This window comes from Adiantum capillus-veneris, chromosome 27 (assembly GCF_014529385.1).
Source record: "Adiantum capillus-veneris isolate H3 chromosome 27, ASM1452938v2, whole genome shotgun sequence".
NCBI lineage: Eukaryota > Viridiplantae > Streptophyta > Polypodiopsida > Polypodiales > Pteridaceae > Adiantum > Adiantum capillus-veneris.
The window spans coordinates 26758848-26903026 of NC_140957.1; the positions used below are offsets into that span (position 1 = coordinate 26758848).

Genomic DNA, 144179 nt, shown 5'->3' on the forward strand with positions numbered 1-144179 from the left:
TGATGCATGTAACATTTAATGGCCTAATAACTTATGTGTAGCGGAAATTAGCATGAACATAGTGGGCATTTCATTAGAATAGATTCCTAATGAGAATTACAAGAGTGCTTGGGTGGAGAGATCAACAAAAAGCATAACACCTAGTTAGATAGCATCGACAATACTTTCAAAAGAGAGAGAAATTAAGCTATTGACAACAGTTGAGGACCGGATTTGCATGGAGCCGGTCCCCACTCCAAAAGGCTTTGTATTATGGTTTCTCCCATCAAGAGAGACATTGTACAATACAATTTTTTGTGTTCCTTCAAGACTAGCTAGTGCAATGAAGATGGAAGCTTCATGCACTAAGCAAAACACTTAATCAAACACAACTTGAATTATCCCCGTTCTCAGACCCAAGACCTCACACACCTTCGAAGATGGTGAGAGCTAGCAGGGTATGAGAGTAGATTGAGAGGAAGAAGGAGGATCTTACGAGAAAGATGTACATCTCCTCACATAATCACTCATATTAGCATAGCTTAGCTTAGTAATTAGCTTGGTAGAGAAGATGAGCATGCATTGAAGCTTGGCTCTTGGTTGGATTTGCATCCACATGCCAAGAGAGTGTTGATGTAGGCTTCTATCTCACAAGCTTGGAGTAGGTGATGAGCTCTCCATTAAAGCTTGGGAGGAGATAGAGTATTCTTTCTTCACACATGGTCAAGTGTGAGTGTGTGTGTGTCAATGCCAAGCAAAAATCACCCCCCCCTCTCTCTTGGGCGAGCCCTTCCTTCTAAATTGGTATGGCTTTTGCCTCATTGGACCTCCCCAAGTCAAGCCAATGGGTGTTAAGCAGCATAAGTGATAGACTTCTGACATGTGTCCCCCTTTCCCCTTTTGTGAGAGCTTTAGGTAATTAAATAATTAAACTAAACTCTCATTGGACCCCTTTGCCTCCTAGCCAATAGGAATCAGGCAAGCCATTGGGCTCCTGAATGCTCATTGGACCCCTTGGGAGACTGCCCAATAGTCTTCTAGGAGAATTAATTCTCATTGGTTTCTTTTATTAAATGTTTTTAAATTAATTAAACTACATTTACTCTAGCTTAATTCTCATTGGTCCACTTCAAGGGTCTTCCAATAGGAATTGGGCACACCTAGTGGGCATCTGGCCTAGGGAGCTGACATGTGTCCCTAATTCCCTTTGTGTAAAGGGAGCCTGTGTGTGTGTGTGTGTGTGTGGCTTTCTCTCTCATCCCCTACTAAATGGGCTCGCCCCCTCGTTTGTAGGCTTTGAAGAAGACTTTTGTACACACACTAAGCATCCAATTTTCCCTAGGGTTGACCTTTGGACACAACCTTTGAATTTTGGAACCTTAGCATTTTGGAAGTCTTAATGGGCTGAACCTTAGGGTCTTTTTAGCCCATTGTTGCACATGGCTCTTTTGCAGATGCCCCCCCCCCTTTTGATCCCTATTTTCCCTCCTTTGGATCCCTACTGTGGCCGGTCTGCTAGCTTAACCAATATTCTAGCTTTTTCTCCCCTGGTACCTCCCCACATTAAATGATCAGTTTAATATGAGAAAATCATTTAGGAGAATTCGATATTGATTATTATGACATGCATGCTTGTCAATTGCTGCAGATTCACATGTGTGGTATTTCGACAGTGGTGCTACAAAGCACATTACCTCACATCGTGAATTGTTTACCTCTCTCAAGACTGTCCCTCATGGGAATTCAGTCACTTGTGCCAACAACGCCTCTTATCCAATTCAGGGAATTGGAAAGATTGTGCTCACTGCTGCTAATGGCAGTTCTTTCACACTTGTTGATGCACTTTATGTACCTGGGATCAAGAAGAATCTCTTGTCTGTATCCACACTTGCTAGACTTGGACTTGTAGTCAAATTTGTGGATGACAGATGTACAGTTCATGATCTCAGTTTTGGTGATGAAATTGTTGCATCTGGCCTTTTGTGCCGTGGGCTGTATAAGCTCACTTTGTATGACAAGTGTGGATAAAATTTTGCAAATGCTGTTGCAGATTCAAGGGCTATTTCAGATGCAAAACTTTGGCATGCACGTTTTGGTCATCTGAATTTTGCCAGTTTGCTGCGTTGCAGAAATCTGATATGGTTGCTTCTTTGCCGCCTCTTGAAGCACCTGTCAAACATGTTTGTGAAGGCTGTATTTTGGGTAAGATGCAGCGTTCTAAATTTCCAAAGGAGGGTTCAGTTCGGGCCACATGCAGGTTGCAGCTTGTGCATAGTGATGTTTGTGGGCCCATGCAAACTCCGTCCTTGGGCAATTACCTGTACTTCGTGACTTTCATTGATGATTACTCCAGGCATGCATGGGTATTTCCGCTTAAAGCGAAGTCCGAAGTTTTTATGTGCTTCAAACAATTTTTGGCTATGGCTAAAAATGTCTCGAAATGTACTATGGGCACCCTCCGTTCAGATCGAGGGGGGGAGTATATGTCTCATGACTTTAATGCATTTCTGGCTAGTCGTGGGATAAAACACCAATGTACAGTGCCTTATACACCTCAGCAAAATGGTGTTGCTGAGAGGAAAAACAGGTCACTGACGAAAATGGCACGATGTATGGTCAAAAGTCAAGCTTTGCCGCATTCTTTTTGGCTTGAGGCCATCATGTGTGCCACTTATGTACTTAACAGGTGTCCTACGAAAGCTTTGTAGTCTATTACTCCATATGAAGCATGGCATGATAGAAAACCTTCTATTGAGCACATGCGTGTTTTTGGCTGTTTGGCATATGCTTTGGCTGTCAAATGTATTTTTGTTGGTTATAGTGCTGAAAGCAAAGGTTACAGGTTGTATCATCTGCAAACAAAACGTATTCTGGTTTCTCGGGATGTAGTGTTTGTGGAAGATTCTGTTCAGCCCTTGCTGTCATGTACTAGAGACAATAATGTAAGCTCACAGGACATTTATGACACTTTGTTGCCTCTTTTCAGTGGTAGAAATACGAATGTAAGTTCCAATGAGGCAAATGTACAGCCTATGGGGGTTTCTGAAAATGTTTTAGATCAGCCTATTACTGATGCAGATGTACATGATGAGGAAAGGGCTGAAAATGAGCAGGCTAGAGGTATGCCAAAATGGCTGGTGCACACTTTGCGTGACAGTAAATTCGATGCACCTTTGTCTAGTTGTACTCGTTCAAGCTCTCGCCATGCATCTTATGCATCAGATTGTTATGCTTTGGCTGTGTCTAGCTTACATGATGTTGAGGAGCCTCTGTCTTTTGATGAAGCACGGAATTCAGAAAATTGGATGGCTGCCATGCAATCAGAATATGATGCACTTATAGAAAATGAAACATGGACTTTATGTGATTTGCCTCCTGGCAAAAAGGCCATTGGTACAAAGTGGGTTTACAAGTTGAAACGCAAGCCGGATGGTGAGATTGATCGCCATAAGGATCGACTTGTTGCAAAGGGTTATGCACAGCAAAAATGCATAGATTATGAAGAAACTTTTTCTCCCTCTTGTTGTATGACTACTGTGCGTTTTCTATGTGCATTGGCAGCTCATTTTGGTTGGGATGTACATCAATCAGACATTGTTACTGCTTTCTTGAATGGTGACATATTTGAGGTAGTTTATGTAACGCAGCCTCGCGGTTTTGTCATAAAAGGACAAGAGGACAAAGTGTGCAAATGTAACAAGGCTTTGTATGGGTTGAAGCAATCTCCTCGTGCTTGGTATGAGAAAGCTGACACTCATTTGGTCAAACAAGGCTTTCGTAACAGTCCAACTGAAAGCACATTGTATGTAAAGCGTGAGGGTGATGTATTTCTCATCGTGGTTCTTTATGTTGATGATTTGCTGATCACTGGACCAAATGAGAGACATATTGCTGAATTTAAGACTGATTTGAAAGCTACTTTCAAGATGAAAGATTTGGGGCTGTTGCATCATTACTTGGGTATACAGTTTAACCAATGTGATGGTGGTATTGCCTTGTGTCAGAAAAGTTACATAGAGACATTGCTATGTAAGTTTGGACTTGAGGATTGCAAACCTATTGCCACTCCCATGGAAACAGGTTTGAAGTTGAGTCTACATGATGCTGGCGATCCTGCTGATGTCACTCTTTACCAAACTGCTGTTGGTTGCCTCATTTATGTATGCAACACGAGGCCAGATATTCAGTTTGCAGTCTCACAGGTTAGCAGATTTATGCATAGCGCAGGGTCTAAGCATTGTCAGGCTGTCAAGAGGATTTTCCGCTACCTTAGTGGCACTTTACATCTTGGCTTGTTTTATCCCAAGGGGGGATCATTGCCGCCAGACTTACATGCTTTTTCGGACTTAGATTGGGCTGGTTGTTTTGACACGTGAGTGTCCACAAGTGGTTTTTGTTTCATGCTTGGCAGTTCATGTATATCATGGTTGAGCAAGAAGCAACCTACGGTGGCCACTTCGAGTTGTGAGGCTGAGTACAGGGCAGTCTTCACAACTACGGTTGAGTGTGTATGACTCAGACGCCTTATGGTTGATTTGGGTGTTGGACAGGACAGTGACAACACCCAAATCTACACTGACAGTCATAGCACATTGGCAGTTGCGAGGAACCCAGTTTTTCATGCTCGCACAAAGCACATTGAGGTGCATTACCACTATGTCAGGGAGAGGCTCTCAGCAAGAGAGATCAGCTTGGCTTATGTGCCAACACAGGACAACCTTGCAGATCTTTTCACAAAGGCATTGTCTCGTGAGAAGCTTGAAGCTTTCCGCAAAGCTTTGGGCTTACTCCCCTTGTGGACTGATCCTGTCCTCAGGGCATGGCACTTCCCTTTACTCATGTGCCAGCTCTTGTTCACCGCATCACTCCAGGGGGGATTTGTTACCATATACATGTGGTAGTGATGTGTGTGAACACACTAGGACCGCCGGGGCATTTTTTCCCTCTTTAGGAGGTTTTTTCCCCCGTGCATTGTATATACGCCCATCACTCTAGGGCTATCTATCTTTCCATTGCACACTAAGTAACACACCCTCTATTGTGTGCCTTGAGCTTCCTTCGTCTTCTCCAAGCTGTGTGTGTTTCTCTGCAACCCTAATTCCAACAATTTGCAATCAGCTAGTCTCGATTTTCAATCGGCTCAAGGCTAAGCTGAGGCAATCCTTTCCCGAACACCGATTCTGGTTAAAATCAACCTAATGACTTTAATACTTTCTTCTTTTTAGCTTTCGAAAAGAATCCTTACAGGAGGGTTGAGTTAGGCATACTTTCAATGTTTTCAGTAATGATTGAGACTTATCGTAAATGTTATTTCGGTTTTAAAATATTAAATGGATTTTTTTTTCACCTTTCATTTCGCATCCTCACATGACTTGACGTCTCTTGCATTCTATTTTTTTAGAATGCTAAAGTGCAGCTTCACCTTGCATGATTCAGATAAATTCTTTACACACATACATCACACACATATAAATAGATTAATGAGTTCTTTATATATATATATATATATATATATATATATATATATATATATATATATATATATATATATATATATATATATATATATATATATATATATATATATATATATATATATATATGAGCCAACCATGGTTAAGGGAAGAAAAACCGATGAAATATGTGAGAACTTAGTTCAAAAATCCATAAATTTTAATGTTATTGCTAGTATTTCTGGTTCGCTCCTTTGCAAGAAGGAAACTCGATCGATTCATAAAAGAAACACTCTTGAACAATACTTCACCTTATATAATTCTAGTTAAACTCAACGTTATAATTTTATCACTTTCTTATTGTTTTAGATAGCCACCTTGACCCTTTCACTTGTTTAAAATAGAAACTAACCAACCCTTCAATTTTTAAAATTTTTATTGAGAGATTGATGGGATCTCCACAAAAAACCCAACCTGAAGATGTGCGTGCCCTACTGCTCCTACTGGCTCTTCTTTTAAAAAATTGTATTACTTGGAATATTCCTCCCCCCTCGCACCATCTGAGCTTGCCTCCGCTCTTCTCCCCACTTTTCTCCTCCTTCCCTGCTTCCATTCCCTTCCACGCTCCTCTTCCCTCTCCCATTCCTCTTGTTGTGCATCCCTTCCCCGCTTCTCTTGCCCTAGCTTTTGCAACGCTCTGCGGCAAAAACTCCTTGCCTATGGCCTTTTCTATGTAGAAAGAGACGACCATGCTTCCTTGTGGTTCTACAAACCTGCTCCACCTCCGTCTGCATTTGTTGCTACTGCAGCTCTGCTCAAAATGGAGAGAGAGAGAGAGAGAGAGAGAGAGAGAGAGAGAGAGAGAGAGAGAGAGAGAGAGAGAGGCGCCTAGGCTGCATGCCTTTTGCATGCGCATGCGCCGCCATACACCGAATTGGATTTCCATAGCTAGACCTTTTTTATGTAGACTGCATGAGGAGAATCAACATAGAATCAACATTGATTCTCCTCTTCTTCAACATCTTGGGTACCCCTACTAGCACGTTCTTTAGTTTATTCATTTGTATCTACAAAGATTCCTCCAAATCCTTATGCTTCATGGAATGGCAAGCAAAATCCCCGTCAGATATCAAGAATTGAGCTCTACACGTTATGGTGTCAAGCTCCCAATCACTGCGCTAACCAGTCCAACCAATTCGTTTGGTGCCATCATTAGTCACCTTATTCAGTTAAAAAAAAGTTATTTCCTGGCTTGCGCTCCCCAACCGAACCCTGCGTTCTGTCAGCTAGCTCTCCTGCCAGCAGTTGTGTCTACGAGAGACCTTGTCGCATGGCTATGCTGTGTCGTCCCACTCCACAACAACTGCATTTCCTGACAACCTCATTGTATGGAGGCACTCATTTGTCACCCTTTTGTTTACTTCAGCACGACATCTGTTCAAGATTCACCTTCGATTTTTTTCCCCGAAAATGGGTATCACCTACTGGTATTAACTCAGAAGTCGCGCAAGCTTGCGAGGCACCCTTCTTGTCTGACTGCCGTGTCGCTCGACAAAGTCCCTATTCCACCCTTGTTCGTATCTGCTTTGATTCCTTCTATTTTTTGATTTGATTTGATTTGGTACCCCCTACTTTGGCAGTACCGAATCATAATACTCTTCAACCATTTTAGCCATCGAATATTACCCTCTCGAGAACCAGGTATGTAGACATTCAGAAGGTTGCTCACGGTGATCCATTTGATTTTCTGCCAACCCATGAGCGTGCCACTATTCCAGGTCTCGGCATCCGACTACGTTCCCTACATCATTGCACTCCTAGACGCTAGCTGAAATTCAGCTATGAAGCTTACTGTGTTGTAGTACTAGTGGGCATCTTCTCTCATACTCAGGACGACCGTAAAAGGTTTTTGTTCGACGCACTCAAGCGTGAGTGCAGGCAGCAGCGTTCGATAGCTGAGTTTATAAGTACCAGAGCTAGCGTTGCGGCTGTCTAGCAGGTAGTGTTCTAACCCTTGGCATCGGCACACGTGCACAACATACACACCCCATCACCAAAAAATCGTTTCCTACGTCGGGAAAACTTGCATAGGTGAAGGGGCTGTAATGGGGCGACCTCGGCAAAAACGAGCACCTCAAGAGCGTTTTGGAAAGACTGGCTCCAAAAACAGATCAAGAGTTCCATCCAAGAATGCTCATGTTACATCCACTGAGGAGTTTGATGATGACATTGATAAGTGTGAGTTTCTGAACTATTGGATTAGGTGTTCATGCTTTACTGAATTAGGATGATTTTGAATTTGATTATGTGACAGTCCACAAAGGAGCTGACAAAATTGCTCTCGACGTGGATGAGGATACAGGTATGTTTTCTTCATCGACAAATTTCTCCATATTTTTTGAGTGTTTGGCTTTTACATTCTCTCCTAGCTGTGTGAAATGTAAGGAAGTTTTTAACGCTTTTCTTTTTTATCATGGCCTTAGTGTTGAGGACTTAAACTCAAGTTCAAAAATTATGCTTCATAATAAATAAGAGCTGGTTGTGTTTTATCACCAGTTGATTAGCTTCCACTAATAGGTCCATTATGGTCTATTATATGATTACGAGATGTGAAATTTTTGTAATTTAACAAATGGACACTCTCTAGAAGCTGTTTTCTCGATAAAGCCGGTTGATCAGGATAGGTTCTTGGTGCGCCCCCCCCCCCCCCCCCCCCCCCCCCCCCCGCCGCCGCCCACTTCCTTTCCTTCTTGCGTCTCCAAAACCTCATTTTCCTATTTTGTGGTTGATTACCAGCCATTAAATTTAACGAAGGAAAGTATGTCTCTTACATCATGAAGTTCTAGAAATTTGTATGGTAAGTGTTGCCGTTGTCTAATGAATTTCTTTTGAACTTTCTCTCATTAGATCTCGAAGAAGGTGACATTGAGGAGCCAGTTTTTGATTTGAAGGTGGAGTTGTGTTGCACCCTGACTTTATTCAGTGTGTAGGCTATTTTGTAATTGTGAAACCAACATTCTGTTGTTTTTGTCATGGATGCACAGGCAGAAGGTAGTAGCGATGCTGATGAGGTACGTGATTTATCTTGCATTAATTCACACCCCCCCCACCCCCCCCCCCCCCCCCCCCGGTTGTGAAGCTGCTCAAGGGTCACATGGTTTGAAGTTCCCGCCGCTTTTGTGTATTTTGTAGTATTTTGTAGGAGTGCTGTCTACTTTAGAGAAAGCATCCCAACTTGTTGGTTTGTAAAGTGCCAACTTTGATTTCGAGCTGTTGTTGGAGTTCTGTGGGACATGTTACTCAAGTGCGGTATGTAAACTTGTTTGGCAAGTGCCAACCTTTATCATGGTTGAGTTTGCGCATCACCTCCCGAGTTGTGGGGTATGTAAACTTGTTTGGCATCACTTCTTCAATGATAGAAATTAAGTTCGTCATTCTTATAAAGTAAGGTGTAAGTAGGAGCTAACCCTATACACACTCAACTTCCTCTTCGGGACTGATGATGTGAGTAGGGAGCTGCTGTTTGGACAAATAGTGAAGTTAAGGTCATTTTCAAAATTTTCAAGTCTTTGTTTAAATTGGTTGCGAGTTGCTTCATTCCAAGTTTCAATGTTGTAGAATCTCATTTAGTCTTATGAATTATTTAAATTAAGATTTTCTCTTATGTCATTTGTCCATATGCTGTATGAATTGGAAGTTGAAACCTTTGCACTGTCTTTTCGGCGGATAGGATGTTGGGTTTTTGTAAAAGTTTTGTTTATATAACCTTCTCTCATGTATTTGGTGTATCTTTTTGCTGAAGTTATTTTTAAGTTGCTGCTGTGTTTTTGGCTGCTACCTCTTTCGTGCGTTTTGTGAAATGTTGTTTCCACTCTTAGAGTTTGTAAGTTCAACCTCTTTATGTATCTAAAATGTCGGGTCCCAAACCCTCAAGGGCCCCCTTGCTCTGTTGCCAGAGCAAGTACTTTCTTTATTCTTGCACAAATGCTCATACAATGATGCTAAATGTTGATGATGCTGAAATGCTAATGGGTACTGATGCTACTGATGCTGGGTACTACTGAGATACTAAAGGGTATCCAGGGTACTGCGGATACTGCTGGGTACTGAAGATGCTGGGTATTGAAGATCCCTATGCTGAGCTAGGCACGAGCCAAGGCAAAACACAAGGAGTGCTAGATGCTGGGGTATTGTGTCAACGACAACAATGATGCTATGGCTGAATGCTAAAAATGCTAGCGATGTCGATGGCTCGGATCTGCAACCATGACGAGGCTAGGGGCTGAATGCTGAGGCGATCATGGGCTGAAAATGCTGGCTGTTAAGGGTTGAAGAGGCTGATGCTCAAGGGCTGAAAACACTGATTCATGCTGATAAAAACGATAGAGATTTGGTGGGTCTTGCGGGTACTGCTTGGTGCTACTGCATCTCCTTTGTCTTCTACTGTCTCTAGCCCCCAAAGGGCCCCTTATATAGGTGGTACATGCAAGGTCGGGCAGCCTCTGTTAAAACTCCACAATAAGGTCACATCATTAATAAAAATGTCTGCAAGAGGTGGTTCACGCGCGGTACATGCACGTCTTGTTAGAGGCTCACAAAGTGCTAGGCTAGGTTCAAAGCTAAGACTCATGCTAGATTGTAGCAAAAGCATGTCGACATAGCGCAAGTGAAGTGCGCACATGACATCCCCCCCTGTTAAATGTGAGGCAAAACTGCCGAACTTCTATCTTTGGATTCTTTTTGTACTTCTGATGGTGAATGCTTTTGATGCTTGTGGATGCATAACCGATGAAGATTCCTTCAAACGGGTTGATATTGCGGATGTAGATTGGCTGCGATGTAAACACCGACCACAGGAGTTACTAGGTAGCCTTACTACTGTAGCAGGATACGAGCCTTGGTGTTGATTTTGCCTTGTGAGCAAGTACTACCATTCGAATAGTCCTGTCGTGAAAACATTGCGGGGGAAGCTGAAAGGTAAGGGTGCTCGGAGGTATTTCCAATGGTTCCATGTCGACGGAAGTGGATAGTAAGAATTTTCGGATGTATTTCCAATGGTTCCATGTCAACGGTAGTGGATGCACGCTACATGCGAATGCGAATGCAGAAGAGGGTCAGGAATCTTTCCATATCCGCATAAGAGGCAAGCAGATCTTGGTACTCAAGATCTGGGTTTTCGTGTATCCAATGTCGATCTTTCTTCAGACACAACGATGAAGATGGGAGCCGGTATTGGATGTGTAACAAACTTGGACACTCCAAGTCAAGAATCAACCGCGACAGCACCAAATAACCACTTCAAAACAATTCACAAATCACAATAGATTTGCACTGGCCCGGCGGAGTTCCGTGCCTAGAGATATTGGCCCCAAAGACTGGCGCCCCTTTCGGTATTTCTTTTTGTATTAATCAATCATCAAAGTACAAGAGAGCGGTTAGGGTTTCACTCTCAGACTCTGCGTCCAGATGCTCTGAGAAGTGAGGCCCTCACCACTAATTTAAAGGTTACAAGGGATGCCCAAAAGCAGAGCCCCAAAAGCTTTCAAAATCAAAAGCATCAGTTCTCTCTCTCTCTTAGAGAGTCTTTTCTCTTTTTAAAAAAAAAAGCAAAAGCAAAATTCGCGTCGCTCATCATTTTCCCAAAATTTTTATTTATTTTATTTTTTATAATAATCTGCCTCCGCGATTTCCGGAATTTAGGGTTTTGGGCAAAAATTAGGGTTTGCAGGAATTTTAGGGTTTCTGGCAGAAATTAGGGTTTCTGCTGTCCGCCACGTCATCACTTTGTGACATACCCCCCTCTTGAAAGCATTGTAATCGACCGCGATTACGCCTGCAAAACCGACAAAAGCCATAAACCGTCTTAGCAGACACAGACTGTTAGTACCTACGTACTAGGAACACACATCTAGCACATGCACAAAATCGACAGTCACATCACACGACATCACAGGACATCACCAGACATCACAGGACATCACATGACATTCAACATTCATTCGGATCTTAGACCATGATTTATCGGCAATGTAGCTAGCAATCACATCTAGGTCTAATCGGGACCTCATCGATGTCCGATTGACTAACCCCTATTGCAACCATGTCTATTCGAGATCAATCAGACCAAAATGCTGCAGTCATTTCGGCTATCAGTTCCTGCACTCACAAGAAGTCAAGAACAAATCAGTATCATAATCAGGAATTCCATTTCATAAAGTCATCCAGCAGAATACTGTCAGCTCTCAGTATCCCTGAAGCTCAAAGAGACATCAGTGACTTTAGTATCAAAATCGAGGCATCTGTTGACAAAGGAGTGGAGTGACTCCCCTCTTGTGCATCCCGCTGCACCAGATCTCCGGCCAAGCTGAATTCTGGGTTCCGTTTGGAGTAGACTATGCTAAACCAAAACATCGAGGTAAAGTTTCACAATCCGAGGAGTATCTGCTAGGTCCTCCTCCTCCATCCACTTCGCATCAAATGCAGGAAAGTTCTTGAACTTAACCAAGAACCGCCTTCGGACTTTACCCTTCTTCGTATCATTATGTGCCAAAATCTGTTCAGGAACAAGGATCTCCTCGTTTTCTTCCACTTTGGGTTGCTCATCAGGCTCCCCATCATCAGGCACATCACCCTTAACAGGGTTCAAGAGACTCACATGCAATGCATTGTGAATCCTCCAAGTATCTGGCAGTTCCAATCGGAAGGAGACATCATTTATCTTGTCAGTGATCTGGAAAGGTCCGTAGTATCACATACTAAGCTTTGGAAAAAGCCTCTCCTTTCCCTTTTTCTTTCTTAGGCGTGCCTTCTCAAAAGTAAGAGCACCCAATCATCCTCCTTCAGTTTCCAGTCGCGACGATGGCGATCCGCTGCCTTTTTCTGTCGTTCTTGAGACTTCTGTAAAGTCTCGCGAACCTTGGCAAAAGCCGTATCCAAATCTCGCGAATATTCATCCGCTTCAAATTTCTAATCTTTCGTGCTCAGGAAGGATGGAACCTTCGTAGCAGTTTCAACAATCTCTCATGGCGTCTTCCCCGTCGAAGAGTGTATCGTGTTATTGTAGGCAAATCCCACCAAAGGTAAGTTCTTTTCCCATTGAGTCTTCTGATGCGAGATACAAGACTTCAATAAATCTAAAATCACTGAATTGGCAATCTCAGATTGCCCATCAGTCTGCAAGTGGAACGATGACGAGAATTGCAACCGCGTGCCAATGTTCTCCCAAATTGCCTTCCAAAACAAACTCATAAATCTGGGGTCTTGGTCGGAGACAATCGTCTCAGGCGTGCCATGTAATCGGAAAATCATCGTGATCATTCTGTATTCTCGGGAGATCAAAAAAAATTGAAATCCATTTCAATACTTTCCGAGGGGCGGGTGGGTATGGGTAAAGGCTGTAACAATCTCTGTGCTTTATGCCTGTCAAACTTGACCTTCTGGCATACCAAGCAACTGCGCACAAACTCTTCCACATCCTTCTTCAGTCTCCGCCAAAAGAAATCTCTCTCTACCCCTTTCATGGTGGTAGCAATGCCGCGGTGACCCGTAAAAGGTGGACAGTGGCAATCAGTCATAACCTTTTCCCTCAACGGCTGTGTAACGCACAACATAGTCTTTTTCATCAAGTAGCCTTCCCGAAGGGTGTATCCAGCTACTGTCTCCGCATCCCGTATCCGTGTGAAAATATCTGCAAAACCTGTATCTGTGGCATACTGATCGACCATATCCTCGAAGCTCCTATGATGTATCGCGGAAATAGCCAGAACCAACGGTTTCCGAGACAAAGCATCTGCCACCACATTCTTCTATCCCTGCACATGGACAATCTGGAAGTGGAATTGTGACAAGATGTTCACCCAGCGCATCTGCTTTTCCGAAAGCTGCTTCTGTGACAAGAAGTAGCGCAAACTCTGATGGTTTGTAAAGACAGTAAAATCCGCTCCGAGTAGGTAATGCCGCCACTGAGTAAGAGCATGGATAACCGCCAAAAGCTCTTTCCCATAGATCTGTGCTGTCATCTCCGGCCTAGAGAACAAACGGCTCTCGTAAGCTATGACATGGCCTTCTTGCATCAAGACCGCACCCAGACTACGACCACAAGCATCACAAAATACTTCAAATGACTTCTGCAAGTCCGGCAAAGTCAAATCTGGTCCTGTAGTGAATTTCTCTTTCAATGTCTAAAAGGCAGTCACCTCTGTGGGTCCCCACGAAAAAGGTACTCCTTTCTGTGTCAAGATATGCAAAGGGGAAGCAACCTTTGCAAACTTTCGTATGAACCGCCTGTAGTACGAACACAGTCCCAAGAAGCTTCTAACTTCATGGACATTCCTCAAATCGGGCCAATCACGGATAGTCTCTATCTTGGCCGGGTCCATTCGCACTCCTGCTGCTGACACAATGTGTCCCAAAAAGTGTATCTCTAGTAGGAAAAATTCACTTTTCTTAGCATTAATCACTAACGTGTGATCTCGTAATTGCCTGAAAGACTTGAAGCAGATGATCTCTGTGTTCTGCCTCATTCTTGGAGAAAACAATGATGTCGTCAAAGAAAGTGCCAACAAATAGTCTGTACTCTCGAAAAATCCTGTCCATCATCCGGTTAAATGTCGCAGGAGCATTGGTTAAGCCAAAAGGCATCACCAAAAACTCAAATAACCCAAAAGTCGTCCGAAAAGCTGTCTTGTAGACATCTCCTGGTGCTATCCTGATCTGATGATATCCACTCTTCAAGTCAATCCTGCTAAAGCACGAGGATCCCTGTAACCTGTCGAGTATATCATCGATCCTAGGAATCGGAAATCTGTTCTTGATGGTGATTTCGTTGAGAGTGCTATAATCGATACACATTCTCCAAGATCCGTCTTTCTTCAAAAACAACAACACTGGAGAGCAATACGGTGAAGTACTAGGCTGGACAAGACCCTTTTCCAAGAGGTCTTTCACTGAGTTCATAATCTTTTCATTCTGTACTCGGCTCACACGATAAGGTGGCCGATTCGGTGGCGTGCTTCCAGATATCAGATCAATGGTATGATCTTCAGGCCCTCTCAAAAGCAATCGGCATGAGCGTGGAGAAAAAAATCTTGGCATTCTTTTCTTCAGGTCAAAACATATTCAACTTTTATCCATCGTTCAGTTCTCCCAAAAGAATGAGTAAGAAAACTGAAGTTCATCAAGTACAATCTCTAAGCCCTTCATTTATCAAAGTCGCTTTCTCGGCCCGGTAGTCAACCACGGCGTAGTTCTTGCGGTACCAAGGGATCCCGAGTAGAACGTCACTCACGTGCCCTGAACACCCCTGTCATTGCAAACGAAGTTTGCCAATGCTCGATGTAATGGCAACATCCCATCCGGGTGCCAGTCGAACTACCTCCACCTGTGGCGTCAGTCTGTCGGGCGTAGTTCCAAATCGAGCCGCCAATTCCAAGTGAAAAGAAGTTGGCCTTGGCTCCTTCAAAAGAGCTTCCTGATCCTTCGCTTTGCCCCGAAAGCGGCAAAGTTTGTACTTTCATTCATTAGATTCGGTGCAGGTCCCACGCCATGTGGTACCAGTTCTGCTTTTCTATCTGCCTTTTCTGCCACATTCCTCAGCTGCTCTCGAACTCTCAGACCTGTCCTCGTCTTTATCATTCTGTTCTTTCTGTGCCTTATCAGGGCACTTTGCGGAAATATGTCCATGTTCCCCGCATCCAAAGCACTTCCCCTCTCTGATGAAGCGAGCTCTCTCCTCAGGAGTAAGCTTGGGTCGTGCATCCTTTTTTTTCTCTGGGTTGCTCTTTTTCATTCTACTTTCATTCCCAGAAGTCTGTTCGGCTCGTTGTGTCATGGCCTCATCTGCGGGGTAGGTCAGACTGCCAGAGTGAATGGCAAAGCCCCGCTTCGCATGACTCATCAACTCCTGAATAGAAGCTGACTTCTGTTCCAAGCAGTGATCTCGGATCTCTGTAGGTAGACCCAAGGTAAACCGCTCAATCTGTTCTCTGAACGAGATCTTCTTGAATGAAGAGGCGGGTAGAAAAGAGCTCCAGAATCTTTCACAATAAGAATTCACTGTATCGCTCTTGGTCATCCGGAGATGGTTCCAAGCAGCTCGTATACCTCGCTCAAACTCTTGAGTCAACCAAGAAGAAATAAAAAGCCTCTTGAATTTCAGCCATGTAACTGGCACAGTCTTGCTTAATAGAAGCGTGGACCACCAAGTACGAGCATTCCCCTCAGAGTAAGAGGCAGCTCTCCGAATCTTGGAGTGCTCTGAATAGCGTCCTCCCGCGAAAGCGATGTCAAACTGCTGTATAAAAGACAAAGCCTTCGAAGCATCTGAGTATCCTGAAAAGTATCAAACTTGATCGAGTGGCCACCTTCCTTAACTCTCGGACTTTCTTGCTTTTATCTTCGAGAAAGTCATACTGGTTGGCTTTGTAAAAATTCTTCTTGTTCGCATAAAACTTTCCGTCATCGGAATCTGAGCTGTCTGTAGACGAGTCCTCGGTAGAACTGTCAGTCTCTGGGCGAGATGTAGCCTTCTTTGCCTTTTTCTTGCCCGTTCCGAAGCTTTGTGTCTTGCTTCGCTTTTTGCTTTTTTCTGTCTTCTTCGCTCTAATCCGAGGAGCTAGAAGAACTGTCAGAAGAAGAAGAAGAAGAACTGGGTACTCCTTCAAATCGAACACGCTTCTTCCGTTTCTTTGCTTTGTCGAATGTCGACTGACGACCCAAATATCCCGGGAAGTCAGTACCTTTGTTCTGCTTTTTGCCGTGCTTTTTGCCTTTCTTTTGCACGTCGAAAAGCTGAGCAATCCGTGCATCAACCACGTTCTCCAGTTCCTTCTCCGTATATTTCTTGGAGGCAGAAGGTTTCTTGAGAGCGGGTTTCGGGAGTGGTGTTGTGGTTCTTTGCCACTCCATCTGTACCTCTTTCAAAGAGGTCTGGTTCATATATTTTACCATCTTCGGGTCCTTGGCAAAATTGAGCATCATCTTTGTTGCATCGCCAATCAATTGACGACGCTCCATCTCTGTTTGCTCCGCCTGAGTAGGCCGAGGCGGGCCATACTCTCTGTCTGAATCTTCGTTGTGATCCCAGCCCGCATCTCCAGATGCAGAGGGAGTCGACTGATCATTGCCTGAAGCCATAGGTGCCGCGGAAAAAAAATTCGGGGATCGGATTTCCCGTAGAAGAGAAATCGGCCGTGCTCTGATACCACTGTAACAAACTTGGACACTCCAAGTCAAGAATCAACCGCGACAGCACCAAGTAACCACTTCAAAACAATTCACAGATCACAATACATTTTTACTGGCCCGGCGGAGTTCCGTGCCTAGAGATATTGGCCCCAAAGACTGGCGCCCCTTTCGGTATTTCTTTTTGTATTAATCAATCATCAAAGTACAAGAGAGCGGTTAGGGTTTCACTCTCAGACTCTGCGTCCAGATGCTCTGAGAAGTGAGGCCCCCACCACTAATTTAAAGGTTACAAGGGATGCCCAAAAGCAGAGCCCCAAAAGCTTTCAAAATCAAAAGCATCAGTTCTCTCTCTCTCTCTTAGAGAGTCTTTTCTCTTTTTTAAAAAAAAAGCAAAAGCAAAATTCGCGTCGCTCATCATTTTCCCAAATTTTTTTTTAATTATTTTTTTTAATAATAATCTGCCTCCGCGATTTCCGGAATTTAGGGTTTTGGGCAAAAATTAGGGTTTGCAGGAATTTTAGGGTTTCTGGCAGAAATTAGGGTTTCTGTTGTCCGCCACGTCATCACTTTGTGACATACCCCCCTCTTGAAAGCATTGTAATCGACCGCGATTACGCCTGCAAAACCGACAAAAGCCATAAACCGTCTTAGCAGACACTGACTGTTAGTACCTACGTACTAGGAACACACATCTAGCACATGCACAAAATCGACAGTCACATCACACGACATCACAGGACATCACCAGACATCACAGGACATCACATGACATTCAACATTCATTCGGATCTTAGACCATGATTTATCGGCAATGTAGCTAGCAATCACATCTAGGTCCAATCGGGACCTCATCGATGTCCGATTGACTAACCCCTATTGCAACCATGTCTATTCGAGATCAATCAGACCAAAATGCTGCAGTCATTTCGGCTATCAGTTCCTGCACTCACAAGAAGTCAAGAACAAATCAGTATCATAATCAGGAATTCCATTTCTAAAGTCATCCAGCAGAATACTGTCAGCTCTCAGTATCCCTGAAGCTCAAAGAGACATCAGTGACTTTAGTATCAAAATCGAGGCATCTGTTGACAAAGGAGTGGAGTGACTCCCCTCTTGTGCATCCCGTTGCACCAGATCTCCGGCCAAGTTGAATTCTGGGTTCCGTTTGGAGTAGACTATGCTAAACCAAAACATCGAGGTAAAGTTTCACAATCCGAGGAGTATCTGCTAGGTCCTCCTCCTCCATCCACTTCGCATCAAATGCAGGAAAGTTCTTGAACTTAACCAAGAACCGCCTTCGGACTTTACCCTTCTTCGTATCATTATGTGCCAAAATCTGTTCAGGAACAAGGATCTCCTCGTTTTCTTCCACTTTGGGTTGCTCATCAGGCTCCCCATCATCAGGCACATCACCCTTAACAGGGTTCAAGAGACTCACATGCAATGCTTTGTGAATCCTCCAAGTATCTGGCAGTTCCAATCGGAAGGAGACATCATTTATCTTGTCAGTGATCTGGAAAGGTCCGTAGTATCACATACTAAGCTTTGGAAAAAGCCTCTCCTTTCCCTTTTTCTTTCTTAGGCGTGCCTTCTCAAAAGTAAGAGCACCCAATCATCCTCCTTCAGTTTCCAGTCACGACGATGGCGATCCGCTGCCTTTTTCTGTCGTTCTTGAGACTTCTGTAAAGTCTCGCGAACCTTGGCAAAAGCCGTATCCAAATCTCGCGAATATTCATCCGCTCAAATTTCTAATCTTTCGTGCTCAGGAAGGATGGAACCTTCGTAGCAGTTTCAACAATCTCTCATGGCGTCTTCCCCGTCGAAGAGTGTATCGTGTTATTGTAGGCAAATTCCACCAAAGGTAAGTTCTTTTCCCATTGAGTCTTCTGATGCGAGATACAAGACTTCAATAAATCTAAAATCACTGAATTGGCAATCTCAGATTGCCCGTCAGTCTGCAAGTGGAACGATGACGAGAACTGCAACCGCGTGCCAATGTTCTCCCAAATTGCCTTCCAAAACAAACTCATAAATCTGGGGTCTTGGTCGGAGACAATCGTCTCAGGCGTGCCATGTAATCGGAAAATCATCGTGATCATTCTGTATTCTCGGGAGATCAAAAAAAATTGAAATCCATTTCAATACTTTCCGAGGGGCGGGTGGGTATGGGTAAAGGCTGTAACAATCCCTGTGCTTTATGCCTGTCAAACTTGACCTTCTGGCATACCAAGCAACTGCGCACAAACTCTTCCACATCCTTCTTCAGTCTCCGCCAAAAGAAATCTCTCTCTACCCCTTTCATGGTGGTAGCAATGCCGCGGTGACCCGTAAAAGATGGACAGTGGCAATCAGTCATAACCTTTTCCCTCAACGGCTGTGTAACGCACAACATAGTCTTTTTCATCAAGTAGCCTTCCCGAAGGGTGTATCCAGCTACTGTCTCCGCATCCCGTATCCGTGTGAAAATATCTGCAAAACCTGTATCTGTGGCATACTGATCGACCATATCCTCGAAGCTCCTATGATGTATCGCGGAAATAGCCAGAACCAACGGTTTCCGAGACAAAGCATCTGCCACCACATTCTTCTGTCCCTGCACATGGACAATCTGGAAGTGGAATTGTGACAAGATGTTCACCCAGCGCATCTGCTTTTCCGAAAGCTGCTTCTGTGACAAGACGTAGCGCAAACTCTGATGGTTTGTAAAGACAGTAAAATCCGCTCCGAGTAGGTAATGCCGCCACTGAGTAAGAGCATGGATAACCGCCAAAAGCTCTTTCCCATAGATCTGTGCTGTCATCTCCGGCCTAGAGAACAAACGGCTCTCGTAAGCTATGACATGGCCTTCTTGCATCAAGACCGCACCCAGACTACGACCACAAGCATCACAAAATACTTCAAATGACTTCTGCAAGTCCGGCAAAGTCAAATCTGGTCCTGTAGTGAATTTCTCTTTCAATGTCTAAAAGGCAGTCACCTCTGTGGGTCCCCACGAAAAAGGTACTCCTTTCTGTGTCAAGATATGCAAAGGGGAAGCAACCTTTGCAAACTTTCGTATGAACCGCCTGTAGTACGAACACAGTCCCAAGAAGCTTCTAACTTCATGGACATTCCTCAAATCGGGCCAATCACGGATAGTCTCTATCTTGGCCGGGTCCATTCGCACTCCTGCTGCTGACACAATGTGTCCCAAAAAGTGTATCTCTAGTAGGAAAAATTCACTTTTCTTAGCATTAATCACTAACGTGTGATCTCGTAATTGCCTGAAAGACTTGAAGCAGATGATCTCTGTGTTCTGCCTCATTCTTGGAGAAAACAATGATGTCGTCAAAGAAAGTGCCAACAAATAGTCTGTACTCTCGAAAAATCCTGTCCATCATCCGGTTAAATGTCGCAGGAGCATTGGTTAAGCCAAAAGGCATCACCAAAAACTCAAATAACCCAAAAGTCGTCCGAAAAGCTGTCTTGTAGACATCTCCTGGTGCTATCCTGATCTGATGATATCCACTCTTCAAGTCAATCCTGCTAAAGCACGAGGATCCCTGTAACCTGTCGAGTATATCATCGATCCTAGGAATCGGAAATCTGTTCTTGATGGTGATTTCGTTGAGAGTGCTATAATCGATACACATTCTCCAAGATCCGTCTTTCTTCAAAAACAACAACACTGGAGAGCAATACGGTGAAGTACTAGGCTGGACAAGACCCTTTTCCAAGAGGTCTTTCACTGAGTTCATAATCTTTTCATTCTGTACTCGGCTCACACGATAAGGTGGCCGATTCGGTGGCGTGCTTCCAGATATCAGATCAATGGTATGATCTTCAGGCCCTCTCAAAAGCAATCGGCATGAGCGTGGAGAAAAAAATCTTGGCATTCTTTTCTTCAGGTCAAAACATATTCAACTTTTATCCATCGTTCAGTTCTCCCAAAAGAATGAGTAAGAAAACTGAAGTTCATCAAGTACAATCTCTAAGCCCTTCATTTATCAAAGTCGCTTTCTCGGCCCGGTAGTCAACCACGGCGTAGTTCTTGCGGTACCAAGGGATCCCGAGTAGAACGTCACTCACGTGCCCTGAACACCCCTGTCATTGCAAACGAAGTTTGCCAATGCTCGATGTAATGGCAACATCCCATCCGGGTGCCAGTCGAACTACCTCCACCTGTGGCGTCAGTCTGTCGGGCGTAGTTCCAAATCGAGCCGCCAATTCCAAGTGAAAAGAAGTTGGCCTTGGCTCCTTCAAAAGAGCTTCCTGATCCTTCGCTTTGCCCCGAAAGCGGCAAAGTTTGTACTTTCATTCATTAGATTCGGTGCAGGTCCCACGCCATGTGGTACCAGTTCTGCTTTTCTATCTGCCTTTTCTGCCACATTCCTCAGCTGCTCTCGAACTCTCAGACCTGTCCTCGTCTTTATCATTCTGTTCTTTCTGTGCCTTATCAGGGCACTTTGCGGAAATATGTCCATGTTCCCCGCATCCAAAGCACTTCCCCTCTCTGATGAAGCGAGCTCTCTCCTCAGGAGTAAGCTTGGGTCGTGCATCCTTTTTTTTCTCTGGGTTGCTCTTTTTCATTCTACTTTCATTCCCAGAAGTCTGTTCGGCTCGTTGTGTCATGGCCTCATCTGCGGGGTAGGTCAGACTGCCAGAGTGAATGGCAAAGCCCCGCTTCGCATGACTCATCAACTCCTGAATAGAAGCTGACTTCTGTTCCAAGCAGTGATCTCGGATCTCTGTAGGTAGACCCAAGGTAAACCGCTCAATCTGTTCTCTGAACGAGATCTTCTTGAATGAAGAGGCGGGTAGAAAAGAGCTCCAGAATCTTTCACAATAAGAATTCACTGTATCGCTCTTGGTCATCCGGAGATGGTTCCAAGCAGCTCGTATACCTCGCTCAAACTCTTGAGTCAACCAAGAAGAAATAAAAAGCCTCTTGAATTTCAGCCATGTAACTGGCACAGTCTTGCTTAATAGAAGCGTGGACCACCAAGTACGAGCATTCCCCTCAGAGTAAGAGGCAGCTCTCCGAATCTTGGAGTGCTCTGAATAGCGTCCTCCCGCGAAAGCGATGTCAAACTGCTGTATAAAAGACAAAGCCTTCGAAGCATCTGAGTATCCTGAAAAGTATCAAACTTGATCGAGTGGCCACCTTCCTTAACTCTCGGACTTTCTTGCTTTTATCTTCGAGAAAGTCATACTGGTTGGCTTTGTAAAAATTCTTCTTGTTCGCATAAAACTTTCCGTCATCGGAATCTGAGCTGTCTGTAGACGAGTCCTCAGTAGAACTGTCAGTCTCTGGGCGAGATGTAGCCTTCTTTGCCTTTTTCTTGTCCGTTCCGAAGCTTTGTGTCTTGCTTCGCTTTTTGCTTTTTTCTGTCTTCTTCGCTCTAATCCGAGGAGCTAGAAGAACTGTCAGAAGAAGAAGAAGAAGAACTGGGTACTCCTTCAAATGGAATACGCTTCTTCCGTTTCTTTGCTTTGTCGAATGTCGACTGACGACCCAAATATCCCGGGAAGTCAGTACCTTTGTTCTGCTTTTTGCCGTGCTTTTTGCCTTTCTTTTGCACGTCGAAAAGCTGAGCAATCCGTGCATCAACCACGTTCTCCAGTTCCTTCTCCGTATATTTCTTGGAGGTAGAAGGTTTCTTGAGAGCGGGTTTCGGGAGTGGTGTTGTGGTTCTTTGCCACTCCATCTGTACCTCTTTCAAAGAGGTCTGGTTCATATATTTTACCATCTTCGGGTCCTTGGCAAAATTGAGCATCATCTTTGTTGCATCGCCAATCAATTGACGACGCTCCATCTCTGTTTGCTCCGCCTGAGTAGGCCGAGGCGGGCCATACTCTCTGTCTGAATCTTCGTTGTGATCCCAGCCCGCATCTCCAGATGCAGAGGGAGTTGACTGATCATTGCCTGAAGCCATAGGTGCCGCGGAAAAAAATTTCGGGAATCGGATTTCCCGTAGAAGAGAAATCGGCCGTGCTCTGATACCACTGTAACAAACTTGGACACTCCAAGTCAAGAATCAACCGCGACAGCACCAAATAACCACTTCAAAACAATTCACACATCACAATAGATTTGCACTGGCCCGGCGGAGTTCCGTGCCTAGAGATATTGGCCCCAAAGACTGGCGCCCCTTTCGGTATTTCTTTTTGTATTAATCAATCATCAAAGTACAAGAGAGCGGTTAGGGTTTCACTCTCAGACTCTGCGTCCAGATGCTCTGAGAAGTGAGGCCCCCACCACTAATTTAAAGGTTACAAGGGATGCCCAAAATCAGAGCCCCAAAAGCTTTCAAAATCAAAAGCATCAGTTCTCTCTCTCTCTCTTAGAGAGTCTTTTCTCTTTTTTTAAAAAAAAGCAAAAGCAAAATTCGCGTCGCTCATCATTTTCCCAAATTTTTTTTTAATTATTTTTTTTAATAATAATCTGCCTCCGCGATTTCCGGAATTTAGGGTTTTTGGCAAAAATTAGGGTTTGCAGGAATTTTACGGTTTCTGGCAGAAATTAGGGTTTCTGCTGTCCGCCACGTCATCACTTTGTGACAGGATGCTTGATACTGAGGGTGGTGAGAGGCTAATAAGTCCGAGGTAGGGACGTGAAGCTTCCTTAAGGGAAAAAAACTGAAAGAGGTTCTTTGGGTTCTTGGATACTTCGGTTCTTCCCTTGAGTTCGCGAAGCCGAAGCACGCACAGAGCTCTGATACTAGTGTCAAGTGCAGCGGAAGTGTTGAAGGATTTAGCTCGGATCTAGTACTATGCACAAATACAAGGGACACTTTACTTCACTTGAAAGAACTGAACTGAATTGAATGATAGAGAGAGAGAGAGAGAGAGAGAGAGAGAGAGAGAGAGAGAGAGAGAGAGAGAGAGTGTCGGGTCCAAAACCCTCCCAAGGATCCCCTTGCTCTATTGTTAGAGCAAGCGCTTTCTTTATTCTTGCACAAATGCTCATACAATGATGCTTAATGTTGATGATGCGGAAATGCTAATGGGTACTGGGTACTACTGAGATACTGAAGGGTATCTGGGGTACTACGGATACTGAAGGTACTGAGGTCACAGGTGCTACGGGTACTCGGGTACTGTGGATACTGTTGGGTACTGCGGGGTATTGCGGATACTGCTGGATACTGAGGGGTACTGAGGATCCCTATGTTGAGCTAGGCACGAGCCAAGCCAAAACACAAGGAGTGCTATATGCAAGGGTACTGTGTCGACGACGACGACGCTATGGCTGAATGCTCAAAATGCTAGCGATGTCGATGGCTTGGATCTGCAACCATGACGAGGCTAGGGGCTGAATGCTGAGGTGATCATGGGCTGAAAACGCTGGCTGTTCTGGGCTGAAAACGCTGATGCTCAAGGGCTGAAAATGCTGATTCATGCTCAAAAAAACGCTGGAGATTTGCCGGGTCCTGTGGGTACTGCTTGGTGCTACTGCATCTCCTGTGTCTTATGTTGTCTCTGGCGCCCAAAGGGACCCTTATATAGGTGGTACATGCTGGATCGGGCAGCCTTTGTTAAAACCCCACGATTTGGGAGATGAAGGGTCACTTCATTAATAAAAATGTCTGCAAGAGGTGGGTCACGCGCGGTACACGCCTACATGCTGAAATGCTGTACTATGCAAGAGAGGGTAAGCAACTATGACTGGCTTGGACATGCACGTCCTGCTAGAGGCTCACAGTGTGCCAGACTAGGTCCAACAAAGCTAAGACTCATGCCGAGCAGAAGCATGTCCACGTAGTGCAAGTGAAGTCGCACGTGGTCACATGAGGAGGAGGTTCCTAGCTTGTTGCTGCGAGTTCTCTCCGTTGTTTCGAGTTCATGTGGTGTATCAATTAGGTGGCCTCGGTGATGCCTACGCGTGGCTCTTGCTCGATGGTATCTGGCCCTTGACCGATCATGTTTCATGGCTCATATTTGGAATGGATAAGCACCTCCCCCTGTGTGGCCTTTGGTGTGTTATAAAAAAAAAAGAATGCATCGTTTGAGCAACTTCCATGTAATGATAATCGCACGTTGATTTGACGCATGGGAAAAAGCGATGCATTCTTATAAAGATGTACTTGATGGTGAGGCTTCCACCTCGCATGTAAATTCTGTGGAAGCTTTTTTTGCACTAAATCAATAGATTGGCTCTAGCACAGATGTGGTGGAAGAAGACGTGCACATGGGCTCGTCTACCTAATTCCCTAAATTCTTTTGCCACTTGTACATATGATCTCCTATGCATAATTGCATCAGATGCATCTCGTACAATGTGCGTAGGTTATGTAACCTTGATATATGGCGGCTAACCTAGCACTATGTAGTTACATGTAGGGTAGATATAGTTGTTTTGCAAAAACACAATCAACACGGGTTTAGTGGTTAGTGATCTTATTTTGCAGGTTATTGGATTACGTATGCTGGCTTGCATGATTACTTCGGAGTTTTGATGATGATTCGGCATGAGCTTCAATTGGTTCTTGTGAGTAATGACCCATGTCGCTAGATGATTGTGCAATGTTTGCCGAATTGTCAGATTTATGAAATTGGATGCATCTATGCATATACAACCTCTGGGCAAAGGGCTGCCTTATGGTGGCAGGACATCTCTTCTTATCCATGGACCTCCAATGCACTCCTTTGTGGCGATTTTAACAATACTCTTAACATGCATGATAGCACCACAGGCAATTCACACATGTTGCTCATGGAGAAACACTTATGGAATCATCTCCTCGCTTTTGCATAGATGCTTAATTTATGGCGTCATATATTCTAGATTCCAGGATTTACTTTCAACATGGCGCTCATTATTCTTATCGTGCACGGCTCAATAGATGGTATGTACTCAACTCACAACAATACAATGATTTTGTGTGCGACATGAGAATGGATTAAACTTTGCAGCTATCGGATCATCATCCTGTTTTATTGAATTTGTACTTTGGGCAATCTATTTGTGATAGACCTCTTTTTGAAAGCGTCTGTTGCATATCACAATGCTTATCTTACTCATGAGGCCTTTTGAGATATGATTTTTGGACTTATTCCCCCCTTGCTCACATGCACCTTGATCTTGATGTTGCTTGGTTTCGCTTTGTTACGCGAGTGCAATGTGCTATTTAAGATTATGGTAAATAGTACATGCATCGGATTCAAGGCAATGTGTCACAAACTGTCGACGTGTCAAGCCACTGAAGAACAAATCCCGACCGAGAAGCTTAAACCCTGGAAGCAGTAGAAAAAGTTTCACCAACTTGCAAAGTTTGGCTGAGTGGCTTATTTTTAAAGAAGAGTTCCCATCTCACCAACTTATGGGACCCCGTACGATGGGGCCCAAGGGACCACACACACACACTCAACCTCGTGCGAAAAAGGTGATGACGTGGTAGTTGTACGGACGCCTTTGATTTACACTGATGACATGGCTGGCTGTACGGACTTCCGCGAATCGCTCTGGCAGGTGCTAACGTGGCAGTTGCACAGAATTCCCTGTTTTGCGCGGGCAGTTTTTGGGGAAGATGGTTTTTGGACCAGATGCTTTTGAGTTTGAAGCTTTTCATGTAATCGCTTTTCATAGACCAAGGGCCTTTAAATATTTGCTATGGACTCAGTCTCTGGCACGCTCGCGCGTGGAGGTGCAGAGTCTGGAGTATGAGCGTTGTACTGAGTTCAAGCAGTATAAAGAAATACCGAAAGGGGCGCCAAGGTTTGGAGGCAATGCTCTCTTGGGGTGGAATTTTGCCACTCCCCGTCTAGCGTGTCTTTTAGTTCAACCGTTATTGAAGTGCTAAAAGTCTGTTCAATGTGTTCTTTTCCATTGGCACGTGGTGCCTGTCTTGTGACACAATGTTAATGATGCCAAGCAGGTTGTCAACAACTGCAGTAATTTGCAAACTTGCGGTCAATATGTGACTCAGAATTGTCGGAGTTGTGTGAAGCTCGAGTATGTACATTGTATACAACTTAATGACAAGCGAAAGCTCGACAAATGGCAGACGCGTGCTCGTGGACGGGTCTTTGTGGATAAAGGTTGTGCTTCGAAACAATTTTTTAAGCATCTGCATCACACGAGGGTTTCCCAGGACATTTAAGCGTGTAAAGCTTCCTTTACATCATCCAAACAGGAACTTGCTGATGCCATGGTCTCGCATTATACACAGGTGTTTGCTGCTCCTCCTCAGCCATCTGCAACTGTTTGTCATGCACGACAATTGTTGCTCTCATGTACAACCCATCATTTCTTCTTAGGATGCACAATGTGTCACCAGCGTGTGACTACTATCTATCCTTTTTGTTGATTTCTTTCTTATTATCTATTTACTTTCACTTTTTGGAAACACCCCTCGGGAAATCTAACTGCCCTGCATTGCATAGCTAGTGTGGAACTGTCCAGAGGGAGTCTAGGCCTGAGGGCAAGAGAGCACTAAGGTTGGACATATGGTTAGCCAAAGTGGGGTCATTGACTAGCCATAGTGGAATCCTTTGCTACAGAGGCTACATTTCAGTTCTGGATGTGGCCACAGTGTACAAAGAGGGTCGGATGACCTAGAAAGATACAATGGCAGCATCTCCTAAAATTTAGGAAACTGCTATTTTGGGACCTGAAAATGTGTTTGCGTCATTACCTCCGGAATGACAAGGAGAACATTTTCTGACTTTGCTGTGAAGTCAACTGGGCAACCGGTTGGGAGATTTTTAGGCGGCAACCCCGAAACGGGAAAATGCTTGTAAATGTGCCAAGTGGCACCTTCTGGTGCACTTTCCTCATGCAACAAGAAGTGGCGCTCAATTTTAAGCTGGGAGAGGCTCATTTTCAGCTTTGTCACAGGTTAAGAGCTATGGAGTGCTTGCTTTCCCTCCTATGTACAGTGCGGTGCCAGGAGTGATGCCCTGCACGCTACGCACTGCCCTCTCTCTCCCCTTTGGCAGTATGTTATGTCCCTCTAGTGGGCCTTTCATTTGACCAATGTACAGTTGTGTGGGTTCATGCGCGATTGCCGAGGCAAGAGCCTCTTGCACAGGTACTGGATTAGCTAGCGGCTTGGATTAGCTAGCGGCTAATCCTCCCCGCAAGTACAGGTGAATTTGGAGAGGTTTCACGCCAGAAATCTCGTCCAATTCAAAGGGCAAGTAGCCCTACGGGTGCGGGAGCTCGAGGACTTGCTACGGCTGCGACCGGCACGCGAAACGGAGCCCGAAACAGTGAATTACAGCCTGCTGTGTATTTTTGCAGGTTTAGGGTTTTGGCCCTAAACGGACCCTAATACCCCCAGGAGGTTCGGGGACGCAAGGGGACCGCTGTATAGGCGATCTGGTGCATTTTCAGGGCTGAAAACAGAGAATTCAGCGTGCTGCAGATTCTCGCCAGGTTTTGCAAAGTGCCCGTATGCGTCGGGAAAGTCATTCAATGCGTGGGAATACTGACTGTGAAGTGTCCTAGTATAGTTATGCTGCTGAAATCAGGCCGGAACAGTGGAAATTCAGCTGAGTTTGTGCGGGGCAGCTTGTAGGGAACCACAACGTTTATTCCCTCTTTTGAACAATAAAGAAATTCCGAATGGGGCGCCTAAGTTAGGGGCCAATCTGGTGTCGGTCTACTCATACAAGTGCAATCTAGCAGCTTGTATCCCTCTCCCCTTTGTTGTGTCTTGAAAGTACAGGTAAAATAGACGACTAATAATGGGTGAAAGCTATCAAGGTTTGAAGTAAAGTCTACCGCCCTTTTTGGATTGAACAGGCAAGTTTCACAATGCCTTGAGAAACCTTCCACGGATTCTGAGTTGCATTGTGCTGTGTGCATTGGGCCGATGATGATCCCTTGGTTGGGATGGGCTTACTGTAGAGTTCTTACTCTTCGTTTGGGAGACTGTTAAAGAGCCTTTGCTTTTCATGATGAATGCGGCATGGGAGAAGCAAGACTTGCTAGTATCATGGCAAGATACTTTTCCTAAACAAGTACTTTGCGAGCATTTTTCTTATTGGAGGCCAATTACTTTGATGCTTGTCGTTTATAAGATATTGGCCAAGTTGGTGGTGAACTGCATCAAAGATCACCTTCTTACAGGAATTCATTGATGAGCGCGTGGCGGTGTGTGCAAGTGAAAGAGCACGCGAGGAAGTGCAGTGTGTGTGCAGAGAGGGGAGGCGAAGGCCAGCAGGAGAGAAGCGCTAGTAGAAGAGAGAGGGCTCATGTTTTTGGGGAAAACTCAATAAGTGAGTTTTGGGTTTTCCCACTTTTATTATAAGTGACCTTTAAAAAATGTGTCCAGGTTCAATACGAACGTGGACAAAGTATAAAAATGTACAAAAAGGGGTTATTTAGGCCTTTTTAACCCAACAACCTCCCACTTAAAGGCATAAATGGCGCCTTTAAGCTACGTGACTCCCACCATCTCTGTGCATAGATGATGTTGTGCTTTGGGTAAGCACTTAGTGAGAGCATCGGCTGGATTTTGTGATGTATGGACCTTAACCAATGTAATAAGGCCATCCTCAAGCACTTCTCGTATGAAGTGATACCGCACATCAATATGCTTTGTGCGTGCATGAAACATGGCGTTCTTTGCCAGACATATAGCACTCTGGCTATCACAACCAAGCATAGGTGTCTTGGCGGGCAAGCCAAACTCATTGCATAGGCGTGCTAACCAAATAGCTTCTTTGGAAGCCTCAGTGGCTGAAATATATTCAACCTTTGTAGTAGACCATAGCAGAGGCATTTGTTTTTAGTCCCTTTCAAGTACCTCATAATAGACTTCACTGCATCCCAATGCAACCTGCCTGGATTAGCCATAAACCGGCTCACAACTCCCACTGCATGGGCTATGTCAGGCCTAGTAGCAACCATAGCATACATAAGTGAACCACAAGCTGAAGCATAAGGCACACTTTGCATGTCATTGGCTTCTTCCTTTGACTTGGGACAATCATCCTTGGAGATTTTAACATATGGCTGTAATGGCACATCAAGAGGCTTTGCTTCAGCCATGTTAAATCTGTCCAGCACCTTTTCAATGTACTTTTCTTGCGACAAATACAATAGGCGCTTGTCTCTTTGCTGTGTAACACGCACTCCAAGTATGTGTTCAGCTGCCCCAAGGTCTTTCATTGAAAACGCAGATTTCAGCTGCCCTTTAAGAGCATCTACATTGCTTCTTTTCTTTGCAGCTATCAACATATCGTCTACATAGAGCACAAGAATGATAGGGCTGCCATCCTCATCACGTTTGGTATACAAACAATGGTCTGCATGGCTTCTTTTGTAACCATGTTTAAGCATGAAGCTATCAAACTTCTTGTACCAGTGTCTACATGATTGTTTCAACCCATACAAGCTTCTATTGAGCATACGTACCAAATGTTCCTTGCCAGGGATAACAAAATTCTCGGGTTGCTTCATGCAAAGCTCTTCTTCCACATCACCATGCAAGAAAGGGGTATGTACATCCATTTGGTCCATTTCCAAATCAAGAGCAGCCACAATGGCAAACAATACACGCAAAGTGGTCATCTTCACAACAGGAGAGAACACCTCCTGAAAGTCTATGCCCTTGGTTTGAACATATCCCTTTGCCACAAGCCTTGCCTTATACTTGGGGTTTGCATCAACAGTTTTGATTTTATACACCCATTTGTTAGGAATAGCCTTCCTTCCTTTGGGCAATTCAACCAAATCCCAAGTATGATTAGCATGCAAAGCTTTAATCTCTTCCTGCATAGCAAGCTCCCACTTGTCTTTGTGCTCACATGTCTTTGCCTATTTATACGTAAGAGGCTCTCCCTCATCTGTCAACATAATGTAATGCAAAGAGGGGTCATATCGACTCACATGCCGTCTTTGACGAGTAGACCGCCTCACCCAATGATCCACATTATCCGGCAATGGGTTTACATCAGGTGGCACGACAAAATCATCAACAATGGGCTCCTGTACATCACTTTCAGCATTGTTTCTTGGCTGCAAATGCCCTTCAGGAGCCTCAATTTGCTGTCCAACATCATTTGGCTCAAACACCATTGGATCATCTACATTTTCAGCCATTTGTGGTGCATCCTGAGGGTCGAAAATAGGCCTAACAGGTGGCTGGTCATGCTGAAATTTCACCCTTTTATGGTCATGCTTTGAGGCACAATTGTTTTGAAGCAGCCTTGCCTCATTAAAAACAACATCCCGGCTGCGAACAACCCTTTTGAGCTGAGGTAACCAAATCCTATAACCCATTTCGCCTTCTTCACCATATCCCATGAAGAGGCCTTTATGGACTTCGCATCTAGTTTACTCCTCAACTCAGGTCTAACATGCACAAAAGCTTCGCAACCAAAAATGTGATGGGGAGGAGCTGGGAGCACAACGGAAGAAGAATACGCACGCACACACTCACACACACACCACCATAGCCACACACCATGTTGAAGGGGGAGAGCCAATGTACTGTATGTCCCCTTTCTTTCTTCTCATATCTTATGCACTAAGGCACAATACACATTGTACTTAGTGTTAGTGGCTCACACAAGTGTATAGCTGTACACTTAGGGTTAGTGGCAGTTAGTGATGGGCGGTCGGCCACATGGCCATTAAACCTAACATTCTCCCACTTGATGGCCAATGTGGGAGACAATAAAAATGGAAGAGCACCACTCTTCACCCAATGCCCATCAACTCACGACAGTGTTGAAACTGATGGCTGGAGAGACTCTTAGTGAGTACATCCGCTGTGTTCTCTGACGTAGGAATCTTTACTAAATCAAGGCTCTTGTTTGCGAGGCATTCACGACTGAAGTGATAGCGCACATCAATGTGTTTCGTTCTGGAATGAAACACTGGATTGTTAGCCAAGGCAATAGCACTTTGACTGTCAAATGAAGAACTGGTGTACACTTCTCCAATCCAAGATCTTTCACTAGGCGAGCAAGCCAAATAGCTTCTTTGCGTGCTTCACTCAATGCAACATACTCTGCCTCTGTGGTAGAAATGGATGTACAATCTTGAAGAATAGATCTCCAAGAAATAGCAGAACCAGCAAATGTGTAAATCAAACCTGTTGTTGATTTACGACTGTCAACACAGCCTGCATAGTCACTGTCTACAAATCCCTGAATGGATGACTCTCCACGACCATAGCATAACTATCTATCTGCAGTGCCACTCAAGTATCTGAGAATCGACTTGACAGCATCCCAATGCTTTTTACCGGGGTTAGACATAAATCTGCTGACAACTCCCACTGCATGTGCAATGTCAGGTCTTGTAGCCACCATGTCATACATGAGACTACCACAAGCTGAAGCATAAGGAATTTTAGCCATCGCAGCTTTTTCCTCAGCAGATTTGGGACTATCGTTCTTGCTAAGTTTCAAATATGCAGGCAATAGAGTACTCAAGGCCTTCCCCTTCTGCATGTTGAAATGATCAAGGACCTTGTGCACATACTCTTTTTGAGAAAGGTACAACAACCTCTCTTACGATCACGAGTAATGCGCATACCCAAAATCTGATTGGCTTCACCCAAATCTTTCATGTCGAATTGACTTTTTAGCTTGGTTTTCAAGTCAGCAATGTCCTTCTTAGAATGACCAGCAATAAGCATGTCATTTACATAAAGGATAAGCATAATAAGCTGTCCATTTGGTTGTCTTTTCATGTAAAGACATGGATCCTCATTACTGCGCTTATAGCCTAGGGAACGCATAAATGCATCAAACTTTTGATACCATTGTCTGGACGATTGCTTCAAGCCATAGAGACTTTTTAGAAGCTTACAGACCAAATGTTCCTTGCCCTTGAGCACAAACCCTTCAGGTTGCTTCATATAAATCTTTTCCTCAAGATCACCATGTAAGAAAGCTGTAATGACATCCATTTGATCAAGCTCCATATCTTCAGTGGCAACCAAAGCAAGCAACATTCTTAGTGTCGTCATCTTGACCACTGGAGAAAAGATTTCCTGGAAATCTACACCATATTCTTGCTTGAAACCTTTGGCCACTAAACGAGCTTTGTAATTCTCAACATTGGATGCAATCTTCTTCTTGTAAACCCATTTACAAGGCAAAGCTTTCCTACCTTTTGGCAATGGAACAAGTTCCCATGTTTTGTTCTTTGCAATACTGGATAGCTCCCTCTTCATAGCATGTTCTGTAACAAACTGCTGACGTGTCAAAGCCTAAAGAATGGAGCCAACTTACAGATGCCGGCCGAGGGGCCTAAACCCTAAGAAGAACAAGCAACAGAAGAAGTGTCACAGAGTGCTGACGTGGTTGCCAGAGTGCAAAAAACCCTAACCCTAATTTCTGCCAAAAACCCTAATTGTTGAAACCCTAATTCTGAAAACCCTAACCCTAAAACCTGCACACCCTAACCCTAAAACCTGCAAACCCTAATTTTGGAAACCCTAACCCTAAAACTACAACAACGTGGTTGATTTCCGAAAATTGCGTTGGCATGATGATGTGGCAGGTTGTACGGATTTCCGTGATTTACATTGGCAGCTTTTGGGATTGCTTTTTGGACCAGAAGCTTTTGAGTTTGAAAGCTTTTTTTTAAACTGCTTTTTGGATCATAAGCTTTTGATTTTGAAAGCTTTTCATGTAAACTACTTTTTAGGCAAGGGCCTTTAAATATGAGGCTAGGGCTCATTCTCTGGCATGCTTTAGTACGAAGGTGCAGAGTCTGGAGTACCGGCTTGTACTTCGATGATGCAATATAAAGAAATACCGAAAGGGGCGCCAAGGTTTGGGGCCAATACTCTCTGGGGTGGAATTCCGCCACTCCGTGTCGCGTGTCATCTCTCTCTCCATTTCAGTTCAGTTGTTATTTGAAGTGCTTAAAGTTGTTCAGTCTGTTCTTTTCTATTGGCACGTGGTGCCCGCCTTATACCACGTCAGCACTCTGTGACACTTCTTCTGTTGCTTGTTCTTCTTAGGGTTTAGGCCCCTCGGCCGGCATCTGTAAGTTGGCTCCATTCTTTAGGCTTTGACACGTCAGCAGTTTGTTACATCTCCCCTTCTTGAAAGAGAGTAATCGTCCGCGATTACAGCACCGGACGATTACAGCATATCTGCAAAACAACTCAAGTTAGCCCAAAAATTTCCGAGGGACATTCCGAGGGACAATCAGTTTGCTCTTTTTATTAAGGAGTTAGCTTCTCCTTTCTGCTCTTTTGATCAAGGAGTTAGCTGCTCCTATCGGCTGTTTTGATCAAGGAGTTAGCGTCTCCTTTCGTCCAGATCGGAACTCTTGATATTCCGGCGTAGTAAAATTAGCCATCACACCTAGACCGTATACTGATCTTCCTCGGGTGTCTTGATGTACTAAAATTACATACCCAGGCAATCTCATCCAATTAGGAATATTCACTGTTTGGCACATCACAATGCAACACAAATGCTCACATATGCATGTTACAAGACATAGAAACATAAAGCCGCCGATGAACACTCCTCCCGCATAACCTAACAAGGTCCGGGCCGGGAGATATTCAACGACTCCCTCATCACTCCTCCCGCATAACCTAAAAAGGTCCGGGCCGGGAGATATAGAGGCCTTTTACAACCAAACTCCCCCCAGACCGCAGCCTGCGTCGTTTGGAGGTGCTGAGAGTAACCACTGCTCAGACTTCTTAATACTCCTCCCACATAACCATCCAGGTCCGGGCCGGGAGTCACACCAACAATTATTTTACAAGCATACAACCAAACGCTCCCTAGGCATCGGCCTGCGTCGTTCGGAGGTTTTCAAACATACAACGAAACGCTCCCCAGGCATCGGCCTGCGTCGTTCCGAGGTTCAAACAATACCAAAACAGTATTTCTCACTTCTCCACCCAGGAGTAAAATCACCAATCATTGAAACCAGTATCAAACCAGAGTCAAACAATTCAAATCGGCACCAAAACAGGTTCAAAACAGATACCATCCATTTCAAACAAATTCCAAACAGGATCACCAAACAAGCTCAAACAGAACTCAAACTTAAAAAGCAATCTCGACATCAATCGAGCTCGAAAAGTCGACTGACTTTCCATCCTGAAACCTGCACCAAAAATTAGGGTTAGGTTTCTTCCATAAGGTCGTAGCCGAGCACAGCATGGTCCATCAGCTCATGGACAAACAATGTTTCTTTGGCGGCGATGGTAGTCCCAAGATAGCAATCGCACTCGGTCTCTAAGTTCATCTGCTCGTGAAGAGACATCTACTGGGAGATGTCGAGAAACTTCAAGTTATAATCTGCTAGGGTTTCCATGGCAAGCATTTCAGGATACCCCACTCTGCCAGAAGTTGCACTCCGAAGGAAGATGTTAGAAACCATATAACTTCGGGCAAAAAATTTTCTTGAAAGCTTGCCAAGTACTTGGAGTATGCTGCTTGGTAGCTGTAGAAATCAACATCTGCATAGCACTGCTTCTGAGAAAAACAGTGACTTGAAACAAATCTGGATCCTTCTCTTGCAAGTGATCTTAATTGGCTTATGCCCTGTAAGACACTGCGGTGAAGCCGTGAAATGTGTTCGCGTCATTACCTCCGGTATGACTAGGGGAACATTTTATGACTCTGCCGCGAAGTCAACTGGGCAACCGGTCAGGATATTTTTAAGCGGCGAACCCGAAATGGGCAAATGCTTGAAAATGCGCCAAGTGTCATTTTCTCATGCACTTAACCTCTCCAGGAAGGAGTGGCGCTGAATTTTTAAGTTGGGAAGGCCTTCATTTGCAATTTGTCACACAGGTTAAGAGCTATGGAGTGCTTCCTTTCCCTCTTATGTACAGTGCGGTGCCAGGAGTGATGCCCTGCACGCTACGCACTGCCCTCTCTCTCCCCTACGAGCAGTATGTTATGCCCCACTAGTGGGCTTTTCATTTGACCAATGTACAGTTATGTGGGTTCATGCGCGATTGCCGAGGCAAGAGCCTCTTGCACAAGTACTGGATTAGCAAGCGGCTAATCCCCCGCAGGTACAGGTGAATTCGGAGAGGTTTCATGCCAGAAATCTCGTCCGATTCAAAGGGCAAGTAGCCCTACAGGTGCGGGAGCTCGAGGTCTTGCTACAAATGCGACTGGCACACGAAACGGAGCCCAAAACAGGGAATTACAGCCTGATGTGTATTTTTGTAGGTTTAGGGTTTCGGCCCTGAACGGACCCTAATACCCCCAGGAGGTTCGGGGACGCAAGGGGACCGCTGTACAGGTGAACTGGCGCATTTTCGGGGCAGAAAACAGAGAATTCAGCGTGCTGCAGATTCTCGCCAGGTTTTGCAAAGTGTCTTTATGCGTCGGGAAAGTCACCTATTGTGTGGGGATACTGATTGTGAGGCGTCCTAGTATAGTTATGCTATCAAAATCGGGCCAGAACAGGTGTTTCTTAGCCTAGATTGTGCGGGGCAGCTTGTGGGAGATCACAGGTTTTATTCCCTTTGATAAAGAATAAAGAAATACCGAAAGGGGCGCCAATTTTGGGGCCTACAGGTTTTCGGTGTCTGCTCGGAGCATTCTAGCTTCCGAGCTGTGTGTGTGATTAAGTGTTAATTCCTGTTACAGGTCTCCTTTGCAAGGTGCTCTGTGTGTGTGTCTAAAGTAAAGAATTTCAGGTGAAAGCCAACGCCTACCGCCCTACGGGCCGGTTTCACATAGCCTGTAATTTCCTGTTTTTGACCTAATTTCAGTCTGTTTTAGGTCAATTTTGGTTGCCGGGAGCTCTCTAGTGTCCGGGGACGAGTCCTGTGGCAACGAAATTGCAAAATCTCGCGTGAAAGTTGACCTTCTTGGCTGAAATTCAGCGCTTGCAGGTTTGGGGGCAAACCCTAACCTGGCTCTGATACCAGTTGATGAGCGCGCGGCGGTGTGTGCAAGTGAAAGAGCACGCGAGGAAGTGCAGTGTGTGCAAAGAGGGGAGGCAAAGGCCAGCAGGAGAGGAAGCGCTAGCAGAAGAGAGAGGGCTCACGTTTTTGGGGAAAACTCAATAAGTGAGTTTTGGGTTTTCCCACTTTTATTATAAGTGACCTTTAAAAAATGTGTCCAGGTTCAATATAAACCTGGACAAAGTATAAAAATGTACAAAAAGGGGTTATTTAGGCCTTTAACCCAACATTCATCAGGCTCAGTATGGCTTCATACCATGTCGCCAAATCACTGACAACTTGGCTAATCTTCTAATTGGTATGGAATATGCAAATTACACGCAGCAGGATGTGTCACAAACTGTTGACGTGTCAAGCCACTGAAGAACGGAGCCAACCTGCAGATCCCAGCCAAGGGGCCTAAACACTAAGAAGAAGCAACAGCGGAAGTTTTACCGACTTACAGAGCCTCAGCGAGTGGGGCAATTTTAAAAGAAGTTCTTACCAACTTATGGGACCCCGTCCGATGGGGCCTAGGTGATCCAACGACTAATAAAATAAAGCCGGAGCCAATCACACACAGAAGACTTGCATAGCAAGTGATGACATGGTAGGCACTGTACGGATTGTTGCAATTCACGCTAACATGCTGACGTGGCAGTTGTATGGACGTCCTGTTTTACGTTGATGATGTGGCAGCTGTACGGATTTCCATTAAACGCGCTGGTAGCTTTGGGCGTCAGCTTTTGGGACCAGATGCTTTTAGAACTTGAAACTTTTCATGTAAACTGCTTTTAGAGGCCAAGGGCCTTTAAATATGATCCATGGGCTCTCACTCTTGCGGGAGATGCAGAGCAGAGCCATGGAAGTTGTACCTTGTTGATGCCATGTAAAGTAATACCAAAAGGGGCGCCAGGGTTTGGGGCCATTGCTCTCTTTGGGGTGGAACTCCGTCACTCCTCGTCTCGTGTGTCGTGCATCTCTTTTTGTTCAATTGTTATTTGAAGTGCTTAAAGTTATTTAGTCTATTCCTTTTCGTTGGGCCGTGGTGCCCGTCGCGTTACAGGATGTGCTGATTATTCAAGTTGACATTGAAAAGGTTTTTGACACTGTGCAGTGGGACTACATTGCTGCTACATTGCGGGCTCTTGGTTTTGGTCCTAAATTAGCCAATATCGTTTATTTCTTGTATGATCATTGCTCACAGTTCGTCTTCGAGGATTCTTGAAGGTGAACTGACGAATTCTTGGCCTCTTGGTTGTTCAGTTAGGCAGGGCGGCCCCCTTAGTGCATTGTTGTAAGCTAATACCGCACACCCCTTGTTGATGCATCTTCATCATTTGACTTCCATTGATCGTCTTCATGGCTTTGCAATTACCATCGGGTCACAAACTTCATTGGGCAGGCTTATGCCGGCGACTCTTTGTTTATGCCTCGTAATTGCCAAGCTGATGTTGAAGTGATTATGAACGCTTTGGACCTGTATGGGCTTCGACTAGTCCTAGAGTCAATTTTTGCAAATCGAAACTTCTGTCGTTAAATCCTTGAGGTTGGCATGATCTGTTGTGACCAGGAGAGATAGCTCATTCGAATGTGATTGTCAAGCATTTGGGTATCCAATTGGATGGAATGTCACTCACATTCAAAAAGTGGATTGAGTTATGCAGCGCTTGGAATGTTAAATTGCATTACTAGAAATTATCCACATGGCCATTACATATTCTCTTGCGAATTGTTCAAAGTATCTTGATGGCTTATGTTAAGTTCTATTTGCCATTGTTGCATTGGCCTCGCCATTGTCTCACTTCTCTCATGTCATCCATTTTGTCTCATTTGTGGCAATCTCATGCTCACAAAAAAGGCCTGCGTTTGATGTCGATGGAGAAACTTTGCACTCCCAAGCGCTTTGGCAGTCTCAAAATCTTGGACTTGCACAGGCATGTTCTTGCGAGGAAAGCTATGTTGTTGCTTGCTCTTGTGCAACAAACTCAGCCTTGGGCCCTTATGCTTGCCTGCCTGCGTCGGCATTTTGTTACTTCCTCCTTTGGTCATTGGAAACCATCTCTTTGGGAGCTTGTGTTTGGCAAGTTGGAAGGATACATTCCTGGATGTCCAGTTACTTCCAGTTTGATTTCTGCTTGGAAAGAGGTTACAATCCATTTATCATGGCATGGTTGGCAGAAGAGGGAAGGGAATTTGCTTCGATTGGAGAGTCTTCATTGGAGTCAGACATTCTCTCTTCGAACATTTCTCTTTACGGTGTCATTTGCTCTCAACTATTTAGATTTTCTCGTCTTTGTTCTAGCAAATCTACTTTTGTTGTTCAATCTTGCCATCTTATTTCTTTACTAGTTGAAAAAGGATACTCATTCAAAAGGATCATGAAAAAAGTTCGTTCATTTTTCCATCGTAGTAAGTTTATTTTTAGTGTTTCTTCCTTTGGAATGTTCAAGATAATCAGTAGTAAAAGCCCACTTATTGTTTGACTTAATAACACCTTATGTTGTTGTTTTGATCTTTAACGCTTCTAGTATTTTCACTATAGCTTGACAATTGCTAGCCTTTATAATGGCCGAGTATGCCCATCACCTCCGGAGGGTGATAGAAACTCAGCTCGTTTGTTTTGTAGAGTACGTTCAAAGCATGAATGACCTCTATATAAACCTGCACCTACTCTTGGGCACTGACGACGTGAGTAGTCATAGCTGTTGTCCAAGCTATGCATGATAAAGGTGATAATCTTATTCTTCCTGTTTGCACAAGGAGTGAAGTTGAGATCACATATTGTCAAGTTTGGTTCTTCGCTCTTCGTAGGTTTGTAGTAGTATTCATTTTTCGATTTCATATTTAGCTTACCTGAGGACTTAAGAATGTGTTCCGTTAGAAGTTGTTGTGTGAAGTTTGATTTCTAGGATTAAGTTTTTAAGATGTCTTATCCTTTTTTTTTTGGCCTAAAGTTGAGTACTTGTTTTAAGCCAAGTAAATCGCGTCAACTTATTTTACACATGCCTTTTCTAAAAACATTTTTAAGTTAATAATGCTTTGTTTTATCTAGTTTTGTTTCGTAGCAAACAAAGTGATTTAGTTTGTTTGTTTGTTTGTTTTTGTTTTTCTTTTCTTTTCTTGTGTCCCTTGCTTTTATAGTTTTAGGAGTGCTTTATTCCCTCTTATAATTCGTGAGTTCAGACTATTCTGAACTTATGAAGGTATATTCGCTCTTACTTTGGTTGATGGTTCGCCTTGCCATGCTTACTTTCTCTCTTGTCGCGGCCTTAGAGTAGTTGATGATGTGGTTGATGAGGCGGAGCTACACTTTTCAGTTTCCCCTTGCCGCTCGACGTTTTGGATTGAGTATGCATTACCGTCGGTTCTGGAGAGAGCTTCAGCACATGCTGGTTGACTTTTTGCCAATTCCGCCTTTGGCTGATGATGATCGCATGTTTGATTGGTTTTTTTCGAGACACGCCCTTTGAGGCTATGTCTGCTATTAGACAGGTTTATGCTCTATTTCTACCCCGGCCTTGGATTGCTAACCACTAATATGCCCTACGGTCAATGCACAAGTCTGATACATGGTGGAAGAAGCCTCTCTCTGCCCTTTGGAAGAGCCACTTGCCTTTGAAGGAGCGACTGTTTCTTTGGCCATGCTTGCTTGGAGTTCTCCTGGTGGACTCTTTTCTTAGTGCATGTCATATCTGCTCCTCGTTGTGTTCACTGCTCGATTGCAGAAGAGAGTGTTTGTCACCTGCTTTGGGATTGCTACATTATTAGAGGTTTTCTTCGCCGCATAGCAGCTAGTGTGCAGATCCGTTTCCCCTCTATGGTCTTCCTCAAAAGGTTTTGGGCTTTTGGTATTCTCCCGCCTTCCTTACAACGATTTTCGGTTTTCTTTGTGTAGGTTAGATTTTGGGCTATTATACCGTGTGGTGCAACATAACGGCTGCATGTTCCTTCGCTTTGATGCAGATCCCTTTCAGTTTTTCAAGCTTTCCCTTGGGCAATCTTTATGTATTGCCTGGGAAGTTGGTGATATCACCTCAGAGATGCATCGAACTTTCTTGTGAATGCTTTTAGCCCTCTTCCACAGATGAGCACTTTTGTGTTCGTACTTTTGTATATGATCCTTTCTGTGGGTTTTCCTCGCCTTGAGTTTCCCACTTGTAAATTAATCCCAAAGATTTACCCAAAAAAAAACAGTATGAGAGAGAGAGAGAGAGAGAGAGAGAGAGAGAGAGAGAGAGAGAGAGAGAGAGAGCGCTTTGTTAATGTCTTCTAGCGGCCAAAGTCGACAGAACAATGTGTGTCCTCTTGGTATCCAGTAAAACGACGAAGTGCTGAAAATAAACGTGCTATAAACTAAAATAGACTGACATTGTGTGTTGTATTACATGTGTATGGGGGAGGAGGGGGATGGAGCTTTAACTCTAATGTGATAACTCTTTCTGTCACAAGATCAGAAATACCCATGCAGTTTCACCAGATCCCAAAAGATCAGAACATAAGCCATGCAAAAAAACTTCTAGTAAGACCAGGAGGTATAGTAAAGGATTGCAAACACCCCCTAACCCTTTCTTTGAAGAAAGAAAGCAGCAGAAAAAACTGCTACCAGTTTACATGAACTAAACCAGGTCACAATCAAAATAGTAACCAGCCCCAAGTTTTATCAAACCCAATCAGCCCCAAGCAAACCAGCAATATAAAATCTGCTGTCATTTCATTCATACCTTTCTAGGCAAAGAAGGTCGCTACAGTGCATCAAGCAAACCATCAGTCTCCATTTACTAAGTAAAACAAACTAAGGAATTTTCAAGCGCTAGTCACTAGACCTCACATTCTTACCCTTCACAGCATTTCCATTACCAAGAACTGCAGACTGGGAAGGCTTGGCTTTCCCTTTTTCCACATTGGGAGCTACATTAACAATTGAGCCTCCATTTTGCTTAGCCTCACCGATAGGTTTGCCTGTAGGGAGTGGAGCAGATGACGGAACTGCTGGAGGAGGTGGTTGCAACACAGGTTCAGGGCATTCAGGTTGCATGTGCCCAAATTTGCCACATTGGAAACATGAATTTGCAAACTTGCCCCATTTGAGTTTGAATGGGCGCTTGCCCACCCACGGGTCTGCCTTTTCAACCATAGTGACTTCTGGGGTAGGTTTGTCAGTATCCCATAGAATGCAAAACTTGTTGGTGTTCGCATCCAATTTCGGGGTATAGGTCACCTTCCCAAGGTGTGAGATAGATCACCTTCCCAAGGTGTGTAGCCAACAATGGTAGAAAGTGTCTCCATGTGCGAGGGAAGTCCACTATTTCCACCCACATCGGGCATTTATGGCGGATAAGACTTTGATAATCCTTTGTTAGTGCCCACGGTAGAACATGGGTGATCTGCGTGCTAAAGAAGAGTGAAGACATCTCCAACAACACATTTGTGGCTTTAGTATCCGCCAACAATAGGACTTCATAAAATCCATGAGCACCAAAATAAACGTCACGAACAGCTTGGCATTTGAGAAGAAAATCTACTTCGGGAAAAACAAGATCACTGTTGTCACAAGACGGGCACCACGCGCCAATAGAAAAGAATAGATTGAACAGACTTTTAGCACTTCAATAACAACTGAACTGAAAGAGAGAGAGCACACGCGACACGGAGTGGCGGAAATTGGAATTCTACCCCAGAGACTCGAGAGTACTGGCCCCAAACCTTGGCGTCCCTTTTGGTATTTCTTTATATTACTTGAACTCAGTACAATGCCGGTACTCGCGCTCTGCACCTTCTCACCGAAGCGTGCTAGAGAATGAGCCTCTGCACAAGCCCCTGGCCTCAAAAGCAGTTACATGAAAAGCCGTAAACTCAAAAGCATCTGGTCCAAAAGCTTTGCACCTAAAAAGCTGCCACGCGTTTTATGGAAATCCGTACAGATTGCCATGTCAGCACAGCGAGTTCACATTGCGGAATTTTGTTATGTTTGCCAAGTCAGCAGTCTTGCGCAGATTGCGAAAATCCGTACTGCTTTGCCACGTCATCAACTGGTTATGCTATCTTTTGTATGTGTGAGGGTCCAGCTTTATTTGAATGCCTTTAAGTCACTTGGGCCCCATCGGAGGGGGTCCCACAAGTTGGTAGGACTTCCTCTTTTGCCGCTTCTTCTTAGGGTTTAGGCCCCTCGACTGGGATTTGTAGGTTGGCTCCGTTCTTTAGTGGCTTGACATGTCAGCAAATTGTGACAACTGCATTCATAGCATACTGCGCAACGGGTCCATGAGTTCCTGCACATGAATATGCACTTCGAGAACAGGGGTGAGGCCATTCCAAGCTCCTCAAAGTTTTCATACAAACAAGTTTTGATCTCAAAAGTGGCATCCGAGAAACTTCCCATGGCTTTCCAACGCGTAAACACACACAAAGATTCAGACATATATCAACAAGTGTCACAAACTAGTGACGTGGCATGGCACGGTCCTGGACACAAACACAGTGGGGCAGCAGAGCAACACACACACACACACACCCTCCCCGGCTGGTAGTAATTCCCGAAAAATCTGTTGTCATGCTGACGTGGCATACCGTACGGCAGATCCCGTGATTTGCGGCGGTGAGTTGCTGACGTGGCATACCGTACGGAAAAAGCAGAAAAGCATTGCTGACATTCTACGCTGATGCTTTTTTTTTGAAAGCTTTTTGGGATCAGTTGCTTTTTGAAAAATTGCTTTTAAATTGAGAAGCTTTTAAGTTTAAACCACTTTTGATTTTGGGGCTCTGCTTTTGGCATCCCTTGTAAGAATAAAAGAGCCCTCAGGGCCTCACTCTTCAGGCATCTGGACCCAGAGTCTGAGAGAAGAGGACCCTCGGGAGTTCTACTTTGCTCAAAGATTAATATAAAAGAAATACCGAAAGGGGCGCCAGTCTTTGGGGCCAATCTCTCTGGGCACGGAACTACGCCGAGCTGTGTCGACCAAATTGAACTGTAAATTTAAAGTTGTGAGGTATTTTAAGTGATTTTTTCTCGTGTCGCGACAGAATCTAGACTTGGGGTGCCTAAGTTTGTTACAGTGGTATCAGAGCGCGGCCAATTTCTCTTCTACCGGGAAATCCGATCCTTTTCTCGCGGCACTTATGGATTCCAACAACGAACAATCAACTTCCTCTGCATCTGGGGATGCGGGAAGAGATTACGAAGAAGATTCTTAGGAAGAGTACCGCCTCGGCCTACTCAAGCGGAGATTGAAGAGATGGAACGTCGACAAAGTGATTGAAATTTAAGAAACTCTTTATTTGTTCATGGCTCACACAAGAATACGAACGAGTCGTGATTACTGATTGGAACCATGTTCGGATGGTCAAGACAGAATCATTTGATTCTTACTGTGAAAGATTTTGGGAAATTTTTCTACCTGTTTCATCTTGTAAGAAGATCAGTTTCATGGAGCAGATCGAACAATTTAGTTGTGGGCTTCCCAAAGAAATTCGAGACTACTGTCTCGAACAGAAGTCTGAGTCTATACAACAGTTGGTGGGACATGCGAAGCGCGGATTTGCTATACATTCGGGTAAATTGACTTACCCATCAGATGAATCTTCAACAAGTCATAGCAGAAACAATCGACGAAGAGATAGACGACCTTCACCGACAGAAGATCAAAGAGATGAATATTTCAAAGTAGGGAAGTGTTTTGAATGTGGAGAACAAGGACATATCGCTACAAATTGTCAAAAGCACACAAGAATCCAAATGACTGGCACATTGACAGAACTGCAGAACGAGGCGATACTCGTTTCAGAATAGCTTTTTGAATTAGCATTATTTGGCTTTATGGATTTATGAAACAAGACTTTTTGAAAGATGATTTTGAATTTTGAATAAAACTGATGTTTTCTGAAAGAATCTGGAAAAAAAAAGAGTAGGATTAAGAATGAGATCGAGCAATGACAGCTCCTGAAAGAACCTGATAACGAATCACGAATCACAACTGATTCAATGGAATGAATGACTAGACCACTCTGTTCAGTATGAACTTAATGATGGATTAAGATTCTTGGGAAAGATTTCTCGCGGACGACAGTGCTTGAGGTGACAGATTCTCGCACACAACAGTGCTCTAGATGAAAGATTTCTTGCACGACAGTGCTTGAGGCAAATGACTACTTGCACACGACAGTGCTTGAGTCGAAAATAATCTCTATAGACATGATTGCAATATGGGATTAGTTAACCCGACATCAGTGAGGTCCGGAATGGATCCAGATGTGGTTACTAAATACGTTGATGGCAGCCATGGTCTAAGATTTAGAATGAATGTTTCTGTGATTTGTCATGTGATGTTCTGTGATGTCAAGTGATGTCTTGTGATGTCCTGTGATGTGAGTGTCGATTGGTACATGTGTTAGATGTGTTGTTCCTAGTGCGTCGGTACTAACAGTTAGTGTCTACTAAGACAGTGTATGGCCTTTGTCTGTTTTGCAGGCGTAATCGAGGGCGATTACAATGCTTTTAAGAGGGGGGTATGTCACAAACTAGTTACGTAGCATGGCATGGCCTTGGACGCAAACATAGTGGGACAGCAGAGCGACACACACACACCCTCCACGGCTAGCAGTAATTCTCGGAAAATCCGCTGTCATGCTGACGTGGCATACCGTACGGTAGATCTCGTGATTTGCGGCGTTGAGTTGCTGACGTGGCATACCGTACAAAAAAAGCAAAAAAGCACTGTTGAAATTCTACGTTGATGCTTTTTTTTGAAAGCTTTTTGGGATCAGTTGCTTTTAAATTGAGAAGCTTTTAAGTTTCAATTGCTTTTGATTTTGGGGCTTTGCTTTTGGGGCTCTGCTTTTGGCATCCCTTGTAAGAATAAAAGAGCCCTCAGGGCTTCACTCTTCAAGGCATCTGGACGCAGAGTCTGAGAGCAGAGGACCGTGCAGGAGTTGTACTTTGCTCAACGATTAATATAAAAGAAATACCGAAAGGGGCGCCAATCTTTGGGGCCAATCTCTTTGGGCATGGAACTACGTCGGGGCGTGTCGACCAAATTGAACTGTAAATTTAAAGTTGTGAAGTATTTTAAGTGATTCTCTCTCGTGTCGCGACAGAATCTAGACTTGGGGTGCCCAAGTTTGTTACAACAAGACCCTACCCAAAGAGCAAACGCCTAGATAAATAAGCGTTGCAAAGAAATGTGTATTTTAAGAAACCCAAACCTCTATACAGAGATCACAAAAATAGGTAGATGAAGCCACAACGAGCGTACATCAAACTATCATTGCCCCTTCCACAAGTCTGTACAAACTCACACTGTAAGTTGTAGCAGACCACTCTGCGTACTGATTCTGAGGCGATTTCGATGAAGATTATGATGCACCCACTGGCCGGGGACAAAACCGAGTAGAGCACGCACAAGGCTAGCCACACTGAAAGTGTAGAAAACTTGGGCACTCAAAGTCAAGATTCTATCGCAACACAACAGAGATTCACTTCAAAACAGTTCACAGTTCACAATTGATTCGACACGGCCCGGCGGAGTTTCGTGCCTAGAGATATTGGCCCCAGAGACTGACGCCTCTTTCGGTATTTCTCTTTGAATTAAATGTGTGCTCAAAGTACAAGGGAGTGGGAGGGTCTCACTCTCAGACTCTGCGTCCAGATGCTCTGTAGAGTGGGAGCGCTGTCCACACTCATAAAGGTTTACAAGGGATGCTAAAAGCAGAGCCCCAAAAGCTGCCCACTTATAAAAGAGGCTTAAAATAAAGCAACTATCAAAAAGCTCTCTCTCAAGCCTTGTGTAAGAAATTGCGTAGAGCAAAAAGTTGGATTTCCGTACCTTTTTGCCACTTCAACAATTCTGTACGATTCTGCCTGCGTTTTGCGTCGCGAATTTCGGAGGTGCCACGTCAACTTTGCAGCGCGTTTTATGGGATTCTGTAGCCAGCAGTGTGTGTATGTGGGCTGCCACGTCATTGGTTTGTGACATACCCCCCTCTTGAAGGCATTGTAATCGCCCTCGATTACGCCTGCAAAACAGACAGAGGCCATAAACTGTTTTAGCAGACATCGACCGTTAGTACCGATGCACTAAGATCACACATCTAGCACGTGTACCAATCGACAGTCACATCACAGGACATCACTTGACATCACAGGACATCACATGACAAATCACATTAAAAAATTCATTCGGATCTCAGACCATGATTAATCGGCAATGTATTTAGCAATCGCATCTAGATCCACTCGGAACCTCATAGATGCTCGATTAACTAATCCTTATTGCAATCACGTCTATCGAGATCTTTCAGACCAAAATGCTGCAGTCATTTCGTCTATCAGTTCCTGCACTTAGACAAGTCAAGAACAAATCATTATCATATTATAGAGAATTCTAGTTCATAAAGTCATACAACAGAATACTGTCAGCTCACAGCATCCCTGAAACTCAAAAGAGACATTAGTGACTTTAGTATCAAAATCAGGGCAATCTGTTGACAAAGGAGTGGAGCGACTCCCCTCTTGTGCATACCCACTGCACCAAATCGCGTCGAGCTGAGTTCGGGGTTCAATTTTGGAATAGGCTATGCTGGACCAAATGCTTCAAGGCAAAGGTTCACAATTTGAGGAGTATCTGCCAGGTCCTCCTGATCATCCACTTCGCATGCAATGCAAGATAGTTCTTGAATTTAACCAAGAACCGCCTTATCATTTTACCTTTTACCTTGCTATCTTTATGTGCCAAAATCTGTTCTGGAACGAGTATCTCCTCGTTTTCCTCCACTTCGGGTTGCTTATCAGGCTCCCCATCTTCGGGCACATCGCCTTTAAAAGACTTCAGGAGACTCACATGAAAAGCATTGTGAATCCTCCAAGTATCGGGCAGCTTCAGTCGAAAGGAGACATCATTTATCTTTTCGGAAATCTGGAAAGGTCCATAGTATCTCATGCTAAGCTTTGGAAGAATCCGCTCCTTTCCTTTTTTGTTTCTCAGGCGTGCCTTCTCAAAACGTTATAGCACCCAATCATTCTCCTTTAATTTCAAGTCGCGACGATGTCGATCTGTTGTCTTTTTGTGTCTTTCTTGAGATTTGTGCAAAGCCTCCCGGACCTTGGCAAAAGCCGTGTCCAAGTCCTGCGTGTACTCGTCGGCTTCAAAAATCTTATCTTTCATACTTAGGAACAGTGGAACCTTCGTAGCACCTTCAATAATCTCAAATGACGCCTTCCCCGTCGAAGAGTGTATCGTGTTATTGTAGGCAAATTCCACCAAAGGTAAATACTTTTCCCATTGAGTCTTCTGAGCCGAGATGTAAGACTTCAATAAATCTAATACCACTGAATTAGCAATTTCTGATTGCCCGTCAGTCTGCTGGTGGAACAATGACGAGAACTGCAACCGCATGCCAATGTTCTCCCAAATAGCCTTCCAAAACAAACACGTGAATTTGGGGTCTCTGTTGAAGACAATCGTCTTAGGCATGCCATGTAATCCGAAGATCTGGGCCACAAACAGTCTCGCTAAGTGATCCAACTTGACTGTTTTCTTCACTGGAATGAAATGAGCTTGCTTGCTAAATCTATCAATAACTGTCCAGATACCATTGTGCCCACTCTATGTTCTCGGGAGATAAAAAATGAAATCCATTGCAATACTTTCCTAGGGGCGGGTGGGTATGGGCAAAGGCTATAACAATCCCTATGCTTTATGCCTGTCAAACTTGACCTTCTGGCATACCAAGCAACTGCGTACAAAATCGTCCACATCCTTCTTGAGTCTTGGCCGAAAGAAGTATCTCTCCACCTTTCAAGGTGGTAGCAATGCCGCGGTGACCCGTAAAAGGTGGACAGTGACATTCAGTCATAACCTTTTCCCTCAACGGCTGTGTAACGCACAACATGGTTTTCCTCATCAGGTAGCCATCCCGAATGGAATATCCCGCTATTATCTCCCCATTCCGTATCCGAGTGAAAATATCTGCAAAATCTGTGTCTGTGGCATACTGAGCGACCATATCCTCGAAGCTCCTATGATGAATCGCGGAAATAGCCAGAACCAATGGCTTCCGGGACAAGCATCTGCCACCAAGTTCTTGTGTGCGTGCACATGGACAATCTGGAAGTGAAACTGTGACAAGACGTTCGCCCACCGCATCTGCTTTCCCGATAGCTGCTTCTGTGACGAGAAGTAGCGTAAACTCTGATGGTCTGTGAAGACATTAAAAATCCGCTCCGAGTAGGTAATGTCGCCACTGAGTAAGAGCATGGATAATCGCCAAAAGCTCCTTTTCATATATCTGTGTTGTCAATTCCGGCCTTGAGAACAATCGGCTCTCATAGACAATGACATGGCCTTCTTGCATTAAGACCGCACCCAAACTACGATCACAAGCATCACAATATACTTCGAATGACTTCTGCAAATCCGGCAAAGTCAAAACTGGTCCTGTAGTCAATTTCTCTTTCAATGTCCGAAAGGCAGTCACGTCCGTGGGTCCCCATGAGATAGGGACTCCTTTCTGTGTCAAGATATGCAAACGGGAAGCAACCTCTGCAAACTTTCTAATGAACCGTCGGTAGTACGAACATAAGCCCAACAAGCTTCTAACTTCATGGACATTCTTCAAATCGGGCCAATCACAGATAGTCTCTATCTTGGCCGGGTCCTTATGCACTCTTGCTGCTGAGACAATGTGTCCTATAAAGTGTATCTCGGGTACGAAAAATTCACTTTTCTTTGCATTAATCACCAACTTGTGATGTCGTAATGCTTGAAAGACCTGATAACAGATGTTCTCTATGTTCTGCCTCATCCTTGGAGAAAACAATGATGTCGTCAAAGAAAGTGTCAACAAATAGTCTGTACTCTCTATAAATCCTGTCCATCATTCGGTTATGTCGCTGGAGCTTTGGTTAGGGCAAAAGGCATCACCAAAAACTCAAATAAACCATAAGTCGTCCGAAAAGCTGTCTTATAGACATCTCCCGGCGTGATTCGGATCTGATGATATCCGCTCTTCAAATCGATCTTGCTGAAACACGAGGATTCTTGTAGTCGGTCTAGAATATCATCGATCCTAGGAATCGGAAATCTGTTCTTGATGGTGATTTTGTTGAGAGCTCTATTGTCAATGCACATTCTCCAAGATCCATCTTTCTTCAAAACCAACACCACTGGAGAGCAATAAGGTGAAGTACTCCGCTGAATAAGACCCTTTTCCAAGAGGTCTTTCACTTGGTTTGTAATTTCTTCATTCTAGACTCGGCTCACACGGTAAGGTGGCCGGTTCTATCAAGTGAATGGTGTGATCCTCAGGACGAGCTGGTGGCAACTCGCTTGGCAAGCCCTCAGAAAAGCAATCGGCATGAGTGTGGAGAAAATCTTGGCGTTCTTTTTCTAGATGAGACATATTTATCCTATGATCATCATTCAACTCTTTCAAAAAGATGGAGTAAACAAACAGACTGGATTTCATTAATTTTGAAACCGTCGAAGCCGATACAATAGGGATTGACTCGCCCTTAGGTTTTACATCAAGTACAATGGTTCGGCCCTTTTCTGTAGTCAAAGTCGCTTTCTTTGCCCGATAATCGACCACGGCGTTGTTCTTATGGTACCAAGGGACTCCCAGGAGGACATCACAACCTTCCAAGGGCATTATGTAGAAGTCCTCGTGCCCCAAATACCCCTAACAATGCAACCGAAGTTTGCCAATGAAAGGTGTAATGGCTACGTCCCTACCGGGTGCCGCTAGAAGTGCCTCTGCTTGTGGCCCCATCCGATCGGGTGTAATCTCGAGCCGCGCCGCCAATTCAGGTGAAATGAAGTTGGCCTTGGCTCCTCCATCAAAGAAAATTAGGGCTTCTTGATCTTTCACTTTGCCCCAAGCTTGGCGAAGTTCTGTACTCTCGTTAATCGTGCTTGGGTCAGTACCCATGCAATCTCGAACGAGTCTTGCTTTTGTCTTGCCTTTCCGTCCACGTTCCTCAACTGCTTTTGAACTCTTTGGCCTTTCTTCATCTTGATCTTTTTGTGCCTTTTTATGGCACTTCGTGGAGATGTGTCCTTGTTCCCTGCATCCAAGACACTTCCCCTCTTTGATGTAGTTGGCTCTCTCCTGCGGAGTGAGCCGGGGTCGTGCATCCTTATCTTTTTGATCTTGGGGGCTCTTCTTCTTTCTACTTCCATTTTTAGAAGTTTGTTCTGTTTTCTGCGTCATGATCTCATCTGTGGGGTAAGTCAAACTGCCTGAGTGTATGGCAAAGCCCCATTTGGCATGACTAATCAGTTCTTGAATAGAATCTGACTTTTGCTCTAAGTAGTGATCTCGGATCTTCGTAGGAAGTCCCAAGGTAAACCGCTCAATCTGTCCTTTAAACGAGATCTTCTTAAATGAAGAAGCGGGTAGAAAAGAGCTCTAGAATCTCTCACAATATGCGTCCAAGGTATCTTTCTTGGTCATCCGGAGATGGTTCCAAGCAGCTCGTATGTCGCGTTTGTACTCCTGAGTTAACCAAGAAGAAATAAAAAGCCTTTTAAATTTCAGCCATTTAATTGGCGCTTTCTTGTTCAATAGAAGAGTGGACCACCATGTTCGAGCATTTCCCTTGAAGTAAGAGGTAGCCCTCCGAATCTTGGAGTGCTCTGAGTAATGTCCTTATATCAAACTGCTGTATGAGGGCCAAAGCCCTCGAGGCATCTCGAAATCCAGAAAACGTGTCAAATTTAATCGACTGTCCACCTTCTTTGAATTCTCAAACTTTCTTGCTTTTATCCTCCAGAAAGTCATACTGGTTGGCTTTATAGAAATTCTTCTTCTTTGCATAAAATCTGTGATCATTGGAGTCCAAACTGTCTGAAGACGAACTGGGCGAAACTTAGGCTTCTTTGCCTTTTTCTTGCCCTTTCCGAAGCTTTGCTTTCTGCTTCGCTTTTTCCCTTTCCTGTCTTCTTCGCTCGAGTCAGAAGAGCTAGAAGAACTGTCAGAAGAAGAAGAAGAACTGGATACTCCTTCAAATCTGACATGCTTTTTCTGTTTTCTTGCTGAGGCAAAAGCAGATTGACGACCCAAATAACCCGGGAAGTCTGTTCCTTTGTTCTGCTTTTTGCCGTGCTTTTTGGCTTTGTTGGTTGCGTCAAAAAGCTGAGTAATCCGTGTATCAACCACCTCTTCTAATTCTTGCTCTGTAAACATCCTCGGAGTAGGAGGTTTCTTGAGTGCCGGTTTGAGGGGTGGTTCTGTGGCCTTCCGCCATTGAGAGTGCACTTCGTCGAAGGATGTCTGAGTCAAAAATTTTGCAAAAATTGGGATCCTTCTCAATGTTAATCATCATCTTTGTCGCATCGTCAACCAATTGTCGACGCTTCATCTCTTCAATCTCCGCCTGAGTAGGCCGAGGCGGGCCATACTCCTCGTGAGAATCTTCTTCGTGATCTCTTCCCGCATCCCCAGATGCAGAGGAAGTCGATTGATCTCTGTTTGAATCCATACGTGTCGTGAGAAAAAGGATCGGATTTCGTGGTAGAAGAGAAATCGGCGCGCTCTGATACCACTGTAACAAACTTGGACACTCCAAGTCAAGATTCTACCGCAACACAACAGAGATTCACTTCAAAACAGTTCACAGTTCACAATTGATTCGACACGGCCCGGAGGAGTTCCGTGCCTAGAGATATTGGCCCCAAAGACTGGCGCCCCTTTCGGTATTTCTTTTTGAATTAAATCTATGCTCAAAGTAGAAGGGAGTGGGAGGGTCTCACTCTCAGACTCTCAGTCTCAAGACTCTGCGTCCAGATGCTCTGTAGAGTGGGAACTCGCCCACACTTATAAAGGTTTACAAGGGATGCTAAAAGCAAAGCCCCAAAAGCAAAGAGGCTTAAAATAAAGCACCTATCAAAAAGCTCTCTCTCTCTCTCGCCTTGCGTAGGAAATTGCGTAGAGCAAAAAGCTGGATTTCCGTACGTTTTGCCACGTCAGCAGTTCCGTATGATTCTGCCCGCGTTTTGCTCCGCGAAATCCGGAAGTGCCACGTCAGCTTTGCAGCGCGTTTTACGGGATTCTGCAGCCAGCAGTGTGTGTGTATCTGGGCTGCGGCCTGCCACATCACTGGTTTGTGACAGAAAGCAGACTGCTGAGCGATGGCTGTACAGAAGGTGGCGACTGCGCGTGCTGAGCTACACACGCTCAGGAGCAGACCTGCGTGCCCCCCCCCCCCCCCCCCAACACACACAGACACACACACATGCACACACACCCGCTTTGCAAGGTTAACCCCGGGGTTAATCCAATGAGGCTCACGATCAGCAGACACGTCTTTCCAATGTTGTTTGTGATGCATCCTGGAGTTGGAACCCCTTAACTTTGTTGTAGTTTCTCGTAACAGAGAATGCATTCTATCCTGGAGTTGAACCCCTTAACTTTGTTGTAGGTGCTCTAACACTCTTAACAGAGCATGTATAGAATACTTGGCAACACGTGCTTTATGTATACTGACTCTGCTGTTAGCACTTCCTCCATATTTACTGTCTTCATCATTCCTTGATTGTCTATTTTGCTTGTTTGTTTACAGGAGAGTGATAATGATGAGCTGGATGAGGAACAGCTTTCTGGTCTTGCTGCAAAAAGTAAAGTCATGACCTTTCTTCTCTTTAATACACTAGTTTATCTTTTACGGCCTGCTAATCTGATAGTCAATTCGGCTGTTTCTTTGTACAATGTAGTGGCCAAACAAGCAAAGATTTTGAGGCAAAAGACAAGCTTGATGGAAGATGACGATGAAGATGAAGCTGACGATGATGAACAAGGAATAGGAGACAAGAGAGCAGCATGGGGAAGACACAAGAAAACTTATTATGATGCAGACACTGTTGATTATGAGGTGATTCTGATTCAAAGTAGACTTTGATACCATTTGCCATGTTCGTGCATGTGTGTGCTCTTGTTCTTCTGGGCTCAGTACTTCTTGCAGTCCTCAACGTCACATTGTTTAAAGAACGAATCTTGATAGACAAAATATTCAAGCCTTTTTTTTTGGGTTTGTTGGCAGCTACTCTCAAGTGATGAAGAGGTGCCTGCAGAGGAGGAAGCTGAGGCTCTTAGGCTCCAACGCCAAATGGCAGAAAAGCTACGTCCTGAGGATTTTGATTTGGACTTAGATGAAGAAGAGAATTCGGCAAAGGAGTATGAAAGTTCGTTGCAGGTATGAATGAGTATCTGCTGTTCATGCTCGCCTCAGTGCCTTATACTTTTCAGGTGTCTGAAGCTCAATTCAATTGCTGTAATTGTGTTTCAGGATGTTGTTGCAAAGGCAGAAGCAAAAGAGAATCAGCGAAGTAAGAGTTACTTATCAAAAAGAGGGCGTTTGGATGTATCGGCCAAAGATGCAAGTATACTTGTTGAAGAAGTGAAGAAAGATGTGAGCGCTTTATCAAAAGAAGAACAAATGAATGTTGTCATGAGGTAGGCTGTCTGGAATTTTTTTCCAGGTTTATAAAAATAATGTGTTTTGAAGAGCCTGCCTAGGGAAATGCATTTGAGGACTTTGGTGGGAAGTTATGGTATCGTTTCTTATGTTCAAGACTCAGAAAACCATTGTTTTGCAGTGACGCACCCGAATTAGTGGGGCTACTCACAGAGTTAAAAGAAAGTTCAAATGAATTGCGAAACAAGATTGAGCCACTTTTATTGAAGGTTTTCTTTCTTAGACAGTGCTAGTGCGTATGTCCCTTCTGTATTGCATGATTGGTATAATCGAAAGGAAAGTTTTCTTTGATAGGTCAAAGAATGCAATAATGGAAACAAGGGGGGACTTCATTACCTTCAGACAAAGCGCATGCTTCTCCTGTCCTACATTCAAAACATACTATTTTACCTTCTCATGAAGGCAGAGGGGCGCTCAGTCCGTGATCATCCAGTAATTGCACGTCTTGTCGAGATCCGTACTCTCTTGCTGAAGGTGAGTAAATGTTTTTTATTATTCAAACAGTGTAACAGTCAATCTGACCAATGTTTAATAATTTAGATGCAACCGTTGGAGGAAAAGCTGCAGAGTCAGGTTGATGAAGTATTGACATCGTTAGAAGATGTTTTACCTCCATCAGAAGTCAAGGCTTGTGTAAGTAGTTACAGCAAGCTGAAAGTGCTTAAGTTGAGGCTTATCAAACATTGTTTTAGGTGATTAGGATGAAATCAATGGTGCACATAGTTGAAGAAGACAGCGCATTGATTTTGTCACAAGTTTCTATTTTCAGGAAAGTCCAAAGGTGTGTGCGCAGCTTCCTTCTATACCATCAAGAGAGGAGGAAGACTTACAGGCTCCTAATGTAACAGAAGGAAAAGTGCCCGAGGATCGTCCACATGAGCAGGTGTGTAGTCTCAAATTATGAGAGTGCCCTCGATTGCTCTTCATAATATTGTCCGTACTTGCATTTGAGAAGTTATTTTGTAGGGAATATGGATTAGTTTTGAAGTAAAAGTGTTTAAGTGTTTTTTGAAGCAGCATTTGAAGTCACCAATTTTCAATTTGAAAGGCGATTATTTTGTTTACGAGCAGACTGGTCAGCAGAAACGGGCTATCACAAAACTGCTTGATACTAATATGCAGATTCCAGCAAATACGTTACAGCAAGGAAAGCCTCTGGCAGTAGTTCAAAGGTAAGTTGGAGCAAAAAGACCAGAGCAATTATGTAGTCATAGCGCCCGCTAATATAAAGATCTTTCCCTGCAGTGATGATGATGAGGCTCTTCCTAACAACATATCTTTACAAAAAATCATCAGCTCCAAAATCCAGAAAAGAAAGCCTGTAAGATCTTTCATCAATTTTTTAGTATCTTCTTTGGAGTATGAAGTGTTGAACACTCAAGTATCTTGACACAAACAATGTGGTTTTGTATTAAATTAGATTGTTGTATCAAGTACAACGAAGGCAGTCCAGAGTTTTGATCTTTAGCGATTTGCAACCATTTTTTAAAGCTTTTTTGCAGTCTTTTATTCAGCTCTTTCTTGCCGATGAAAAGTTCAAGTTCAAAAGCCACAAAAAAACCTGTTAATTTCGTATCAACCCTTGTTTTGTCAAGCAGGTAATTTCAGGTGATATGGACCTTCCCCTGAAGGAAGATCTGGGAATAAGAAGAGCCAAACTAGAGAGGCAAAAGGTTCCCTATCTTGATGACAATGACAATTCAGATGAACAGGGGGATGCTCTTGAGGATGAGTTTTATCGGGAAGCAAAACGGCTTAAAGTTTTAAAGAAGGCAGCTAAGGAAAAAGATCCTATGAAGTAATCGTTTGTAAACTGCTTCTTGTATTAAATTGTTACTGAAACGATTCTTCAACGAGGTGTATGTGCACAACTCCTTAGTAGTAGTTTCTTATTATGTTCCTTCAACCAGGATGACAGTGCCAGAGCCCATAGTTGAAGAGGACATCGGTAAGCGGCATATTACGTACCAGGTAAGAATTGACACATGCTTGTGTCATTCCACATGAGACTAACAATCAGTAATATGAGATTGATTGCATTGATATACAGATGGAGAAAAACAAGGGTCTCACACCCCATAGAAAAAAGCTTACAAAGAACCCGCGGAAAAAGTATAAGGTAAGATTAGCCGGATACGATAGCATTGTCTGCATTTTGGAGCCTCTATCTTTATTACTAGATTGAATGCAAACTCTGCGTTTGAATGTTTGCAGTTGAAACATCAAAAGGCTGTCATCCGACGGAAAGGACAAGTGCGGGAAATTCAACGGCCGAGTGCACCCTATGGAGGAGAAGCAACTGGAATTCGCACAACAATCAGTCGTAGTGTGAGGTTCCACAATTGAGACATGTGAGATGGACTACATAATTTAACAAATATGCATGACTTATCTGCATAGAGTTTGGCTGAGCTTTATGACTAGCATTTTGTCTTTTGGTGTCTTGTTGGGTGATAGGTCATTCATCTAGAGTCGCTAGCGGAGGGGTGAGGAAAGGACAAGAGCAACGAGATCCTCTGCTCTGGACGAGGATAGTAAGCTAATCTTTTTCTGCCATAATGGCTGGCTGTAGATTGGTTGACACTGGAGGATTGGAGGCAGGATATACAGGCAAAACGAGGCAGACATATTGGTCTGGCCTTTCCTCTTCTCATAGGATCTTTACATCGCAGTCTTCTCAATCTGGCTTCCCTTCTTCATACAGGATTATGACGGTGCAGGCAGCTTGGTCTGGCCACACCTCTTCTCAGAGGCCCTTCATAGCGCAGAGTGTTGAGTCTGGCTTTCTCCTCATCTTGGATTACCCTACCTACTGACAAAACACCATCCGGTGGTGGTCCGTGCGGTCTCCCGGTGACTGCTGCAGCTTACAGTAGCTTCTACAGTGCAGATTGTTTAGTCTGGCTTTCCTTGTTTCGGAGGACGTTTATGACGTAGATTGCTACATCTGGCCTTCCTGGAGTTTTGCACAGCTTAGCCTGGGTTGCAGGTTCATGCATTAACAGGCTTCCGGTCATTCTCACGACGGTTCTTGGGCTTCTCCATTTTCTCCAGACTGTTTTACTACAGACACCACAGATCCTATTGGGCAGGACACTTGCATGTCTATTGGCACTTCTTTCCCGACAAGGAGTTGTTTTCACACTCAGTTTGGGACCTTCATGTAGTATCTTTACCCTGTATCGGGGGAGTACAGCAGTTTCCTACACTGCTCGTGATGGCACTTTACCATGGAGATCTCTCGGCGGTTGGGACGCCCCAGACTGCTGCTACACTCGTGGAGTTTGCCGGAGTATTGTCCTTCAGTGGACTGTGTAGCAGACATCTTCATCATTTGCCTCACATCTTCGGCTTCACGCGGTTTGTTCAGCATCAGGTGCTGAGAGGGGGTGTTAGACTTACACCACTCTGCTACTTCACAGGTCTAGGACATGCATGTACGGCTAGTGTGCTCCGGGCTGGCCACCCTTTGCATATGCATTTAAACTGCACTGTCTGGCCGCCCACTTCTGGGCCGACCATCCACCTTCTTCGGATGCCCTCATATTTCATTTACTTCTTGTTGGGTCGTGGGGGATTTTTCCAGGCATTGCCCTCAGAGTTACCGGGGAATGGATATTGTGGGGCCTTGGGGGAACATCCCGGAACGGAATGCCGTTCCGACAGGCTAGGCATAACCGGAACGTTTGGGGGAACGACACCGGAATGGCCGGAACGCCAGCCAATGGTCATAACGGTCAACGGACAGAAATGGGTAGAAAAATGAAAAACGGGCAAACAGCCTCCTTATAAATTGTCCCATGTAACAGACTTGGACACTCCAAGTCGAGATTCTACCGCGACACAACAAGAATTCACTTCAAAATAGTTCACAGTTCTCAATTGATTCGACACTGGCCCGGTGGAGTTCCATGCCTAGAGATATTGGCCCCAAAGACTGGCGCCCTGTGGGTATTTCTTTTTGTATTAATTTGCAACTCAAAGTACAAGGGAGTGGGAGGCTCTCGCTCTCAGACTCTGTGTCCATGCTTTGAGAAGTGGGAGGCCTGCCCACACTTATAAAGAGACTACAAGGGATGTTAAAAGCAGAGCCCCAAAAGCATTCTCAAAATAAAGCCTTTGTTTTTTTTCTCTCAAGTATGAGAATAAAAGCAATTAAAAATAAAAGCTCTCTCTCCTTCTCCTTGCGTAGCAGCTGTCGTAAAAACCTGCCAGCAATCTTCCGTAAAAAGCGTCGCAAAAAGTGGACGTCCGTACGGCAGGCCATGTCAACAGCCTGTGTGCTTCGGCGAGAAATGCGGAGGCAGTACGGACAGTGCCATGTGAGCATTCCGGGACTGTTCCCATCCCAAAGAGAGGGTGTGTGTGTGTGTGTATACTGGCCAGCCACGTCACCAATTTGTGACATACCCCCCTCTTGAAAGCATTGTAATCGCCCTCGATTATGCGTGCAAAACAGACAAAAGCCATAAATTGTCTTAGCAAACACTGACTGTTAGTACCGACGCACTAGGAACACACGTCTAGCACATGTACCAATTGACAGTCACATCACACGACATCACATGACATCACAAGACATCACATGACAAATCACATTTAACATTCATTCGGATCTCAGACCATGATTTATCGGCAATACAATTAGCAATCGCATCTAGATCCACTCAGGACCTCATAGATGTCCGATTGACTAATCCCTATTGCAACCATGTCTATCGAGATCATTCAGACCAAAATGCTGCAGTCATTTCGTCTATGAGTTCCTGCACTTCAACAAGTCAAGAAAGTATCATATTATCGGGAATTCCAGTTCATAAGTCATTATAGCAGAATACTGTCAGCTCTCAGTATCCTGAAGCTCAAAGAGACATCAGCGACTCTATTATAAAAAATCGAGGCATTTGTTGACAAAGGAGTGGAGTAGCTCCCCTCTTGTGCATACCCACTGCACCAGATTTCTGGCCACCCTGAATTCGGGGTTCCATTTGGAATAGACTATGCTAAACCAAAAGCTTCAAGGTAAAGATTCACAATCTGAGGAGTATCTGCTAGGTTCTCCTCCTCCATCCACATCCAATGCAGGATAGTTCTTGAATTTAACCAAGAACCGCCTCATCGCTTTACCCTTAATATTTCTTTCTTTATGTGCCAATACCTGTTTTGGAACGAGGATCTCCTCGTTTTCTTCCACTTCGGGTTGCTCATCAGGCTCCCCATCTTCGGGCACATCGCCTCTAAAAGGCTTAAAGAGACTCACATGAAAATCATTGTGAATCCTCCAAGTGTCGGGCTGTAACAGACTTGGACACTCCAAGTCAAGAATCAATCACGACAGCACCAAATAACCACTTCAAAACAGTTCACAGTTCACAATAAATTTGCACTTGCCCGACGGAGTTCCGTGCCTAGAGATATTGACCCTTAAGACCGGCGCCCCTTTCGGTATTTCTTTTTGTGTTTATCAGTGTTCAAAGTACAAGAGTGGATCGGGTCTCACTCTCAGATTCTGCGTCTAGATGCTCTGCCGAGTGGGTGCTCAATCCACATGTTTATTTTACAAGGGATGCCAAAAGCAGAGCCCCCAAAAGCTCACAATCAAAAGCCTGAAAAATAAAGCAAATATCTTTTTTTTTTCTCTCACAAACTCTTTTGAGTTTTTTTCAAAATAAAGCAAATATTCTCTCTCTCTTTCTATCTCAAATTGCGTAGAGCCAAAAAGCAGCCCACGCAATTCAGCCAGCGCAAATTCCGGAAGATTCCGTACGGTGCCATGTCATCATGTTAGCGCTTTTTCCGGGATTTCAGCGAGCTGCCCTTTTAGGGTTAGGGTTTTTGCTGTGTTTAGGGTTTCTGGCAGATTTTAGGGTTTGCAAGTTTTAGGGTTAGGGTTTCCAGAATTAGGGTTTTCAGCAGCAGTCAGGGTTAGGGTTTCCCGCATGCTCTCGTACAGACACATCATCAATTTGTGACATGGGAAGCTTCAGTCGGAAGGAGACATCGTTTATCTTTTCGGAGATCTGGAAAGGTTCGTAGTATCGCATACTAAGCTTTGGAAAAGCCTCTCCTTTCCCTTTTTCTTTCTGGGGCGTGCCTTCTCAAAACATAAGAGTACCCAATCGTTCTCCTTCAATTTCAAATCGCGACGATGGCGATCTGCTGCCTTTTTCTATCTTTCTTGAGATTTTTGCAAAGCCTCGCGGACCTTGGCAAAAGCCGTGTCCAAGTCACGCATGTACTCATCGGCTTCAAAAATCTTATCTTTCGTGCTTAGGAACGGTGGAACCTTCGTCACACCTTAAATAATCTCAAATGGCGCCTTCCCCGTCAAAGAGTGTATCGTGTTATTGTAGGCAAATTCCACCAAAGGTAAATACTTTTCCCATTAAGTCTTCTGGTCCAAGCATCAATAAATCTAGTACCACGGAATTGACAATATCAGATTTCCCGTTAGTGTGTGGGTTGAAAGATGATGAGAATTGCAACCGCGTGCCAATGTTCTCTCAAATAGCCTTGCAAAACAAACTTGGAATCTGGGGTCCCTGTTGGAGATAATCTGGGCCATAAACAGTCTCGCTAAGTGATCCGGCTTGATTGTTTTCTTCACTGGAATGAAATGAGCCTGCTTGCTAAATCTGTCAATAATAGTCCAGATACCATCGTGAACACTCTGTGTTCTCGGGAGATCAAAAATGAAATCCATTGCAATACTTTCCCAAGGGCGGGTAGGTATGGGCAAAGGCTGTGACAATCCCTGTGCTTTATGCCTGTCAAATTTGACCTTCTAGCATACCAAGCAATTGCGCACAAACTTGTCCACATCCTTCTTGAGTCTCGGCCAAAAGAAGTATCTCTCTACCTCTTTCAAGGTGGTAGCAATGCCGCGGTGACCCGTAAAAGGTGGACAGTGGCATTCGGTCATAACCATTTCCCTCAACGGCTATGTAACGCACAACATGGTTTTCCTCATCAAGTAGCCATCCCGAATGGAATATCCCGCTACTATCTCCCCATTCCGTATCTGAAAATATCTGCAAAATCTGTATCTGTGGCATACTGATCGACCATTTTCCTCGAAGCTCCTATGATGAATCGCGGAAATAGCTTGAACCAACGGCTTCCGAGACAAAGCATTTGCCACCAAATTCTTCTATCCCTATCGCATCTGCTTTTCTGATAGCTGCTTCTGTGACAAGAAGTAGCGTAAACTCTGATGGTCTGTGAAGACAGTAAAATCCGCTCCGAGTAGGTAATGTCGCCACTGAGTAAGAGCATGGATAACAACCAAAAGCTCTTTCTCATAAATTTGTGCTGTCAATTCCGGCCTTGAGAACAATCGGCTCTCGCAGGCAATGACATGGCCTTCTTGCATTAAGACCGCACCCAGACTACGACCACAAGCATCACAATATACTTCAAATGACTTCTGCAAGTCCGGCAAAGTCAAAATTGGTCTTGTAGTCAATTTCTCTTTCAATGTCTGAAAGGCAGTCACCTGTGGGTCCCCACGAGAAAGGGACTCCTTTCTGTGTCAACATATGCAAAGGGGAAGTAACCTCTACAAACTTTCTAATGAACCGCCTGTAGTACGAAGTTCGAACACAAGCCCAAGAACCTGTTAACTTCATGGACATTGTTCAAATCGGGTAATCATGGATAGTCTCTATCTTGGCCGGGTCCATCTGCACTCCTGCTGCTCCTGACATAATGTGTCCCAAAAAGTGTATCTCTGGTAGGAAAAATTCACTTTTCTTTGCATTAATCACCAACTTGTGATCTCATAATGCCTGAAAGACCAGTAGCAGATATTCTCTATGTTCTGCCTTATCCTTGGAGAAAACAATGATGTCGTCAAAGAAAGTGCCAACAAATAGTCTGTACTCTTGAAAAATCCTGTCCATCATCCGGTAAATGTCGCAGCAGCATTGGTTAGGCCAAAAGGCATCACCAAAAACTCAAATAACCCAAAAGTCATTCGAAAAGCTGTCTTGTAGACATCTCCCGGTGCGATTCAGATCTGATGATATCCGCTCTTCAAGTCGATCCCGCTAAAGCACGAGGATCCCTGTAGTCCGTCAAGAATATCATCGATCCTAGGAATCAGAAATTTGTTTTTGATGGTGATTTTGTTGAGAGCTCTGTAATCGACGCACATTCTCCAAGATCCGTCTTTCTTAAAAACCAACAACACTGGAGAGCAGTACGGTGAAGTACTAGGCTGGACAAGACCCTTTTCCAAGAGGTCTTTCACTTGGTTCATAATTTCTTTGTTCTGGGCTCGTCTCACATGGTAAGGTGGCCGGTTCGGTGGTGTCCTTCCAGGTATCAGATCAATGGTATGATCCTTAGGACGAGCGGGTGGTAACTCGCCTGGCAGGCCCTCTGAAAAGAAATCGGCATGAGTGTGGAGAAAATCTTGGCGTTCTTTATCAAGTTTAGACATATTTGTCCTATTCTCATCATTCATCTCTCTCAAAAAGATCGACTAAACAAACAGATTGGATTTCATTAATTTTGAAACAGCCGAAGCCGATACAATAGGGATAGACTCGCCCTTAAGTTTTACATCTAGTACAATGGTTCGGCCCTTCTCTGTAGTTGAAGTCGCTTTTCTCGCCCGATAGTCGACCACGTCGTTATTCTTATGGTACCAGGGAATTCCCAAGAGGACATCACAACCTTTCAAGGGCATTATGTAGAAGTCCTCATCCCCAAATACCCTTGACAATGCAACCGAAGTTTGCCAATGACAGGAGTAATGGCTACGTCCCTGTCGGGTGCCGCTAGAACTGCCTCTGCTAATGGTCCCATCCAATTGGGTGTGATCTCGAGCCGCGCCGCCAATTCAGGTGAAATGAAGTTGGCCTTGGCTCCTCCATCCAAGAAGATCAGGGCTTCTTGTCTTTCACTTTGCCCCATGCTCGGCAAAGTTCTGTACTCTCGTCCATCGTGCTTGGGTCAGTACCCACTTAATCTGGTTCTAGTCCTGTTTTCATCTTGCCTTTTCGTCCACGTTCCTCAGCTGCTTTCAAATCCTCTAGCCTGTCTTCATCCTTGTCGTTCTGATCTTTCTGTGCCTTTTTAGGGCACTTCGCGGAGATATGCCCAGTTTCCCCGCATCCAAAGCACTTCCCCTCTTTGATGTAAAGAGCTCTCTCTCGAGGAGTGAGTTTGGGTCGTGCATCCTTTTCTTTCTTTTCTGGGTTGCTCTTCCTCTTGCTACTTTCATTGTTTGAAATCTGTTCGGTCCTTTGCGTCACGATTTCTTCTGTGGGGTAGGTCAAACTGCCTGAGTGAATGGCAAAACCCCGTTTCGCATGATTCATGAGTTCGTGAATGGAATTTGACTTTTGCTCTAAGCAGTGATCTCGGATCTTCGTAGGAAGTCCCAAGGTAAACCGCTCAATCTGTTCTTTGAACGAGATCTTCTTAAATGAAGAGGCTGGTAGAAAAGAGCAATCTCTCGCAATATGCGTCCAATGTATCCTTCTTGGTCATCCGAAGATGGTTCCAAGCAGTTCGTATGTCGCGTTTATACTCTCGAGTCAGCCAAGAAGAAATAAAAATCCTTTTAAATTTCAGCCATTTAACTGGCGCTGTTTTGTTCAATAGAAGCGTGGACCATCAAGTTCGAGCATTTCCCTTGAAGTAAGAGGTAGCCCTCTGAATCTTGGAGTGCTCTGAGTAACGCCCTCCAGAGAAAGCTATGTCAAATTGCTGTATGAAGGTCAAAGCCTTTAAAGCATCTCTATAACCAAAAAACGTGTCAAATTTAGTTGACTGTCCATCTTCTCTGAACTCTTGGACTTTCTTGCTTTTATCTTCCAAAAAGTCATACTGGTTGGCTTTATAGAAATTCTTCTTCTTTGCATAAAAGCTGCTGTCGTCAGAGTCCGAACTATCCGAAGGCGAGTCCTTTGTAGAACTGTCAACAATTGGGCGAGATTTAGACTTCTTTGCCTTTTTGCCTTTTCTGAAGCTTCGCTTTTTTCCCTTTTCTGTCTTCTTCGCTCGAGTCAGAGGAGCTAGAAGAACTCTTAGAAGAAGAAGAAGAAAAAGAAGAACTGCTTTGTAGAACTGTCAACAATTGGGCGAGATTTAGACTTCTTTGCCTTTTTGCCTTTTCCGAAGCTTCGCTTTTTTCCCTTTTCTGTCTTCTTCGCTCGAGTGAGAGGAGCTAGAAGAACTCTTAGAAGAAGAAGAAGAAAAAGAAGAATTGGGTACTCCTTCAAATCGAACACGCTTCTTCTGCTTTCTTGTTGATGCAAATGTAGACCGACGGCCCAAATAACCCAGAAAGTCAGTTCCTTTCTTCTGCTTTTTGTCGTGCTTTTCTGCTTTGTCCTACGCGTCAAAAAGCTAAGAAATCCGTACATCAACCACCTCTTTTAATTCTTGCTTTGTATACATCCTTGGAGTAGGAGGTTTCTTGAGTGCCGGTTTGAGGGGTGGTTCTGTGGTTTGCCGCCACTGTGAGTGCACCTCGTCAAAGGAGGTCTGACTCATAAATTTTGCAAATTTCGGGCCCTTCGCAAAATTTAGCATCATCTTTGTTGCATCATCGATCAATCATCGACGTTCCATCTCTTCAAGCTTTGCTTGAGTAGGCCGAGGCGGGCCATACTCCTCGCGTGAATTCTCTTCGTGATCTCTTCCCGCATCTCCGGATGCAAAGGAAGTCGACTGATCTCTGTCTGAAGCCATAAGTGCCGCGTAAAAAGGATCAGATTTCTTGGTAGGAGAGAAATGGGCCGTGCTCTGATAACAGTGTAACAGACTTGTACACTCCAAGTCGAGATTCTACCACGACACAACAAGAATTCACTTCAAAACAGTTCACAGTTGACAATTGATTCGACACTTGTCCGACAGAGTTCCGTGCCTAGAGATATTGGCCCCAAGATTGGCGCCCCTTTCGATATTTCTTTTTGTATTAGTTTGCAACTCAAAGTACAAGGGAGTGGGAGGCTCTCACTCTCAGACTCTGCGTCCAGATGCTGTGAGAAGTGGGAGGCCTGCCCACACTTATAAAGAGATTACAAGGGATGCTAAAAGCAGAGCCCCAAAAGCATTCTCAAAATAAAGCCTTTGTTTTTTTCCTCTCAAGTATGGGAATAAAAGCAATTAAAAATAAAAGCTCTCTCGCCTTCTCCTTGCGTAGCCGTTGCCGTAAAAAGCTACCAGCAATCTTCCGTAAAAAGCGCCGCAAAAAGCGGGCGTCCATACGGCTGGCCACGTCAGCAGTCCGTGTTCTTCGGCGTGAAATGCGGTGGCAGTATGGGCAGTGCCACGTCAGCATTCCGGGACTATTCCCATGCCAAAGAGAGGGTGTGTGTATGTGTGTATACTGGGCAGCCACGTCACCAGTTTGGCAGTTTGTGACATCCCACCCCCTCACCCCTTTCCTTGAAGCTCTCAAACTCTCTCTTGCTCTCAACTTCTCAAGGCTCTCTCCATTGCTATCAACCTCTACGCCGCTATGGTCTACTCAAGCTCTCAAGCCTCAAGGCTCTCAAGCTCTCTCTTGCTCTCAAGGCTTCAAGCTCTCTCTCCCTTGGTCTCAACTTTTCAAGAAGTGAAGCCTCTCTCAAGCTCTCTATCACGATTCTCAAGCTTTGAAGGAGTCGTGGCTCAAGCGGCATTGGGCAAGCCTCTCTCTTAACTTTCAACTTTCAAGCCCTCTCTCTCAACTCTCAAGCTCTCTCTCTCAAAGTTCACACCCTCAAGCTGATTTAGGATCAAGCTCTTTCGCTTTCTCGGATAATCCATCATCCATGATCTCTTCTTCTCGTATAACCCCTCCGTTCATGCGAGCAACACTCAAAAGGCGAAGGAATGGTTGTGGTGGGATGAAGTGACCTCGGAGGGCACCTTGTCGGCGACGGGAGGTTCTCGTGCATGGGCATGCAAGTTATGCTCTTACATTCGGAAAGGGGGGCATGACAAAGTGAGGGCACACTTTCTTCGATTGCCGGGGCATGAGGTGAAATTTTGTACCAACGTAAGCGTCGAGAAGAGGAAGGAGCTTGAGGAAAAGGATCGGCAATTCAATCATTAATCCAAGCCCGCATGCAAAGGTATCGACCCGAAGATCCTCATTTTCCCTTCTTCTTCTCTACCCCGTGTCGGTGCTGGTGGATCTTCATCGGGTCCGATTCGTCGCCAAAGGACCCTTGCCAACTCTTGGGACCCAAAGAAGAAGGAAGAGGTTATGCCGCCGTGGCCGGATTCTTCTATCACGACCATATCCCATTTGTCGCGGCGAGGTATGTTTTATCGATCTTCTCTCTCATTTCTTCCGTTGTCGTCGGTTCCGCCTTTTTGATACTAACCTCTTCTATGTTTGATCGAAATAGGTCGGAGTATTAGAAAGTTATGGTGCAACGGATAGGAGAGTATGGCACCGGCTATGTACCGCCATCTTCAGAGGCTCTCCGAACCACTTTGCCCGATCAAGAGACGGCGATCGTGGAGCAAGCAACACTCAATATTTAGCGGCTTTGGACAAAACATGGCGTTTCCCTCATTGTCGACGGGTGGAGCGATACAAGGAAGAGATCTATCCATGGCCTTGTCGCAGACTCTAGTGGAGAGATGTACTTTGTGGACTCTCATGATGCCACCGAGAGTGGCAAGTCTGTCGATGTCCTCTTTGCAGAGTGGACAGCGGCCATAGAAACGATTGGTGAGCAATACATGGTGGACTTTGTCACTGATGGAGAGGCATCAAACAGGGCAGCAACAACTATTGTAGAGGGCCACTATCCGCATGTAATAGTGTGCTTTTGCATGGCACACTGCTTGAACAACCTGCTAAAAGACATGGGCAAGCTAGATTGGATCGCTCCAATCATTGCTGATGCAGTGAAGTTTGTTACTTTCATCAATAATCACAACTTGGTTAGGAGTGAGTACCTCAAGAGGTCGGGCGGCAAAGTGCTTCTAAAGTATTCAGACACCCGCTTCGCATTCAACTTTCTTCTTGTGCGTAAGCTGTCTGAATGTCAAAATGCGGTCCGACAGGTCTTCATCAATGACGAGTTAACCACCTCCCCCTATGCAAAGACAGTTGCAAGGATAAGACAGAGGATCTTGAGTTTTGGAAGGAGCTCAAGAGTCTAGACGCACAGGTAAAACTGGTGGTTCATTTGCTTCGAGTTTTGGATGGCATGGACCCTTGCATTGGCAAGGTTTATGAGGCAATGGACCGCATGATCGAGTAGCTTACACAACTTGAGCTGAAAGCAGAGCGGTATGAGGAGATCCATGCGCTTTGCAACTCAATGTGGAATTCATATCATAGTAACAGGGAATGGCTGTTTTTAGGTCTCCGTTCCCCATTCCCATTCCAAGTTCCCGTTCCGAATCCCCGTTTCGTGTTTCAAATGTGAGTACCTGTAACAAGGAATGGCATTTTGTTCCGCGTTCCCGTTCCGGTTTCCCGTTCCTGGTAACTATGAAATTTCATATGCCTCTCCTTTACACGGGGCAGCGTACATGGTGGATCCAAAGTTCCAAGGTGTAGGGCAGAGACTGATAGAGAAGTCATGAACCAATTTACAGAGACCTTAAACAAGATGGTGATAGACAAAGATGGGCAATGAATTGTCAGAGATCAATTGAGACAGTACAGAGAGATGCGAGGGTCATTTGGCAGTCCAGATGCTCAGATTGATCGCATGAAGATAGGTTCAGTGCTATGGTGGGAGGACTATGCTATGATGGCCCTTAGCTTCAGAGATTGGCGATCCGTATTCTCAGCTAGTCAGTTAGTACCTCATGCTTGGAGCAATTGTGGAGTACTTTTAGCCACATTACGTCCAAGAAGAGGAACCGGCTTGGAGTGGAGAAGGCAAAGGATCTTGTCTTTGTCAGCGCAAATTTGAAAATGCTTTGCAAGAGTACAGGCAAATAGACAGATCCTTTTACACAGTGGGAGATGGAGCAAGAGGCTCCCCAGGCAGGTGGAGATGCAGAGCCACCGACACCAGGTACGCCTGAGATCGAGCCGGGCCTAGAGCTCGATGATGAGGAATGGGAGGATGTCCATGATGTACAGCCGGTTACTACGAATTGGAAGGCCTCTCAGGCTAGTGGCTCTTGAGTCTTGAGTCTTGAGAGTTGCGACTTTATGACTTCCATTATCCTTACCTTTTTGTATGGGTGCTTGCAGCCCTCTTTGTAGCATCTTTATGGTATTTTTCACCTTTAGTCTTTTGTATGGGTGCTTGCAGCCCTCTTTGTAGCATCTTTATGGTATTTGTCACCTTTAGTCTTTTGGTATTGTGGTCATTGGTTTGGTCCCCTTGTAGTCTCATTATGGTATATGTCACCGTTGGTTTTTTTTGTAGCGCCTTGGTGGGCCTTGTTAGCCAAAATTAAGCGAAAAGTGTTATCTCTGACTTCTACTCTTGCAATTATTTGAGAGCTCTAATCTGTAATTACATGTGTTATTGTGTATGGGCATTGTGTTTGTTCAATGTTGTGTATGTACCATCATCCATAGCCGCGGCGCCACACATCCCAATCAAGTCATAATAAGGTCGAATGGTCTTTGAATCGTGTTTTTTGTGGATATTAGAGTCAAAGGACTCTAGTACTGCTTGTATTCAAACACATAACGCTAAAAATAGCATTATTTGGGTGTTTTTTAAGCCTCCCATTCCGCGTTGTTCCCGTTCCGGACCTGTTCCCGTTCCCCCGTTCCGCAAGGAGGCCCGTCGCCGTTCTCGTTTCGCTTCTGGGTAACTATGATTGCCCTACCTCCCCTTGGGCACGTATATTTGGGGCCGGGGGGTACCCACTTCCACACTCATAAACTCACACATCTGATCATTGTACGGGTCTTCTGCTAGTCATGGGGTTTGGTCGCCCCCTCTTCCTACATCTAGCGTTTGTGGTCCTCTCTCTCTCTCTCTCTCTCTCTCTCTCTCTCTCTCTCTCTCTCTCTCTCTCTTCCGCCCGCGTGCACTCTCACAAGTCTCCCACTAGACATGCCAACCATGTAGCTTGCTTGCTGGCATTTGACGCTGCAACATACTTGGCCTCTGTAGTGGAAGAAGACGTACAATCCTGGAGAGATGACCTCCAAGAAATGGCTCCACTCGCAAATATGAATATGTAGCCAAATGTAGATCTCCTTTATAACAAACTTGGACACCCCAAGTCAAGATTCTACCGCGACACAACAGAGATTCACTCTAAAACACTTCACAACTTTAAAATCACAATTCAATTTGGTTGACAGGGCATGGTGTAGTTCCGTGTCGAGAGAGATTGGCCCCAAAGACTGGCGCCCCTTTCAGTATTTCTTTTATATTAATCTTTGAGCAAAGTACAACTCCCGCAGGGTCCTCCTCTTAGACTCTGCGTCCAGATGCTTTGAAGAGTAAGGCCCTTAGGGCTCTTTTATTCTTACAAGGGATGCCCAAAAGCAGAGCCCCAAAAGCAGTTAAACTCAAAAGCAAAAGTTCCAAAAACAACTAGTCCTCAAAATTGGCAAAAGGCAGCCAGTGGAAATCACGGAATCCCGTACAGCTGCCACGTCAGCATGTCAACGTGAATTGCGGGCGTCTGTACAGTTGCTATTCATCTGCTAGTCAAGTAATTTCCGGGCAATCCATACAGTTTGCCACGTCATCAATCACCGCTGTGTGTGTTTGGGCAGTAGTGCCACATCATCAATTTGTGACACCTGTTGTCTTTGCAACTTGCATAATGTGCATCCGTGTAACCAACGATAGATGCATCATTATTACGGAAGTATAAACACTTGTTGTACCCTTCAAGTATCTTATTTTTTATTGCTATCGAATGCTTCTTGCTAAGATTAGCCATATATGGTTAACCACTCCCAGTGCAAATGGAATGTCTGGTCTCATAGCTACCATATCATACATGAGATTGCCTACAACCGAAGAATATGACACATTTGCCATTTCTTCTCTATTAGTATTTGACTTGGGAGAATCTTGCTTCCTTAGTTTTCAAATATGATAGTAGTGGGGTATTCACTACCTTCCCTTCCTGCATATTCAAACGCTGCAAGACCTTGTGGATATAAGATTTTGGAGATAACTCAAGAATACCCTTTTTCCTGTTTCTCTTGATACACATACCAAGAAAATGATTTTCTTTCCCAAATCCTTCATAGCAAAGTTTTTGCTCAACATATGCTTCAATTTAGCACTTTTAAGATGAGAATGATCAGCGAACAGTCACTGAGCTTTTGTGTTTACAAGGAATAATCTTCTTGACTCCTTCTAAACCCTTGGGATGTAACAAACTTGGGCACCCCAAGTCAAGAATTTGGCACGACACACACGAGAATCACTTAAAAATACTTCACACTTTAATCACAGCAATTGAGTCGATATGGCCCGACGTAGTTCCGTGCCCAGAGAGATTGGCCCTCAAGACTGGCGCTTCTTTCTGTATTTATTTTTATATTAATGCTTGAGCAAAGTTACAATGCCTCTGCTCGAAAGCTCGTCAACAATCTGAGCTAGAGAGTGGCCCTGGGGTCTTATTTAAAGCATAGTTACCCGGAACGCGGAACGGGAACGGCGACGGGATCCCCCGCAGAACGGGGGAACGGTGAGGGGTCCGGACTGGGAACGGCGCGGAACGGGAGGCATAAAAACACCCAAATAATGCATTTTTAAGCTCTGTGTGATTGAATAATAGTAGTGTCAAAGTCCTTTTGACTCTAATACTCACAAAAAACTTGATTTGAAGACCATTCAACCTTACTATGGCCAACGTATGTCGTATAGGCTTGAGAGCTTGAGGGCGGAGGGACGCGGAGAGAGAGAGAAAGAAAGAAAGAAAGAAAGCTTTATTAAAGGCCGAACTCGACCTATGAGAGAGAGAGAGAGAGAGAGAGAGAGAGAGAGAGAGAGAGAGAGAGAGAGAGAGAGAGAGAGAGAGAGAGAGAGAGAGAGAGCGCTTAAAAGTGGGAGACTCGACTCTCGAGAGAGCTTGAGAGAGGGGGGGAGAGGGAGAGAGCCTTGCCGACTCTAGAGTCTAGAGTCTACACTAACAAGGCTAGAGCTTGAGAGTCAAGACTCGAGACTCGAGAGGGTAGAGCTTGAGCTTTCACCCTTGAGAGCTTGTGTGCACTGTGAAGGTAAGGGGTGGAGGGAAGGGCATTTAAGAAGGGGGAGCCTCACAAGATAAAGCTCAAAAATCTGAAAATCTGCCATTCCCAGCCGTTCCGGACCGTTCTGGGCTGGCCGTTCCGGTACCAAAAACCCCTGCGGAACGTCTGGCCGTTCTGGGCCGTGAAAACCCTCCGGAACGCCATTCCGACGTTCCCAACCCATAGGGAGGCGTTCCCTGGTAACTCTGATTTAAAGGCCCTGAGGGCTCTTAAAAGCTGTTACATGAAAAGCTTCAACTCAAAAGCACTTGGCTCCCCAAAAGCTAGAGGCTAGGACTGCCAACGCTAAAAGCGAAAATCCGTACAGCCCGTTAAACGCGGATGTCTGTACAATCTGCCACATCAGCCAGTCAGCGCGTTTTTCGGTCGTCCGTACAGCCTGCCACATTAGCGTGTTAGCGCGTATTGCGACGTCCGTACAGCCTGCCCACCTTCCTTTTTAATTTCCTAGTGTCCCTATGGGCCCTGTCGGCAAGTGCCCATAAGTTGGAACAACTTATCTTGTCATTAGGTCATGCCAGGTCATAATTTTGTGACATAACCCCCTCTTGAAAGAATTGTAACCGCCTTGGATTACGCTTGCAAAAATATACATAAGCCATAAACCAATTCAGTAGACACTGACTCTTAAGTGCTGACGCACTACACGACGCAAATCTAGCACTTGTACAAAGACGACTCAATCAATGCACATACATATCATATCCAAATCAAATCACATAAAGTTCCATCCAAATCTAAGACCATGATTCCTGGCAACGTATTTAGCAATCGCATCTAGATCCACAACGGACCGCACTGATGTCGGATTAACTAATTTTTATTGCGATGATTATGTCTATAATGTCAAGACTGAAATGCTGCAGTCATTTCGCCTTCTAATCTTGCACTCAAACAAAATCACATGAGAGAGTACACATCCAATTTCGGGAATTCCCATTTCCAATTTCTTTATTCATAAAGTCATACAACAGAATATAGTTAGCACATCAGTATTCCTGAAATCCAAAGGAAAATTAGTGACTTTATTCCATCTAGGTAATCTTTGACAAATGAGCGGAGTAACTTCCCTCTCATGCAGTCCTGTCTGCACCAGATTCAACCTTGCTGATCTATGGGATCTTCGTAGCTAAACCGAAGTTTCAAGGAAAAGTTCCAATATCTGAGGAGTATTTGCTAGGTCCTCCTCCTCCATCCACTTCGCATCCACTGTCGGATAGTTCTTGAATTTCACTAAGAACCGCCGAATCACTTTACCTTTCACTTTCCTTTCTTTGTGAGCCAGTATCTGTTCTGGAACGAGCATCTCGTCGCTCTCTTCCACAATGTTCCAATTTAGGTTGCTCATCAGGTTCCCTGTCAACTAGCACCTTACCCTTAAAAGGTTTCAAGAGACTCACATGAAAAGCATTGTGAATCTTCCAAGTGTGTGGCAACTCGAGTTTGAAGGATATATCATTTATCTTTTCTTGAATCTGGAAAGGGCCATAATACCTCATGCTGAGCTTTGGAAAAAGCCGTTCCGTTCTCTTTCGTTTCCTTAGGGCCTTCTTATGCCGTGCTTGAGACTTGTCTAGAGTCTCGTGAACCTTGGCAAAAGCAATGTCCAAATCCATCGTGTACTGATCCGCTTCAAAAATTTGTCTATGGTGCTTAGAATTGGAGGAACCTTCTTAGCACCTTCGATTACCTCAAATGGCGCCTTCCCCGTCGAAGAGTGAACCGTGTTGTTGTAGGCAAATTCCACCAAAGGCAAGTACTTTTCCCATTGAGTCTTTTGATTCAAAATGTAAGACTTCAATAAATCCAAAACCATTGAATTGGCTATCTTAGATCGCGGATCTGTTTGTGGGTGGAATGAGGATGAAAACTGCAGCTGCGCGCCAATGTTCTCCCAGATTGCCCTCCAAACAAACTCATGAATTGGGGATCTGTGTCCGAGACTATCGACTCAGGCATACCATGTAACCGAAAAATTTGTGAAATCAACAGTCTCGCTGGCACAAAAATACAGAAGCGTAAACTGACTTTTAAATTGCAACTCGTATACTCAAGAGAATTTGGAGAGAGAGAGAGAGAAAACTTGACACATCATTGGGGACTAGAAGATGGGCTGGACCCCCCCCCCCCCCAAACAGAATATCTTTATTGCTAAGGGACAAGCGCAGGAAGGGGGCACACACCCGTTCTCTTTTCTTTCTTCTTCTTGGTTTTCTTCTGATTGAGGGAGTAGAAGAACTACTCTCCTACTCTACTGAGAGGATTTTCCCTCTTCTGTGAGATTTTTGGAAGCTCTCGTAAACGAGTCTACCTTCCACAAAACTCCTCGGAAGCTCTCCAAAAATGAGTCATCTTCCGCTAACTGTGTCCCTTCGTGTATAGTCAATCCTGCAATAAACCCAAGGGAGAACCACGCAAAACCCACACACACATGCTTGTTGTCACAACCTCATGACGTGGCACGACCCAGTGGTACCAAGTAAAAGGTTTTCACCTTATAAGTTGTTCCAACTTATGGACATTGGTCGAGGCGGGGCCTGGGGACATATAGCCCATAAAAACAGAGCGCAACCCAGCAGTGCAGACGCCCGGATCTCACATTGACTGGCTGACATGGCACTGTACGGAACCTCTGCGTTTTACGTTGAATGTACGGACAGCCGCAAGCGGCAAAACGCGCTGGCTGCTGACGTGGTTTGATTGTACAGAATTCCGCGATTTCCGCTCTCTGTTTTTAGCGCTGGCAGCTTTTGGAACAGTTTGCTTTTGGGGCTCTGCTTTTAGCAACCCTTGTAAACTCTTTATAAGTGGCATTAGGGGCTCACTCCTCAGAGCATTTGCGGGTTCGATTGTACTTAGCACAAAGATTAATATTAAAATAAATACCGAAAGGGAAAGAAGTTTTGTGAAAGGGCTTCCTGTGCTCGCTACTGCTGCCCCCCTCGCTGCGCCATCGCTCCCCCCCCCCCCCCCCCCCCCCCACCCCTCCCCCCCTAGCATTGCCCGCTGCCTTCCCCCCCCCCCCCGCTGTCCCCAGCCCCGCTGCCTCTTGCCCCGAGCTACCTCCTGCCCTGCGCTGTCCGCCTGCCTGCCGCTGTTGCCCCCGCCATTCCCACACGCTGCTGCCGCGCTATCGCTTTAGCCCCCCCCCCCCCCCCCCCGTTGCCCGCTGTGGTTTTTTCTTCGCCTAGTGAGCTACCTGTAATTCGGGCCCTCCAGCACTGCGTCAGTCATTGGGGCAGTGTTTTGTGCGCCTCATTGCAGCATCTTCCCGTTGCCTTCTTCTCACGCCACAGCAGTAGACACAGATGGAGGCTCCAGCTTTGCCACAGAGGGACTCGTCAGAAGCCCCCTCGCCGGACCCCGCCGAGTCCACCATTCGACTTGCTCTCTCTCGCCGATAGAGCAAGCGAGCCTTGCCGCAGAGGTAGAGCGATTGCAGGCGACTTCGGTCATCTGCAAGATTCTCGGCACCCGACCTAGCAGAGGAGAGCTGCGAACTTCTCCAGGCCCGCCTTCTCGCAGAGGTGGGCAAGATCTTGGATGTCCAGATTCTCGGACTGCGTTACTATCATATCGAGTTTGAGACCTCCGAGATGGCGTCCAAGGTCATAGCTATGAGTCCACTCGCCATCCGAGCATCACGCGCCCACTTTCGACAGTGGCGACATGGTTTTGACCCGGCTTCGGATGTTCTAGTAGAGGAGGCAGACATCCCCATCTCAGTCTGCTTTCCGGGTTTATGGAGGGAGTACTTACCACTTCTCTCTAGGATTGGCTCCGCCATTGGGACTGTCCTGGAGACACCTCGTACGGCAGTATCAGTAGCTGCCAAGGCGGCAGGCATCCCCTCAGTTCGAGTTTTGGTCAGAGATACCCACACGCTCCCGAAGGTTATCCTTCTGCCTCGGGTGAGTGGGGGTTGGTTTAGATAGAGTGTGGAGTACTCGGGCCTCCCGAACCAGTGCTTCATTTGCCGACAGATGGGCCATCTAGCGAAGGCCTGTCCACGGAGGAGGCCGCGACCTGCACCACAGCCTTAGCCCCAGCCTGCCAAGGCTGGCCCGCAGCCACAGCCAGCGGCACAACGCACGGATGCAGAGCCACCCTCCGAGCCTGGGGCTCCAGCGGAGGAGGGGTGGCAGCAGGCCTGTGGCCGACGACGCCAGGGGCCACAACGTCAGCCTGGCACTCAGAGTGGCCCTCAGGTGCCTACTCAGCAGCTGTGGGTGCCCACGGGGAACTGCTTTGGTCCTCTTGAGCAGGAGGAGATCCTTGCGCCAGCCCTCACCTCGGCTTCACCCTCGACAGCCGCTCCCCCCCCCCCCCCCGAGTTCCCCCCCTCTTCCTCTCCCTCCCCGCCTTCTGCTCGCGTTGCCTCTCCACCTCGCCCCTCTACCTTTGTCGCCCCATCCCGCCCCTCTTCTCCTCCGCTCCCCCCAGCTCCTTCTCCCCCCCCTCTTGCTCCAGTTTCACTATCGGCTCAGGAGACCGGTCCATCTCCGGCGGCTAGGAGATCTCTTGGCAGCGCCTTTGCCACTAGTTGCCTAGCGAGAGAGGGTCAGCCCTTCATGCGGCCCCCTTTGCAGATTCAGACATCCTCCCTTGCAGCTATCCCTCGCGGGCTGATGAGCATTGACATCCGACGCCGCTGGGACTTCTTCGACTACGGGTTCACTCGTTTTCTCGGCGATTCCGTAGTAGACCATGAAGCAACCTGCTTCAGGGTCCATGTTTTGTTCCTCGCCGCTAGGGGGACAGAGGCCTTGGACTCAGTAGTTGGTTTCTCCTTCCCCCTCTGTGGTAGGGCCGAGACAGAGTGGTCCCTCGCCTCAGTGGTGGGATGGTTGCATACACAGGTCTTAGAGTTCTCTCACCACATGGGAGAACTTGGAGTTACAGATTTGCTGCAGACTTTGTGGCCATTGGCCAAGTTTGCGGTGACACCCCCAGACTAAGATGTAGGCACAATGTGGTGTACTTCTTGCTGATACGCAGTGTTTGCCTTGCTATGTATACATTCATGAGGACTCCTGGACAGAGGAGGTTGCTTTACGCACGGCTCGCTCTGCTTGGGCTTGGGCTAGGCACTCACTGCAGTCACGCCTATCTAGAGGACGCTCGGATGCGGATTACTCCCCATCCAAGCGTGCCTCGAAGATAGCCCGTCTTGCTGTTGCGGCAGCATCTGTTCTCTCTCGCTCCCCATGAGGATCGTCTCATGGAACGTGAAGGGACTAGGTGGGCCCCAATTTCAGCGACAGTGGGGCCGATTGCGTCCGGAGCTTCAGCGCTGCCTTGTGGGAGGAGAGATTGATCTCCTTATGCTTCAGGAGCACCATCTGTGTGAGAGCCGCATTCGGCGATGTGGTCAAATTTTGCGTGGACGATATGATACCTTTTAGTCAGCTGCTTTTGGACCTAGAGGCATCCAGGGTGGGGTATGTATGACTATTGCGGACTCATTGCAGCAAGCCATTGTGGGCAGAGGGATTATTGTGTAAGGCAGGGCTCAGTGGATTACTATGCAGGTTCAAGGTGGCCTTGTGGGCTTCCTGAACATCTACGCGCCCAATGTGGCGAGTGCTCGTGCAGAGTTTTGGTCACAGATTGTTGAGTCTTTGCCGCAGGCCGATCATTGGTGTATAGGAGGGGACTTCAACATGTTGGAGGACCCTTCTGACAGGATTGGTGGCAGCCATGCTACTGTGCATGGAGTCGAGTTGGCAACTTGGGAGAGGTTGTGTATGACTTTGAGGGTCTCGGATACATGGCAGCACTCTGATTTTGTGAGGCCCCAGAGTGGGAGGAGTGAATCTATCGCGCATAGATCGCTTCTACACTAGTGACCACTTCAGTGACTTGGGGGGATCAGTGGGCATCCTGGCAGGGACATCCTTCTCGGACCATGCACTAGTGATCCTCACGGTGGAAGACAGGCAGAGGAGTGGGAGCACGATGCTTCGCATCCCAGAGAGGGTCTTGTTGGACTCAGCACTCAGAGAGAGGGTAGAGGCTCTCTGGACAGAGGGCGTGGACAGCCAGGTCTCACCTGTAGACAGAGTGGCCTCAGGCCTAGCTCAGCTTAGCCACTTTTTTCTTCAGGAGTCTCTGGCTCGCCGGGCTGCAGCGAGAGAGGCGGAGCAGCGCCTCAGACGAGGCATTGCTTCACTACAGAGGATGCAGGAGCAGCATCCAGATAGTCCATGGTTGGAGGAGCAGTTACAGCAGGCTCGACAGGAGCTTGCTAGCACAGAGGAGAGGCGTCATGAGTTTGCCTTTCACTGACAAGCATCTTAGTGGACTCAGGTCGGTGACAGAGTGACTGGTGCTTTTCTTGAGACAGTGGGACCTCGGCACTTGCATGCCAAGGTCATTCAGTTGAGGAGGCCCGATGGGTCAGTTGCTTGTGAGCCTGAGGATATGCGTGCAGTTGCTACTGACTTTTACCGTGAGTTACTGTCAGTTGAGCCTCAGTCAGAGCGGCAGGATGCATGCAGGGAGCAGGTTTGGGCACCGATGCCATGTCTTTGTGACAGAGGAGATGCGCCAGAGGCTAGAGATGCCATTGCAGCTTGAGGAGCTGCACACGGCTCTTATGGCCCTCCCTCGTGGTAGGTGTCCAGGTGAGGATGGGTTGACTCCCAGCTTTTTCTTGGAGTACTAGGACTTGCTTGGCCCAGATCTTTGTAGCGCTTTTCAGTACATTTTGCACACAGGAGTGATGCCTGACAACATGAGTGAGGGCCTGATCTACCTCATTCCCAAGGAGGGTGGCTCCTTGGATGAGATTCGACAGTGGCGCCCCATCACCATCCTCAACTCAGCCTACAAAATTCTTGCCAAGGCTCTGAGTTTGAGGATTCAGCCACTTTTAGAGAGCCTTATACATAGGACTCAGACAGGTTTTGTCAAGGAACGCAGTATCCTTGACAACATCTTTACTTTCTGGGAGGCTTTTGCCCTGGTACGGCTCCGTGGTGAGGACCTTGTGATTCTTCTTCTCGATTTTGAGAAGGCATACGACCGAGTTGACTGGGACTTTCTAGAGGGCACTCTTCGCAAGATGGGCTTCTCAGATGCTTGGATCAGAGGGGTGTCAGCTTTGTATAGACAGGCTCACAATCAAGTGCTTTTGGCAGGAGGGAGAGGTGAGCGCTTCATGCTCACACACTCGGTCAGACAGGGTTGTCCTCTTGCCCCCTTTCTCTTTCTGTTCTATGCGGAGGCAATGAGCAGATTTTTGGTGTCACAGCAGGTTGGTCTTCGGGGCTTAGCACTCCCTATTCGGGGAGATGAGCCACTGGACGTTGAGTTTGCCGATGACTCAGCCTTGTACTTAGATGGCCAGGAGGCCAATCTTCACAGATGTGAGCAGGCTTTGGAGACCTTCTGTTGTGCATCGGGCGCACTGATCAACTGGAGAAAGACAGTGGCTTTCTCGATTGGTAGTGCTCCTGTGCCAGATTGGATGCCAGGAGAGGGTTTCAGGTGGATTCCCCCAAGGACTGCAGCTCGGTACTTGGGTTGTCAAGTTGGTTTGGACTTGTCTCCCGAGCAGCAGATTGCTCCTCTTCTCCTGTCCATCAGGAGAAAGCTGTTACATTGGAGCTCAGCACGACTTTCGCTGGCTGGTAGAGTAGTAGTTGCCAACTAGGTGCTGTTGCCGACTATGTGGTACATCACTTCCTGCTAGATCTTCTCGAGTTCTTGTATCAGCCAGGTAGAGAGGCTGATCAGGAACTTTCTTTGGTCAGGATGTGACACTCAGATGGCTCGAGCTAAGGTGGCTTGGTCGGTCATCACGCTTCCTTGTTCTCAGGGAGGGCTTGGGATCATTGATCCAGCATAGTAGAGTAGAGCCCTTCTTGGGAAGTTCATAGTCAGAGGACTTCTTCCAGGTGAGGAGCCCTAGAAGGAGTTCTTGTTGCAGAAGCTTCGTGCCAGGGTGCCTCAGTCAAGAGGCCCTTGGCAACCTTCGACCAGATGGATCTTTACAGAGATGCGCCTAGTTGGTTTGAGCAGGAGACTGGAGGACCGCTTCGCTGTGAGTTTGCTTCGTTCTTGGGAGCTCTTACGGCGTGGCCTGGAGCAGTGACAACCGATGTGCACGGAGGAGCGCCTACGGCAGCCCCTCGTCTGGAACCCCATGGTTAGCACTCAGAGAGGCCACTTGGTTGGTAGTCGGCCTCATGTTTCCTGGGGTCCCATGGCAGCAGGTCCAGCGCGCTCTCTAGGTGACTGGCTAGAGTTCACAGGTTTGTTAGAGGAGGTGCAGGGTTTCCAGCTGCAGGGCATGAGAGGGGTGCAGAGTATGTGTCAGGACATCTCAGAGTCAGTTCGAGCTGAGTGGCTAAGGCCTCTCGAGCCAGTAGCACCTCGGTGGATGGGAGCCTTCATACGAATGGAGGTTCTCATTTCAGTTAGGGCCTGCTCAGAGACTATCCCAGCCCTGTTCTTCGAGCTTCAGGGTGGGGGACGATTACAGCGAGTTGTAGTAGAGGCCCTGTAGGTAGCAGAGTGCTGTTTCCAGAGGATTCGAGTTGTGGGCATCTGTGGGAGGACTTGCGTCATAGACCCTGACCCAGTAGCTCTTGAGACTGGACACTGGAGGCTATGGGCTTGGGAGTGTTGTCCACTGGCACGAGTACAGTGGGATCCTGGTGAGTGGCTATGGAGGGACCCTTCTCTCCTGCAAACCACCTAGGAGTCCCCTTCTTTCAGTACACTGTTCGGCTTGGACGTCATATACTTGCAGCACAGAGAGAGGCCCGCCCTGTTGCAGCACGTCATTGGCAAGAGGAGGGCCTCACAATCGAGTTCTTGGCAGCCTTTTGGCAGAGGCTATGGGACTCCAGACAGCCGAGGCGCGTCACTTTGTTTCAGTGGTTGGTTGCACACAGAGCTACAGCAGTAGGGAGCTGGCTTGTGCATAGTGGTCTGTCGGCCGCATGTGCAGCCTGTGACCAGTTGGTGGAGAGTCAGCGTCATTGTCTTTGGGACTGTCCCTCGGCCCAGCAGGTGTGGCTACGAGTTCTTCAGCTGATGCCTACTCTCTCCACGGCTAGACAATACACTTGGGGGGCAGCAGCTTGGTCCACTCTCACGGGCCCGGCACTTCAGTTTGAGCTATCTTCCACCAGCAGGATGATAGTGATACAGGGGGGGCGATCTACACTCCAGCCTGCTAACAGAGCTTACTCCACGGGAGTGGTGCAGTGAGAGAGAGGAGTGTTGGGAGCTCATCAGTGGCCTGACACTTTGGTTCATCTGGCGGGCCCGCTGTTTCCGCATTTTTGAGGCTCGCTCTGTGCCACCAGCAGAGACTGTTCGTGACTTTTGGCTAGAGCTGATCCATACTCTCAGAGGACAGCTTGAGGGACTACAGGGCAGCTCCGACCGCATGCGGGAGCGCCGTGAGGCTTTCCTTCGACTCTGGTGCCGTGGGCCTTTCTACACCATTGTCGAGGGTGTGCTTAGATGGCACTACCGACCACCTGTGTGGCTCTTCCCTCCTCCCATCCCTTGATTTAGCCTCATAGTATATATGTTGTTCTTTCATTGGGAGAGTCTCCCCATCATGTTTGTTGTAGCCCTCTCTTGCAGAGGTGGTTGTAGCCCTACGAGCAGCTTTCATTAACTAATAGAAGGATCTTTTTCTCGGAAAAAAAAAGAAATACCGAAAGGGGCACCAGTCTTTGGGGCCAATATCTCTTGGCACAGAACTACATCGGGCCGTGTCGTCTCTCATTTGTTTTGTGAGTTAATTTGAAGTGAATCTCTGCTGTGTCTCGGCAGAATCTTGACTTGGGGTGTCCAAGTTACGGTGGTATCAGAGCACGATCGATTTCTCTTCTATCGTGAAGTTCGATTGCTTATTTCGTGACACTTATGGATTCCGACAAGAATCAGTCGAGTTCTTCTGCATTCGCTGATACGGGAGGCGATCACACAGAAGATTTTAACGATTTAATAGAGGAAGAGTACAGGTCACCTCGTTCTACTCAATGTGAACTTCAAGAGATTTAGCGTCGACAGCAGGTTGACGAGTGCACAACGCAGATGATTAAATTTGCAAAAGACCCTCAATTTGCAAATTTTTTGTCTCAGCAATCATCGTTGAAGTGCACACTCAGTGGCAGAAGGCCACCGAACTACCAATCAAACCGGCAAGCAAGAAACCTCCTTCTCCGAGGATGTTTACAGAACAAGAACTTCAAGAGGTGGTTCAGACTCAGATCAGTCAGCTTTTGGACACACGAAATCAATCCAAAAAGTAATTGAAAAAGCGCAAGAAGGGGACTGACTACCCTGGTTGTTTTGGCCGTCAATCTTCTTTTGCATCTGCAAGAAAGCACAAGAAGCGTGTACGCTTTGAAGGACTACCGAGTTCTTCTTTCTCTTCTTCTGATAGTGCTTCTAGCTCTTCTGATTAGAGCGAGGAGGACAGAACGGGCAAAAAGCGAAGCAAAAAGCAAAGCTTCGGAAAGGGAAAGAAAAAGGCAAAGAAACTCAAATTCCGCCTTGTTTTTGATAGCTCTATGGAGGAGTCATCCTCTGACAGTTCGGACTACGATGACCATATGTTTTATGCAAAGAAGAAGCACTTCTACATAGCCAACCAATATGACTTCCTCGAAGACAAGAGCGAGAAAGCAAAAGAATTTAAAAGTGGATGTCGATAAAATTTGAATCCTTTTCTGGATTCCGAGATGCTCCGAGGGCTTTGGCCTTCATCCAGGAGTTTGACATAGCCTTCTCTGGCGGGCATTACTTAGAGCACTCCAAGATTAGGAGGGCTGATCTTTTCTCAAAGGAAATGCTCGAACTTGTTGGTCCACCCTTCCTCTGAGGAAAGAAGCTCCAGTCAAGTGAAATTCAAAAGGCTCTTTATTTCTTCTTGGCTGACTCGGGAGTACGAACGGGATATAAGAACCACTTGGAACCATCTCGGATGACCAAGGGAGATTCTTTGGACGCTTATTGCGAGAGGTTTTGGGACTCTTTTCTACCAACCTCTTCATTTAAGAAGGTCAAGTTTACGGAACAGATTGAGCGGTTTTGCTGCGGACTCCCTACGAGATCTGAGATTATTGCCTTGGACAAAAGTCAAATTCTATCCAAGAATTAATGGGTCATGCAAAGCGGGGTTTCTTGATACATTCGGGAAATTTGACTTCGCCAACTGATGAGATCTTGACTCAGAGAACCTGACAGGCCTCCAATAATGAAAGTAGAAAGAAAAAGAGTTTCCAAGAGAAGAAGGATAAGGATACATGACCCCGACCGACTCTTCGAGAAAGGGCTAATTACATCAAAGAGGGGAACTGTTTTGGTTGCGGGAAACAAGGGCACATCTCCGCGAAGTGTCCCAAAAAGGCACCGCAAGGACCGACTGAAGACAAGCTAGAGAGTTCGAGAGAAACAGAGGAACGTGGTAGAAAAGGCAAGATGAAAGCAGTACTGGTACCAGATTGCATGGGTACTGACCCAAGCAGGATAGATGAAAGTACAAAGGTTGGGGCAAAGTGAAAGATGAAGAAGCCCCGATTTTCTTGATGGAGGAGCCAAGGCCAACTTCTTTTCACCTAAATTGGCGGCGCGGCTCGAGATTACACCTGACAGGATGGGACCACCAGCAGAGGCAGTTCTAGCGGTGCTCGGACGGGACATAGCCATTACACCTGTCATTGGCAAACTTCGGTTGCATTGTTAGGGGTATTTAGGACACGAGGACTTCTACATCATGCGTTTGGAAGGCTGTGACGTCTTCCTAGGAGTCCCTTGGTACCATAAGAACAACGCCGTGGTCGACTATCAAGCTAAGAAAGCGACTTTGACTAATGAAAAGGGCTGAAAAATTGTACTTGATGTAAAACTGAAGGGCGAGTCCGTCCTTATTGTGTCGGCTTCGGTCCAAATTAATGAAATCTAGTCTCTTTGTTTACTCAATCTACTTGAAAGAGTTAAATGATGAACAAAGAAAGAATATGTCTGAACTTGATAAAGAACGCCAAGATTTTCTCCACACACATGCTGATTGTTTCCTTGAGGGCCTGCTTGGCGAGTTACCCCCATCTTGTCCTGAGGATCGCACTATTGATCTGATTCCTAGAAGCACACCACCGAACCGGCCACCTTACCGTGTTAACCGAGCCCAGAATGAAGAGATCATGAACCAAGTGAAAGACCTTTTTGAAAAGGGTCTTATCCAGCTAAATACTTCACCCTATTGCTCTCTGGTGTTGTTGGTATTAAAGAAAGAAGGATATTGGAAAATGTGCATTGATTACAAATCTCTCAATAAAATCACTACATAAAAAATAGATTTCCGATTCCAAGGATCGATGATATTCTTGACCGACTTCAGGGATCCTCTTGTTTTAGCAAGATTGATTTGAAAAGCGAATATCATTAGATCAGGATCTCTCCAAGAGATGTCTACAAGACAGCCTTTTGGACAAGCTTTAATTTATATAAATTTTTGATGATGTCTTTTGGCCTTACCAATGCTCCAACGACTTTCAACCGAATGATAGATAGGATTTTCCGAGAGTATTGATCTTTTGTGGGCACTTTCTTTGATGACAGTATAGTCTTCTCCAAGGATGAAGCAGACATCGACACCACCTGCTACAGGTTTTTCAGGCATTACGGGATCACAAATTAGTTATCAATGCCAAAAAGAGTGAATTTTTCTTGCCGGAGATGCACGTTTTGGGACACATCGTCTCAGCAGGAGGAGTACAGATGGACCCGGCCAAGATTGAGACTATACGTGACTTGAAGAATGTTCATGAAGTTAGAAGCTTCTTGGGCTTGTGTTCTTACTACCGGTGGTTCATTCGAAAGTTTGCAAAGGTGGCTTTCCCTATGCACATATTGACTCAGAAAGGAGTCCCTTCCTCGTGGGGACCGACAGAGGTGATTGCCTTTCAGACACTTAAAGAAAATTGACTACCAATGTTGACTTTGCCGGACTTGCAGAAGTCATTGGAAGTATATTTTGATGCTTGTGGTTGTAGTCTGGGAGCGATCTTAATACAAGAAGGCCATGTGATTGTCTATGAAAGCCCGATTGTTTTCAAGGCCAAAATTGACAGCACAGATGTATGAGAGAGAGAGCTTTTGGCAGTGATCCATGCACTTATTCAGTGGCGACATTACCTACTCGGAGCTGATTTCACGGTCTTCATTGATCATCAGAGTTAACGCTACTTCTTGTCACAAAAGTAGCTTTCCGAAAAGCAGATGCAGTGGGCTAACATCTTGTCACAGTTTTGCTTCCAGATTGTCCATGTTCAGAGACAGAAAAACTTGGTGGTAGATCAAGGTTGTACCATACGTACTGTACGGGTCGTGACTGTACGTACTGTACGTCGTGCCGTATGGATTAATTTTTTAGGTACGTAAAAATACGTACCTTTGTAAAAAAACAATAAATGAGAGGAAAATTTAAGAAAATTATATTTTCCTCGTTAGAGGGTTAACCAATCTATACCCTGCAAAGTACTTGGGGACACATTACTGTACACATTATCCACTAGAGATTCACTTAACTTCCAAACAAGTACCAACCTTCAAGAAACAATATACATTGAACAACGTAAAAACATTTCTACCTGCTTAGTGCTGACAAGAGAACTCAGAACAATGACAAACCTTCAAGCATGAAGCTTCAAGCAATTGAACAAAAGGTAAGTTGCTGACAATAAACTCAGAACTGTACAAGCATTGCTTCAAGACTCAAGTAGCCCACATGACACAAACTGCTAATAAGGATGGAACCAAAATAATGACAAATGTCAAGCCAAAATGGCTCCTGCTAGAGCGTACATAAAAAACAACATCCTGCTGAAATATGTGAAAATGTCTAGACTCTAAAGTAGTAACCAGTCACTAGTGCCTAGTGAAACTCATCGTCAGAAGAAGAAGAAGATGATGTTGAAAAGAGCATGTCGCCATCTGCCACGACATTGCCCTCGTCATCAAACTCTGGCTCTATCACCATACCATATGTAGCCTCGTCTGCACCAACTGGGTCTGGATCACTATCCTCCTCTTCCTCTGGAGTGTGAATGAGACGGACTGCCTCATTCGCACGCTGCCGAGGAGTACGTATGGGTAGCTTGCCTTTGCGAATGCTCTTCCGTCGTGCACTCCCCTCACCTGTATCCTGGAGGCGTAATGGAATGTTGTAAGCACGTGCACGAGATCTTGTCACACGCCGATCGACATCCTCTAGCTCTCTATGAAGCATGCGTACTATCTCCTCCTGCTCATCTCTGATATGTTGGTCCGGCTCCTCCATAGTAGGATCAACTACCAGCGTGATACGTGAGGGATCAACCTGTTGTACAATGTACATTTTGTTAACAATAGTGTAAATAAGAAACATATACATAGGATGTCATACTACATCGTCATACTACCTGCTTGGGTGTCCCCAAAGCGTGGTAAGAGCGCACAAGCCTCATGTTGGCCCTGCAATACACTAGCTTCTCCAACTGAGAAGTGCTAAGGCGATTCCGGATCTTGGTATGGATCAAAGAGTAAGTGCTCCAGTTGCGCTCACAAGCACCCGCTGAGCAATCCTGCATTAAAGCAATTGCCTGTGTCGTTGTCAGGATTTATTATTTAAACGCATTGTGCAAGACCCAAGATAGGGAAATAAAGTGAGATTTAAAAGATACCTGCGAGAGCAAACGTAGAGCCATAGTAGTCAGGCATGGAAGACCTTGGCGACCATAACTCTGCCACCAAGTGAGAGGACAACTGGTGGCCTCTGGACGCAATGCTACCTGACGTGAAAACGATGGCCCCAAGTTGTTCATGTACTTGCACATCTCTGCATCTATTGCCAGCTGCTCGTGCTCCTCAAACATATCATTAATGTACTCGTCCTTTAGTGTGAGGAGATCACTCTCATGAAACAACTCTGGGGTCTTGTTAAAAGGATGGAGTAAAGCAGCCATCCCATGAATAGGACGACTCATAAACTTCCACCTACTATCTATAAAGAATAGGATATCATCTCGCCTGCAAAAAAATCAGCAATGATCACACTCAAATTAGCAATGGATTCATGGCCTAGATATAAAAAGAATGTCCTGAAAAAATATGACACTCACCGCTCCTGAGTCAAGGCTTGGCATGCCGTGATGTGGCTCTTCATCTGCATGAAGAGATAGTAGACAAGGCCTAATGTCGAGCCCTCCATGTCCGTGACTCGTAGCAAGATATACATTGGCTGCAAAGCCACTATCAAGGTATGGACCTCTGTCCAAAAAGACTCATCCAACACACGCCTCTGAATGGCTTTGGTGTTCTCACTGTTTGCACGAGCCATGTTTCTCCACTTTGGGTCCACAACTGTCTGCAACAGTGGATCCCTCACCTTGGAGAGTCTCTGCAACACCAAATACATATATGCAAACCTGGTCTTGGAGGGCCGCACCATATCAAGGGTACTATGGCTACGAAAGATGGCTAAGGCCTCATGCTTCTTTCTAAAGAATGTGGTCAATCTGGTAGTCTCTGAAATTGTTGGCTGCACCCAAGGCAGTTTTCCTATGTCCTCCATCAACAAATCTAAACAATGGGCTGCACATGGAGTCCAAAAAATGTGAGGAAACTGTGCCGTTACCATTTCTCCCATAGCTTTGCAGTTGGTTGCATTATCTGTGACAACTTGAACCACATTCTCTTTACCAACGTCATTGATGGCCCTTGAAATATGCTCAAAAATGAATTCACCTGTGATCTTATCTCGTGCCTTTCCTGCATCCACAGCACGCAAGAAATATGTACCAAGACAAGAAGACACAAGTATGTTAATGATGTGTCGCCTGGGTACATCACTCCATCCATCAGAGATGATGGTGCATCCAAATTGCTGCCATCCAGCCTTAACAGGCACCAACGCCTTATCTATCAAGGCCTTCTGCTCCTCCAGTGCTGTGGTGCACATCTTTTTGTAATCGAGGCCATACCATGTATCTGTGGCACCAACACCTACCTGGGCAATGGACCTCACCATCCTCTTCCATTGTTCAGTCTTCAAGACATTGAAACTGATGTTGCACTCAATGAGAGTGCGAGCAATCTCCATCTCAGCCACTTTCTGACGCTCTTTTACCCAAGACAGAATGCACACGTGAAGGCAAGGTGCTCTGCCTACTCACATGCACATCACCAACCTCCTCATTCTCCTCTTCCTGCATGGTACGAGCCCTCTTCCTGTTTCCAATTTGTTGAGACCCTGAGCTCTCCTCCACCTGTGTAGAAGAGTCACCAAGCTGTCTAAGAAGAGCGTCTTGCAAACGGTCTTCTGTTTGTTGTGCCACTTTTCCTTTGTCTGTTGTTGCAAATGTAGGGAATTTCTCAGCAATGAATGCTTCCCGCACACCTGGAGGTACCTTCTTGCACTTGCCACAATTATTTGTGCAATTGATGCCAGTTAGATGCATCACAACTCGAGTGATTGTACTCGACAGCGTGAAACCACAGTACTTGCATGACCACTTGCGACAACCTGATCCAACTTGCCCAGGAGTATTCACAACTTCAATTACATTGGTGTGCTTTGCCCACAAAGGGTTCGTAGGTTTCGGCATGATGAAAACAGCCTGCTGAAAACATGCAAATAATGGGTCACAGGTAAGAGTCGAGATTGGTGAATTCTCTCGCACAGAGAGAGAGAGAGAGAGAGAGAGAGAGAGAGAGAGAGAGAGAGAGAGAGAGAGAGAGAGAGAGAGAGAGAGAGAGAGAGAGAGAGAGAGTTGGGGGGGAGGGGGGGGGGGGGGGGGGTACCTTTTTCTGCACAGTGTTTTGTTATTCTCTGTAATGCTCTGCAGCGACAGTGTGCAGCGAAAATGACACGCAAAACGCATCCCAGATAGCCTATAAGGGCTTTACAAAAAATTTTTAAAAAAAGCACCGTACTGTACGATCTGTACGCGTACTGTACGGATTAGTACGGACGTACCGTACAACACGGATCAACATGTATGTGTTGGTACAACCTTGTGGCAGATGCATTGTCTCGGAAGCCCCTAGTCTTGGCTATTTCCGCGATTCATCATAGAAGCTTTGAGGACATGGTTGATCAGTACGCCACAGATCCGGATTTTTTCGATGTATTCAATCGAATACAGAACGGGGAGATAGTAGCGGGATATTCCATACGGATGGATACTAGATAAAGAAAACGATGTTGTGTGTGACATAGCCGTTGAGGAAAAAGGTTTTGACTGAGTGCCCTTGTCCACGTTTTACGGGTCACCGCGGCATCGACACTACCTTGAAAGGTGTGGAGCGTTACTTATTTTGGCCGAGACTCAAGAAGGATGTGGACGACTTTGTTCACAATTGTTTAGTATGCCAGAAGGTCAAGTTTGACAGGCATAAGGCACAAGGATTACTACAGCCTTTACCCATTCCAAACTGCCCCTGGGAAAGTATTGCAATGTATTTCATTTTTGATCTCCTGAAGACATAGAGTGGGTATGATGGCCTAGGCCCCAAAAACTGGCACCCCTTTTGGTATTTCTTTATTCCTTTAGAGGGTAAAGTTACAAACCTAGAATCCTGGGGATCTTCACCCGTATCCAACTAGATCACACCTATTCTGGCAAAATTTCGGCAGCATAACGGCTGCCCTGAACAAATCCCCCTGTTGGAACTCACTTCCAAAGACATAAACCCTCTGTTTTCAGCCAAAAAACAGCAATTACAGTTGGCTGTATTTACTGATTTTTACCCTGTTTTCAGCCCTAAACAGTCCCGGAATTGTCCTCTAACAGTGGGGCATTGTTCCCAATGCTTCTGGCATCCATACGGCTGCAAAACAGTCCAAAAACCGCGCATAACCAGCGCTGAAAATGAACTTGTAAGGTGAGGTTATCAACCTCACTGGTGCCTGCTTTTGGAGTAACAATTAGCTACTCTTGTTCCTGCTTAAAGAGGCTCTTGCCTCCGTACAGAAGCATAAGACCACACAACTGTACATAGGTCAAATGAAGAGCCCTCTTGTGGGGCATCACGTTACTGCACGTAGGGGGGAGAGAGAGCAGTGTAGTCACTTCTTGCACTACTCTGTACATGAGAGGGAAAGCTTGCACACAATAGCTCTTAAACTGTGAGAGAGGAGATGAAAAATGCGTCCCCTTGCTGATTTCTACTCGCCCCCCCTTCACATTTTTGGTAAATTGGCCAAAAAGTGCCACTTGGCACTCATGCATGCAATTTCTCCACATTGGGCTTTGCGCTTAAAAATCTCTCAACTGGTGCATCGGTTGACTTTGCAGCAGAGTAATGAAATGTTCCCCTTGTCATTCTGAAGCTAATGACACAAAAAAAATTTCTGGCCCAAAATAGCAGTTTCCTAAATTTTAGACTCTCACTGGTCATTTGACCATCTTTCACCACCGGGACCACATCTAAAAATGCAATGTAGCCCAGTTCTCATGTAATTTTCTCTGGGTGAGCCCACCTTGGCATTGTGCCTCATTTGAGTTAGTTTCCTAGTATCCACCAACTTTTGAAGTGTGGCGAGGGGACCTAAATGACTTTGAATTGAGCCTAGACACCCTTTTACTACTGGAATTCCATTGCCGACCAATATCCCGTGTGCGAGTGAAACTACCGTTTCACACCGGCCATTCAATGTCCGGCTATTTGCAACTTTAAAAAGAGGGTCTTAAAAATTAAATGAAAATCATCGGAAAGAAACCAACAACTAAGGTTAGGAGTTGCCACGTCCTCGCGACATACCCCTGTAAGGTGCAGCGGAAGTGAATGTTGAACTTTGCTCAAGATGAGTGCTTCGAACTGTGCTCAAGGGTTCCTTTTACTTACGGAAGGGAGAGCCTTCCGTTCCTTTAGTGAGAAAGTGCAATGGACACAAGCAAAGTGGTGAACACTGTGAATGAAGGTGCATGAGACTGAGAGATAGAGAGAGAAGAATACGACACCAGAATGTTGTCAAACCCTTCTCCGAAGGCCCCACTCTCTATGGCGAGAGCGGTCTACTATTGATTGCACAATGCTTTGGACTTGCCAATGATGTCGACAACGATGAGGACGACAACGAGATGGGTTGAAATCTGAAAACGCTAATGGCTGAAATCTGCAAATCTTTATCTATTGAATTCTGACTCTATGTCGGTGACAATGTTGATGACGACGATGCGACGACGACGCGTTGAAAATGCAGATGCTGAAATCTGCGTTTTTCGGGCTGAATCTACAAACTACGTTGGATCTGATTGTGCGGCGAGGATCTGCGAGGTTCGGGGGTTCTACTGTGGAGTCTAGGTGCTGAGAACTGAAAACGCTGGTGCTTATGGTGGTTCCGTCGCAGTGAATCTGCAAAACGCTGAGATGTTAGGCTGATCCTAAAACGCTAGGGCTGATGTGTGTTCTGCTGCAAAAACGCTAATGATCTGATGAGTCCTGATGTCGCCGGTTGCCTGCAAATGCAAAACGCTAGGGCTGATCTGCAATGGAAGAAAACGCTGGCTGAAAACACTAGGTCATCCGCCCCGGGGGGGGGGGGGGTCGGTCTTGCTGAGAAGGTGCACTGTTGGATGTCAGGTCCTTGCTACCTCTTCTGCCAGAAAGTGCGAGCGTTGGGTTTTCTTATATACTTGCTTGCTAATTTTTCCCTACCTAGTTTCCAACAAAAGTCACTTAAAAATAATAAGTGAAAAATGTCAAAAATAGGTATATGCACTGTAAAATTGCTCCTGATGGGTTCTGATGGTAATCTGATGATCATACTGTGTGCAGCCAGAGGATATGCATCTACTCTAAGTGTAAGGTGGAGCAGAAGTGAATGTTGAACTTTGCTTAAGATGAGTGCTCCGAACTGTGCTCAAGATACCTTTTACCTACGGAAGGGAGAGCCTTCCGTTCCTGTAGTGAGAGAGTGCAATGGACACAAACAAAGAGAATAGACACTGTGAATGAAGGTCTCAGACTGAGAGATAGAGAGAGAATGTTGTCAAACCCTCCTCCGAAGGCCCCACTCTCTATGGCGAGAGCGGTCTACTTATGATTGCACAAATCTCCACAATGCTTGGACTTGCCGACGATGAGGACGACGAGACGGGCTGAAATGTGAGAATGCTAAGGGGTGAAATCTGCAAATCTTTATCTGCTGAATTTTGACTCTATGTCGGTGACGATGTCGATGGCGACGACGACGACGACGTGCTGAAAACTGAAAACGCTGATGCTTGTGTTGGTTCCGTCGCAGTAGATCTGCAAAACGCTGAAATGCCTGGCAGATGCAAAAACGCTAGGGCTGAAAATCTGACTTGCGGTGGAAATCTTCTAACGCTAGGGCTGATCTGCTGTCGCTGCGCAAATCTGCTAATGCTAAGAGTCTTCTGCTTCTTGTTGTCGCCAAGTTGTTGCCAATGCAAAAACGCTTGCTGATCTGGTCTAAAAACGCAAGCCTTTTGCTGTGATGCAAAAACGCTAGGCCTCTTGGGGGTTCTGCTGAGAAGTTGCTTGTTGATCGTGTGCTCCTGCTGCCTCTTCTGCCAGAAAGTGCTAGCTTTGGTTTGCTTATATATTATCTTAGCAAAATTGCCCTACCTAGTTCCCAATAAAAGTCACTTAATAAATAAGTGAAAAATGTCAAAAATAGGGAAAATAGGTTTAATGCACTGAAAAATCCCCCTGATGGAATGCAGGAAAGTTCTTGAACTTAACCAAGAACCGCCTTCGGACTTTACCTTTCTTCGTATCCGTATGTGCCAAAATCTGTTCAGGAACAAGGATCTCCTCGTTTTCTTCCACTTCGGGTTGCTCATCAGGCTCCCCATCATCAGGCACATCTCACCCTTAACAGGTTTCAAGAGACTCACATGCAATGCATTGTGAATCCTCCAAGTATCTGGCAGTTTCAGTCGGAAGGAGACTTCATTTATCTTTTCAGTAATCTGGAAAGGGCCGTAGTATCGCATACTAAGCTTTGGAAAAAGCCTCTCCTTTCCCTTTTTCTTTCGTAGGCGTGCCTTCTCAAAACGTAAGAGCACCCAATCATCCTCCTTCAATTTCATGTCGCGACGATGGAGATCCGCTGCCTTTTTCTGTCGTTCTTGAGACTTCTGCAAAGTCTCGCGAACCTTGGCAAAAGCCGTATCCAGATCTTGCGTATATTCATCCGCTTCAAAGATCTTATCTTTCGTGCTCAGGAAGGGTGGAACCTTCGCAGCACCTTCAACAATCTCAAATGGCGCCTTCCCCGTCGACGAGTGTATCGTGTTATTGTAGGCAAATTCCACCAAAGGTAAATATCTTTCCCATTGAGTCTTCTGATCTGAGATATAAGACTTCAATAAATCTAGAACCACTGAATTGGCAATCTCGGATTGCACATCAGTTTGCGGGTGGAACGATGACGAGAACTGCAACCGCGTGTCAATGTTCTCCCAAATTGCCTTCCAAAACAAACTCGTAAATCTGGGGTCTCTGTCGGAGACAATTGTCTCAGGCATGCCATGTAATCTAAAAATCTGGGCCACCAACAGTCTCGCTAAGTGATCCGGCTTGACTGTTTTCTTCACTGGAATGAAATGAGCCTGTTTGCTAAATCTGTCAATAACAGTCCAGATACCATCGTGACCACTCTGTGTTCTCTGGAGATCAAAAATGAAATCCATCTCTATACTTTCCCAGGGGCGGGTGGGTATGGGTAAAGCCTGTAACAATCCGTGTGCTTTATGCCTGTCAAACTTGACCTTCTGGCATACCAAGCAACTGTGCACAAACACTTCCACATCTTTCTTGAGACTCGGCCAAAAGAAATATCTCTCTACCCCTTTCATGGTGGTAGCAATGCCGTGGTGACCCGTAAAAGGTGGACAGTGGTATTCAGTCATAACCTTCTCCCTCAACGCTTGTGTAACGCACAACATAGTCTTTTTCATCAAGTAGCCTTCCCGAAGGGAGTATCCAGCTAGTGTCTCCCCATCCCGTAGCCGTGTGAAAATATCTGCAAAATTTGTATCTGTGGCATACTGATCGACCATATCCTCGAAGCTCCTATGATGTATCGCGGGAATAGCCAGAACCAACGGTTTCCGAGACAAAGCATCTGCCATCACATTCTTCTGTCCCTGCACATGGACAATCTGGAAGTGAAACTGTGACAAGATGTTCGCCCACCGCATCTGCTTTTCCGAAAGCTGCTTCTGTGACAAGAAGTAGCGCAAACTCTGACGGTCTGTAAAGACAGTAAAATCCGCTCCGAGTAGGTAGTGCCGCCACTGAGTAAGAGCATGGATCACTGCCAAAAGCTCTTTCTCATATATCTGTGCTGTCATCTCCGGCCTAGAGAACAATCGGCTCTCGTAAGCAATGACATGGCCTTCTTGCATCAAGACCGCACCCAGACTACGACCATAAGCATCACAAAATATTTCAAATGACTTCTGCAAGTCCGGCAAAGTCAAATTTGGTCCTGCAGTCAATTTCTCTTTCAATGTCTGAAAGGCAGTCACCTCTGTGGATCCCCATGAGAAAGGTACTCCTTTCTATGTCAAGATATGCAAAGGGGAGGCAACCTCTGCAAACTTTTGTATGAACCGCTTGTAGTACGAACACAGTCCCAAGAAGCTTCTAACTTCATGGACATTCCTCAAATCGGGCCAATCACGGATAGTCTCTATCTTGGCCGGATCCATTTGCACTCCTGCTGCTGCTGACACAATGTGCCCCAAAAAGTGTATCTCTGGTAGGAAAAATTCACTTTTCTTTGCATTAATCACTAACTTGTGATCTCGTAATGCCTGAAAGACCTGAAGCAGATGATCTCTGTGTTCTACCTCATTCTTGGAGAAAACAATGATGTCGTCAAAGAAAGTGCCAACAAATAGCCTGTACTCTCGAAAAAAATCATGTCCATCATCCTGTTAAATGTCGCAGGAGCATTGGTTAAGCCAAAAGGCATCACCAAAAACTCAAATAACCCAAAAGTCGTCCGAAAAGCTGTCTTGTAGACGTCTCCCGGCGCGATCCTGATCTGATGATATCCACTCTTCAAGTCAATCCTGCTAAAGCACGAGGATCCCTGTAACCTGTCGAGTATATCATCGATCGTAGGAATTGGAAATCTGTTCTTGATGGTGATTTTGTTGAGAGCTGTATAATCGATGCACATTCTCCAAGATCCGTCTTTCTTCAAAACCAACAACATTGGAGAGCAATACGGTGAAGTCCTAGGCTTGACAAGACCCTTTTCCAAGAGGTCTTTCACTGGGTTCATAATCTTTTCATTCTGTACTCGGCTCACACGGTAAGGTGGCCGATTCGGTGGCGTGCTTCCAGGTATCAGATCAATGGTCTGATCTTGAGGCCCTCTGAAAAGCAATCAGCATGAGTGTGGAGAAAAATCTTGGCGTTCTTTTGATTAGGTCAAAACATATTCAATGTTTATCCATCGTTTAGTTCTCTCCCAAAAGAATGAGTAAGACACTGAAGTTCATCAAGTACAATCCCTAAGCCCTTCATTTATCAAAGTCGCTTTCTCGGCCCGGTAGTCAACCACGGCGTAGTTCTTGTGGTACCAAGGGATCCTGAGTAGAACGTCACTCGCGTGCCCTGAACACCCCTGTCATTGCAACAGAAGTTTGCCAATGCTCGGTGTAATGGCAACATCCCATCCGGGTGCCAGTCGAACTACCTCTGCCTGTGGCGTCAGTCTGTCGGGCGTAATTCCAAATCGAGCCGCCAATTCCAAGTGAAAAGAAGTTGGCCTTGGCTCCTTCAAAAGAGCTTCCTGATCCTTCACTTTGCCCCAAAAAGCGGCAAAGTTTGTACTTTCATTCATTTGATTCGGTGCAAGTCCCACTCCATGTGGTACCAGTTCTGCTTTTCTATCTGCCTTTTCTGCCACGTTCCTCAGCTGCTCTCGTCGTTCTTTATCATTCTGTTCTTTCTGTGCCTTATTAGGGCACTTCGCGGAGATATGTCCCTGTTCCCCGCATCCAAAGCACTTCCCCTCTTTGATGAAGCGAGCTCTCTCCTCAGGAGTAAGCTTGGGTCGTGCATCCTTTTTCTCTGGGTTGCTCTTTTTCTTTCTACTTTCATTCCCAGAAGTCTGTTCGGCTCGTTGTGTCATGGCCTCATCTGTGGGGTAGGTCAGACTGCCAGAGTGAATGGCAAAGCCCCGCTTCGCATTACTCATCAACTCCTGAATAGAAGCTGACTTTTGTTCCAAGCAGTGATCTCGGATCTCTCTAGGTAGACCCAAGGTAAGCCGCTTAATCTGTTCTCTGAACAAGATCTTCTTGAATGAAGAGGCAGGTAGAAAAGAGCTCCAGAATCTTTCACAATAAGCATTGATTGCATCTTTCTTGGTCATCCGAAGATGGTTCCAAGCAGCTCGTATATCTCGTTCATATTCTTGCGTCAACCAAGCAGAAATAAAAAGCTTTTTAAATTTCAGCCATTTAACTGGCGCAGTCTTGTTTAAAAGAAGCGTGGACCACCAAGTACGAGCATTCCCCTTAAAATAAGAGGCAGCTCTCCGAATTTTAGAGTGCTCTGAATAGCGTCCTCCCGCGAAAGCGATGTCAAACTGCTGTATAAAAGACAAAGCCTTCGAAGCATCGGAGTATCCCGAAAAAGTATTAAACTTAAGTGCTTGGCCACCTTCCTTAAACTCGTGCACTTTCTTGCTTTTATCTTCGAGAAAGTCATACTAGTTGGCTTTGTAAAAATTCTTCTTGTTCGCATAAAAGTTTCCGTTGTTAAGAGTCTGAACTGTCCGTAGACGAGTCCTCTAGAAGTGTCACTCACTGTGCGAGACTTAGACTTCCTTGCCTTTTTCTTGCCCTTTCCGAAGCGTTGTTTCTTGCTTCGCTTTTTGCTTTTCCTGTCTTCTTTGCTCGAATCTGAAGAGCTAGAAGAAGAAGAAGAACTGGGTACTCCTTCAAATCGAACACGCTTCTTCTGTTTCTTTGCCTTGTCAAAAGTCGACTGACAACCCAAATATCCCGGGAAGTCGGTGCTTTTCTTTTGCTTTTTGCCGTGCTTTTTTGGCTTTCTTTTGCGCGTCAAAAAGCTTAGCAATCCGTTCATCAACCACCTCTTGTAATTCCTTCTCTGAATATTTCTTGTGAGCAAAAGGTTTCTTGAAAGCAGATTTTGGGGGTGGTGTAGTGGTTTTCTGCCACTGTGCATGCACTTCCTGAAAAGAAGTCTCGCTCATATATTTTGCCAATTTCGGGTCCTTCGCAAAATTGAGCATCATCTTCGTTGCATCACCGATCAACTGGCGACGCTCCATCTCTCGCCACTCCGCCTGAGTAGGCCGAGGCGGGCCATACTCTCTGCCAGAATCTTCGTTGTGATCCCTGCCCGCATCTCCAGATGCAGAGGGAGTCGACTGATCCTTGCGTGAAGCCATAGGTGCTGCGGAAAAAAAATTGGGGATCGGATTTCTCGTAGAAGAGAAATCGGCCGTGCTCTGATACCACTGTAACAGACTTGGACACTCCAAGTCAAGAATCAACCGCGACAGCACCAAATAACCACTTCAAAACAATTCACAGATCACAATAGATTTGCACTGGCCCGGCGGAGTTCCGTGCCTAGAGATATTGGCCCCAAAGACTGGCGCCCCTTTCGGTATTTCTTTTTATATTAATCACATCAAAGTACAAGAGAGTGGCTAGGGTTTCACTCTCAGACTCTGCGTCCAGATGCTCTGAGAAGTGAAGCCCTCACCACTTATTTAAAGATACAAGGGATGCCCAAAAGCAGAGCCCCAAAAGCTTTTAAAATAAAAAGCATCAGTTCTCTCTCTCTCTTAGAGTCTTTTCTCTTTTTTTTTATAAAAAAAAGCAAAATTCGCGTCACTCAAAAAAAAAAAAAAAAAAAAGCCACCGCGATTTCCGGAATTTTAGGGTTTCTGGCAGAAATTAGGCTTTGCAGGAATTTTAGGGTTTCTGTTGTCCGCCACGTCATCACTTTGTGACACTCTCTCTATGGGGGCCTCGATGTACGGACTCAGCTAGCAATGCAGTGGCTCCTCAACATTGAATTCACGTAGCCTCTTGAATGTTTGAAACCTTGGTCCCATTACTTGTGGGTTGTGGCCCCAAGGGAGTCTCCTGCCACATGACGAGCTACAAGTATGCTGCTGCATGCACATTCCCTTACCCAGGATGCTAATGGTAAGTGGTAGCATCTCATGCTCTCTTCTTCCTCCTCCTCCGTGCCCATTTCCCATTGTGAGGGTTGGCATTGGGCAGCCATATGCATCCTCTTTGTGTCTCCGCTCAGCAGACTCTCTCTCTCTCTCTTGAATAACAGGTCTTGAGTTCAACTCCTCGTCGGCTAGATCTATAAGGTCTCTTGGGATAGTTTCCTACGACGTTAAAACAATCTTCTTCTTCTCTCTCTCTCTCTCTCTCTCTCACACACACACACACACACACACACACACACACACACACACACACATCCTATCTCAGAAGCCAAGGACAATGACCTGGGATTCATATGTTGTATAAGAATGTAGAGTAGGTGAGGTGCTCAATTGTGTTGCTCTGGAAACTGCTTTTTAAGACATTATTTTAATGTCAAAGTGTGATATTATGAAATTGTTTTTAAGTAATGGCTCTAACCTCTACAGGCTACAGCCCCTCCCCTCCCTTTTTGAGCTGAACAATGTTGTGTGTATTGCAGGTTTACTCTTGGGGTCTACTGGCCTACTTTGATGGTGGTGGTTGGCAGAGCAATTGCTGGCACAGGAGGATGAGAAATTTGCTGGCAATATCAAACCTGAGCAAGGAAGACTGGAAACATGCTATAGTTTTTGGCAAACTTTTATTGAGCATTGCGTTGCAGCTGGCATATTTGCCTTCATGATGTAGTGGCTAGATGGATGTTTTGCTCATGTTATGGGTTCCCATTAAGGAGATGCAATGTGTTCTAGTTGACATTATTGCCCTCACGTTGCAGTGGCTAGATGGACTATTTTGCTCATGTTCTGCGATCCCATTAAGGAGATACATGTGTTGCAATTGATGTTAACGGAGGAGTTCGCTCTGGATGCTAACCCTCCCGACTTTCCGAGGGTGCATGGATGATGGCTCACCTATAACGCGTTGGGAAAGATTTTCTTGGGGATGTCGACTGTGATGGCCGGTCCTTGGTGGCTTCTGTTGGTTTCGCATCGGTGGCACCTGCATGCGGTGTCTGGTTTCTTTTTGCTGCGGCATGATTGAAGTCTACTACGTTCTACTTTTGGCTTTATTTGGTGGCATTCTCGAGGCATGCGGTTTGCTGGTGGCAGAGGCGCTGTCATGGTGGCACCTAAAGTTTGCACTGCTGGTGATGGGGACGATGGGCCCCGCCTGTTCAGCTTGCTTTCTGATACTCTGTCCTGTGCTTTGGGGTTGGCCCCCCGTGTTCTGGCTAGTTTTCAGTTAGGTTTTTTTGAGGGTTGCACCCTTGCTAGCCAATGTATGGTCGGTTGGATATTGCTCATGGTAGTTTATGATGTCATGGCTCGGTCCGAGCATGGCTTGTCTTTGTAAATTTTTTGGTTCTGTTAGTATACTACTCACGATTGCAAAAAAAAAAAAAAAGAGATGAGGCTATTATATTGCAATATCCATGAATGAAATAACCGTTTGTTAAGTTCTTGAGAGCAGCCAACCCATGTTAATGGTGGGTTCTTTGAAGAATAATGATAAAGAAAGGGCAGCCACAAGGCATGTGGTAGATTGTATGTAGACAAATCAAATGTGGCATTATGTTTATGTGCAAGCAAGTGCTTATGAAAGGCTCTCGATCTCTCCATCTCTCTCGGATAGAGTCGTTACAGAAGTTGGGCACAAAGATGGCTTTCTACAGAGAGCATCTTCTCCACCTCATGGGGGATGGGTTTGTGATTCGACCTAGCTATATAGACACGAATCTTTCTCATGGTTTGCATTGTGCCATTGGCCAGATATGCACGTCTTCACATCAACCCGAGATTGAGACTGGCAGATTCAGAGGGACACCAACAGATAGCAGAATATGCCGCTTATGCCATCTAGAGCCAGAGACAGAAGTACATTACATATGTCATTGCACAGTGTACTATGAGATATGAGGTCGTTTTCATTGTCTATTCAGAGAAGGTTTTGGGCCTCTATCTAGGGTCATGAGTTATGAGGATCAAAGATGTCTTGGGCTATATCTACTTGAGTTACACAGGCATAGAGAAACTTTAATGAGGAGAGCTAAATAGAGACAACCCCAGAGACAGATCACAGATTTCTTTACACTGGATATTGTACACCCAGAAGAACATACAGAGGAGCAGCCAACTGTGGAGAGGTCTACTTGCGCGACTGGTATTCTCATAGACCGAGCATTGGAGTTAGGGAGATCTAGACGACCCCGATGGAGAAGAGGAGCTACACAATTTCGAAGGAGGCTATAGCAAAGGATTCGAGCCATACTCTTTCATCGTCCACAGAGTGTAGATGCAGATGGATCTCTATGAAGATAGATCTCTACTCCCCTCCCATATTGTCTTCACATTGTACTGCTTAGTTTAGGATCTTGCAGTATTTATATTTTGTTATCCTAGTTTAATTTATTTTGTTAATCTGACTTTGTATCAGATACACCGCATTGTAACTTTTTGGTCTCATAGGTCACTTTGGCCTTTTGCAGACGTTAATATAACATTTCATTTCATTTCATTTTTTCTCTCTCTCTCTCTCTGCGCAAAGTAACATGGTCATTTTGCATTTTGGTAATGTGCAAATGAGTTACACTCTTGACCACATTGAGAGATAAAGTGATTGGACAAGCACAACATATTGTGAAATGCCCAAACATAGAGGAGACCGGTCATGGGTAGTCTAAAGAGGAGAGGTGGGTGGAAAGAGCTAGAAGTGCTCTTTACTCCTTCTAATTTGAGTGTGTGTGTTAATCTCTTTGGAATTTCCGCGAGGAGGAGCTTAAAAAAATTCTATAGTCTATGTGTGTCTGTGTAATGTGTGTGTGTGTGGGGGGGGGGGGGGGGGGGGGGGGGTAGAGGGAGAGGGAGAAAAATGTGCATGTTTAAAAACTTATTTCCCCTTGCCAAAATAGAATTGACATGGAGGTTTTTTTTTTTTGGCCAGACTCACAATAGGGAGTGTATGTATAAACTAAAAACCAAAAAATTTACAATGCAAGCCATGCTCCGTCTGAGCCATGGCGTCTACAAACATCCTAACCACGCAAACCCCATATACATGGGTTGTCAAAGGGCTTCACCTTGTAATTGCCATCAGCATAGTGGGACTAATATTGGCTTGGGGTTGCCACGAAGGAGATAGCGGTGCCAAAGCACACCCCTTGACCGCCAAATGAGTGCACGGGAAACTTATTGCCGAAATGGGAGGCATTAGAATCACTGTTTCTTCTTCTTCTGTCTAAGCGAATTAACAGTGTTGGCTGTATAACTCTGAGATCTTGACAATGTGGTTGATGAGGTCTTATTTCTGTTCCTGAGCTCCATCTGCATTCAAAGACAGGCATGCTCGACATATAGGACGTCCGAGCCTCCACGGCGAGATTATCAACCGACTCTGGTTTATCTTGCATCTCCTTTGAGAGGTTCCGAGTCTCTTTGCTAAACTCACCAACATAAGATCCGAAAAGCGAGCGTGGTTTCTCTTGCATCTCCACTGATGGGCAACCCATCTCTTCAGCCACAAGCGAGCTTGGTTCTTCTTATTTTCATCCTTTTCATAGAGCATATAATGTTGCTCCCATTAGTTTTTGGCATAGCATGAAATGTTGGCGAGAAAGTAAATTTATGTACTTTTAAATGAATGTTTCGACTAGAATCTCCTACCAAGTATGTTGCCGCGATTTTGCAACCAGGACACATTATTGCGAATCTACGAAGATGCTCATGTTTTTTGACGTTGCATGCGGGATGTCAGCGCAGGGCGCGTGGAACAGAGAGACACCAGGCAGAGACAGATATTTGGAGTGTGATATCATCGAGCAGTCAAGCCGCAAGTGTCGAGGTGTGAGGGAGGTGAATCGAGGGTTCGCTCAACCTGGAGGCAGGTGGTAGGTGTGGAGCGACGCGAGGAGGTGCTGCTAGCTGACGACAGGGGAGAGAGGAGCATTATACGAAAAGCAGGTGGACTTGGCATGTCGAAATAGGGAGCGCGGGAGCTGTGGAGGCGAGAGTGCCGCAGCAGCAGGAGCACGTTTGCAGGTCGGTGTGTTGGCCTCGGTGCATCCCACCCCATGTAGACGCGAATGGGCGATGGCGTGTACCGATTGATGGTGGGCACACGGGTAGTGGAACAGGCAGGGCGGGACTCTGGAACGGGGAGAGGGTGGACGCTCTGGCACAGCGGGCTCGTGGGATGCTGAGACACTTGCACTGCACGCAGACCACCCCACTGAAGGCAGCGTTGAATCAAATACAGGGTCTCCTTGTCTTTGCTGTCACAGATTTGCACTGCACGCACACCAGCCCACTGAACGCAGTACTCGGGGACCTGTGTCCTGGGCTCGACTGCACAGCCAGGGGATTGCGCGTGGGAAACAGAGCCACCATCACTTTTCCTTATGGCGAAAACTTCGGCACGGAATATAGCAGGCTAATAAATTAATGCTTGTATGTCTAATGATAAAGATTATACTCCAATTCATTAATTAATTAAGTGCCAAGATTCTTGACTCTCCCATTTGCAAAAGCAAAAGTTCCCCCTTCCTCGTTCCCACGTAGTGCCTCTCCCCTCGCCTCCACCGCTGTGGACCACACAACTGCCCCTCCCCCCTTCTCACATATATCTCCCTCCCTCGTCCCCCGGGCGCCCTCTTCTCTTCACTTGATTTAGCTTTCATCCAAAGGGCATCTTTCTAGATTCTCGATAGAAGAAACGTGCAAAATTGAACATACCTACTTGTGTAAAAAATCAAGACTCCCTCACGTTCAATGCATTTCTATTCAATTGCTATACATGAGAGACGTGTCCACAAAAATGGTAATTAGAGAGCAATTCCATATGTAAGTTAATGGTGCAACTTGGCAACCTGATATTTGACAATTCGATATTTTTTTCAAGAAAATGTTTTAATTTGGAGTAAGAATGGAGTGACAGGACGTGAATAAATTTCCAAGTGGTATGGCAATAAACTTTGTGACTTATGGATGGAACAATGTGGTCTCATTTTAAGTAGTTTTGTTGCTGAGTTTTTAGGAAGTCCCCATGTGTTTGTTAACTGTTTTCATATTTGGGAGCTTACAAATCATAATTTTTTTGTGTATTTGTGTTGGGAAAAGGTAAAGATTTATATATATGTTGTATTTAATAGTTATCGTTATTATTTGCATCACACGTCGTCTCAATTTTTCACATCTGTGATGCTAGGCATCAACTTCTGCCGGCCGCAAACCAAAAACACACTCAAAAAAATATTTCCGCCCCCTCAAAAACGAATCAAAAATGTAATTTGTTATTTTTGCAAGGCCTTCAGATTAAGATTGGACACTTAATTTGGTATCGTGAAACATATGAGGTTAGCACAGTAGGAGTGGCTTTGAGATGTCCCCGATCCACTGACTTAAAAGATGTGATGGGGCTTGATAGGTCTCTAGACCTAATGAAAAGGAGAGTTTACAAGCAAGAAAAATCCAAGGAACAAAGGGAACAGGCCCCTATTATTGACAACGGCTTGAGTCTATAACCCTAGAAAAAAGGAAACCCCCCTCCCCCCCCCCCCCCCCCCCCCCCCAAAAAAAAAACCCAAAAAAAAAAAGATGTCTACATCTTCCTCCTCCCTCATCATTCCATGTCTTGTGGACAGACTTCTGTCGCTGCTTTCCCTCTACAAACCTAAACGAGGCCTACATATCCCCTTCCCAACATGGCGCTAGTGCCAGCCCTGCTTCTCCAAGCCCTCGCCCATCTCCAGCCCCTCCTTCTCCCTCACTTATTGCACTGCCCCATACTCTCTCTCTCTCTCTCTCTCTCTCTCTCTCTCTAAAATAGCCATACTCACAATTCGAGACTCTCTCTCTCTCTCATGCACATGGAGGCCTTAGATGCTGGCCATTTTTATTAGTTGGTGAGCCTAATGAACTTTTTCACTTTCTGGATCGTGGAGTGAGCCACTTGGCTCAAATTCAACCATCCGATGATTGAAATCTCGGCTGTTCGTAGAAAAGCAGACGAGAATGCAATTTAACTTTAAGCGAGACATCCTTCGAAACGATGGTGAACAGGCGATGCAACAGGTGAGGCCGAGGGTACAGTACTACAGAACCCACCGCATGCTTGTGTCAGAAGAGGGGTTTGTCTGTATGTAGCTGATGTTGACCTCGCCGAGAGCAAAGAGACGATGAATCTGTCACATCCTGGAGAAGGGCCAACGGCCGGTTGGATGAAGGGAAGAAGGAGACGGTTGAGATACAGAGAAAAGGGCTGGTGTCAGGATCCATCAAGCCAGACAAGATCACATTTGTTTGTGTTCTGAATGCATGCTCCTATCTGGCACTTTTGAAAGAGGGAATTGCGGTGCATGCCTCTATAGTAGCTGAGCAATTTGAATCTGACATTATATGTGGAACTACGCTTATAAACATGTATGGGAAATGTGGACAAGTGCTCTATGCAGCTAATGTTTTTGATTGCATGCCTATCTGTGCTCAGATGACATCTTATACTCAAAACGGTCATAACCAGCTGCTCTTTCTCTCTTGAAAAGCATGCTGACTGAGGGGATTGAACCAGCGAGCGTTTTTCTTTTAGGTGATGTCGAAGCTTGTGTAGGGCACTGCTTCGTTTAAGAGGGACAAAGGATTCATGCCATTGTTAATGGGAGTGGGTTTTTGCCAGACTGTACATTAGAAAACGTGCTTCTCAACATGTATGGAAATGTGTGAGCCTTTATCTTGCTGGGGTTGTTTTTGAAAGTATGCCATTCCAAGATATGGTGTCTTGGACTTCCATGGTTGTTGCTCTTTATCACAATGAGAAATATTATGAAGCCCTTCGTTTGTATGATGGTATGCAAGGTGCAGGAGTTGGACCCAATAACATGGCCTTTGTACCTGCTATTAATGCTTGTCCAAGTTTGCAGGCCTTGGAAGAAGGGCAATCAATCCAACACCATTGTGGTCGATTGTGTTTGCAGTGAAAGCATGGTTGAAATTGCTCTTATACACATGTATGGCAAGTGCAAGGCTTTATGTAGTGCAGAAAAGATCTTCTGGGGAATGGTTTCTATGGATGTGGTTGCGTGGAATATGGTGATAGCATCTCTTATTAGTAACAATCACATTGAGGATGCATTGGAGTATTTTCATTCCATGCAGAACCAAGGGTTTATCCTGATGATATCACTTATGCCTCTGTCCTCGATGCATGTTCTTGCATGAATTGCTTCCAAAGGTTCTCTTTTATCTTTGGTACCAACTTGACACTTTTATTCAAGCTTCAGTTGTCAGCATGTATGGAAGATGCGGGGACCTTTGGAAGGCAATGACTGCTTTGGATAGTTTTTTTGCTCAAAACATCGCATCCTTGTCTGTATTGATAGAGAATGGACATGAGAAGGAAGCACTAAATTTTTTCCATTTCATGCTATCTAGTGGTGTCACGCAAGACTAATATCTAATGTCTTGGAATGTTGTCTCTTGGAGTGTATTGATTGTGGGATTTGCCCAACAGGGACAGGGCTAGGAAACTCTGGGCTGTTTTCAGTAGATGCAAAGAGATGGGATCTCTCCAGATGCAATCACCTATGTACACTTGCATCTTAAAGGCATGTGACATTACACAAGATGTTGTTGCTTGGTTGACATGTATGCCAAATATTTCAGATGGCTTAGAAAATGCTTGACGAGCTTCCTATCTAAAATGTCGTGTCGTGGAACGCATTGATTGCGAAGCTTTGGGCTGTTTTTAGTGGATGCAAAACCAGGGCGTTTCTCCAGGTGTAATCACCTATGCTTGCATCTTGAAGGCATGTGGCCCTACACAGGACTCCAATATGGGCAATGATGACATTGTGAGATGGGAAATGATGATATTGTGAGACAAGCTGCGTGCTTGGCACTGCCTTGATCGACATGTATGCCAGATGTGGTGTGCTTCAAAAAAGTACAAAAGGTTCTTGAGGAGTTGCCTTTGCGGAATGTTAACTCTAAGAATGCACTGATTGCAGGATATGCTAAATAGGAGGGGGGCCAAGAAGCTATGGGATGTTTCAGTTGATACAAAGCGAGTGCATCTCTCCAGATGCAATAACCTATGCTTACATCTTGAAGTCATGTGGCAACTTGAAAGACGCTAAGATGGACAAAAGAACTCATGAAGATATTGTAAGTCAGGATCTGTTGGAAAAAAAACTTGGCACTACCTTGGTCAACATGTATGCTGAATGTGCAGGGACAGGAAGCCCTGCGCTGCCCCAGCATTAGGCCAGCTAGTATATTCAACTGCTCCGATGCCCTGGATCTCTAGCAGTGTTGCCTGATTTGAAAAAAAGGGTCTTCTCCAGTTTTTTCATCTCGCAAACAGTTTTCCATTGGCTCCATGCACTTTTGGAACAGGTCCATGCCCAGCTCCTCGAATTGGGCTCTTGTGATAGTGGAGTAGAAGTCTATACCCTCATAGAGAGAGTCGATTTCAATAGTTGTATGAGCGGCGAATGAAAATACCCTCTTTGCCCTCTGACAAGCTGTCCTGAGCTTGCACAGGGCCCTGGCATTGCTTGTTATATCCTTGTACTTCCTCTTGAAGTCCTGCACGAGGTGGTTGACTATGCGATGCTCAACGTCCTTGTCTACCGGTCTTCACCTCCTTCACCTCAAACATATCTTCTTCAATTGTAAGACGAGGGACATCAAAGGTGCCATCTCCAAGGTGAAAAATCAGGAATTGTCCAAACCATAAGCAATCGCTGCAGCAGTAGGTTCATTGATGATTCTCATCACATTCGAGCCGGGAATGACACCCGCATCCTTGGTGACTTGCCTTTGAGAATTATTGAAATATGTAGACACCATAATCATGACATTCGTAACTGTGGCGCCCAAAAACGCCTCAGCAATTTCTTTCATCTTTATCAACACCATAGAATATATTTCCTCTACAACAAACTGCTTTTCTTCACCCTTGTAGTGCACCTCAATCAATGGCTTGTCACTAGGCCAACAATTACTTTGAAAGGCCATAGCTTCACATCTCTCTGCACATAAGGATTGGAGTATTGTCGTCCAATGAGGTGCTTGGCATCTGTAAAAGAAACCAACAGAAAGAGCAAGTTAGATATATATTTTCCCCAGCAAATACTATTGATACACCGCTAGGGCAAGAGCTACAGGACGTGCGGCAGCCTCCGATGAGAAACTACTTTCCGCACATAGGTACATGGAAACAACAAAATACAAACGTACCAGGTGATTGTAATACACCCGAACATGGAAGAGTCTAAGAGCAGAGCAAGATTGAATGAATGACAAGTAAAAGAGCTACAGATCATGCATGGAAATCCAACCAACAACTTGTAAAATCATATCCATGCGCATACTAGCTACAGATCATGCATATCCTAGAAATCAAATCAAATCAAATCAAGATATGAGAACGTACCAAAACCGGTATTGATGGGATTCATGGCGACTTGGAGAGGCGCGCAGTTCAGTGAAGGCCACCTAGAAAGACATGGTTCGGTTTCCTTGGTCGTTGATGTTGATTTCCACACGATCCAGATGCCACACACCTACACAAGAGTACGTGGTACCCAGGTCGACAGGAGTTTGTGGTACCCAGGTCGATTAGCAGAACCTTCCTTTGCTGTGGCTGACTCTGAGGGATGTTAACTAGTACAACAAAAAAGGCGTGGTTTGAATGTTTTACTTGGTAAGCAAAGGTGCTTTTTTCAAATAATCCCACAGCATTAAGCCACTTGGCTCAATCCTAAGCATCGAATAAAGAAATGAATCCAATGTCCTCTTCATAGGAGATGTCGTGGCAACTTAGGGACTTCCATGGTGGAGCAAAGGCTCAATTGAACCTTATCTTGGCGAGCGGATCTCGTGGTTATGGGATGTGAGGTGGCCGGGTCAACCCGAGTCTAGTGCGCAACAACGGTGTGCTATAGATTTTATGTTTTTGAGTTACAACATGGAGCAGTCAATGCCTGTCTCTCTCTCAAGGGATGAGGTTGTAAGCGATTTGGAAGAGACTTATTAGCGATGCCAAGCAGATCCAGGCTATTGTTTCACCCCTGCATCAACGCCATGTCCGTTTGATGACTATCCACACGATCTAGTTGCCGGCAACTGGTGCAACATATGAAAACCCTGTGCTACATATTGTCCGTCTGACTTCTGCATCTTTTTGGAGGGATCGCACCTTGAGAGCCTTCAAGTTGCATGTTTTGACTAGAGCTATTAGTTTCTAATGGATGGCTGTTGCGTCCCTTGCACACGGAAAGTGGTTATTGGAGGCCCAAAATTGATGAATCTTTAGAGTTGTTTTTTGCTCGCTATATTGCTCAAAGCACGGGACTCACAGAAGTTCAGCAGTAAATGTTCAATACAGAAAACAAATCTATTGCTCTTAAAAATGAGATCGCCGTCAAAGGAATCAATAGATCTTTTACAGTTGTTAATGACGAGCTTGAGTATACTGTCTCTATGGCAAGAAGACATAATTGCTGACCGAAGCAGCTTACAATACACACACGCACACACACAGAGAGAGAGAGAGAGAGAGAGAGAGAGAGAGAGAGAGAGAGAGAGAGAGAGAGAGAGAGAGAGAGAGAGAGAGAGAGAGAGAGAGAGAGAGAGAGAGAGAAGGTAATATTGATCAAAGGACATAGAACATAAAGTTACAGCAGCGTGTTTTGTGTATGGCAGGGAGGACATACATTTTACAACACTACACGATCCAATTGCACAAGCGCGACTCCAGCTCGACAACACTGCAAGGTTCGTTATCTGCATCCAATTTCCCACACGCATGTGTTTGCTTGGCGCAACACATAAATGCTACAGGGCAGGGCACGGCTTCCGTTTCTTATAATTTTGTGGAGAGACCACAGTGCCAACTCTCCACCATACTTTTGTATGGCACCTCTGTATGACATGCACTGTATACTTTGCACTTTCAATCTATGATATTTCATTGCAAGACGATATGTTTAACTATTCACATTGATTTTTTGTAGCTCGACTAAAAAATTGGCCTATAGATTGGACACTCAAAAAGCGGCAATACAACATTGCAGGTCAGTAAAGCACCTCATTTATTGTTGCACGTCATTTATGCTTTATCTATTTGTTTGTTTTAGAATTTTTTGCATTACTTTCTTTGCTTCAATTTATTTGGATCTCGTTTTCAAGACTATACACTTGATGTCGATCTCTGCACATGTTAGTTACACACACAACTCTTTACATGCAATTGCTAGCCAATGCATGTGATGTATTACAATAGTGAATGAAGCGTCGAAATAATTAATATCATCTACTAACATAATATGGTGGAAGGGGGAGCCCTTTACACGTGTCGCAATCTGCGACCTGAAGGCTAAAGTTCAAAACTAAAAAAGCCCCTTTGCACGCGATAAAGAGGGAGAGAGGGGGAGAGAGAGAGGCCGCCGGCCGTACTAGTACTATATATGTCCTCATTTCTCTCGTACTAGGTGTCAATATGAAGTTCTCAAGACCTAAAAGATTACAGTCCAAGTATCAATAAGGTAGGGAGCAAACTGCAACCAACTTAAAACTAGCTTACCGTCTGTATGCTAGGAGCATGTAATCTGACATCTTTGCTCACAATCTAGAAATATGTCCCTCTTGCACGGTGGCATACCTCACATATATAGCAATAAACCAGGTCGGCAAACAAATAAAATAGACACTCCTATTGTCCTCACTTCTGTATTATTGTTGGGTGCTTTGCCATCGTTGCAGGAACAACAAGATTTGACAACATTGCATCTAAAATACATTACCAGTTCAAGATACTAACCACGAATCAATAGTAACCCCTCTCTATTCATGACACACCGATGATTGATATTTGGACAGATACTCCCACTGTCCTCACTTCTGTATTATTGTTGGGCGCTTTGCCATCGTTGGGGAAACAACAAGACTTGACAGCATTGCATCTAAAATACATTACCAGTTCAAGATACCAACCATGAATCAACAATAACCCCTTTGTATTCATGACACCGATGAGTGATATTTGGACAGATATTATAATTATAGAGGAGCTATCCATGTTAATCCAAACGACTTTTTACCTTATCGTAAGACAAAGTGTCAACGTAACAAGCAATACATTGGCAGATCCCTTCAACAACAAATGTGTTCTCTTGCTTGGTGATCTTTCCCAACTACCCCCATTTTGTGTTCACTCACGGGAGCTTTGTAACACATGCCATATCACAAGCTCGGTCCACTGTCTACATGCAACTTTCTATAGGATGTCATGCTCTGTAAGACATGCAACGGAACCTGAATTGCTTCAATTCTTGACCATTATTTGTGAAAGAAAACCAGTTGTAGATAAGATCAATTGTACCTTGGGTGCATGTATTAGAGATGAAGCACATATGGATGACTACATCAAGCAAGGCCCACCAAGCAAGACTAGTTGCAAGGCTCAATGTGGTGTTGGAACTCCAATGCCTATGGCCTCAAATGTGAAGATTGGAAGGTTAACTCTCCTACCACCATTATTACTAGACCCTTGGACGAATTCCATGAAGGAAAATAAAAAGAGATGCTCTCACATGTGCTTGAATTTAACGAGTCCTTAGCTTTCAATCGATATAATTTTCATTCAAAACACTCTGCATATATTTTGCAAAATTTAACTAAGAAACTTAGTTCATCTACTTTCTAAATTTATTAGCAACAACCCATGCACATAGTGGCTTAACTTTATGTGCATCCTTATGTCCCAACCAAGAGAGACCTTGACAGAAGCTCCAATAGAGTATGCATTGAATGGAACGTCTCCAAACCCACCCCCAAACAAATGGTTGTCGATGTCAGGGCAAGACTAAAAGTAATTCCGCTGCAGTTTGGAACCTACTTTGAGACGTGTTTTGAATGCAACAAGTTTGGCCACTGTGTGAGAGAAATTGTCCACTAAACCTAGAGCACGGGAGGGAGAGAAGAGGGGAGATGTACAATCTGCGGAAGGAGAAAAAATAGATTGTTCTAAGGAAACTAAAAACTCATCCCAACCCCTTTTGCAAGCGGATCCCACCACTACAAAGTCATCTCAAGGCCCTCAAGAGCCACTTAAGGAGCAATCAAGTGTATTCCTTACTGCAAAGCCTCGTCCACTTACAATGGCCTCAATTGCACCAATCACAATTTTAGAACAAAATACTGCACTTAAGGCATTCAAAGGAGTAAACTATGGTACCCTAAGAAAGGGTAAGGAGAAAAATCATCACCACTCACCTCCTGACAAGGGGGTTTGCTATCATGCCTTTGAGGTGCTGCAAGACATGATACCCCTCGACAACCAGGAGTCTCCTCTAGCACTGGGAGAAATGAGGGAGTTTGGGGGCCTAAGTGGATCTGTTGTTGAGGAATTTGTTCCCCTTTTCCCCACGAACCCTATTCTCCAAGTGATATCTTAGAATGTGAAAGGTATAAGGAAAAGGGAGAAAGAAGAACAACTTTGGCAGGTGATGAAGAGGAGAAGAGGGGTATCCTGCCAGTGTTTCCAAGAGCACCACCTTGATATCACCTCTCCATGAAAGTAGACTCTTGGGGAAATCCTATTTTTCTATAGTACTGCTACAGATGGATCCAACGGGGTTATGACAGGTGTTCATAGGGACCTTGAGCTAAAAATTGTCTACCAGCACCCATCCGAGAGGGCAATGGGTGTGTCAATCAAACTAAAAAATACTGCGATCACGTTTATCAATGTGTATGCATGCAACAGTTCGAAAGGTAGAGGAAATCTTTGGAATGACCTCTCTACTCAAATTGAGGGGGAGTTCTACTTAGTGGGGGAATTTAACATGGTGTGCTTAAGGCAAGACAGGAGCGGTCCTTCAAGCATCCTCTTAGGGATGAGCATAGGAAATGATTGACTTGGGAGGAGAAATGGGTGCTTGTTGATGCCTGGAAGATTGGTCCCTAAAGAGATTTTGTAGGGTTAACCTATCATTGTCTTCGATCAACCCAATCGGCTTCCAGGCTTGACATGCTATACTTATCGCACAATGCTGATTGGGTTCCATCATATCTTCATATGACAGTTCTTATACAAGAAAGATTATCGCATCACTTCCCCCTTCTTGGTGTTTTGGATTTACGGCATAAGGACATTACCAACTACATGAAGCAAGAAACTTCTAATCACTAGACCAAACTTGTTTAAGGACCGTCATTTCAAGGCACTGGTGTCTCAAGCATCTAGTGAGCTCAGACAAGACATTGCAAAGAGAGAGAGCGGACCCTTGAAAAGAGTTTAACCAAAAATTAAAATTGCAATAAAGAGGGTTGGGCCAACTCTCAAAAAGAACAAAGCTCACGAGGTGTGAGCCCTTACCTTTTGTTTCGAAGAGATCAGTCAAAAGAAAGTGCAAGGCATCGCTTCAAAACAGGAGCATGTGGAATGGTTGAGGATTAAATAGACCCTCTTGACCAGTGAACAAGAGGAGATAAACGCACTTTGAGTGCAAGCCAAGGAGAGTCATATTAAGAATGAGGAAGCCAATAAGACTGTATGCTTAGATCTATAAAGGTGAAAAAAGTACAAGCCACCGTCACATCATTGCTTGACAATAAAGGCGAGAAGATCACCAACCCAGACCAGGTATCTCAGATGATGCTTGGCCATCTCAGTGAAATTATTGTAAAGGAGGACTCGACCTCACCCGCAATCAAAGAGGCCATGACTAAACTATTTGAAGAAACTCCAAGGTTGGTGGACAAAGGCAGAGCAGGCTACTTGGAGAGAGGGTTTAGCTTAGAAGAATGTTGGTCCATGCTAACAAGATGGGCAAGGAAGAATTGCCAAGCTCGGATGAATTACCATTGAATTTTGTCTAGAATTTTGGATGGATTTGGGGCCTTTCTTGTTGACCATGATGAACAAGGCATTCATATCTTGCAAGCTAGAGCCAAGTGTGAAGAAGGGACTAATCAAACCCATTCCTAAGCACACTGTCTGTTCTTAGCCAATCATCGTGTTGATTGTGGTGTACAAGATCTTGGAAAAAATGATAGGTGAAAGAATGTCTCCTATCGTGGAGGAAGCCGTTTTCCCCCATCAACATGGATTTATTAAGGGAAGATCAATCTATGAAAACATATTGGCAACCATGGTTGGAATGGAATATGCCAGGTTCTTTAAGCAAGAATATATACGAATTCAACTAGATATGAACAAGGGTTATGATAGTATAACGTGGTCCTTTGTGCAAAAAACATTGAGCCACTTGGGGTTCGGATCAAATATTGCTCAATCTTGGCAAAGGTAGCTCATTCAAGCTTCTCTTGAACTCAAGATTGGTCGGCTCATCTAATGTCAATCGGATCCATTCATCAAAGCTTCCCCTTTCCCCCTCTTTAGTTTATTGCATGCACCCATCTGTAGATCCCAAGATGTCAAGTTGCCAGGGTGCAAAGAACACTCTTTGGCATAGTCAGCGGGGGCTGTTGAGCCACTCTTTGGCATAGTGAGCGGGTCGGCTCATCTAATGTCAATCGGATCCATTCATCAAAGCTGCCCCTTTCCCCCTCTTTAGTTTATTGCATGCACCCATCTGCAGATCCCAAGATGTCAAGTTGCTAGGGTGCAAAGAACACTCTTTGGCATAGTCACAGTCAGCGGGGGGCTGTTGAGCCACTAAGAGCAAATGATTAGTCCCAAAGCTTTAAACCTTAATAAAATCTGTGCTAAGAGTAGTAGTTATTAGGCTTACGCTCAAGCTAGAAGAGTTGAGCTTATCTAAGGTGTGTCCCTCATGCTAGATGAAATGATCATAAGAGTCAAAGTCTATTAACTTAATCATGGGGGAGTGACGTAGAGTCCAACACTCACACACAGTGCATCGTAAGATAAAAGCACATATCCTTGACAGAAAAAAAACCCTTCTTAAAGGGGTGCCAGCTTGTAAAGCCACATCATATGCTTTTATAGCTACACCTTCTTTCTAAAGAACCCCTCAGAAATCTTTCTGGCATAGCATATTGTTTTTCCATGCATTTTTGTGTATGCATATATAGGATGTTCCATCATTGGACATATGCATTAGACACCCCCTTTTTGCTTCCACCTATGCACCTCAAGTGGATTACAACAGGCAAACCAACTTTCCATCATGCTACCTTTATAGTTGCTACCCTTTTACTTGCCCATCCTTCAACAAATAATCCTTCATTATTTCTTTAATATTTCCCATGCTAATTAGTACTCCAATAATGTGTGTACCCCAAAGGAACTTTTTTCCCACTAGGTTTTTCCCCTTGGTCATCTAGGTATTAAACCCTAATTTAGATCTCATCATTCTTTTTCCCTTGTACATACTCTTAATAAATAAACAAAGACTTGCCATTATGTTGCTACAACGGATAAATGCGACATCATATCTCACACCAAAGACAAATTTGGACCAATGATGATGCTATAGCGGAATGAACCTCACCATAAAAATCAATGACAAATGAAGAAAATCAGCCCATCAATAACCTTCCAGCCTCCACGGACACATTTCAACAGTTCCCGAGGACGGGCACTAAAAATTTGAATGGGGGAATGTTAACTGAGCCAACGTCAGTCACAAAGAAGCAGTAAAGATTAGAGTGACACATTTTTTCCATTTCCCAAATGTCTATGTATTGTAATTTCCCAATTTATTTCAAGCCATTGTAATATTTGTAATGTGTTACGGGTTCAATGGGAGTTCCAAGCTATAAAGAATAGGTCAATTAGTGTGCCTAGGTTTCAGAGTCAGTAAGTTGCTGATCCCTAAAGGCCTTTGGCACCTTGACAATGCATATTTTTACCCTAGGTATATAAGGCAGTGTGCAAATGAAATTAGGGTTCTCAGCCTCATTTTTTGAGATCACTCTTAGAGAGAGCTGATGAGGTGTGTGGCTATGGAGTCCTTGAGCTTCTCCTTGATCATGTGACTTGATTAGCACTAATAAACACTTAATGCTCTTTCACTATGTCTCTCTCATATTTTCTATGATTGCTAATGATCCTTTGATTAGATAGATCATAACCAATTAGTGGTTAATCCCACACTAATCTTGTGTGATTTTCCTCTATTCTTTGTGTGTGCATGTAGGTTTGATTGGAGTGTGGATTCTCAATGGATCTATATGTGTGCCCTTGTGATTATTGTGTGCATGATGAGATTAGTGATGTGTGCGGCTTTGCAATCGTTAGTGTGTATGACTGTGTTGATTTGAGGTGAAGATAAGTGGATGTGGAGATTTCCAGACATCCTGGTTTAGATCCTCCATAAGTCGAGAAGCTCACCTCATAGAGTCGCTATTCGTGCTTTGGACATGATTAGCATACTAATTGATGAGTGTTTCCATGCCCTAGCCGGGTAGCTCACCCCTCTGGATTTACAACTATTGTTTCTCATTGGAGCTATGCGAAAGAAGAATCTAGACAAGCACTGTACACCTTGCCCTGGTGGCCAAGTTTGAATCAAGAATCCTTGACGGTTGTCCTTGTTGAAGCTGGATTTTCCATGTCTGATTCAATTAAGGTAGACACATCTTTTGTGAATACAAGCTTTATGAATGTGATGCTTTTGATGAGCTACACGCTTCCCCACAATTTTTATACAGTTTTGCATTTGAAATTACAAAAAAGGGCAAGCATTAACTAGGTCTTACATATCATGTATCTGCTTCATCAAGTTGTTCAGATACATTTTAAACAATGGATCCTCTCTCTTTCTCTCTCTCTCTCTCTCTCTCTCTCTCTCTCTCTCTCTCTCTCTCTCTCTCCTCTCTCTCTCTCTCTCATGGCACTATCTAAGATTTTTATAGGGAGAGTGTGCATAGCAGAGGGTCTTTCATACCTTGTTCACTCTACTATTGGGTGAAGCAGGGATGCCCACTTTCTTCGACTTTTTTTGGATTTCATATTGATGAGATTGTTGACTATATTGAGACTGCAGGAAATTATAGAGGAGCATAGCTGTCAGGTGTATTTTTGGGGCCACACACTAAGTTGTGGCTATTTGACCGATTGGTCACTTCCACCATGCTTTATGGAGTGCAGATCCATCACTCTAGGGCTATCTTATCTTTCCATTGCACACTAAGTAATACATACTCTCTATTTCATGCCTTGAGCTTCTTCATCTTCTCCAAGCTGTGTGTGTGGGGTATTTTTTCCCTCACTAGGAGGTTCTTTCCCCCATCCATTGTATATATGCCCCCACTCTAGGGCTATCTTATCTTTCCATTGCACACTAAGTAATACATACTCTCTATTTCATGACGAGCTTCTTCATCTTCTCCAAGTTGTGTGTGTTTCCTTGCAACCCTATTTCCAACAATTGGTATCAGAGCAAGTTACGTCCTCTCGGGCTTAGTCGTCAGCATTGTCAGCACATGCCTGCTCACTTTCTCAAATTTCAATGAGCTTTGGTGAGTGTCAGTAGGTTGACAAATACTTCAGGTAAGCTTGTAGAGCTTAGTCTACTCATATTTTCCATTCATGCTTATTTTGGCCTCCGTTTTCCACTATAAGCAGTATTGTGCATGCAATTTTTTCATTTTGTGTAGAATTGCTATCAATGCTATTTTTTGCATAACAGATCCCTTACAATCTTCTACGGGTTGTGCTATATGACAGTGTTGGTCTTGCTTTGTTTCTCCTCTTTTTGGGTAGTTTTCACATTAGGTGTAGGCATTCGCATAGCTGACAACAACACAGATGTGTTCGAGATGTTTGCTTCTCTTAAGGATAAAGTGGATGGGGACAATTTACCAATGTGGGATTACATGATGCAACATGTTCTTGTGTCAAAGGGAATTTGGAATGTTGTACAGAGCCTTGATGTATGTCCTGGTTCTGAGGATACAGGCGATGTCGAGGATGTTGCAGGTTTTGGTGGCAGGGTTGCTGCTGCCTGAGCTATTTTGCCTATGGCTGAGCAAGCTCGTTGGGATGTAAGAGATGTACATTCTCATGCATTGATTGAATTATCTGTGAAGCGTACTATTACTCCTCACATTCGTTTAGCTATATTTGCAAAACAAGCTTGGGATATTTTGGCTGGTCTTAATGCAAGTCGCAATGAGGCTAAAATTACATTGTTGCATAAAGAGCTAGAATCGAAGATTATGCATGAGGAAGATGAAATGAAAACTTTTCTTGCTAGTATCAAGGATATCAATGAGTAACTTATTTCTACAGCCTAAGTCATTTCTGACGGTTTCCTTGTGCAGAGTGTTCGTGATGCCTTGCAAGATTCTTACCAGAGTACTTAGAGACTTATGACCCAAGGAAATTCTAAAATCAATTTTGATACATTATGCACATTGCTATTGCAAGAGTCATTTTCTAGAAAAAATGGGTCTAAACAATGTGCAGTTGAATAGGCTTTTATTGTTTCTCAGAGGAAAAGTGGTAACAGCACTGTAACCACTTCTCATGGTTCTTGGCAAGTGGCAAAAAATTTAAATCCAATGCTTCTACTAGCAACCCACCTTGGAAATTCTGGTAAAAAGGGAAAAAAACAAGATGCATTGCCACTATTGTAAAGCTAACGATCCCTTGATCAAGCAGTGTCTGAATTGAAAGCAAAAGAGACTAAGAAGAAAGAGGTTGGTTCCACTACAAGTGCAATAATTGTAGATTCTAATGTGAAAGGAGATTGTGATGTTGATGTAGATGTTGATGCAGAATGGTATTTTTGTGTAGAGTGCACTTATTATCCTTCTATCCATGATGCATGTATGTCAGTTGTTGCAGATGCTCATGTGTGGCACTTTGACAGTTGTGCTACAAAGCACATTACCTCTCATCATGACTTGTTTTCCTCTCTTAAGGATGTCACTCATTGGAATTCTATCACTTGTGCCAACAATGCCTCTTACGCGGTCAAGGGAGTTGGAAAGATTGTGTTGACTACTCGGAATGGTAGTTCTTTCGCACTTGTTGATGCACTTTCCGTACGTGGGATAAAAAAGAACCTTTTGTCTATATCTGCACTTGCTAGACTTGGTCTTTTTGTCAAATTTGTGGATGACAAATGTATAGTTCATGATCTTGGTTTTGATGATGAAATCGTTGCATATGGCATTTTATGTTGTGGGCTGTATAAGATCACTTTGTATGACAAGTGTAGGATTTTTTTTTGCAAATGAAGTTGTGGATTCAAAGGCCGTTTCTTCATATGCAAAACTTTGGCATGCATGTTTTGGGCATCTGAATTTTGCCAATTTGTTGTGGTTTCAAAAATATGATATGGTTGCTTCTTTGCCACCTCTTGACGCATCTGTGAAGCATGTTTGTGAATGTTGTATTTTGGGTAAGATGCAACACTCAAAGTTTTGAAAGGATGGTTCAGTTAGGGCTACATGGAGGTTGCAGCTTGTGCATAGTGATGTTTGTGAGCCCATGGAAACTCCATCCTTACGTAATTACCTCTACTTGATGACTTTCATTGATGATTACTCCAAGCATGCATGTGTATAGTCGCTTAAAGTTAAGTTCAAATTGTTTGTGTGCTTCAAGCAATTTTTGGCTATGGCTGAAAATGTCTCTAAATGTACTATGGGCACCCTCCGTTCCGATCGAGGGGAGGAGTATATGTCTCATGAACTTAATGCATTTTTGGCTAGTTGTGGGATTAAACACCAATGTACAATGTCATATACACCTTTTAAAAAATGGTGTTGCTGAGAGGAAAAACAGGTAGCTTACGGAGATGGCATGATGCATGGTCAAGAGTCAAGTTTTGCCACGTTCGTTTTGGCTTGAGGCCATCATGTGTGCTACTCATGTACTTAACATGTGTCCTACAAAATCTTTGCAGCCTATGACTCCTTATGAAGCATGGCATGATCAAAAGCCATCTATTGACTACATGCAAGTTTTTGGATGTTTGGTTTATGATTTGGTGCCACAAATGTAGTGCAAAAAATCGGATAATAAGGCTGTCAAATGCATTTCTGTTGGTTATAGTGTTGAAAGCAAAGGTTACAGGTTGTATCATCTGCAAACAAAGCGTATCTTGGTCTCACGAGATGTTCTATTTGTGGAAGATTCTATTCAACCATTGTTGTCATGTACTAGAGACAGTAATGTAAGCTCACGGGACATTTATGACACTTTGTTGCCTCTTTTTAGTGATGGAAGTTTGATTGTAGATTCCAATGAAAAAAATGTACAGCCTATGGGGGTTTCTGAAAATGCTACAGATCAGCCTATAACTGATGCAGATATACATGATGTACTTGATGAGGAAAGGGTTGAGAATGAGTAGGCTACAATAGTATTAGAGGTATGCCAAAATGGCTGGTTCATACTTTGCGTGATAGTAAATTGGATGCACCTTTGTCTAGTCGTACTCGTTCAAGTTCTCACTGTGCATCTTATGCATCAGATAGTTATGCTTTGTTTGTGTCTAGCTTATGTAATAATGAGGAACCTGTGTCTTTTGATGAAGCACAAAATTCAAAAAATTGGATGGTTACTATGCAATAGGAATATGATGCACTTATAGAAAATGACGCATGGACTTTATGTGATTTTCCTCCTTGAAAAAAGGACATTGGTACAAAGTGGGTTTACAAGTTGAACCGTAAGCCGAATGGTGAGATTGATCGCTATAAGGCTTGACTTGTTGCAAAGGGTTATGCATATTAGAAAAGGCATAGATTATGAAGATACTTTTGCTCCCACTTGACAACTACACTGAATTTTCTATGTGCATTGGCAACTCATTTTGGTTGGGATGTACATCAATCAAACATTGTTACTGCTTTCTTGAATGGTGTCATATTTAAGAAAGTTTATGTAACGTAGCCTCATGGTTTTGTCATTAAAGGGCAAGAAGATAAAGTGCACAAATGTAAGAAAGATTTGTATGGGTTGAAGCAATCTCCTTATGCATGGTATGAGAAAGCTGACACTCATTTGTTTAACCGAGGCTTTTGTAACAGTCCAACAGAAAGCATGTTGTATGTAAAATGTGAGGGCAATGTACTTCTCATCGTTGTTCTATATATGCATGATTTGTTGATCACTAGTTCGAATGAGGCACATATAGATAAATTTAAGGATTATTTGAATGCTACTTTCAAGATAAAAGATTTGGGGTTGTTGCATCATTACTTGGGCATACAATTTAAGTAGTGTGATGGTGGTATTGCCTTGTGTCAGACAAGTTACATAGAGACATGGCTATGTAAGTTTGGACTTCACGATTGCAAACTTGTTGCCACTCCCATGAAAACAGATTTAAAATTGAGTCTTCATGATGCTGGTGATCCAGTCGATGTCACTCTTTACCAAACCGTTGTTATATGCCTTATCTATGTATGAAACACAAGGCCAAACACTTAATTTGAAGTCTCACAAGTCAACAGATTTATGCATAGCCCAGGCAGGGTCTAAACATTGGCACTCTATCAAGCGGATCTTTTTCATCTTGAGTAGCATTTTAAATCTTGGGTTATTTTATCCCAAGGGGGATCATTGCCGCCAGATTTACATGCTTTTTCGGACTCAAATTGGGCTAGTTGTTTTGACATGTGAGTGTCCACAAGTGGTTTTTCTTTCATGCTTGGCAGTTCATGAATATCATGGTTGAGCAAGAGCAACCTATTTTGGCCACTTCCAATTGTCAAGCTAAGTACAAGGTAGCCTTCAAAGCTATGGTTGAGTATGTATGGCTCATATGCCTTATGGTTGATTTGGGTGTTGGACAGAACACTGTCAACATTATCTGCACTGACATTCAGAATGCATTGGCAGTTGGAAGGAACCCAGTTTTTCATGCTCGCACAAAGTACATTGAGGTGCATTACCACTATGTCACGGAGAGACTCTCAGCAAGAGGGATCAACTTGGCTTATGTGCCAACATATGACAACCTCGTACAAAGGCATTGTCTCATGAGAAGTTTGAAGATTTTTGCAAAGCTTTGGGCTTACTCCCCTTTGTGGATTGATCATGTCCCCAGGGCATGGCACTTCCCTATACTTTATGTGCCAGCTCTTCTTTACCACATCACTCCCAAGGGGGATTTGTTTCCATATACATCTGGTAGTGATGTGTGAACACACTTAGGATCGCCGGGGCAATTTTTCCCTTACTAGGAGGTTTTTTCCCTCGTGCATTATATATACACCCATCACTCTAGGGTTATCTTATCTTTCCATTGCACACTAAGTAATACTACTCTCTGTTGTGTACCTTGAGCTTCCTTCATCTTCTCCAACTTGTATGTGTTTCCCTGCAACCCTATTTCCAACAACCCTCACAGGGCCTTCTTCTTAATCAATCCATCCAACTTGGCCGCTCACGACACCCGAGGATGCGAGGATGTTCACACCGTAGACGAGGTCTACATCAAAGGCTACAAAGCATCATTGAAAGACATCAAGCACGTCCCCCACCTGAGAGCTGACCATGGAAAACATTGAGTCATTACTGTAGAGACCCATGAGAGAGCTCATGGGATGATCCCATTGTCTACTTCTCCTGTTGTCAATCTCATTGGCCCTCATGTGAATGTACCCACTCTCCATATGTTTTGAGCTGATGTATTATGTGATAACAACATTGATGATGATGAGGATATAGGCTAGCCTTGCGTACCTTCCCACTCTAGGTACCCTCATCTATTTTTATCTTTATGTTTCCCTGACACTGTACTAGAGTCACACATGGTTGTAACGTTTTGGTCTCATAGGTCATTTTGGCCTTTTGAAGATGTTAATATAACATTTCATTTCATCTCTCTCTCTCTCTCTCTCTCTCTCTCTCTCTCTCTCTCTCTCTCTCTCTCTCTCTATATATATATATATATATATATATATATATATGTGTGTGTGTGTGTGTGTGTGTGTGTGTGTGTGTGTGTGTGTGTGTGTGTGTGTGTGTACACACACACACACACACACACACACACACACACACATACACCTGGTCGATGAGAGATGGAACGAGAGAGAGAGCTTGCAGGGGGACTAAAGCCGGGGCATGGAGCACGGCGTGTGAGCACTCGGGCAGGAGCACAGCGTGTGAGCACTCGGGTTGCATGATGAGGACCTTCATTCTTTCTCTGTGTGCTTGAGTGTCTTTACATGGCTAGCCCTAAGCCCCTTTACAAGGCCAACTCTTAGCGAACAAACCAAAAGCCGCTTTACGCAAGCGATCTAGCACAGACCTCTAACTCCTAACGGCGAAACCAAAAGCCACTTTACCCTAAGCAATATAACACAGACTGCTAGCCCTTAACGGATTGAAAGAACCAAACTAATGCGGCCAAAAGCCAATTTAGAGCAACCAACTTTAACCAGATTTACACGACCAACTCCTAACAATCAAATTAGTACTATAAGATGGCCAAACGGATTAAGGTGGCCAAACCCTAATAATGTAACCTAAATGGATTAAGATGGACAAACCCTAATAATGTAGCCTAAACGGCAAGTTCTAAACGGATTAAGATGGCCATACCCTAATAATCTAACATAAACGATAAGTTCTAAATGGACGAAGATGGCCCGGGGAGGTCACCTAATAAAAATGTAACCTATCACGTGAGTTCAACAAAAGGGTATTTAAAGTTCTTGAAAATTATAGAAATATATATACAGAAGGGCATTATTTTTTCAAATTTTAAAAAAACTTACAGATTTTAAAAGAAAAGGGTACATTATGTTCTTAACAAAACTCACAGATAAGGGGTTTTACAAACATGTCTTGCACGCACGTGATATGGTAGTTTTACACATAGTGAACCCCCCGGGGAAGATGGTCAAATCAAACCCCAACACTATAACCTAAAACTATATCCATCTATAACCTAATGCATCTTGATACTAACATTTACAACCACTTTGCATTTGTTAGCCATAGGTCGCTAACATAATTAACAAGTTGACCTATGACATTTCACAACTTAAAAGTACTGCATAAATATAAAATAATTAACCATAAATCAATGTAAACCAAAACGACTCAACAAATTTTTTTTATATTAAATACCCAATGCCCTACAAGAGTCCCCAACACTTGGCCAGTGGAAAGTGGAACAAACTTGAATGCTTTAGAGCTATTGGAATTGGAGACGGGAGGCTTCACATTCATGAAAATTGCAGTAGGCGAAACCATCAACGTGCGTTATCGGACTGGAGTGTCAATTAAAGCCTCAAAAAGAATTGAATAGGCTGCAACCATGGAGGCACAAATTTTTTTGCACACTGTAGTGAAGGCAGGCAAGCATGGAAAATTCATGGTGGAGACATCTTCTTCCCTGTCCCGGGAGAGAGGTACGAAGTTCATGTTGCCAGTAGTGTCATGTGTACATGTGGAGACTTTGCTGAATGAGTGGTGCAAAGCAAACCATATATGGCATGCAAGCATATTTACTACATCTTCTTGCGTTATTTTGGGTTGGATTTGACCCACAATATGTTTATCCATCAGAGCAAGCTGACTAATGAGGATTTGCTACATGTATTCAGCTCTGTAGGCGAACGACATAGATGATAATTTTGATTTTTTCTATTCTATTTGGATTTCATAATGTGCATACGAATGTGTATGGCACGAGCTGTAACTGATGACTTAATATTGTAATTCTTATTGTGAAATTTTATTTTTCGAGGAGATGACTTCTGTCTTGCTCTTCGTACTATTTGTGAATGGCGTGCTCTATGGATTGCGGATGATATAAGTTGACACCCAATTGTTATGTTTGATGAATGCCAAGGTTTGATAGACGGACTTGAAGCTAATAAATTGATGTTTGACGAATGCCATGGTTTGATAGCGGGGCTTGAAGCTATGGTGTGCATATGAAATCGATACAAGCTACATGGAAGTGTGTTCTTTCATTGGTAGAATGTTGTGGTTCATTCTAGTGGGATGTAACTTCTTATCATCCCACTCTGTAGGGATCTAAATTTACCAACAAAGCTCTCTCTTGAAGGCAGAAACTCCAACCGTGTAGAGAGCTTTTGCATTGCGTACACTACCCTCGTAGATGTATTGGAAAAATCTCTCTCAAAAGCTTCCTCCAAAATCTCTCTCCATTCCCACCCCCGACAGTTATGGTTCTTCAGCTGAGCTTTAGGAGACCAAGACAGAGTTAGAGAAGGCCAAGAATGAGCTGTTTGAGATTAGATAGAAGATGCTACAGATGGCCATCAAACATAATAATGATGCCAAAATCATGGCCGCTCATCAACATGACATAAACAAACTTTAGAAGGAAAAGCAATGATTGATTGAGAAAATAGGTTTGCTGAAGAAGCCACAGTTGAGGTGCAGGGCAGGTTGGAAGAGATTTTTTTTTCTCTGAAGTCCCTGATGGCCAATCACCATACCTTAAGGTAAGCAATCACATAAAAATACATATACCAATCTTTAGTAAATATTGCTGATCTAGAAGAAAATCTTACATTGAATATGGAAGATCTGCAAAATCTACTTGAATCTATGAAGTTAGACTTAGAGGAGAAATCAGAGAAATATATTGATGCCCTTGTCAATCAGGTCTTAGTTCAGTACATTAAGAATCAAGACACTGATGAAGATGAAGAATACCAAGAGGACGATGAAGACCACGGGGAGGACATTAGAGCTATCCATGAGGATGACAACGACGACGACGATGATGACCAGCCACCTCCAAACTCAGCAGCTAGAGATCAACCCGTGCAAGGTACTGGTTCCACCAGCCAGTCTCAGGATCAAACTAGAAATAAGAGTCAGTCTAACCAACATCAGACTCAAGAGAAATCTCAGACACAAGGCCATACTGGTTCCCAACATGCATCAATTGAACAATCCATTGTTCCATCTACAACAAGGAACCAAAACAAAGGTAAGGCCAGGCTAGTGGAGTCTAGTTCATGCTCGAAATCTGAATGGGGTCATTCCACTAAGCTGCTAGCCTTAAATAAGACTCTGAGATGACAAAAAGAACCTCAAATTCAAGAACTTATTCATGATTAAATGGCCTACTGAGATCTGGAGAGTTTTTAGATGTTGTATGTGGGTGCCAAGAAGATGGTAAAGGCTTGGAAGGGCATGAGTTATCATAATTATCCAATAATGTAAATTGCCTCTACATCCAAGCTGTATACAGGTATTGGAAAGAGTTCTAGAGTGGTGTGTAACCATTGATGATGTGGCAATAAATCCAATTATAAAGAGCCTGTAACAGACTTGGACACTCCAAGTTGAGAATCTACCACGACACCACAAATAGTCACTTCAAACAGTTCACAGTTCACAATTTATGCGACACTGGCCCAACGGAGTTCCGTGCCTAGAGATATTGGCCCCAAAGACTGGCGCCCATTTTGGTATTTCTTTTTGTATTAATCCGTGTTCAAAGTACAAGAGCGCAGGCGCCTAGGCGCTCACACTCAGACTCTACGTCTACATGCTCTGAGTTATGAGGCCCTGCCCGCATATTTAAAGATTACAAGGGATACCAAAAGCAAAGCCCCAAAAGTTGGTAAACTCAAAAGCTTCTAAAAATAAAGCAAAAGGAGTTTCTCTCTCTCAAGCTCCCTTAAGCCCCAAAATAAAGCAAAAGCAAGAGCTTCTCTCTCTCTCTCTCTCTCTCTCTCTCTCTCTCTCTCTCTCTCTCTCTCTCTCTCTCTCTCTCTCTCTCTCTCTCTCTCTCTCTCTCTCTCTCTCTCTCTCTCTCTCTCTCTCTCTCTCTCTCTCTCTCTCTCTCTCTCTCTCTTGCGTAGCCAAAAAGTTGTAAAAACAGCACCGAAAAATCCACCGTGCTTTGCGAGCTACCACATCAGCATGTAGTACGGAATTCTGTGAAAAGTGCTACCATTTTCGGCCCTTCTGCCACATCAGCAGTTCGATCTCTCGAGGCTATCCATACAGGAGGTGTGTGTGAACCGAGCAGCCACATCACCAGATTGTGACATAACCCCTCTTGAAAACATTGTAATCGCCCTCAATTATGCCTCCAAAACAGACAGAAGACATAAACTGCCTTAGCAGACACTGACTGTTAGTACCGACGCACTAGGAACACACATCTAGCACATGTACCAATCAACAGTCACATCACACCACATCAGAGGACATCACTTGACATCTCACATGACAAATTCATTCGGATCTTAGACCATGATTTATCGGCAATGCAATTCGCAATTGCATCTAGATCCACTCAGGACCTCATAGATGCTCGATTAACTAACCCCTATTGCAACCATGTCTATTCGAGATCATTCAGACCAAAATGCTGTAGTCATTTCGTGTATTAGTTCCTGCATTTAAACAAGTCAAGAACAAATCAGTTTTATATTAAACCAGAATTCCATTTCATAAAGTCATACAACAGAATACTGTCAGCTCTCAAAATCCTTGAAGCTCAAAGAGACATCAGTAACTCTAGTATTTCAAAAATCAAGGCATCTGATGACAAAGGAGTGGAGTAACTCCCCTCTTGTGCAACCCATTGCACCAGATCTTCGGCCAAGCTGAATTTGGGGTTCCATTTCGAGTAGACTATGCTAAATTAAAATCTTCAAGGTAAAGGTTCACAATATGAGGAGTATCTGCTGGGTCCTCCTCCTCCATCCACTTTGCATCCAATGCAAGATAGTTCTTGAATTTAACCAAGAAACACCTTCGTAATTTACCCTTAATCTTTCTATCCTTATGTGCCAAAATCTAAGAACAAGGATCTCCTCGTTTTCTTCCACTTCGGGTTGCTCATCGGGCTCCCCATCTTTGGGCACATCACCTTTAAAAGGTTTCAAGAGACTCACATGAAATGCATTGTAAATCCTCCAAGTGTTGGGCAGTTTCAGTCAGAAGGAGACATCATTGACCTTTTCAAAGATCTGGAAAGGTCTGTAGTATCTCATACTAAGCTTTGGAAAAATCCTTTCCTTTCCCTTCTTCTTTCTCAGGCGCGCCTTCTCAAAACGTAAGAGCACCCAATCATTCTCCTTCAGCCAAAATCTGTTCAGGAACGAGGATCTCCTCATTTTCTTCCACTTCGGGTTGCGCATCGGGCTCCCCATCTTCGGGCACATCACCTTTAAAAGGTTTCAAGAGACTCATATGAAATGCATTGTGAATCCTACAAGTGTCAGGCAGTTTCAGTCAGAAGGAGACATCATTGACCTTTTCGAAGATTTGGAAAGGTCTGTAGTATCTCATACTAAGCTTTGGAAAAAGCCTTCCTTTCCCTTCTTCTTTCTCAGGCGTGCCTTCTCAAAACGTAAGAGCATCCAATCATTCTCCTTCAATTTCAAACTGCGATGATGGTGATCTGCTGCCTTTTTCTGTCTTTCCTGAGATTTCTGCAAAGCCTCGCGGACCTTGGCAAAAGCCATGTTCAAGTCGTGCGTGTACTCATCGGCTTCAAAAATCTTGTCTTTCATGCTTAGGAAGGGTCAAACCTTCGCAGCACCTTCAACAATCTCAAACGGTGCCTTCCCGTCGAAGAGTGTATCGTGTTATTGTGGAAAAATTCTACCAAAGGTAAATACTTTTCCCATTGAGTCTTCTGATATGAGATGTAAGACTTCAATAAATTTAAAACCATTGAATTGGCAATCTCAGATTGTCCGCCGTCAGTCTGCAGGTGGAAAGATGACGAGAACTGCAACTGCGTGCCAACGTTCTCTCAAATTGCCTTCCAAAACAAACTCGTAAATCTGGGGTCCGTGTCGGAGACAATCGTCTCGGACATGTCATGTAATCTAAAAATCTGGGCCACAAATAGTCTCGCTAAATGATTCGGCTTGATTGTTTTCTTCACAGGAATGAAATGAGCTTGCTTGCTAAATCTATCAATAACAATCCAGATACCATCATGACCACTCTGTGTTCTCGGGAGATCAAAAATGAAATCCATTGCAATACTTTTCCATGGGCGAGTGGGTATGGGCAAAGGCTGTAACAATCCCTGTGCTTTATGCCTGTCAAACTTGACCTTCTGGCATACCAAGCAACTGTGCACATCCTTATTGAGTCTCGGCCAAAAGAAGTATTTCTCTACCCCTTTCAAGGTGGTAGCAATGCCGCAGTGACCCGTAAATGGTGGACAGTGGAATTTAGTCATAACCTTTTCCCTCAACGGCTGCCTAACGCACAACATGGTTTTTCTCATCAAATAGCCATCGCAAATGGAATATCCCGCTACTCTCTCCCCATCCCGTATCTGTGTGAAAATGTCTGCAAAATCTGTATCCATGGCATACTGATCGACCATATCCTCGAAGATCCTATGGTGTATCGCAAAAATAGCTAGAACCAATGACTTCCGAGACAAAGCATCTACTACCAAATTCTTCCATCCCTGAACATGGACAATCTAGAAGTGAAACTGTGACAAGATGGTTGCCCATCGCATCTACTTTTCCGATTGCTGCTTTTGTGACAAGAAGTAGCGTAAACTCTGATGGTCTGCGAAGATAGTAAAATCCGCTCCGAGTAGGTATTGCCGCCATAGAGTAAGAGCATGGATAATCGCCAAAAGCTCTTTCTCATAAATTTGTGTTGTCAATTCCGGCCTTGAGAACGATTGGCTCTCGTAAGCAATGACATGGCCTTCTTGCATTAAGACCACAACCAGACTTCAAGCGTCACAATATACTTCAAATGACTTCTACAAGTCTGGCAAAGTCAAAATTGGTCCCGTAGTCAATTTCTCTTTCAATGTCTGAAAGACAGTCACCTCTGTGGGTCGCCACGAGAAAGGGACTCCTTTCTTTGTCAAGATATGCAAAGGGGAAGCAACCTTTGTAAACATTCTAATGAACCGCCTGTAGTACGAAGTTCGAACACAAGCCCAAGAAACTTCTAACTTCATGGACATTCTTAAAATCGGGCTAATCACGGATAGTCTCTATCTTGGCCGGATCCATCTGCACTCATGCTCTGCTGACACAATGTGTCCCAAAAAGTGTATCTCTGGTAGGAAAAATTCACTTTTCTTCGCATTTATCACTAACTTGTGATCTCGTAATGCCTGAAAGACTTGAAGCAGATGTATTCTATGTTCTGCCTCATCCTTGGAGAAAACAATGATGTCGTCAAAGAAAGTGCCAACAAATAGTCTGTACTCTTGAAAAATCATGTCCATCATCCAGTTAAATGCCGTAGGAGCATTGGTTAGGCCAAAAGGCATCACCAAAAAATCAAATAACCCAAAAGTCATCTGAAAGGCTGTCTTTTAGCTGCATGACCTCAGAGGTTGTTGGTGGAAGAGAATGTGCACGATGGGTGAAAAAAGGAGTGTGGTTGTGAGACTGTGGTTTATGCAAGGAGGTCGGCGCGCCAGGGGTTTTTGCTTTCACATATCATTACTAATAATTAGAGGTGTTTATCCTTCTGCGAGTTAGTGCATGGCCCCTTACAATGCAGAGAGAGGTTTCCATTGGCCAACTGAGGATGATGGCTACAACTGTGTGTGCTGGCGATGCCCGTGCTTTCACGCGACTGCGTGTGCTATTGGTGGCCAAGCACAACAATTTTCCACCCTCTTATTCAACGGCATCCTGCTTACAGATGCTTACCACATAATTAAAGGGTTGTTTTATAAAAGAAAATCAAACCCTACCTTTGGAGTTGCTTCCCTTTTGATGAGTCTTGTAGCCGTGTCAAAAGTCATCACGTCAAAAGTCGTCAGAGAAATCTTTTGGGATTATTCCGATGACAGTAAAACTTCCAGAATGCTTCATCTTCTTGACGTTTTCTTCCCCTTTCAACTAGAGATAGAGGTTGTGGAGGGTTAGTAAAAAACTTTTGAACCTCATTCAACCATCCCATTACTTCTCACGCTATGTACTCTATAACAATTGTATTATGAGATTAAATATTTTTTTAAATAAAAAATTATCCGACCAAGCTAGCTCACCAAAAATCAGTCTTTAAGCGCCCATTTGACTTGTAATTCAAGATTCACATTCCAAGCATCTCTTCCCACAAAATATACACATACATCCCTATATATTGAAAGAAAGGGTTGAAATAACTTAGTTGTATTCATCATAGCCCTGGTTCTCGCGGTATTCGTAACATTTAATGGCCTAGTAACTTGTGTGTAGTGGAAAATAGCATGAACATAGTGAGAATTTCATTAGAATATATTCCTAATGAGCATAACAAGATTGCTTGGGTGGAGAGAGCAACAAAAGGCATAACACCTAGTTAGATAGGCATGAACAATACATCAAAAGAGAGAGAAATTAAGCTATTGACAATAGTTGAGGACCGGATTTACATGGAGCCGGTCCCCCCTCCAAAAGGCTTTGTATTTATAGGTTTCCCCCATCAAGGGAGACTTTTTACAATACAATACTTTGTGTTACTTCAATAACTAGCTAGTGCAATGAAGATGAAAGCTTCACAACACTAAGAAAACACTTATAAAACACAACATCAATTCCCTCACGGTCTCAGACCCAAGACCTCACACACCTTCGAAGATGGTGAGAGTTAGCGGCGTATGAGAGTAGATTGAGAGGAAGAAGGAATAGTCTCATGAGAAAGAAGTACATCTCCTCACATAATCACTCATAATAGCTTAGCATAGCTTAGTAATTATCATGTTAGAGGAGATGAGCATGCATTGAATCTTGGCTCTTGGTTGGATTTGCATCACAAAGCCAAGATTTGTTGGTGTAGGCCTCCCTTCTCACAAGCTTGGAGTAGATGATGAGCTTTCCATTAAATCTTGAGAAGGAGAGAGAGAGAGAGAGAGAGAGAGAGAGAGAGAGAGAGAGAGAGAGAGAGAGAGAGAGTCTTCTTGCTTCACACATGAGCTAGTGTGAGTGTGTGTGGAATAATGCCTTTGAAAAATCAGCCCCTTCTCTCTCTTGGTCAACCCCTCTTGCTAAATCCTCATGCTAGCACCTCATTGGACTTTCCAAGCTTAGCCAATGAAAATTGAGAAGCATAAGTGATAGCCTTGTGACATGTGTCCCCCTTTCCCCTTTTGTGAGAGCTTTAGGTAATTAAATAATGCAACTAAACTCTCATTGGACCCCTTTGTCTTCTGGCCAATAGGAAGCAGGCAAGCCATTGGGCTGTTGAATGCTCATTGGACCCCTTGGGAGACTGTCCAATAGTCTTCTAGAGAGCTTAATTCTTATTGGTTCTTTTATTAAGTGTTTTTAAATGAATTAAACTAGATTTACTCTAGCCTAATTCTCATTGGTCCACCTCTATGGCCATCCAATAGGACTTGGGTGCACCTTGTGGGAAATTGGCCTAGGGAGCTGATATATGTCCCTCATTCCCTTTGTGTAAAGGGAGCCTGTGTGTGTGTGTGTGTGTGTGTGTGTGTGTGTGTGTGTGTGTGTGTGTGTGTGTGTGTGTGTGTGTGTGTGTATGTGTGTGTGTTTCTCTCTCATCCCCTACTTACATGGCTCGCCCCCTCCTATGTAGGAGTCTTGAAGACTTTTTGGCACGGAGAAGACTCTTGCACTTTCATCTATACTAATTGTCAGAGCGCATTGGTAGTTGCAAGGATCCTAGTCTTTCATTCTTGCAAAAAGCACATTGAGGTGCATAGTCACTATGTCAAGGAGAGAGTCTTAGCTAGAGAGATCAACTTTTCTTGTTATTGACACATGACAACCTTGTAGATCGATTCACAAAGGCATTGCTTAATGAGAAGTTTGAAGCTTTTTGCAAAGCCTTAGGCTTGCTACCTTTTGTGGATTGACCATGTCCATGATCATGTCCATAGGGCATGGAACTTTCTCATACTGTATGTGCCAGGTTTGATTCACTACATCACTCCCAAGGGGGATTTGTTAGCATCTAGTAGTGATGTGTGTGAGCACACTTAGGACTGTCGAGGCACTTTTTCCCCTCACTAGGAGGTTTTTTTCCCCATGCTTTACATATACTCCCATCACTCTAGGGCTATCTTAACTTGTACTTTCACACCAAGAAATCCATTCTCCATAGTATGCCTTGAGCTTCTCCTCCATCTCCAAGTTTTATGTGCATTCGTGCAGCCCTCACTCCATCACAAATAATAGGTGATTTGGTACTAGATCATCTACGAAAAGTACTCATTCAGAAGAATTACTTCATCTTTACTTCCCCCTTGTGATTTGTATATAGGCCCATCATTCTACATCTATCTTATCTTGTATTCGCACACTAAGTAATACACTCTCTATTGTGTACCTTGAGCTTCATCTCCATCTTTAAGCTATGTGTACATTCCTACAACCCTAACTTTTAACATTTATGGTCAACACATGAAGTGAGAGGTGTGGACAAGGGTCACCAGATTCAAGCATTGCATTTTGATCATCAAAGTGCCATTTCTTTGGCAAATAATCCCATGTTTCATTCCAAAACGAAAAAATATTGAGGTGAGTTATCACTTAATATGGGATGCGTTGATAGACAAATGGGTAGGTTGAGCTTATCAAAGTCTATAATGATGACAATACTATGGATGCTCTCACAAAGAGCTTAGCCATAAAGCACTTTGCACATTGCATAGAGTTGATGGGTGTGGAGTGAAACCACTATCATGCTTCAAAGTTGTACAAGAGTTGTACAGAGATTTGTTTTAGTCCACTTAAGCAACATTGGCCATTAAGTAGAAGGTTTTTACGGTAATGGCCAAGTGACTGGCCATACAACCCACTAACCCATCCACTAACCCCTATTCATTTATCCTTATAGAATAAGGAAGCACAACAGATTGTTGTACTAAACTCCACGCACTCTCTATATCCTCTCCTACTTATCCATCGCATGCACTACACGCATGCTCCTTGCTCCTGCACTCTTCAAAGGATCATTCTTATAGGAATGTGACAAAGACCTTAATAGAAGAGTTTGACTTGATATCTACTGCTAATATAGAACTCCTAACATGGTTTACTTCAAAAATACATCTTCGGATGTGTGGAGCTTCAAAAAATGATAGTTTGCAAAGAGAAGATTGCATCCTAGATAGAGATGTAGGGATGAAATGTACGTTCCTAAGCCATTGTTAGATTAATTATTTGAACCATTTGAATGGACTCAAATATTGGCAAAGATGGTTGTGTGCGTAAATGCATCAACTTTGACCAATTATTGTAACAAAGAAGATAGGATATAATCCATATCCAAATGGTGTCCATAGCATGTGGAGATCATAGTGAGCTAGAAGGGGATTTCAATTGCCTACATTGGAAAACTAGCATTGATATGTGTATATAAGATACAAGAAGAAATATCCATATTGACTTGTTTGAACAAAAAGACAAAGCTACATTTCATGAGATCAAAGAGCATTCAATCACTTAATTTGGATCATATTCCAAAAAGGATAGATCAAGAGTGTAATTGTTGGCTAGAAATAGAGAGGAGGAATTTTTGGCTTTTCAAACTAATGATGAAGTAGAAAAAAGAATTCTTAAAAGAAACAAGAAGAAAAACAAATGACAACACATACTATGCCAAGAGTGGAAGGGAATGTTGAAAATGCAATCGCAAGAATGCACACAAAGATGAAGAAGATGAAGGAGAAGGTCAAGAGCACACAACACAAGAGGTAGTATTACTAAGGGAAGTGCCAGAACCTATGTGATTAGTCTACAAAGATGGAGAAGATGAAGGACAAGGTCAAGAGCACACAGCATAGGAAGTAGTATTACTAAGGGAAGTGCTAGAGCCTATGTAATTAGTCCACAAAGAGGAGTAAGCCCAAAGCTTCAAACTTCTCACAATTGTGAAAATATCAATAGGGTTGTCTTGCATATGCACCTCTCCTATAGATAGTCCTCCTTCACATTACGATATGCACCTTTATGTGCTTTGTGTCAGCATGGAACACTGGGTTCCTTGCAACAACCAAAGCACTCTTACTATCAGTAAAGATGGTGGTGGCACCAACACCCAAGTTAGTAGTCAAAAGGAATATGAGCCAAATGCAGTCAATAGTACTTGTGAAAACTACATTGTATGTAGCCTCACAACTAGAAGTAGTCATTGTAGACTGCTTCTTACTTAGCCAAGATATGCATGAGCTATGGAGCATGAAACAAAAACTACTAATGGACACGCGTATTTCATAGAAACCAAACCAATTTGAGTCTTAAAAATCATATGAATCTACCAGCAATGACCCCCCCTTGGGATAAAATAGCCCAAGATATATACTACCACTCAAGTAGGGAAAGATCCCCTTAACTACCTTCCAATGGGTAGACCCTAGGCTATGCGGGTGAGAGCATAGAATGGTGTTTATATACTTGGTGTCCATGGACACCAAGTATGATGTTATGGCACCATAGCTGAGCATTCATTCAATTCTTTCAAAAAGTGTATTTAAACATAGCCGCCTTCATGACTCCACTACTATGAACTTTTGAGCATTAGTAACTGATATCACTATGTGTGTGTGTGTGTGTGTGTGTGTGTGTGTGTGTGTGTACACGTGTGTGCATTAGGAAAAAATTGGACCCCCTTGGGGCCATGTAAGGATTCCTAATTTTAAGGGATTAAAACTAATTTTGTAGGGGATGGAGGGAACAAAGACAATAAATAGGGCTACTTTTGTAGCTCTCTCTCTAACTTCTCTCTAGATAGGAGAGGGGGGGAAAGTAGGGAATGAGGGTGGTAAAGTAGGAGGAAGAGGGGGGATAAAGTAGGAGAGAGAGGGGAGTAAACAGAGAGAGACGAGTAAAAGTAGAGAGAAGAACCATTCTCTCTCTACCTATCACCAAACAAAGAGAGTAAGTAGTTATGACAAAATCCACTTTTCAGTTCGTGCATCAATTCACCCCAAAAAATTGAATTTTTTATAAAATCTTCAAAATGGATCTTTTAAGCTTTCAAAAGGTCCCTATATATATATATATATATATATATATAAAAGAGTATTTTTTTAGAAGAATCTAACTTTTATAAGCTCCAAATCTAAAATTCCGTGGGTCCCTCTCTACATTAACTCCAAGAATAAATAGATAATGCCACATCATCAAAACGTCCATCTAATAAAGCCTAAAAATTAAAATTTTAAAAATTTAAAAATTTCCCTCCTTTGAGCTCAAAAATTGAACCTATATATAAAAATATATATTTTTAAGTCTTTTTATCCCAAAAATTGTCTGTTTATCCTAAAAAGTATATCTTATCAAATTTTTTTTCCCATCATAACTTTTCACCATGTCTCTTTGCGACATAACCAATGAATCACCTACGCCGTCATCTACTAGGGCAACTAATGTCAGTCTGCGTCTACCGATCGAATTTGCTCCCACAAAAAAAAAATGACGAGAAAGCATCTCAACCGGCATCCGTACGACGGTTTCGAGGAGAAACCAATGTTGACTTGTGGCTTGATGGAGGGTTGTATCCAAAAGATCCGCTCGTGGGATGTCATCCGACATTCCATACACTCCCAAGATTAATCAAATATGTGGGAGAAGGAGAACGTGGTCTTCTTGGGTATTGTAAGAGATTGGACTCCAATCACGCAGGTGCGTCGGTATATTTCCGACAACAATGTCAAGTGTTACACATTCATTCCACAAATCTCCAACAACAACTACATTCCTCAGAGAAACAACTCAAAGATCTTAAAGAGGAGATGAAAGCTACAGAAATAGAGGTAACTAAGCTACAGATTGCAATGATGCACCTAAAAGCCACTCCATTTGGCATGCGTGAGCGTAAGAGGGAGTTCTCTTCCATTGAAAACTTAGCCTCTAATGGAGGGGCACGTAAGAAGCGAATCACGGCAACCAAGTATTTTTTTAAATTCACAGTGTTCATAACTCTCAAATAATTTTCATCAATTTGTAACTTGGTTCACCTTTTGAAATAGGACGTATATACAAGATGTGTGTGGAAGTTTTAGACAAGAGGACCGTTGCAATCTTCTCCTAGGATGCATCTCAAAGGAAGATATACTTTACATCATAGGTTGTGAAAAGGCCAAACACATGAAAGATGCCATCACAAAGGAGATCCTAAAAAAGATCTCTAACCTTGTGTCTGAGGATGATGTCCAGAGAGCTTGTGATGAGGTTGGGATCAGCACAAATGCATACCATGCACTTCATGGATTGATGAAAGATGCATTACGAGAGCAAGGCATCACCGAGAATTTATTTCCTATTCCACATAGTGTCCGACTTGCAAAAAAAGCAAACAATGATCTCGTTAGGGAATCCCTTGGCGAATACAAACACATTGAAGGATCCATGGTGTACTCTTCCACGAGTGCCAAGTCACGTGGTAATATAAAGGGAGGCAATACTATTCCTAATGGGGCAAAGTATTTTAGTTATCATCAATTCAACAATATTTTTGTTGACTTGAAACGACTACAACGAGCTATGGTTAAATTTTATGCTTTGTCTCCACAAGGTAATACAAATTGTAATGTCATTTTTTATTTGTATTGAATATCATTTAGTATAACAATTCAATTCCTGTGTTGTTTCAGTACTTGGAGAGAAGCTCATATTTATTCTTAAGCTAGATGAATGTCAAATTGTCAAAGGACGGAGATTGGAACGTATGAGTGTGACACTTATGAATGAGGCAATGTTTTTTGCAAAAGTTGATGCTATCGGTGATCATTCTCAGAAACCATCATTTAGTGTACAATCGGAAAAAGAAATATGGTGGTTAGGAGCTTTTGAAGTTCCGAAAGAGACTCATGAGGTGTTGGCATGGGTCTTCTCTATGATCCCGTGGATCACAGAGGTTATTAAGGCACAACTAGAGGGAGAAAAGCTAGAAGTAGATGGAGTAGGTACATTTGATGTTGAGTGGCACTTAGGAGGTGATCTAAAAACAATCAAATGTATACTTGGGTGTAAACAAGGTGCTTCATCACTTCTTCCTTGTCCATATCGTGTATGAGGATACAAGGAGAGTACTCGTGGCTCCACGTCTTCAAAGAAAAATGTCAAGGGAAGTCAGGCAACAGGGTCAATGGATGATGATGCAAGGGATTGGGTGTGCTCGGTGTTGAAGTGTCCTATCATGGAGGTCGCCAATCGGTCGACAAAAGATAAAACATGGCATCCCATTATCAATTTTCCACTTACAAATGTACACTTTTGCACTTTGCATGCCTTTATGCGTATATTTGATCACTTGTTAAAGCTTCACATAGAGTACGCTTTCACAATGAAACCACTTTCCAGATCCATGGAAGCCATTGGAATAGTTGAAACAATTCTAAGTTCGATTGGATGTCATGGTGGCAATGTTTCTATCATCGGTGAGGTGGAAAATATGCATGAAGTGCCACAAAAAGTATCTATGAATGGTGTGAAAGCACGTAGGTTTTTTAAGAAACCAGAGATGCGAAAGGAGAGGGGTGAAGAGGATGCTCCATGGGAGCTATGGAAAGCGCTTTGCAAGTGTACGACCGATCAAGATTCAAATCCCGTGCTTGTAAATCTGCGTAGGTAAGTGTGGCACCACTTGGAGTTAGTGCTTCAAATCATGTGGAAACCCCAAACCATGAGCGAGCAACAAAATTTGTTCAAAGATCACATTTCAAATTTCACTAAAGCATTTGTGTAAGCGTGGGGAGAGAGCAATATCACACACTACATGGTAAGTTACTTTGTTCAGTTCAAATTTTGATGCTATACATAAATATTTATTTGATCTAAGCATTTTTTCTTGATGCAGCATATTTTGTATGCGCATGGAGCATTCTTTATGTCAAAATATGGTTCATTAGACATGTAGAGCACTCAAGGAATGGAAAAATCACATTATCGAGCCAAAGGTGTTTACTTTAAAAATACACATCACGATGGTGGAACTACGAGATCCAACTACATGAAGGAGATGTTTGATTGGTTCTTTCGTTGTTCTTTGGGGAGATGTCATGCCATAGAGCGAGCGCGAAAGCCAAATCTTGCCAAGGAGGTTAGGAGACAATCTCGACTTACTGCTAAAGAGAAATGGAGAAACTCCACCGGACCCCCTTAATCATGCTAAGTGGCGTGAAAATCACCATAGAGTGGGCAAATGTTGGTTACCCAACATGTAAAACAAATGATACTATGCAATGTAATGTTTATGTTTGTAGATGTCTTTGTTGAGTTACTTATATTACTTCTCCATTTATCCGTTTTTTTGTTTTTTATATTTTGATGATATTAAGAGTTTTTTTAAGTGGCCTAGTCAAGTGTGAAGAGACCTTTTTTTTTATAAATAGAGGGCTTTTAGAGAAGAGGGAGTCTCATTTTCAATATTGCCCCTTCCTACAACATGGCACGCACAAAGCAAACAGCAAGAAAAGATCAACCTTTTTTTGCTCACCCTCATTCAACCGTCCAAGGTGCTCAAAAACCACCTTGGATACACGAACAAGAGCTCTTAGAAGAGATGGAGAGGGAATGGTCAGGTGAAGAGCAACAAGATGGACAACCTTCACGCAAGAAGAAACGGGTAGTGACATTAGACAACAAAACCGAAACGGACAACGAAGCACAAAGCCCACCATGGAGCGGACAGGAGATCCCAAGCAATCATCGAGTTCCGGCTAGGAAGACATTGCCACGTGGCTTCGGTGCTCTGCCATCAGATCAGCCTAGAGGTGATCATGGGTTACTAAATGAAGAGGATTTTGAGGATGTAGCAGACGAGCCAGTTGGAGCGCAGGGTGGAGTTGAAGAGCCAGTCGGAGCACATAGTGGCCTTGAAGATGCGCCAGCTTCTCCTCGCAAGTCCTCTCGTAAAAAGAAAAAGTTTTTCAAGGTTCGCCCTCGCAAGGCCCATGTCCCAGATCCTACCATCCCTCAACAACGGGCTCCTACTGTGAAGCGACGCATTCCAAAGGCGTTGCAAGAGATTCGTCACTATCAAAAAACTTCAGACCTTCTCATCCGCAAGGCACCATTCGCACGTTTGGTGAAAGAGATCATGCAAAGTTATCGAATGGCGTTTCGAGTTCAAGGTATCGACGTAGAAGCTCTGCAAGAAGCGGCAGAATATCATCTAATTTCTATTTTTGAAGACACCAACTTGTGCGCTATTCATGCAAAATGGATGACAATAATGCCCAAGGATTTAGCTCTTGCGCGTCGAATCAGAGGAGAAAGAGATTGAATTTGATTTTTATGCAATTTTGCCAATGTAAAGATATCTTTTTGAAATAACGAGTCGTGGCTTTTTCAAATATAACGAGTCGTGTACATTTGTGTTTTAAGTGATATAAGTAAAACTAAGTAGAGAGAGAGAGAGAGAGAGAGAGAGAGAGAGAGAGAGAGAGAGATGTGGATAGAAGAGCTGTCAACCAAGTGTGGTTGATTGAATAACCAAAAAAGATATTGTATTCTTATAATATTAGTCTAAAAAAGGTTTAAAAACGCTGTCTAGAGGCCTGCTGCAGAGGCGCGCGAGAAGGCAAAAGTAGAAGTTACTTTCGCTTTCTCGCGCGCCTCTACGGCAGGCCTCTAGATAGCCTTTTTAAACCTTTTTTAGGCTAAAATTATAAGAATTTTATGATATTATGCTTTTTTTTATGTTATTTATATTTAAAAAAAATTATATTTTGATTCAGTGAATTGCACAATCGTATCACAAGATAGAACCAATCACGTATTGTCTATCGTACCATAAACTCAATACAGAAGTTGGAAAGTACCAGTTAAAATCAATTCCCATTCAAATTTTGAAATAACAAAGTACAAAGATGTGATATATCTCATTACATATTTGTTAATTACAAGATTTATGCATCTATTGAGTGCTTGAGCCATCTAAGATATGGTGAGCAATGTTTTCTCGACGCACTTGGGCGCAGGGAAGCTGTTTGTGCAGCACATCCCAAGCAATTTGTTCCACATTGCTTAGACCTACATCTTGGCTTAAGGCCACGTTACACAGCACACGACCACGAATGTGTGTCGCAAATGCAGCATTGACCAAAGATTTATTTACAAGATATATAACTTGGGAGGCTTGAGATATGGTTGACAGGCATAGGATGCGGCTCATTGCTTTCATCATTGACACCCAAAATTGACCACAAGGAGTGTACTCCTTGTGGATTATCGCAAAGCCGTCCTGGGGGAGCTTGCAAGGTAATGCGCAAGAGATGACTGCCATCCAAAAGCTTGGCGCCTACCATCTCCTCTCCGACCTGCATGCTCATCCAGCTCCACAACATTCTACAAAGAAATCAATAGGTAAATAAGATTTCAGAATGCAACAATGAAAATTAACGTAATCACAAAACAAAAATTAATTAATACCTCTTGTTTTTCGTCGTCCTCATCGTTTATGCCTTTGCTGTCAAGAGAAATAGATGAATTGGGAGCCATAGAGACACTCTCAAGTTCATCTATATGAACAGGCATAGGAGTGCGTTGGGCTTCAAGCAATGCGCGTGTAGCTACAAACTCATCCTCCGACATAGATGAGTGTGGTGCATCTGTCACCGCCACCATTGCCAACTCCACTGTATCTACTACACTCTCTCCAAGGGGAAGGAGGCTTCGATCCAAAGGATTGGAAGAGGGGTCAATGGTAGAGGACTCTATAGTGGCACAGAGGATGGACAGACTCTCATCCATGCAGATTTCAAAGTCTTTTCAAGATCATGTAAAAAAAATATTCCTCCCCATTTATCACAATTAGGGAGAGGTGTTCAAAAAAAACCTCCGGTGTTAATGTCTCCTCCGGCGCATCTGCAGCGGGCTTAAAGGATGCTTCTGCACCCTCATCACCCATGGATTTGGCGGCATCCATGACACCTCCTGGGTAGGTTAGGGCAAGAATATTGCCCTCTTTGCTTGCATCCCAGGGCACTGTAATGGGCTCCTTTGTGTCCTTGACGATACCCCCAAGGCGCAAATGAGGTAAACTCACCTCAGATCTTTCAGGCTCCTCCGCAAGAAGAAACACAAAATTTGCCAAGCGACTTAGAAACTGGGTGCCAACCTTCTTCTTTTTCAAACGTGAATCTTCAATGTACTCACCTGCCTCAGCCGCAATTACACAAAATCGTTGAAGTCGCTGGGTGAAAGGCCGATCTCCTTTGTGTATGTAGCGAAGCAAATCGTATGGAATCCACAATTCCCCTTGTCCGACAATTGGTACAGCATACTTGTCGATGTAAAATTCAAAAAAATTTAAGATAGGCTGAAAAGATTGGTTGTTTAGGTGAATAGTTGCATTCACATCAGGGAATTGGGTGAAGAAATTGTGAAGATCATCACGATCTTGCCACTCGGTTGTTTGTAAAAACGCTTGGAAGCGTTGTAACGCTGTGGCTTCGAGAGGGGTGGAGGAGGATGCCATAATGCTAGCTCTTAAGGTAGGAATGCAAAGAGTGATGGAGCTCAAATGAGAGTGTGAATAGGCAAAGAGTGTGAAAATGGTAGGGTTTAGGAGGCTTTATATAGCACGCATCCCCCCCCCCCCCAAAAAAAAAAAAAATAATAACAATAATTAAAACATTAAACAATTTTCATAAAGTAACACAAATAACAAGAAGTTATAAAAAACTTACAAACTAAATTACAATCATTTAACTCTAAAAACACATCAATACGACTTTAAGATAATGTGCATTGCCAAAATTTGATACAACCATCTACTTGAACTTACAATTGTGATATTATAAGAAATTTAAGTACAAAACATAACTACTCTAATGATAAAATCAAATTCTCTTCCGTCGTCCACACCTTTTCAATTTGAATCATGCTCTCCATGCGGCTACCAATCTAGCAAAAAAAAAAAAAGAAATAGCATACCCAACTTAGAGCAAGGAATAATCAAAAGAACATAAATATAACATAATTAAGAGAGAAAAATCATTAACCTTACGTCGTCCGATGAAAAATTTTGTATCTTCTCCATGCTCTAAACCCATTATCACTAAGTGCTCCCGCACATTGGCCAATGTCCAATGCTTGTTCACTTAGATGGTTTCAACGGCACCACTCAACAATTTGATTGCAATATCAAATACTTCAATTGTAGCATCGGTGGATTGCAATGGAATCCATTCACCAAGCTTGCACATCCATCTTTCATAGAAGTACCACACGTAAAGGGTGGAGCGCACCTTGATGAAACGGATAGCAATGCCGAAACTTCCAACCTGACACCGAAAGTGATCTCCGTTGTGAAGTCCTTCAAGATACCTCCACTTCTCACCAAGGATGGCTTCCAATGTATCGTATTGTAGATCTTTGCAAACATACATAGTATTTGTATGATGAAAAGGCAAAGATCCAAAGATGCTAGCGAAGACATGAGCAGGACAACACCATCCAAGCCCAATGGAATGCGAGGCTTTTCCAAATTTTAATGATGCTCTCATATCAGCTACAATCTTGGCTTTCAAAGACATTACAGTGAATGCATCTGGCTTTGGCCACTCCATGCTATGCAAGGTTGTAGCCTCCAAAGGTTGTAGCTCTCCATAGCCTTCCTCATCTGTAGGTACAATGTACTTGTGGGTGTAGAAGAACACCCTTTGTCGTGCAAGGTTTGATGAAGTTGTGTTGGAGAAGAGCATATCCCCAAGACTTGCATGCATGGCCGTAAATGTGCCTGAAAGGCACGAGAGTGGTTGCTCCTCCACAAGGCTAGAAGGGAAAACATCTACATAGAAACAAAACAGTCAGTGAGATGTAAAAAGTCCATTTTTTTGTTACCACCAAAACCATTGAAGTGCAAGGGACATACAATTACAAGGAAAATCCCTTGGGTTAGTGATCCCTTGTAGACGCATGTGTCCAAACATGAAAACATGTTGAACGATTGCCACCGTACCCTTGTCTCTTACTTGCTTGAAGCCTATTAGTCTTCCCTTCCAATGGAGATCAACGTTTGTTCTTTCACGAACACGATGGGGACCGATTGCGGAGGGTTTCATGTAGACCCATGCACCTTCTTGAAAAACCTGAGGTTCCCATTGTTGCTCCTCATTCTTCGAGTTGTGGAGAACCATACTTTGAATGATGGGTTTGGGGCGTCTATTTTGACCATTGTTTGCCGTGGATGCTTAAGTGGGAGCTTGAAATTGCAATGGAGATCTCGGGGAAGGAGGAGGGAGACAAAGTTTAGAGAGAGTGTGGGAGCTTACAGTTGCAATGGAGAGCTTGAGGAAGGAGGAGGGAGACAGAGTTTAGAGAGAGAGAGTGGGAGCTTAAAGTTGCAATGGAGAGCTTGAGAAAGGAGGAGGGAGACAGTTTAGAGAGAGAGTGGGAGCTTAAAGTTGCAATGGAGAGCTTGAAGAAGGAGGAAGGTGTAAGAGTTTAGAGAGAGAGTGAGAGCTTTGTCTTATGGAAAGGGGCTATGGAGGAAGGGAGTCTTGGAAAAAAGGTTCTAGAGTGAGAAAATGACTTTTTGATCATAGGGTAGGTTTGGGGGGAGTTTTGGATGGAATATTTTGAATTTATTTTTTTTTTTTTTGAAAATTTTGAAATTTTAGGTTTTTTTCACAAACGTATCTGTGGACCCACCACTCCCCCCCTCCCTCTTTTACCCATCCACCTCCCTCTAGGATACAAAGCAATAAATGAGTGGACAACCCTATTATTCTCTCTACTTTCTTAGGTTCTACACTTATATACATTGCTCTCTTCCTATTGGCTGGAGCTTAATTAACCTTAATCCTATATGGCCCAAGGAGAGTCCACATTTTTTCTAATGGTGCGTGCAGAAGCTCCAGTGCCCATCTCCATCTTTGCACAAGCTCCATCTCCATCTCTCTCTCTCTCTCTCTCTCTCTCTCTCTCTCTCTCTCTCTCTCTCTCTCTCTCTCTCTCTCTCTCTCTCTCTCTCTCTCTCTTTGAAAACATGGATTGATGGAGACTCCTTGAGGCTTGCTATGGTTCCAGCTCACACTTCATCAGAAGCGTCAATGGAGTTTCTTGAACACAATGTGGACTAGATGATGGAGGAAGGAGTTCATGATGAGGCACATGGAATATGTATGGTTCATACACACATGTACTCTAAGAGAAAGGCTTGTCTATATGAGGATGTAATTATTGCACTGAGGAGGTATGAAGCACATGCAAAACACGAGTATAGGAATCAATGTTGTAGAAAGCAACTGCAACCCAACATCAACATTAAAGCCAAATAATTTCATAGAGAGGATGTGGATGTATGCACAAAGGAAGGTAGGAAGCACCTTAATATTTGAAATATTGTTCAACACATCCAGAGAGAGGTACATAGCTATGGAAAAGAAGACATGAATGCAATCATGAAGGTTTTCCTAAGTGATGAGCGCATCTTGCCATGGTGTAAAGATTTAGACTCTCTTCACTCAAATGACCTTATTTTGCCACTCAAAGTCTCCTTACAGGAATTAAAGATGAGCTGATGAGATCTTTTTGAAATGAAGCACATTCAACATGCTGGTGAGCGGATTATTACAAGGAGACTGAGAGCCTAGGAAAATGTGTTACTCTAAATAAAGTGGAAAACTATCCAAGGAACTTTTACTCAGATTTGGGTAGAGTTGAAAGTGATCCTATGTCATGCACATTGAAGTTAGACTTATGCAAAAGGAAGTCCATATATGATGGGTCCTTATTTGACAAATTGAAGCCGACAATAGTTTTGGATAGAGCACACTAGGGTGTATCCAAACAAGAAAGATATTTGTCAGAGACGATTGGGAAGAAAGTGTTATGAAGAGCATCCAATTCATTTACTTGATGAATCTCAAGTAAACAAGTCTCCTTGTTATAATGAATAATTCTCAAGTAAAACATCTCATTCTTATGAATAGCTAGCCATTGCTTCTATGGATTTATATAAATACTATTATATGCTATATGTAGGAAATTTATGTGTCACCACGATACTCCACTATCTCTGTTTAGGCTATTATATGCACTATAAACTATAAGTGTGTGTAATCATAGCCCAACGAATGAATGTATGCAATTATGTGTG

At 44.2% G+C, this 144179-nt stretch overlaps 3 protein-coding genes and 2 pseudogenes across 4 annotated transcripts; 2 read left to right on the forward strand and 3 right to left on the reverse strand.

Annotated features, from left to right (window-relative positions):
- The first annotated feature begins 7004 nt into the window (after nt 1-7004).
- Nucleotides 7005-98705, forward strand: EMB2777 (Sas10/U3 ribonucleoprotein (Utp) family protein). 2 transcript variants are annotated; one of them, XM_086502584.1, is made up of 21 exons: nt 7005-7133; nt 7211-7431; nt 7524-7670; nt 7747-7794; nt 8340-8383; nt 8477-8503; nt 52995-53049; nt 53146-53303; nt 53472-53624; nt 53718-53884; nt 54028-54115; nt 54201-54380; nt 54447-54539; nt 54676-54789; nt 54924-55078; nt 55152-55227; nt 55505-55704; nt 55817-55877; nt 55957-56025; nt 56121-56257; nt 97774-98705. In XM_086502584.1, the coding sequence occupies exons 3-20, from the start codon at nt 7538-7540 to the stop codon at nt 56250-56252; spliced, it is 1953 nt and encodes a 650-aa protein (XP_086358710.1). In that variant the 5' UTR covers nt 7005-7133; nt 7211-7431; nt 7524-7537; the 3' UTR covers nt 56253-56257; nt 97774-98705. The 2 variants fall into 2 exon arrangements, with proteins under 2 accessions (XP_086358710.1, XP_086358711.1); XM_086502585.1 differs by lacking the exon at nt 7005-7133 and having other exon boundaries at nt 7140-7431; nt 54978-55078.
- Nucleotides 84454-85683, reverse strand: LOC147421676 (uncharacterized). Its single transcript, XM_086503301.1, has one exon. It carries the CDS (start codon nt 85469-85471, stop codon nt 84974-84976), a length of 498 nt encoding a protein of 165 aa, XP_086359427.1. The 5' UTR covers nt 85472-85683; the 3' UTR covers nt 84454-84973.
- On the reverse strand, nt 86000-87178 carry LOC147421677 (uncharacterized). Its single transcript, XM_086502960.1, has one exon. The coding sequence runs from the start codon at nt 87176-87178 to the stop codon at nt 86195-86197; it is 984 nt and encodes a 327-aa protein (XP_086359086.1). The 3' UTR covers nt 86000-86194.
- A 4611-nt stretch (nt 98706-103316) lies between the features above and the next one.
- LOC147421678 (pentatricopeptide repeat-containing protein At1g11290, chloroplastic-like) lies at nt 103317-104876 on the forward strand (annotated as a pseudogene).
- A 689-nt stretch (nt 104877-105565) lies between these two features.
- LOC147421679 (heat shock cognate 70 kDa protein-like) lies at nt 105566-106867 on the reverse strand (annotated as a pseudogene).
- Between the last annotated feature and the right edge of the window lie 37312 nt (nt 106868-144179).

Coding starts and splice junctions, on each gene's coding strand:
- EMB2777 (XM_086502584.1), top strand. CDS start 7,538: ATGGGGCGACCTCGGCAAAAACGAGCACCTCAAGAGCGTTTTGGAAAG. Junction 53,050..53,145: donor TTCTGGTCTTGCTGCAAAAA/GTAAAGTCATGA, acceptor TGTACAATGTAG/TGGCCAAACAAGCAAAGATT. Junction 53,885..54,027: donor CAAATGAATGTTGTCATGAG/GTAGGCTGTCTG, acceptor ATTGTTTTGCAG/TGACGCACCCGAATTAGTGG.
- LOC147421677 (XM_086502960.1), bottom strand. CDS start 87,178: ATGGAGATTGCTCGCACTCTCATTGAGTGCAACATCAGTTTCAATGTC.
- LOC147421676 (XM_086503301.1), bottom strand. CDS start 85,471: ATGTATATGTTTCTTATTTACACTATTGTTAACAAAATGTACATTGTA.